This window comes from Ovis canadensis, chromosome 8, assembly GCF_042477335.2.
Source record: "Ovis canadensis isolate MfBH-ARS-UI-01 breed Bighorn chromosome 8, ARS-UI_OviCan_v2, whole genome shotgun sequence".
NCBI lineage: Eukaryota > Metazoa > Chordata > Mammalia > Artiodactyla > Bovidae > Ovis > Ovis canadensis.
In genome coordinates, this window is record NC_091252.1 from 68,892,310 (window position 1) to 69,014,205 (window position 121,896).

Sequence of the window (121,896 nt, forward strand, 5' to 3'; positions counted from 1 at the left end):
CTGACATTCAGTAAGCTCTTAATTTATGCCAGGGCCTGAAATTAGAAGGAGGAGGAGGAAGAGGGGAGTCAGGAAAAGATTGAGGGGAGGAAGAAAAGAGGAGGGGAAAAGAAGGAGAAGAAGAAAAGTTTGTTATTGAACTTAATATAATTGTTCTTCCCTATGTACATAGGAAGAATAGATACTGATACTTATTAGACAATACGATCACTTCTTCCTCAAATGAGTCAGGAACATGTAACCAGACCTTGTTTCATTGGGGTCTATTGGCTTCTGGGACCAGGAGTTTACTCAGTGAAAACCTGCGTATGTTCTATCACTCTCATTGTGCTTCTATCTTTTTCATGCTAAGCTCATTTGAAAGAGGAAGAATCACTTAAGGAAGTCTAACGGTCTGGAAGAATCATCCTCTTCAGCGGGTCATGGAACTTTGATAAGCATCTCACCCTCAGAGCAACTAAATCAGAGGCGGGCAGAGGCCAAAGCCGACCACCCCCCCTTCTTTGTGGAGAGTAAGAGCACCGCTGCAGTATCTCTCCTCAAACCCCGTGCAGTGGTAATAGCCTGGCAAGTTTCAGTGCGCAGGCCACACAGAGAGCTAGGGGCTGGGCAGTAGCGAGTTTTAGGAAAGAAAGCCAGTTCTAAGTAGCACATGCTCTCCATGCACTGACCCAGTGTCTTTATTTTGCATATAAAAATCTGCATGTAGCCATTTACATGTATACTAGGGATGGAACATGTTTATGAATGAGGATAACTTTTTTCTTTTTTCTAAAATGTATTATTTATTTATTTTGCTTTGCTGGATCTTAGTTGCAGCATGTGGAATCTAGTTCCCCATCAAGGATCTGACTTGGGCCCCCTGCATTGGACACCTGGAGTCTCAGGCACTGAACCACCAGAGAAATCTCAGGATAAGTTTCTTTTTCAAATGTACATTAGGAAAAAAAAATCACCATCTAAATACAAATACATGCTCACAATCCATGAGACACAACAAAAGGAACGAGAAAGTACGAACTAATCCCTGGCAGTAGAGAGTCTCTAAAACAGCTAAAAAGACAAAACACATCAATGCTTAAAACCAAATGATTTTGGACCACAGATTAAAAGCAACTGTGGTGATAAACTAACCAAAGAAAAGTCTAGGCAATATGCGCATTCAAATATCAAAAGTCAACAAGAATGCCCCAGTGAGGATGACTTTTGCCTGGTTCTCACTGGGTAAGATTTGACCAGAAAAGCAAAACTCTATTTTAAGCAGGAAGGGTGAAGAAATGGCATGAGGTTACTCAGAGACCTTTGAAAGTCATTCTCAGGGTCTCTGAAACATGACAGAGAAAATTGGATGTGGAGGAGAGGTGGGAATGGGAGAAGGGAGAATTTCTAGGGTCAAGTTCCCTCAAGCCACTGTTCTTAGTCTGTATTCAGTCAAAGGAGCTTTCCCACTTGGTTCTCATATTTAAGCAGTTATGTCTGAACTGTCTTCTACTCAAGTGTTAAAAGTGATTGCTGCATTCCCTTAGAAAGTGATTAAACTGTAGGAGCAGACCATAATAATAAAGGATTTTCTGATTGTTCTAATATGATCTCATTTCTTTTTATCTTGTCATTAAATTTTTGTGCCTCCATTTTAAATATTCGACTGCTTTTAGAGTCCACTCTTTAAGGATTTTAAGAGGCTTTTAAAAGTACTTTGTTCTGATAATCATTCTTTCTACTTTCCTTGAATTATTTTGACCTTACCCAAGCAATTGGTTTCTTTCAGTTGCTTAATATCCAAAACTCATGTTAATGAATCTTAACATATTAAATAATACATGTGAAGAGTCATAGCACAATGCCTGATGTATAAAGAACACTATCAAAGGTGACTGCCTTCTTGTTCTTCCTCCTTTCCTTCCTTCCCTGTTTCCTGGTTGGGATGAGCACCACATTCAACATTCAAGGATACATTTGACAAGGAAAGATGTCTCCTAAGAAAGCAAAGTAATGGGACTGTATGTAAAAACTGCCTTAACCCTCTGCCTCACACAGGTGAACACTTGTGGTAAATGATTTGCTCAGCAGCTTATAAACAAATAACACTTTTCATAATTCTAAAGGCAGCACATTTTCCTGTTAGCATATTTAAAAACCTCTGCCTTTTATTACAAATTTGTATTAGGTCCTGCATCTATAATCTTCTGCATTCCTACATGTCTTTTTGTACTGGACCAAAATGCAAAAAAAAAAAAAAAAAAAAAAAATCAATCTACCAGCAATGCCACTGTATTATTAGAGTGACAATTTGCTTCCTGAGAAAACCCAAGGAAAAGAAAGTGCAGATCCGTCCTTCTCAATCTCTTCTCCACATACCTGCTGTACTGTAGAAGATGACATTGCTAATTAAACTTCTTACTAGAGGAACTGTACTTCTTTGTTTCTCTTCCATCTAAGTGAATGCTTTTATGGAACTGAACGACCTGAACTATGTACATTGTGCTGTTCTGCAGCTTAACAATTAGTCTCAAGGGAACTGGGTCTGGAAATTAAAAAAAAAGCAAAGCAAAACCTTGCCTTTCTAAAGTTTAACAGCTAAATGAGCCTAAACCATTCCTCCATCCTCTCAGGACTCTGCTTTCCGAAGTTTTCATCACCTCCGGCACTGACGGCTCTAAATCCACTATTATACAACAAATGTAAAAGTAACTCTAAACCTTCCAGTTACAGGTGACCCTAAGGAACCTGATTCAATTACACATGAATGTGATTGGTAGTTTGAGTAGAAGAATGGTATTATGTCCTTCATCTCTTTAGGAAAATCTAACTGTCACAGTCCATGCATGACTCACATTTCAGTCACTAAGAAGGGCTCTTATCACCTAACATTTTTGTCTTTTTCCTTTGTTTAAATGTGACTAAAACAGCAAGTCTCATCAACCCTCTTAGATCTGGAGGAATGGAACATAATTATTACCTCTTTAAGGAACTCATGTAATGATGCCAAAATCTCAGATGTTACCAACTTAAATCTGTTCACATATTGAAGAACTTATCTTTTCGTTTTGTTCTTTTAAAATGTGAAAGCTCCTTTTGCACTGTTGGGGACAACTTTGGGAGGCAACACATTCCAGATGTAGAGAAACTATAATACTGGTCACTAAAAAGCATCAGAGTCTGTCAACAAGGACCTATTGTCCTTGTTGGAACTCTGCTCAATGTCATGTAGCAGCCTGGATGGGAGGGGAGTTTGGGGGAGAATGGATACATATATTAATGTATGTATGGCTGAGTCCCTTTACTGTTCACCTGAAACTATCATGATATTGTTAATTGGCTATACCTCAATACAAAATAAAAACTTCAAAAGAAAACAGAAAAAAAAAAAGTCAGGGTCTGCTTGCCTGGATTAAAATTATAGCTGTTCTGTGATTCGTCAGCTTGGCGTACAGCTGTCGCTTGGATATGCCATTTGGGCAGTCACATGGGCTCACGTGAAGTCCTGAGCTGCAGAGGGTCCACTCTTGGCTCAATGGCTTCGCTAATGCCCTCTTGAAATGCTTGATACATTTTAGGAAAGAAACTGCAGGGCCTCCCTGATGGTCCAGTGGGTCAAGAATCTGCTTGCCAATGCAGTATTCTTGCCTGGAGAATCCCATGGACAGGAGCCTGGCGGGCTATGATCCATAGCATTGCAGAGTCGGACACGATTGAAGAGACTTAACACAGCACAATGCAGGGGAGATGGGTTCAATCCCAGGTCCGGGAAGATTCCACATGTCATGCAGCAACTACGTCCGCGCAGCACAACTACTGAGCCTGTGCTCTAGAGCCTGCATGCCACAATGACTGAACCCCGTTCTGCACCCACAGAGCCCACACATCCAGAGCACATGCTCCACAGGAGAAGCCACTGCAATGAGAGGCCCGCACATCACAGCTGGAGAGTATCCCTTCCTCCCTGAAAGTAGAGAAAGCCCATGTGCAGCATCAAAGACCTAGCACAACTAAAAATAAACAAAAAGTTTTTTTAAAAAATTGCATATTTGGTTTGCTGTGAGTTCCCTAAACTACATAGCTGGTCCTGCTCAATCTCTTGGGAGCTCTTCTTGAAGAAGAGAAATAAGAAAAAAAAAAAAACCCTCTTATTTCAGAGCATATTCATATTTATGATAGTTGAGAAAATGTATATGAAGATATTTTTTAAAGAAAACTTTAAAAATATTAGCACAGTTGCTTGCCAAGAAGGTAGCACTTATTTTAAAAGCAAAAGGCATTACTACTCCAAGGTTGCCAGCAACTACTCTGTCTTCTGGGGGAAGACAGTAAGTCATCTTAGATAAATCTTCTTGATTCTGTAAAGAATTAGTTAAACTTTCTCTTTTAATTATGTAGATGGGAGACATGTAGCAGAGGCAGGTTAGAATATAAATTGTTGCTTTTAAAGAGCTAAGGAGCAAAAGGAATGAGTTTTGTCCTCTTCCTTTCTAAGGTTCACTGCGATAGAATATATCTAATAAACTAAAGTATATCATCTTAATATACAAAAGCTTAATAAATGAGCCTAATATACCAGTTGGCAAGAAAGAATATTAGGATTTTCTTGAGTAGGACTGACCATGATGGAGGGCAGAAAGACAACTGACCCTTGAAAACTCCTCTAAACCAGCCTCTTTAATCCCAATGAAAAGATTTGAAAGAGAACTCTGATGAATGTAAGTGCTGCTGCTGCTGCTGCTGCTGCTGCTGCTAAGTCGCTTCAGTCGTGTCCAACTCTGTGCGACCCCACAGACGGGAGCCCACCAGGCTCCCCCATCCCTGGGATTCTCCAGGCAAGAACACTGGAGTGGGTTTTTCATTTCCTCCTCCAATGCATGAAAGTGAAAAGCGAAAGTGAAGTTGCTCAGTCGTGCCCGATTCCCAGCGACCCCATGGACTGCAGCCCACCAGGCTCCCCCGTCCATGGGATTTTCCAGGCAAGAGTGCTGGAGTGGGGTGCCATTGCCTTCTCCCGAATGTAAGTGCAGCGAGTGTCAACTCAGTCCTCTCCTTTCTAAGCCCCTGGAATCTATAGTGTCCCCTGGCAGCCCCAGTATCTGCATCATTGCAGATGGAATGACACCACACTGGGTGGCTCCCTAGTGATATTTTCAACAGTGACACCTTGTGGCAACTTGGGAGAACTGAATCTTCTGATCCAGTCCTTACAGAATGCATCAAAAGATCAGAAAGGATATAAGAAAGTTAAGTAAAACAAAGGGATATGATTTTATTTTTTTCCTCAAGCCGGAGTAAATGGATTATCACTAATATAACTGTTCGCATTTTTAATGAAATTCATATGTACAGAATTAATTACAATTAATCATGCCACCTCAGATATGCAGATGACATCACCCTTATGGCAGAAAGTGAAGAGGAGCTAAAAAGCCTCTTGATGAAAGTGAAAGAGGAGAGTGAAAAAGTTGGCTTAAAGCTCAACATTCAGAAAACGAAGATCATGGCATCTGGTCCCATCACGTCATGGGAAATAGATGGGGAAACAGTGGAAACAGTGTCAGACTTTATTTTTTTGGGCTCCAAAATCACTGCAGATGGTGACTGCAGCTACAAAATTAAAAGACACTTACTCTTTAGAAGGAAATTTATGACCAACCTAGATAGTATATTGAAAAGCAGAGATATTACTTTGCCAACAAAGGTCTGTCTAGTCAAGGCTACGGTTTTTCCAGTGGTCATGTGGATGTGAGAGCTGGACTGTGAAGAAAGCTGAGCATGGAAGAATTGATGCTTTTGAACTGTGGTGTTGGAGAAGACTCTTGAGAGTCCCTTGGACTGCAAGGAGATCCAACCAGTCCATTCTGAAGGAGATCAGCCCTGGATGTTCATTGAAAGGACTGATGCTGAAGCTGAGACTCCAGTACTTTGGCCACCTCATGCAAAGAGTTGACTCATTGGAAAAGACTCTGATGCTGGGAGGGATTGGGGGCAGGAGGAGAAGGGGACGACAGAGGATGACATGGCTGGATGGCATCACAGACTCGATGGACGTGAGTCTGAGTGAACTCCAGGAGTTGGTGATGGACAGGGAGGCCTGGTGTGCTGCAATTCATGGGGTCGCAAAGAGTCGGAAACGGCTGAGCGACTGAACTGAACTGAACTGAATCATGCTATAGGGCTTCCCAGGTGGCGCTAATGGTAAAGAACTCGTCTGCCAGTGCAGATTACGCATAAGAGACACTGGTTTGATCCCTGCATTGGGAAGATCCCCTGGAGAAGGGAATGGCTACCCACTCCAGTATTCTTGCCTAGAGAATCCCATAGACAGAGGAGCTTGGCGGTCTACAGCCCATGGGGTCGCAGAGTCGGGCACGACTGAAGGAACTTAGCACAACCTGGTCAGGATCATGCCATACATCTTACTTGCTTTATTGCTTTGTTTGTAACATAATAAACACCCATGGCTGTGACTAGCTTGACAATAGTGTCCTTATTTCTGTATTCTGCTTTCTATCACCTCAGATAATTACTACACTGAATTTTGTGTTTATCAGTTTTTGTATTCCTTTAATAGATTTATCATGTTATGGTTCATGATTAAATCAAAGTATTGATGGGTTTCTTTTTTTGAATTTCTTATAAAATGGGTATCATGCAATCTGCTGTCTTCTAGAATTTGTTTTGCTCTTATTTTTTCACTTAATTTTATACTATATATAACTGTAGTTCATTCATTTTTATTGCTATATAATAATCTTTTCTCCTATCAAAAGGTATTTGAATTATTTCTAGTTCTTTTGCTATTATGAATGGTGCTATTTTGAATATTCTTGTGTAAGTTTCTTGATACTAATAGTCAAAAGATTTTCTTGTAAATATACATGGGAAAATAATTAAGGAGTAAAAGAATGTGAATATTCAGTTTCACAACACTAAATAAGTTTTATTCCAAAGTGGCTGTACTATTCTACATTCTCACAATCAATATGTAGAAATTCTATTGACTTATAATACAGGCAGCACATGATATTAACACAGTTAAATGTTCAACAATTTAATGAGTGAAGAGTTGTATTTTATTGTAGACTTGATTTCCATTTTCCTGATTTCCAATGAGGGACAGCATATATTTGTGTGTTTATTGTTGTTTCCCTTCTGTGAAATCCTATCATTTCTTTTTATTTACATTTTCCTTTTCTTGATTTATACAAGCTATTTTTATATCCTTAATAATAACCTTTTATCAGTTATTATATATGTAGCATATGTGGTTAATAATACTATGTGGTTAATAATACTACCTGAAAGGAAAGGGCAACTTATCCATGGGGAAAATATATTTGCTACATATACAAATGAAAGTTCTTTCAAATAGCTAAATTTATCAATCATTTATGCTTTGTAATTTTATTTTAAAAAATCCTTCCCTAGTTCCAAGTCAGAAAAATTGCCGTCTAAATTTTCTAGTGAAAATTTAAACATGTTGCTTTTAATATTTAAGTTTTTAATTCATCTGTAATTGTGTATGGCATGAAGTAAGCAAAAACTTTTTTTTTTCACATCTTTTTCCAGCTCCAATTATTGAGTAGAATTCCCTTTCCCCAATGCAGATGTCATATATCAAAGTCCACACGTATTTCTGAGCTCTGCATACAATTCCATCCACTCAATCATTTAATGCTGCACAAATACCACACTGGCTTAGTTATAATGGCTTGTAATGACTCTTGATGTTTAATAGAATAAGTCCTTTCCCCCCGCCTCCTCCTCTCCTCCATCTTCTTCTTCCTTCCTTCCAAGATGTTCATTATCTTTCCAAGATCCATAAAAATTATGCTGGATTTTGAGGGAATAACATTAATATCTCCTCACTATTATATCTCATCCATGAGCATGGGCTAGATCCACATTTATTTGGTCTTCTGTAATGCTCTAGTAAGTAAACTTTCTTAATACTCTACAGATGTGTCTTGCACACCTTCTGATAATTTTATTCCTGGGAGAAGGCAATGGCACCCCACTCCAGCACTCTCGCCTGGAATATGCCATGGACGGAGGAGTCTGGTGGGCTGCAGTCCATGGGGTCGCTAAGAGTTGGCATGACCGAGCAGCTTCACTTTCACTTTTCATTTTCATGCATTGGAGAAGGCAATGGCAACCCACTCCAGTATTCTTGCCTGGAGAATCCCAGGGACGGGGGAGCCTGGTGGGCTGCCGTCTATGGGGTCGCACAGAGTCGGACACGACTGAAGCGACTTAGCAGCACCAGCAGCAACTCAATTTTACATTGGTGTATTTTCAAATTCACAGTTTTTTGTTGCTTATTACTGGTGCACACATTTCACTGAATATTGTATTCAGGCAACTTGCTCAATTTTCCTATTATTTGAAAAATTTCTTTGTAGACTCTTGAATTTTCTATGTGGTTAATAATACTCCCTGCAAAATATTATGGTTCTATTTCCTCCTCTAATTCTTAAGGCCTTCAATTTCTTTTTCTTAATATACTGCACTAAGATCTTTAGGACAATATTGATTAAGGCATTATTATAAAATGACTAAGTCACTTTAAAAATGAAACAGTTGCTTCTTATGACATTTAAAAAGTCTATTAGGGACTTCCTTGGAAGTCCAGCCATTGAAACTCCGTGCTTTCATTACAGGGTGCTCGGGTTTGATTCATGGTAGGAGAGCTAAGATCCCATCTGCCTCAAGGCCAGAAAAAAAAAAAAAGTCTTTTAAAGATGACATAGCTCAAAATCTTTGGGGGCTCCTTTCTGACAATTTTCAATTCAGCACACAAAATTTATCATTTTATTGTAAGCTTGTGTCCATTTCTAGAAAATAAGGACTACAGCTTATCACCCAATCAAAACACTAAGATTTTGTTTGAAATATTTCTTATTGTTTCTGAAAATTCAATTCACATTAAGAATTTTTTAAGCCACTTTAATCTGAAAAAAAAAAAATATCACTGGTTCTGCCTGAGTCTGATAATGACTGCTTATTCATCTGAATCACTAAGGCTTCCACTCTGGCGGCCCTCGTTGCCACTCAGATGCTTCCCACGGAGATGTTCCGTTTACACTGCACTGCTATCACTCTGTTTCCGCTTTGTGTTTACCCCTCCCCTCCCCTACCCCATGAAAAACCTCTATTTTAAACAAGCAATTTTTGCACTACAGGAAAGAGAGAAACTAAGGAAGGAGAGAAAGACGGGAGGGAGGAGCACATACATGATGATTTGCTGTATCAGCTAAACAGATAGAGTGATGTAGTGCTGTGATCTGAGCTTAAAATTGACAGTCTGGGATGTATTTTTAAATTTCATCTCAACCTATGAACCAGGTTGACAACAGCAATGTTAATTATAAATAATAATAATTTGAATTTCTTGATCTTGTTCTATCTCATTTTCAAAAACCTCATTTCATTTCCATTAAAATTTCAGAGAGGTTGAGAACATATTGATATTATTCAGGTCTCTATCCTTAGCATTTAACTGACACAATGACAGGTATACATCAGGTGCTCAGTAAACTTGTTATGTGAATGAATAAATGACTTAATGAATGAGTAAGTCTTCACTACAACTCTGAAAGTTACGTATTCAGTTCAGTTCAGTCTCTCAGTTGTGCCCAAGTCTTTGCAACCCCATGAATCGCAGCACGCCAGGCCTCCCTGTCCATCACCAACCCCCAGAGTTCACTCAGACTCACGTCCATTGAGTCAGTGATGCCATCCAGCCATCTCATCCTCTGTCATCCCCTTCTCCTCCTGCCCCCAATCCCTCCCAGCATCAGAGTCTTTTCCAATGAGCCAACTCTTCGCATGAGGTGGCCAAAGTACTGGAGTTTCAGCTTTAGCATCATTCCCTCCAAAGAAATCCCAGGGCTGATCTCCTTCATATTACCCATTTACAAATAAGGAAACCGAAATTTAAGGTTTGGTTAATTGCTTTCTGCTGTCAAACATAGCTGAATAGCTACTAATAACTGTGTATGAATATAAACTCAAGCCGATATATTTCCAGGATTCATCCCAGCAATGATTCTGGTTTCTTTTGTTTGTAGTTTTATCTGATGGTCGTTATAGGGGTGGGAAGAAGAAAATTTAGATGACTCAATTACCCTGGTAATGACTACCATTTTTCACTTCTTTATTAATTAGAACAAACATTAATCTAGTTATACATATCAAATTTAGCATTGTGATAATAGCCCCTCTAGTCTACTCATGTAAAACAGGTAGTAGTATGGTATTTTATTGTGTTATATTTTGTTTTATTGTTCTTGCCACATGAACCATGGAAGAAAAGTCAATGGATTATCTGTGTATTTTTTCTTATTCTCCCAACTTTTAATAATTTTCTGCACTTGGGAGAATATACAGACAAAATAAAAATGCTAGGCCATTTAAAAATAAAGTTATTAGCACATTTCAAACTTATGATATCACTGTTTTCAAACTCTTGTGTTTGTTAAAAGTAAAGTCTTATGAGAATTGCTAATAGCAGTAATTAAATGTGTTGATTGGATATTTACCAATGTCCATAGTACTTCATTTACAGTTTGACACTTGGAACTAGCAATTCGAGCTCATAGTCCAAAGAGACCAGTATAAGCAGCATTTCTCTCTTTACTCTCATTTGCTAAACTTTTGAGTAAATAGAGACCAGAGGGCATCATTAACACATTGGCTGTCCTGCCTTGATTGTGATGGGAAATAATTTCACACTATTATTCATTGGGGAAGTAGTTGTACTTAGTGGAGACAGGAAAACATTTATCACAGAACTGTGTTTGAAGAACCAAATGTTTGGGGAATTCTACAGATTATTAAGCAAAGTGCAAATCTGAGAAAGAAAACTTTAGCTGATGCAAGAGAGGCAAAATAGTGGCATCTGTCTTAGTCTATCTTTTTATTTGATGTAAATGTGTCTACAGAGCTGGTATCATGAATGAAAAACAAAGAATCACTTATCTGGAAGATTTCAGAAATCTCAGAAAAACCATTCAGCTAACATTACATCTCAACTCTGGTTGTAGATACAAGAAAACTCTTAACTATATACTCATTTTGTTCGTTCCTTAAGGAGTAATTCCAAATTTTAGAATTGTAGTAAATTACATACATTGAGTAAATTAAGATTCTGTGTCAAAAAAGGGTATAACACATGACAAAGACAACATTTGTCTTCACTTCAGTTCACTCGGTCATGTCCGACTCTTTGCAACCCCATGAACTGCAGCACACCAGGTCTCCCTGTCTATCACCAACTCCTGGAGTCCACCCAAACCCACGTCCATAGAGTTGGTGATGTCATTGAACCATCTCATCCTCTGTTGTCCCCTTCTCCTCCTGCTCTCAATCTTTCCCAGCATCAGGGTCTTTTCCAATGAGTCAGCTCTTTGCATCAGGTGGCCAAAGTATTAGAGTTTCAGCTTCAGCCTCAGTCCTTCCAATGAACACCCAGGACTGATTTCCTTTAGGATGGACTGCTTGGATCTCCTTGTAGTCCAAAGGACTCTCAAGAATCTTCTCCAACACCACACTTCAAAAGCATCAATTCTTCTGCATTCAGCTTTCTTTATAGTCTAGCTTTCACATCCACACATGACTACTGGAAAAACCATAGCCTTGACTAGATGGACCTTTGTTGACAAAGTAACGTCTGCTTTTTAATATGCTGTTTAGGTTGCTCATAACTTTCTTTCCAAGGAGTGAGCATCTTTTAATTTCATGGCTGCAATCACCATCTGCAGTGATTTTGGACCGCCCCAAAATAAAGTCTGACACTGTTTCCACTGTTTCCCCATCTATTTGTCATGAAGTGATGGAACTGGATGCCATGGCCTTAGTTTTCTGAATGTTGAGCTTTAAGCCAACTTCTTCACTCTCCTGTTTCACTTTCATCAAGAGGTTCTTCAGTTCTTTTTTGCTTTCTGCCATAAGGGTGAGGTCATCTGCAGATCTGAAATTATTGATATTTCTCCCAGCAATCTTGATTCCAGCTTGTGCTTCCTCCAGCCCAGCATTTCTCATGGTACACTCTGCATAGAAGTTAAATAAGCAGGGTGACAATATACAGCCTTGACGTATTCTTTTTTCTATTTGGAACCAGTCTGTTGTTCCATGTCCAGTTCTAACTGTTACTTCCTGACCCGCATACAGGTTTCTCAAGAGGCAGGTCAGGTGATCTGGTGTTCCCATCTCTCTCAGAATTTTCCACAGTTTATTGTGATCCACACAGTCAAAGGCTTTGGCATAGCGAATGAAGCAGAAATAGATGTTTTTCTGGAACTCTCTTGGTTTTTCGATGATCCAGCTGATGTTGGCAATTTCATCTCTGGTTCCTCTGCCTTTTCTAAATCCAACTTGAACATCTGGAAGTTCATGGTTCATGTGTTACTGAAGCTTGGCTTGGAGAATTTTGAGCATTACTTTACTAGCATGTGAGATGAGTACAACTGTGTGGTAGTTTGAGCATTCTTTGGCATTGCCTTTCTTTGGGATTGGAATGAAAACTGACCTTTTCCAGTCCTGTGGCCACTGCTGAGTTTTCCAAATTTGCTGGCATATTGAGTGTAGCACTTTCACAGCATCATCTTTCAGGATTTGAAATAGCTCAACTGGAATTCCATCACCTCCATTAGCTTTGTTCGTAATGATGCTTCCTAAGCCCCACTTGACTTCGCATTCCAGGATGTCTGGCTCTAGGTGAGTGTGAGTGATCACCCCATCATGATTATCTGGGTCATGAAGCTCTTTTTTGTATAGTTCTTCTGTGTATTCTTGCCACCTCTTCTTAATATCGTCTGCTTCTATTAGGTTCCTACGATTTCTGTCCTTTATCGAGCCCATCTTTGCCTGAAATGTTCCCTTGGTATCTCTGATTTTCTTGAAGAGATCTCTAGTTTTTCTCATTCTATTGTTTTCCTCTATTTCTTTGCATTTATCCCTGAGGAAGGCTTTTTTATCTCGCCTTGCTATTCTTTGGAACTCTGCATTCAAATGAGTATATCTTTCCTTTTCTCCTTTGCTTTTTGCTTCTCTTCTTTTCACAGCTATTTATAAGGCCTCCTAGCAAGAATTGTTTTGCTTGTATTTGGTTGTGGCCTTTGTCATCTATTTTCATTGAATTTTAAGTATAGGTTATAAGTGGTCCTTAAAACTTTAATTTCTTCAATGATTGGAGCTAACCTGATGCCTCCATGGAATGCTGCAGGCTCACCATCAACTCTTATTGCCAAAACAATAAGGGATACTAACAATGTCAAGGGATACTAACAACGTAGAATAGTGGATTTGGGCATTTCACAAAAAGAAAGTTTTAGACGTAGGGCAAACGTACTGCTGTGCTGTTGTGTCTGACTCTGTGCGACCCCATGGACTGTAGCCCGCCAGGCTCCTCTGTCCATAGGGATTCTCCAGGCCAGAATACTGGAGGGGGTTGCTGTGCCCTCCTCCAAGGGATCTTTCCAACCTAGGGATCAAACATAAGCTTGTCCAATAAGAACCTTGTCAAAATATTTTGTCTGTTATTACTATATTTTCTTTCATGAAAAGAACATCTTAATCCTGGAAATTTAGTAAGGAATGATCTTAGACAAGAGACACTCTATTAAATTGAATGCATATTCCATAATGAAAAACTCTTACGCTTCATAAAACTCTTTCTTACTTCATAATGACTGGTAAAAATTGTGTCACAGTCAACGCTAGTCTTCAGACCAGGAAAAGTTGAGAGTCCCTGAGTTACATGATCAAGGCATTATCAGTTTGACAAAATAACACTAAAATGCTTAAATTTCAAAACATAACTTTAGAAGTAGTTTTTCCCACAAGGAACTCTACTTGATGAACTGTGGTGACCTGAATGGGAGAGGAGAGGATACATGTGTAAGTATAGCTGATTAATTTTGCTGTACAGTAGAAACTAACGCAACACTGAAGCAACTATAAAGTGAAGTCGCTCAGTTGTATCTGACTCTTCGCGACTGTAGCCTATCAGCCTCCTCAGTGCACAAGATTTTCCAGGCAAGAATACTGGAATGGGGTGCCATTAATTTAATAAATAAATAATTAAAATTTTAAAAAATGTTGCAATCAAATCAGTTAGTTATCTGTCTTCTCTCCTTTCCTTGGACAAATGTTCCTGGAGCAACTATCTGGCCCGGGCCCTGTGGCAGATGCTGGAGAAAACTGAGTCCCTACTCACAGGAGCTCATAGCCAGGGCTTCTGAGCTCATTTTAAAATACATTGTGCCATTCATTATTCCCCTAAATTTTCACGTACAATATCAACTTAATTTTTTTTTCATTCCTTTTTTTAACATCTAAGGAAATGGTGCTTAGAAGACATGTGATTCAAGGAGCATGGGCTGCTGCTGTTCGAAACTGCAGATTTCTGAATCTCAGTCCAATCAACCCTAAATAATTCCAAGCAGTTAAGAATTCAGCATCAACCTCAGTAGAAGCTCATATGCTAAATCTAGTTAGCAGTTTCAGAACCAGTTTTTAAAATAATTTAACCATTAAAATCTTTTCCTATACAGAAATAATACATATTTATTGCCAAAATTAAAGTCATACAGGCACATCTGCTTAAACTTGACTGGAGATAAAACTATAAGTCCCGATAGTTGCTTCATATTTGCCCTGAAGTAGGAGAGAGGGTGGAGTTTGTGGCCAGACAGACTTGGACTCCAATCTGTCTCTAACTTTCATTAACACTATACCCTTGGATTTCTTATTTCCCCTGATTCACCTATTCCCCTTAAAAATGCGCTTTGAGTGACTTCTCTGTCCCAGGTGTGGTGCTGAGTATGGAGTAGAAGAATGAATAAGAAACAGTCCTTAACTTCTGTAGTTCACACTCCAGTGGGAACAGAGGGCATTTGAAAAATAAGCAGGCAGTGTACTGATGTGGGACTTCCCCAGTGGCTCCAGGGTTAAAGAATTCACCTGCAATGCAAGAGATGCAGGTTCGATCCCTGGGTTGGAAGATCCCCTGGAGGAGGGCATGGCAACCCACCCCACTACTCTTGCCTGGAGAATCCCATGGACAAAGGAGCCTGGTGAGCTACAGTCCATGGGATCACACAGAGTCTGAAGCTACTGAGCGTGCACATACAGATGAGAAGTGCAGGGCACAACACTGGGAGGTTTTTTGGTTTTGTTTTGTTAAGTTTGGTGTTTTTGTTTTTTGTTTTTGATGTGGACAATTTTTAAAGTCCTTATTGAATTTGTTACAATATTGCTTCTGTTTCATGTTTGGGTTTTTAGGTTGTGTAGCATGTGGGATCTTAGCTCCCTGATCAGTAATTGATTGCATTGGAAGTCGAAGTCTTAACCACTGGATCGCCAAGGAAGTCCCCACATTGAGGGACTTGGAGAAGACCCCTACCTGATCTTAGAGAATTTAGATGGATTCCTGGAGAGGTAATCCTCAAGATGAGTCTTTTAAAATGAGTAAAAGTCATGAAGGTGGAAGAAGGGTAGGAGGCATTTCAGGCATGCGGGCTGCAGGAGCAAAGACATAAGTAGGGAAAGCACAGGAACCAGGAGGAAAATGGACTTGACTTCACACTTGTCTGGTTTCAAAGCCTGAGGCCATCCCTCTATGCAGGGAATCTCAGAAATCTGGCTCTACATCAGCAAGCTTCAGAGCTTATACAAGGTGTTCATCCAAATTCATTTACTAGGCGGACAATAAGTAGGTATTTTGCAGGTAAATATCAATACTATATATGTAGATAGAAATATATAGTTATTTTCATATGTCTTCTATAGAAATTAGTTTTAAAGAAATAAAAATTCCCAATATGCCAAACTGCCACAGACTAATACAGAAATGTATCACCAGGTTAACTTTCTTCTTCATAGAACTGAAATAAGTCTGATATTCTTTTCCATAATTTTAATCATGGAACTTACTGGGAAACAGGATGATGTAATGCTGCTCTAGTCTTTTTAAAAAAAGAAATGATATGTAATATCTGCCAGGTCAACACTCCATGCATACCAAGCATATTCTGAATGAACACCAGCATAGCACATACCAATAAAATGACAGAGAATAATGCTAATAAAATGTATTTGCTGAGTATTTTTATGTGCAAGGCCCCATGCTAGGCAGTATCTCTCATGTAATGATTAATGGTCCAGTGAGACAATATTATTGTCCTTATTTTGCAGGTGAGTAATTCACTGGGAGCTTAAAACAGATTTCATAAAGGGATTTTAGGAGGAGGAAGAATATGGAACAGAAGGTCAGGACCTGTCAAAGACAAATTTACCTTCTCTAAATGCTTGTTTCAGTTGGCCATGTACTCAATGACCTGTTTGAAACACTTTGGGAAATGAATATATACTTTATCTTAAAAAAAAAAAAAACTTCAATTTGATTCTTACATTACTCAGATTATTTGAGTGCAACACTCAAAATATCTCTCAATACTGTTTTTTTTGGTATACTTTATAGTCTGCTAAATTTAAAAACATAAAGCATTCTTCATGAATCTTTAAACATTTCAGTTAATATTCACACTCTGACTGACAGTGTACAATTAAACAAACTGATTCAACAAAATCCACAATTTATGGGAGTTTATATGGTTTGCTTTACTTTCTTGACAAAAATTATGACTCTCCAAAAATTGGATTATTGACTTCAAGAACCAAGTTGAAAATCAGGCTGGAACTTCCATTGCACTGATCTCTTAAGATGGCAATATTATCATTACAAAAAAATCAGTTCCAACAAGTTCCTTGCTAATACATTTTTATTTTTATCTCTTCTTGAATGGAAACTTATTTGAATATTTCTCTTTGAGAAGGGAGTGGAATATGACACTTTTTTGGATGGACATTGCCTGGACTAGGAAAGTAGTGTTATATTGTGTTGTTACAACTGCTTTCTTTATGTTTACCGTAATATCGTATGTCAAGTTCAAGTTCTTCTCGTGCATGCAAGCAAAAGCTATGCCTACTGTGAATTCATTAGAAGACTATCTGGGAGTCATGAAATCCATGAGAGAATGGAGAACTCAGTTTGGAAATGAATACTTGAGTATCTCTGGAATCTGGGAGGCATGGACTCCAACAACACCAAGAGCAGTCAGGTCACAGTCTCACCATATGAATAGAATGGAAACCCACATTTTTTTGTTTGTTTTCTGCTAATGATTCTGCTAAAAATAATTGTCTTTTTCCCTTCTTTTAAGGTTCGGTTTCTAGAAAAAGACCTTCTGAAATTTTTAGTGTAAGTTTTCTACCCATCTGTTTAGTTAAGGGGAAAGGCAGAAGGCCACTCTCTTCTTTGCAGTTCCAACAAATTATATCTAGTCGGGATGAGAAATTTCCCAAAGCTAATTGAATTCCAGTTGAGAAGCAGATTCTGGACAACCAAAAGCCTAAAGTACCTCTGCATGGAGGAATGGCAACTAGAATAAAGCTGCCAATAGGGAAAGACAAGGTGAGCCTTTCTTCTTGTTTGCTGAAAGGATGGGTTACTGGTTGTTGTTTTTTTAATTAAGAATATTAAAAACAGAGGCTACAAAGAGAAATAGGCTATAGGGGATTTAGTACTAAGTCTAGTGCTGCTACTGCTAAGTCACTTCGGTTGTGTCCGACTCTGTGTGACCCCATAGACGGCAGCCCACCAGGATCCCCCGTCCCTGGGATTCTCCAGGCAAGAACACTGGAGTGGGTTGCCATTTCCTTCTCCAATGCATGAAAGCGAAAAGGGAAAGGGAAGTCACTCAGTCATGTCTGACTCTTCACAATCCCTTGGACTGCAGCCTCCCAGGCTCGTCTGTCCATGGGATTTTCCAGGCAAGAGTATTGGAGTGGGATGCCATCGCCTTCTCTGAGTACTAAGTCTAAAAGGTAGAATTATGTGAATCATAAACTTGTCCCAGGAGAAATGTGGTCTCAATAGTCATTTAAAATAGATGGAAGACAAGGATGACTTATATCAACATTGTCAATGCTTAGTTGCTTAATTGCTTAGTCATGACCAACTCTTCATGACCCACTGGACTATAGCATATTGCTCTAAAAATTCTGACTAATGAAGTATAGCAAAGACTGTAGATAAGAATAACTATTAGAAAAGAGATAAAGTTTAGCATTTTTTGAGGATAATAGGACTGTATAATGAAAATCCAAGCAAGTCAACTGAAAAACTAGAATAAATTTTACTATACACAAGCAATAATAATTATGTAGAAAATACAATGACTTTAAAAAGATATATTCATAACAGGCAAGACACACACACACAAAAGTATAAAACATCTAAGAATGTGTGGGAGCAAATGAAGAAAACCACAGAAACTTGCTATAAGGTATAGTCAGTCTGTCAGTTCAGTCCCTTAGTTGTGTCCAACTCTGTGACCCCATGAACGGCAGCATGCCAGGCCTCCCTGTCCATCACCAACTCCCAGAGTCCACCCAAACCCATGTCTATTGAGTCGATGATGCCATCCAACCATCTCATCCTCTGTCGTCCGCTTCTCCTCCTGCTTTCAGTCTTTCCCAGCATCAGGGTCTTTTCCAATGAGTCAGCTCTTTGCATCAGGTGGCCAAAGTATTGGAGTTTCAGCTTCAACATCAATCCTTCCAATGAACACCCAGGACTGATCTCCTTTAGGATGAACTGGTATAGAAAACTGTCTAAATGCTTTTGTCCCCTTTTTAAAATTTAACAAAAATAGTTTCACAAGTAGAAAAGTCAAGACAGTTTCTGAAACCAGGAGTGATTAGGGGCAACTTTCTTACCATATACTAAATGAAAAAGGTTTTAAAACTGCTTTTAATATCTACGAGAAGAAAATCTAGTCACATCAAGGAAACTAAAGATACAGTCCTGAAAGAGATTGTAATAGATAGAAGGGTTTGTGAGCAGAAATGTATATACAGGAACATGCATTTTTTAGTTTTATTTAAAATTAACTGCCTCACCCTAACTTACCCATGAGCATAAGTCACAATTATGAAACAAATAAATTCAAATCTGTGGTGCTGCTTAACAAGATACAAATTACATGAAGTCTAGATTAGAAACAGTTCAAATGCAAATTGATATTTATGATTAAGAATGCCTGCCCACTTCTATTAGGGGATCTTACTTGAAACCACTATTTCTCCTTATTTTTCTTTTCTCTATGCCATCGTAATAGACATGGGATATACTGTGTCCAATTATAGCTCTTCTTTACCACATGTTTAGCTGCTCTGATGAATAACTGCTTCTCTTTCAGTGTAGCTTGGCACCCAACAAGTGAATTTGCTTTATTTCCTACAGCATGTATTTTGAGTCCTATCACAGCAGGCATGACCTTGAAATATGACTAAATCCTCCCCGACATTTTTGTGAGCTTCAGTAACAGGTGCTGTGTGCTTAGTTGCTCAGTTATGTGTCCAACTATTTGCAACCCCATGGTCTTTAGCCCTCCAGGCTCCTCTGTCCATGGGTAAGAATACTGGAGTGGGTTGCCATGTCTTCCTCCAGGGGATCTTCCCAACCCAGGGATCGAACCAAGGTCTCCTGCATTGCAGGCAGATTCTTTACCATCTGAGCCACTAGGGAAGACCAGGTAACAGGCATTTAATTTAAGCTGTTCAAAAAAAAAAAAAAAAGAAAAGAAATCAAAATGAACTAAGTGGTCAACAATGGGAAAATGGTTAAAAAAACTTTTTGTGCATCCATACAATTTAACATTTTGCAGTCATTACAAAATGATGTTTTTAAGAACTTTGAATGATATGGTTCTTAAGTGAGCTATGAATGATGTTTTGATTTTTATTTTGTTTCTATATATTATTTTAATTTTCCTCTATTTTCCAAATTTCCTACAAGCATGAAAACCAGAAAAAACATTAAAAAAATGTAAACATCAACAGATTTAAAAATCAAAATATGTATTAATAATCAGTAATAAATAGCAAATTATGTGTAAGCAATAGTAATATTTAATGTACGCTTTGAGTTGACATTAAAAAAAAGGCATATATATCCAAGCAAATGAATGACAAAGTCCTTCTAATTGCCATCTCCAAATGTAGCCTCTTAGTTTCCACCACTGAACAACTGAGTAAGGTACCACTGACAGTTTCATGGCAGTTCATGTAAGGGTAGGAAGTGTTCTTTAAAATTTTAAGTTCTTAATTTCTGGTCTTGTAAAGCTTCAATATACGTAATACGAATGGCAAATAAAAAGCAAGATGTAAGCATCATATCTCACTGTACAATCTTTGAACCAAATATTTCATAAAAGTCCCTGCAGTTGGCACATGTGGTTGATATTATTCATGTTCATAAATATAATCATCAACTATTCTGTAAAACACTCAAAATCAGTCCTGAGTATTCATTGGAATGACTGATGCTGAAGCTGAAACTCTGATAATTTGGCCATCTGATGTGAAGAACTGACTCAGTGGAAAAGACCCTGATGCTGGGAAAGATTGAAGGCAGGAGGAGAAGGGGACAATAGAGGATGAGATAGTTGGATGGCATCACAGCCTTGATGGACATGAGTTTGAGTAAGCTCCAGGAGTTGGTGATGGACAGGGAAGCCTGGAGTGCTGCAGTCCATGGGGTCACAAAGAGTCGGACATAACTGAGTGACTGAGCTGACTGACTGAAAGCATAATAATTCTATGGATTTATTCTGAAAATAATTTACTCCTAGATGAATCTTTTTGGAAAATTTTACCAACTAGAATTATCTTTAGTGCTCTTCTGAACCAGGGGTAGAAAAATGCATAAACCATTGGATTAAAAGTAGAATTCAAGTAGCCAAACCAAATCAATGCATCGTTCAAAGTGGGTGGGATAGTATAGTCCAGGAAAGGGTCCATGACCATGCAGACAAAGAAAGGACACCAGCATGTTAAGAAAACTCCCATCACAATCCCTAAAGTCTTTGCAGCTTTCCTTTCTCTGCTTCGTGAAATTCCATTTCTCTCTTCCAACCCAATTTGAACCTTCTGCTTTGCATCATGAATTGATCTTGCCTGGCCTTTTGCTATGAAATATATTCTACAATAGATGCAGAGCATAGTAGAGCCAGGTATATAGAAAGAAGTCATAAAGGCCAGAACCCCAGATGTTTTGCTGAAGAAGACAGAGCAACTCCCTATGCAGTGACTGTGTTTATAATACATCTCTTCAGCTCCTTTGACGTTTAGCTCCAGAAATATCATCCCAAATGCAAAAAGAGCAGGAATACTCCAACTAATGAAGATCATCAGAGAAATAACCAAGATGTTGATCTTGGTTTTGTATCTCAGTGGGTCACACACAGCATAGTAGCGGTCAATGGAAATGAAGGATAAGTGAAAAATGGATGCTGAACTCAGCATAATGTCAGTGCTGGTGTGAATTTTACAGAAGACTTCTCCAAAAGACCAGCAGTGCTCAATGGATCTCACCATGCTATAAGGCATGACCAGGCACCCCAGAAGAAAGTCCACAGTAGCCATGGACTGAATGAGCCAATTATTTAGGGTATGCAGTTGCTTGAAGTGTGATATCGAAATAATAACTAGCAGATTGCCAACCATTGTGGTCAGAATTATGAGCACCATTAAACTGTACAGGGAAGCCCGGATGTCATTTGACCAGCTGCTTTTCACACAGGACATATTAATTTTATTGTGGCAAAAGGACATCATTTCTAAGGACAATGCACTGGTTGTTATCTTTTCCTTCGTGCTTTGAGGAGTCTCTCTTCGAAATCCATGATCAGGTTAGAGTTCCTTCTCTTACTTCCATATATATATCCCAGAAACCTATGGGGGGGAAAAAGGAAAGTATCAACAATTTGATTCTTCTCACTTTTAATGCATTTACCTGTTACTTCTTGCTGAAAAATAATTATTTTGGAAAGAGTTTTTATTTCCAAGTTCAGTTCAGTAAGTTCAGTTCCTAAAAGTGTTTTTAACATCTACTTCATGTTAGTCACTGTGTTAGAAATGTAAAGCTGAATTATTAGTTTGAAATATATGATTCTGTAATTCTGTAATAGCTAAATTGTGGGGAACCTGCAATATATTTTGCAGTATATGTTTAATGTATATTATGTGTATACTTGAACATTATAAAGATAAAAAGAGGAGGAGAGAGAGTTCAGAGGAACAAAGTAAATTCTGGTTATCAGTGAATAAGCTGTCATTATATTGGGAAGATGCTAGGAAATAGCAAGAAGTCTTAGAATTCCAGGAATCTATTCTCCTTTTCATCTCTTCTCACTCCCTCTGGGCTGACAGTTTAGATCAAGACCACATAAGAATCTAAATTTATCCAAAACTGGAATTGGAAGAATAAAATCACTTTGCCAACAAAGGTCCATCTAGTCAAGGCTATGGTTTTTCTAGTGGTCATGTATGGATGTGAGAGTTGGACTGTGAAGAAAGCTGAGCGCCGAAGAATTGATGCTTTTGAACTGTGGTGTTGGAGAAGACTCTTGAGAGTCCCTTGGACTGCAAGGAGATCCAACCAGTCCATTCTAAAGGAGATCAGTCCTGGGTGTTCATTGGAAGGACTGATGTTGAAGCTGAAACTCCAATACTTTGGCCACCTGATGCAAAGAGCTGACTCATTGGAAAACACGCTGATGCTGGGAAAGATTGAAGGCAGGAGGAGAAGGGGACGATAGAGGATGAGATGGTTGGATGGCATCATCGACTCAATGGACATGGGTTTGGGTGGACTCTGGGAGTTGGTGATGGACAGGGAGGCCTGACATGCTGCAGTCCATGGGGTCGCAAAGAGTCGGATATGACTGAGCAACTGAACTGAACTGAAAATGGATATTTTAATAAACTTGAAACATCTCTCCCCCTAGTCTGTTTCTGCCTTTTATTCCCAGGAGGAAACATCTCAAATGCATCTGTAAGATTTATTTTAGTAGACGTCCAGGCCCACTTTATGACAGAACAAACAGCAGACTAAATATACTTACATTATTTGAACTGTATAATGTTTGAATTATAATTGAAACTTCACTAAACAAATGATGGATTTTTTTTTTTACTACAAAATTTATGTGCTCTCAACTAAACTAAAATTTAAAGTTTTTTTCTCAATATTGCCCCCTTTTCCCTCTTTCTTTTACTTTTGTTGTTGATATATTAAAGGAATCAAACAATGCTTAGAATGTTTCCTAATAATTTCTACCAATTAAGAAAATATCCCTGCCTAGTATCACATTGAGCAGCTTCACTCAGCAGGAACTAGGGTCCAAATATAAGTGAGGGAAGGTGGGGAAAAAAAACCAAAAACTGATTGCTCAGTTTTAGAAGATATATTCATGGATGATGAAAGAGTCATCTGACAACTTTGTATGCTTTGTTCTTCATTCCCAGATAAAAACCAAATGCCTTCCTCCTCATAATGATACATCTTGTTTTCAGAGAAAGAAAGCCTGAAGCATTGTATTTGAGAAAGTATTGATAATATCAATGACACTTCAGAACAATAATCTGTCTGGTCAACTTTAGAACTTTATGCATAATTTTTGTGCAAGTATTTTTAAATGTTATAATTTATTTTTTAAATGCTGCTGCTGCTAAGTCACTTCAGTCATGTCTGACTCTGTGCAACCCCATAGACAGCAGTCCACTAGGCTCCCATCCCTGGGATTTTCTAGCCAAGAGTACTGGGGTGTATTTTTTAAATAGATTTATTTAAATAAATGTATTTTAAAAAATAAATCTATTTTTAAATAGATTTATTTAAATAAATGTATTTAAATAAATACAGATGATATTATGAGTTGAACACTTATCTAAGAACATGACATACTAGTGGTTTTCTTTTCTTCCAGCTTTAAGAATTTAGCTAGCTAGAAATGATTACTCTCTATATTTACAAATTACCAAGTTGAACATACTATAGCAATACAGAAAGTTAATAAATCTCTATGATATCTAGCTAGGCTCCCCAGGTGGCGCTAGTGGTAAAGAAAGTGCCTGCCAATTCAGGAGACATAAGAAACTCCAGCTGGATCCCTGGGTCAGGAAGATCCCCTGTAGGAGGGCATGGCAACACACTCCAGTATTCTTGCCTGGAGAATTCCAGGGACAGAGGAGCGTGGTGGGCTACAGTCCATGGGGTTGTAAAGAGTCAGACACTACTGAAGCGACTTAACATGCATGCTCTGATACCTAGTTAAGTTAACAGTTCTGTTCAAATGATCTAATTACCTAATGTTTGAAACTGACACTTGATTTTAAAATATATTGTTAGGCATTATAGTTTGAAGTAAATCTGTCTAGCAAGACAGGACTTCACTGGTAGAATGTCCCCAGCTTCCCAATAAAAGGCCATCAGTGTTAATTTCACCATGCCATTTGTCCCTGGTTCCTTCAACTACCCATGTCTAATGGCTCAGACTTTCAATCCCATACTAGTCTGTACAATTACAGAACTTATCTCCTGTATGTGAACCTATCTCTTAATCTACTCATCTACTACGCACTCACAAACACTTCCATGTATTCCCTCTGGAGCTCATGATCATCACCCTATTTCCTTAGGCTCTTTCTAAAAAACTTCCCTCTCTTTGTTCTAACTGAAACTTTCTTTCCTCTGAGGATATCTCTTTCCCTACAGCCTTATCAAAGGTAATTGTTTCCTCTCCTGCATCCTTGGTTATCTTTTCTTTTATAAGACTTGGAAGAAAAACATGTCCTCTTGTACTCATTGACACTGCAAATCATTATCCCTCCTTCCTTCCTATCTTCCATCCCTTGCAAACTTTGAAGCTCTGTGTTCAGACTATACCTCCTCTTGCTGCAGACTTCAGACTTCAAGTCACTTTTCTATATCTTGAAGATGTTAGCTCCGGGCCTACTCTCACTTTCTCCAAAGCTACTCCTGCTAAAATTCTTCATAATTTTCTCGTCCACATAAATGATTCAGTAACGGACTTTCAGCTCCTTACTCTTCTGTCTTCCAACAAGCATGTCCTCCACATGTTTGCTCTGCATGGCTATCTCACTTTCTTATTTAACTAAAGGCACCAGATATGTACTTACATTCACATTAATACGATGCAGAGTTTAACTTTGCATTAGACATAATTTGGTCTCTTCCTATAAATCCAAAATCTCAAATTAACTTAAAAATCTCTTAGTTTTGATGACCTAAATCTGATGCACTATTATATTCTGTGTAACATAGCAGAGACGCTCTCAGGTATAGTGTGTTTACCTTATCATAATACAGCTGAAGATGATTTTCTCTCTTATTTATCAGTCTATGCTGATGTCTCCACAAACAGATGGATTTTGCCATGCTTCCTGTTACTTAAAGATGGAAACAATTTGCTTGCAGGGATGTCCCATCTGGACATTCCATGCTACTTCTGCTTAGTCACTTCAGTCATGTCTGACTCTTTGTGACCCAATGGACTGTAGCCCACCAGGCTCCTCTGTCCATGGAATTCTCCAGGCAAGAATACTGGAGTGGGTGGCCATCCCCTTCTCCATGGAATCTTCTTGACTCAGAGATTGAATCCAGGTCTCCTGCATTGCAGGTGGATTCTTTACCATCTGAGTCACTAGGGATGAGTCATATTTTAAATATTTGGAAATCCTGTCCATGACTGAAAACTGAATCACTGACCTGGTGAATCAAGCAGAGGAATATTACATACACTAAGCTTAAAGACAAACAGAAAGGCAGTCATTCTTTTTCAAGATACTACAATTGAATGCCTTCTTCCTGTCAGGCACTATGTGCTGAGGCAAGAGTGGTGAACAGACACAGTGAAATTCCCTGCTCTTCTGGAACTTGCATTCCAGTTGAAGTGTCAGTCAGTTCAGTCAGTTCAGTCAGTTCAGTCACTCAGTCGTGTCCAACTCTTTGTGACCCCATAAACCGCAGCATGACAGGCCTTCCTGTCCATCACCAACTCCAGGAGTTTACCCAAACTCATGTGCATTGAGGTGGTGATCCCATCCAGCCATCTCATCCCCTGTCGTCCCCTTCTCCTCCTGCCCCCAATCCCTCTGATATCAGTGTCTTTTGCAATGAGTCAACCCTTCGCATGAGGTGGCCAAAGTACTAGAGTTTCAGCTTCAACATCAGTCCTTCCAATGGACAACCAGGACTGATCTCCTTCAGAATGGACTGGTTGGACTTCCTTGCAGTCCAAGGGACTCTCAAGAGTCTTCTCCAACACCACAGTTCAAAAGCATCAATTCTTTGGTGCTCAGCTTTCTTCACAGTCCAACTCTCACAACCATACATGACCACTAGAAAAACCACAGCCTTGACTAGATGGACCTTTGTTGGCAAAGTAATGTCTCTGCTTTTTAATATGCTGTCTAGGTTGGTCATAACTTTCCTTCCAAGGAGTAAGTGTCTTTTAATTTCATGGCTGCAATCACCATCTGCAGTGATTTTGGAGCCCCCCAAAATAAAGTCTGACACTGTTTCCACTGTTTCCCCATCTATTTCCCATGAAGTGATGGGACCAGATGCCATGATCTTCATTTTCTGAATGTTGAGCTTTAAGCCAACTTTTTCACTCTCCTCTTTCACTTTCATCAAGAGGCGTTTTAGTTCATCTTCACTTTCGGCCATAAGGGTGGTATCATCTGCATATATGAGGTTATTGATATTTCTCCCAGCAATCTTGATTCCAGTTTGTCCTTCTTCCAACCCAGCGTTTCTCATGATGTACTCTGCATAGAAGTTAAATGAGCAGGGTGACAATATACAGCCTTGACGTACTCCTTTTCCTATTTGGAATCAGTCTGTTGTTCCATGTCCAGTTCTAACTGTTGCTTGCTGACCTGCATATAGGTTTCTCAAGAGGCAGGTCAGACGGTCTGGTATTCCTATCTCTTTCAGAATTTTCCACAGTTTATTGTGATCCACACAGTCAAGGGCTTTGGCATAGTCAATAAAGCAGAAATAGATGTTTTTCTGAAAATCTTGCTTTTTTGATGACCCAGTGGATGTTGGCAATTTCATCTCTGGTTCCTCTGCTTTTTCAAAAACCAGTTTGAACATGTGGAAATTCATGCTTAACATATTGCTGAAGCCTGGCTTGGAGAATTTTGAGCATTTCTTTACTAGCATGTGAGATGAGTGCGATTGTGTGGTAGTTTGAGCATTCTTTGGCATTGCCTTTCTTTGGGATTGGAATGAAAACTGACCTTTTCCAGTCTTGTGCCCACTGCTGAGTTTTCCAAATTTGCTGGCATATTGAGTGCAGCACTTTCACAGCATCATCTTTGAGGATTTGAAATAGTTCAACTGGAATTCCATCACCTCCACTAGCTTTGTTCGTAGTGATGCTTTCTAAGGCCCACTTGACTTCACATTCTAGGATGTTTGGCTCTAGGTGAGTGATCACCCCATCATGATTATCTGGGTCATGAAGCTTTTTTTTGTATAGTTCTTCTGTGTATTCTTGCCACCTCTTCTTAATATCTTCTGCTTCTATTAGGTCCATACCATTTCTGTCCTTTATCGAGCCCATCTTTGCCTGAAATGTTACCAATCTCTAATTTTCTTGAAGAGATCTCTAGTCTTTCCCATTCTGTTGTTTTCCTCTATTTCTTTGCATTGATCACTGAGGAAGGCTTTCTTATCTCTCCTTGCTATTCTTTGGAACTTCTGCATTCAGAAGCTTATATCTTTCCTTTTCTCCTTTGCTTTTCACTTCTCTTCTTTCCACAGCTATTTGTAAGGCCTCCTCAGACAGCCATTTTGCATTTTTGCATTTCTTTTCCATGGGGATGGTATTGATCCCCGTCTCCTGTACAATGTCACAAACCTCCGTCCATAGTTCATCAGGCACTCTGTCTATCAGATCTAGTCCCTTAAATCTATTTGCCACTTCCATTGCATAATCAAGGGATTTGATTTAGAAGGGTAGTGGTAGGCAGTGCTAAAATTTGGGCTTTCCTGTTGGCTCAGTTGGTAAAGAATCTACCTGCAGTGCAGGAAACTTGGGTTCAATCTCTGGGTCAGGAAGATCTTCTAAAGAAGGAAAATTCCAAGAACAGACTCGCCTGGTGCTCTCCAGTCCATGGGGTCACAAGAGTCAGACACAACTTTAGCAACCAAACCACCATCACCAAGAATAAATGCAAATATAGTGAATAATATTATCTAAATAAAGATTTAGTTTATGTCAAAAAATTATGACAATATGACACAATACAATGCTTTCTAAAAAAATTTTTAAATAGAAAAAAGTAAATTTCAAGAAAACACTGAATATTGAAATTTAAATTTTCAGCTATTTCAATAATTTCTAGTTGTAATCAGACTTAGTGAGTAGCTGGCAAGACACTTCATGCCTGGATCCTAAGATGCAAAATTAATGATTTAATTTTGGAAAATTTCTCCAGCTGCATGTTTTAAATTTTAAAATTCCAAATTGCTTTACCCAGCAAATGTTCAGTGTGATAGTTTTCATAACAGCAACAAAAGTAAAAAGTAGAATTGTCTAAACTTATATTACACACATAAACCGCAGTAGATACGTGTTCAAAAAGATGTCACATTGGAGGAGCTGACTCTTTTTATAATAAGACATAGAGAGATGTCCATGAGATCTTGTCAAGTAAAGAAAAACATGCAGAGTGTTTTAAAGCAGCATGCACTTGAACACACACATATGTATAAAAGCATGAAGAATGGGTGAGGAATAATAGCTCCAACTGCTCAAAGATGGTAAGTTTGAAATTCATTAAATAAATAAATAACAAAAAGGGAAAAATATGAAATTTAACATTAATTTTTCCTAGGTGAAATAATGGACTAGTTTTTCTTTCTTCTCTATAATTTTTACATTTTCCAAGTTTCCTACTATGAAAATGCTTCATATTCATTTTCTGAAAAAATATTTAATAAAATTAAGTAGGTTGTGAATTGTTTCAAATGAAACTTTAAATGAAACTTTCGAAAAGCTATTGATAAATGATTATTAAAAATTATATTATTTGTGCTTCATGTGTTTGTATAATTCTTCACCTGAGTAAAGAATTTATTATGAAAAATCACACTTTTGTTAAATTTCTTAACTGACCCATATGCTGTTTTTGTTCTGTTATACAAAATTTTGAATCAAAATTAGAAATGGACTTGATAATAATGTTATTCACAAATATGTTTGCAGCTCTGTAATTTATCTAGTGTTTTTAAAAATAATGGAAGCATTTTTGAAAAATATTTATTTTAAAAGAGAAAAAGAGATAAAGGACAGGATTTCCAAATATTTAAGTCATAACTCATGGGGTATCGAGGTGGAACATCCCTGGAAGCAAATTGTTTCCAATTTAAGTAACAGGAAACATGGCAAAATTCATTTGTTTGCTTACGCATCAGCATAGACCAATAGATAAGACAGAAAACAATCTCCACAATATTATGATAAAGTAAATACCCTATACCTGAGAGCATCTCTGCTATCTTACACAAAAGATAATAGTACATCAGATTTAGGTCATCAAAACCAGGAGATTCTTAAGTTAATGTATCTAATACATGGCACATATAAACACACACACACACAGAGGCACACATATTGAAGCACAACATAATTCAGAAATGCACCAGCATTTCCCCACCAAACAGTATTTGCCACAAATAAGATTTTAGTTCTGCAGTTTCATGTATAGTAACAATAAGATACAATTTAATTTGTAAACTTGAAAATTTTTCATGAATATTCCATTATTACATTAAAAGTAGCCAAACACAACATGGAATTTCCTTCATTGTACAAGGAAAGAACATTTTTAAAAAATCCTTTTTCTAATTTTCTAGCCACCCACAGGTGAATTTTTAATCAAGGTGAAATATTTTGAAAAGCTCATATAAAGTAAGCTATTTAAAATATATGTAACTATTTTAATTCTCTCCTACTAAAATGACAGTAGAGAATCTTCCCATCAAATAACCCTAAATCTTAATAATATTTGTAAGTACCAAACCATTGATAACTCTTACTCCCTTGAGCATTCTCCCTATAAAAGATCACCCGGGCCTCCCGGCTAATCTCTGTGGTTTGCAAGGCTGTTCATTGTGTTCAGACCTACCTTCTCAGGAAAGGGTCACAGAGCAAGTGGATAAGCAGAAACACTACCTTTGAGAGGAAGCCATCCTCACTCGTGTCCTGTATACCTGCTGCTGGCTTGAGCCAATGCTGATCAATGATAGACTGCAGTTAATGCAGACAGAATGACGCAAATATTAACATCTGGAAAAGATAAGCTGATAATAAATCTTTCTCAAACAAGTAACAGTATACTATCGAGAAAAATAAGTGAGAGGTGTGTTTATTCTAAATGAGCACCAGGAAGCTAGCAGTGAGCAAATTAAATAGAGAAGGTAAATATCACTGTTACTTTAAACATTATCTCAAGCATAAGCCACCAGGAACCACAGTCTTGGGTGTTAACAGCATATAAACGAAAACAAATGCCCATTAAGACTACCTTAATTGTTGATTGATTTGAAAGAAAAATACTCCTGTATTAGGCATCTGTACAAAGGAGATAACTAGCACTAAAAAGCAAAAACAAAACTCCTCACTTTCAAAATAGATGACTTGTATTTGATCATGGGCTGTTTTTAAAGATTAGACTGTTTTTAAACCTAATAACATAACTAGAAAATAATTCGATTTTTAAATCATGGTAGGAAAAATGCATTTTAGCTCATGACTCAATACATATATAAGTATGCGTTCATAACAGAAGCAATGCTGTCATTAAAAATACCCTTACCTCATTCAATTCACTCCAATATTCTATTTTATTCAATTTCACTTTTTTAGCTGAGTGGGGTCTGTACCTCAATAATGTTACTAATCACAATTTTAAGAAAACCGCTTTAGAGATGATACATATTTAGCCCACCAATTTTTAAATTCCTATATATAGAACTTCCAAAACGACCTTCTTTCAAAACAAGGAGCCAGTGCCTTCAACATGGCAAAATAAATGGGTGAACAAGTATAGCTTCTCATCTATTTCTATCAATCTGTCATTCTGCCATAGGAAATCATAAAATCATTATGACAGCTTAATTACTGGTTCCAATTCTCATTCTTCTAGCATCTCCACCTTTGTCTTTGCTTCACTGGGAATGGAAGGCCCCACTTCCTTGTCCTTTGAACTTGAACTTTGCCATTTAGCTTGTTTTGGTCAAAAGAATGTAAACAGAAATAAAAGGGTGCCAGTTCCAAGCCTAGTCGTTAAGGGGACTCACCTGTTTATTAATGTCCTCTGTGTCATCCCCATAAGGAGAATATACCCCAGCAAAGTCCACTTGTCCAAGGAGGTTGAGGGGCATGTAGGGCAAACTGGGACATGTAGCTACCCAGCATTTGCAGAACCATCCTTGCTGACCCTACTGATTCATGCACTTCAGTGGCTATTATATTAAGCTACTGAGTTTGGTGTTTTTTGTTTTTTGTTTTTTTAACACAGCATTTTCATAGGAACAACTAACTGAGTTAAGCTGTATTTCTGAAAGAAGCTACTGAGATCTATTACCCATTCTCTTCCTTGGAGAAACACTGACACCAGAGAAGTGCTGACACCGCACGATGAGCCACCTGTGATCTAAACAGCCATTAACAAAAGCTGCAACCATACAAAGAAAGAAAGTGTAAAATGAAAATTACCCTTCATTAAATGAAGATGACCTTTTACTAAGTAAATGTAACTCCATCTTCAGAAATTCCTGTATATTAAAAGTTAAGAAGTAACACCCAAGTTTACTTCTGATTAACAGTATACCTAGAAAATATTATTCATAGTTCCAAAACTAGGGCCAATGTGTGCCTAACTGACATATATACCTGTCATTTTGTGAATGAGTGAGAAAGCACATGTCTCATGTATCGGAATTTATTAAGTTCCAGGAAATTAAAGATCTTATCTGCTTTGTTCATTACTGTCTCTCCATCATCTAAAATAGTGCCTTCACACCATAAACACTCAATGCACATTTGTTCTGTGAACATCACCTTCTTAATTATAAAATGAAGGATTGGTTGATTCCAGTTCCACCACTGAATGGCTCACAGTGAAGACATGATCCGCGTCTCTGGCCACACAGGCTATCTGCTGATCTTTCGAGTGGGGCACTCCTATAGAATTCATGAGCTCCATGAAGACAGGGAACATATATGCTCTTTTCACTGCTTTATCTTTAGGACCCAGCGCATAGTAGGTGCCCAATAACTACTGATCAGTTGACTGTCTGAGATTTCTAGCAGATTAGATGAATATTCACATTGATAGCACAAGAAAAGTCATAGCATGTGATATTGATTTGGAAGGCAGCAACCTAGTGGTAACAGTTGAAGCTGAATCTGTGGTAGAGGATTAAAAGGAGAGACAGAGAGGAAGCAGGAGGAAATGAGCTGAAAGTAAGGTGATAGGTTAAAGCAGATGCCATTAGTGATTTTGAAGCAATTGCCAGGGGATTATTGTGGACTAGAGGGAGGAGGTCAAAGGAAAGCTAGATTCATGAGACTAGAAAGATAGTGTGTGTTAGTCGCTCAGTCGTGTCCGACTCTTTTGTGACCCCATGGACTGTACAGCCCGCCAGGCTCTTCTGTCCATGGGATTTTCCAGGCAAGGATACTGGAGTGGGCTACCATTTCCTTCTCCAGGGGATCTTCCCTACCCAGGGATAGAACCCGGGTCTCCTGCATTGCAGTCGGATGCTTTACCGTCTGAGCTACTAGGGAAGCCCAAGACGGATAGTGCATAGTGAAAAGACAGAAGTAGCTGGGTTAAATTTTTTTGAGACATATGACAGTGAAAAGAAGATGAAATAGAATATTATTTTGAAGAGATGAGAAGTTCAGGGAAGTATAAGGGCAACTACAAATTCAAAATAAAAGACTTAATTCTCCTTTTTGAAAATCAAGGAAGAGGCTCCATTCTCTCCCTTTTCTTAGAGCACTTACTTTAGAAAATGTTTAAGTTCTTTCTCTATCTCTGTGAAATATATGTAAATTTTTTAAAAAGCAAAATAAGCTGACTCTTGCCAGCTTTATGACACAGGAGTGTCTTGCCCAAGGACCTGGGAATCACTCTTTGAAACATAATTCAGGAAGATGATGCCACTAGCCCTTAGTTTCTGTGGACTGGTAAGAGCCTAACCTCAATGAACACTTCACTCCAAAGATGAACGCTATCTTTTGTCATAAAGAATAGTTTATATTTCCTCTGGATAAAGCCAATTATTTAGCACAGATGGTCACCCCAACTACCAAGTGAATTTGAATAACCTGTGCATGACAAATGATGCTTTCAGTCCTTTTTCTTGAGGGCTGTTATTGTTTATCTTGAGAACAGGTATGTATTAGTCAGGGTTCTCAGAAAAACTGAACTAGTAGGTTGTATATGCATATACGGACAGATTTATTACACAGCATGTGTGTGCTTAGTCGCTCAGCCATGTCCAACTCTTCGCGACCCCGTGTACTGCAGCCCGCCAGGTTCCTCTGTCCATGGGGATTCTCCAGGCAAAAATACTGAAGTGGGTTGCCATTTCCTTCTCCAGGGGATTATTCAGCATTCATTCCTGTAATTATGGATGCTGACAAGCTTCCGGATCTGCAGGGTGAGTTGGAAATTTGGAGACCGAGGAGAGTCAGTAGTGTAGTTCTATTCCGAAGGATAAGAGGCTTGAGACCCAAAAAGGGTCAGTACTGCAGTTTGAATCCAAAGGCAGAAAAAAGCCACTCTGCTAGCTCAAAACCAGCCAGGCAGGACGAATTCTCTCTTACGTGATAAAGGTTAGTTTTTTGATTCTGCTTGGTCCCTCGACAGATTTGTGGTTACCAGAGTTGGAGGAGGGGAATTGGATGAAAGTGGTCAAAACTAAAAAACAGTTATAAAATAAATAAGCTCTTGGGATATAATGTACAACATGATAAATATAATTAACACTGCTGTATGTCATATGGCTCAGATGTAAAAAATCCGCCTGCCAGTGCCCAAGACACAGGAGGTACAGGTTCAATCCCTGAGTCAGGAAGATCCCCTGGAGGAGGAAATGGCACCCCACTACAATATTCTTAACTAGGGAATCCCATTGACAGAGGAGCTTGGTAGGCTACAGTCCCTGGGATCGCAAAGAGTTGGACATGACTGAGCATGCATGCACGTATGTTGTATATGAAAACTGAGAAAATCCTAAGAGTTCTCACCTCAAGAAGAAAAATTATTTTTATTTCTTTAATTTTGTATCTATATGAGATGATGAATATGTACAAAATTTATAGTGAAAAACATTTCATAATTTATGTCAGTCATATAACTATGTTGTACATCTTAAATTTGTACACCACTGTGTGTCAATTATATCTCAACAAAACTGGAGTGAAAAAATAAAGTCTGTTCATCATACACACATACACAAATAGTGTGAAGGCTGAGAGACAAAGTGGTACTTCAAATATTGAGATCAGTTCAGAGCCTTGACGATAGACCAGATGTTAGCAGGTTTCATAAATCTCTTAAAATGCCGTTCAGACAATGGATTGACTCATTAATAAAATCATCCTGAAGCAGCTAGCTCTGAATATCTTCATAAACATTGTAGGAAGGATCTTTGGATGGGTTGTTTGTATATATATTCTTTGGCTACCACAAATAGAAGAATGAAAATGTAACGAGGTGCACGGCTTATACACTTTAGAAAGGATAGTTTTTCTTTCTTAACTGATCTTAAGACACCACACCTTGAGTGTTAATTGCTTGCTAAACTTGAATCTCTGACCCAGATATTATATTCACACGGACCTATAGAGGGCAGCCTTTTGCAAATTTTTGTAGGATATAGGTTTTTATACTGAATCCCTCCTCTTGCCTCCCAAGGACCCTAGAATATAGTGACCCAGCATGAAACACTTCAACCTTCTCATTTTTTCCCCTCAGAGGAGAGCGGAGGAGGAATAAACTAGGACCCTGTGGATTTCCCACATAATAGTGGATTTCCCACAGCATGCTACTCTGGACTTCCCCTTGCATCTTAGGACCTATTGAAGACAAACCATAAACATACTGCTCCTGGGGGCACAGCCTAAGCTTGGTCACTCTCAATAATAATAATAATAAAAGGGAAATAATAAGGAAGAAGAGGAGGGGCAAGAAAAGAGTTGAAGAAGGAAGAGGAGAAAGCGTGAGTGGAAGAGGGGGAGGAAAAAAAAGTAACAGGAGAGAGAGAAGAAAGAAAGTGGAGAAGAAACATTTCCTGAAACAGTACCAGTCAATGAGTGAAGAGCCTTATGAGAAAGCTCTAGTTTATTTCCATAACACCTCTACAGTAATAGATACTGTCTTTATAATTGCTTCACAAAGGAAGGAATGAGAATTAGATACTTTAATTTATACTAAGGGGCAGCAGTGTATTTTGATTCCAGATTTGTCTGACTCCAGAGTTTCAGCTCCTAATCATGATGAAGAATTTGAGGGAAAAAAGTTTGAGTGAAGAGTTTTCTTTTCTATAGCTGATTCCTCCCTCAGCCCCTTCAAACAGCTAGATAGCAAAAACTGAGATAACCACCCTATTGAGAACTTTGCTTAACATTCATAAGTGTTATGAATAAGTGGGCAAGAGAATCATATTATTTACAAGTTAGGAGAGGTAATATTGCAACAAGTTCAATTAAGACTTTTAAAAATGATCTTCATTAAAAAAAAAAAGGCAGGTAAGATAATAACATACTAACAGTAATTTGGGGGCTTCCCTGGTGGCTCAGACGGTAAAGAATCTGCCTGCAATGTGTGACACCGGAGTTTGATCCCTGGGTTGGGAAGATCCCCTGGAGATCTTCAACCCACTCCAGTATTCTTGCCTGGAGAATCAGTCAGTCAATCCTACAGGAAATCAACCCTGAATATTCATTGGAAGGACTGATGTTGAAACTGAAGTTCCAATACTTTGGCCAGCTGATGTTAAGAACCAACTCATTGGAAAAGACCCTGATGGTGGAAAAGACTGAGGGCAGGAGGAGAAGGGGTAACACAGGATGAGATGGTTGGATGGCATCACCAAATCAATGGATATGAGCTTGCGCAAACTCCTGAAGATAGTGAAGTCCATGGGGTGACAAAGAGTCAGACATGACTGAGCAACTGAACAATAATAATAGTACAGTAACAACAATAGTAATTTCAAAACATTTTCAAAATACTTTTTGTAATTGTTTTCATCACTAAAATTATTATATTTTTCTCATCAGTCTCTATAGGTAATTTTCACATATTTCAGGTAAAATTAAATTATAAATATTTTTAGGCTAATAGTTTTATTTTCTTGCTATAATGATTTTATAATTGGTCTCTACAACAACTAGTTTCCTAGTACTAAATACACACAATGTCAGGCATTTTCTTTTTTTTTTTTCCACTCATACTGCTATGGCAAATAAATCTTTAGTTGTCTTTAACAGAGCAAGATGAAATTTTATCATAGAAGGGAAAAAATAAATCAGCTGGTTCGTAATTTCAGCTAAATCAACATCATAATCCATTAAAACAGTATTTTTGATACTAATGTTTTCATAACTCAAAGTTCATCCTGTCTGCAAAGCATATTGCCCCAATATTAACTATTTATCAGATAATCTACCACTATGCTGACAGGTGGCTTTTCTTTGCTTTGGCAGGAGTTCAAAGTTTCCAGAATATATCGATGGCTAAATAGCTATTCACACTGATAAGAGCACTTGCTATATTTCTGCAACCAGACAACCATACGGAGCTGATTTCAAAACAGAAAGATTAAAAGAGCTCCCTCTTAACACACATAAGGGAACACAATGAACACATTGTCCCTGATCCTTCTAAATTTACCTCCCAAGTCCAAAAAATTTCCACTCTTAATGTTGACAGTCCTTTCTCAGTGTTTCAAGGCAAATGTATATTCTCTATGCCATGTTAACAGATATGATCAACTGAGTTCAATCTTTCTTCAGGGAGTGTATATATATTTAATATTAATTGTGTACTTTCACCTTAGCCCTCTACCTATCACCCTGCAATCTACCAAACTCTGTGGCTATTAAAGCTACAAGACTGACTATGAGGAATGTAGTGTGTTGCTCTTATAAAGGTAGTGAAAGTGTAAAGGTGTTAATCACTCAGTCATGTCCGAATCTTTGTGACCACATGGACTGTAGCCCACGAGGCTCCCCTGTCCATGGAATTCTCCAGGCAATAACACTGGAGTGGATTGCCATTCCCTTCTCCAGGGCATCTTCCCAACCCAGGAGTGGAACCTGGGTCTCCTGCACTGCAGGTGGACTCTTAAAAATGCAATTAAAATCTAGCTTTAATAATCATTAAGCAAAACATCAGTACCCAACACTTTAATCAAACAGGATTAACAGTGAGTCCCTCAGGAAGCTGCAGTCTAGTGTGGCTATCTAAGAAAACACTGATAACCTAAAAAGCTAAAGATTACATTGGACATGAAGCTCAAAGATTCATTTTTTGAGAATCTGATACACCCACTTGTTGGCTCTTGGGTGGAGCTTGGTTTCAGTGTAGGTATGGAGGCATTTGGATGAGTTCTTGTTGATTAATGTTCCCTGCAGGAACAATTAAACCAAGGAGTTTTCTGGTGTTCTCAAGTTTTGGATTTAAGCCTCCTGCCTCTGGCTTTCAGTCTTATTCATACAGTAGCCTCAAGACATCTCCATGCATACAGCATGAATGATAAAATATCTATGTTAATGGTGAAAAGATTCTCCACAGTGGGGGACACCCAGAGAGGTTCACAAAGTTACATGGAGAAGAGAAGAGGGAGGAGGGAGATAGAGGTGACCAGGAGGAGAAGAGGGGGAATCAAAAAGGGAGAGTGCAATCTAGCCAGGAATCAATTCTCTATTTGCTCTCCACAGTCTGGAGAGCACTCAGAGAGCTTCAGTGTTCTCCACAGACCAGAACACCCAAGAAATTCACAGAGTTAAGTGGAGAAGAGAAGGGGGAGGGAGGAGATAGAGGTGACCTGGGGAAGAAAAAGGAGAGTCAAAAGGGGAGAGAGCAATCGAGCCAGTAATCACACTCCTAAGTAAAAATGGGTACTGAAGATTGGATTCTTAAAAGTACAGAATTGATAACAAATACCAAAAAGCAAAGATTAAAAATCTAGCATAGAGGTTAGACTCTCAAAAATACAATATTAAAAAAACAAAACAGAATCGCAAAAGTCATTATATATATATATATATACATATATATATATATATAACTTAAAAATAGAGTCTATTTTTTGGCAAGCTAATAGTAGGTTTTAAAAATGAAAATTAAAGGAGTACTAAAGAACTTAAAAATAAAATTTTTTTAATTAAAAAATGATAATAGTAAAATATATCTAGGAATTTCTCTGGAGCTGTTGAGGGCAGTGTGGGGTCAGTTCAGTTTCAGACAGTTCCTTGTTCCAGCTTATACTTCTCAGGGTCCATAGGTCCCTTCCAAAGTAGCCAATGCTAACTGCAAGGTTTTAATCTGTTGCACCTGTCACTTCCGAAGAGGTTCCTTCTTTGTTTATTTTGGCTTCCTGTTTGCAAGTCTCTTCAGTATCTAACTTCCACCCTGACACAAGGGGGAGAAGGTGGTCATTTATTTAGGTTCACTTGTTCAATTGTGCTGCAGGAGGGAGGAACACTGCAAACATATATCACTGGCGTGTGTGGGGAGTGCTCGCAGTGTCTGGGCCACACTGGGTTTGCTCATGGCATGTGTGTTTTCCCGTCTATACTGTTCAGGCTCCAGGTTGTTCTGCAGGGGAACTGTCTAAAGCGGGCCCTGGATTGCGTGCAATTCCCAGGTCTAAGCTGCTCAGGTTCAGGTTCTCAGGTACTCCACAAAGGCACAGACTCAACTGGGCCTGTGTTTTGTGCCCTTCCCAGGTCTGAGCAGCTCAGGTGATCAGGTGCTTGGCGAGCGCACTCTCTCCAGGTGGGCAGTGTGTCTTGTCACCTCCCTCCCCCCCCCTCCCCCCCCCCCCCCCCCCCCGCCCCGTCCCAGCTGCTCAGTTTCCTGGGTGTGCAGTGGAAGCACCTTCTCAGGTGTGCTGTGTGTCTCCTTTGGGTAGCTTACCTCTGGCTGCGACTCTCCTGGGGATGTCAACAGTCCAGGATCCTAGGAAGACTTGGTTAGCAACTGGGAGCCTGCTCACAGTTTGGTAGAGGATGCCCCTTGCCTTTTGGCTCTGGCTGGCACCAGCCTGCCTCCCTGCCTCCAGCAGGGGATGGGCGGATCTGCTGCCAGCTAGCTCTCCTCTGGTATTAGCTCAGTCCTTTGATCTGTGAGCAGGCCCAGCAGTTCCTTAGGTTAGAGCTTTTCACAGGAAAGTTCTCTCTCTCTCTCTCTCTCCCTCTCTCTCTCTCTCTCCTCTTTTTCTCTCTCTCTCTCTCTCTCTGGCTATCCCATGGTTTGGGTTGCTATATCACCTTAGCTCCCTCAGATTGCCCTCAGGGCATTTAGGCCCAGTCTTTACCCTAAGCAATGCAGCTCGTGCCTCCCTGTTCAGCCCCCACTTGCTGGTGGCTGACGTGAGTGTCTGGGCTGCTTCTCTGCTGGGAGTTGCAGTTAGGCACATAATCTGTGGGTTTTATTCATTTATATTTTTCTCCCCATTATGTTGCCCTCTGAGATTCCAAAACTCCCCACAGACCCACTGGTGAGAGGGTTTCCTGGTGTTTGGAAACTTCTCCTTTTTTACGACTCCCTACCCGGGATGGGTCTCCATCCGTAACTCTTTTGTCTCTCTTTTTATCTTTTATATTTTGTCTTACTTTCTTTTGAAGACAATGGGTCTTTCTGGGTGCCTGGAATCCTCCACCAGCGTTCAGAAGTTGTTTTGCAGTATTTGCTCAGCGTTCAAATGATCTTTTGATGAATTTGTGGGGGAGACAGTGGTCTCCCTGTCCTATTCCTCCGCCATCTTGGACCGCCCCCAACACTTTGTGAAATAAAAGAAAATGTGCATTAAAATGTTTTTTAAATTACAAAATCCTGTACGCAAAACATCTATGATGCCTTTTACATACACCTGGCAAGTACAGGTAAAACTGCCTTTAGATCAATGGAAAGTTTGAGCAACTGTTGGTATTGGCTTGCAGTTAGCATATTCATGGGATTGACAACAAAGTAATGGGGCAAGAGGCAAGAAGTATAGTGTAACTATAGATTAGAGAATAAAGGAAGGGTTAAAAACTCAGCGTTCAAAAATGAAGATCATGGCATCCAGTCCCATCACTTCATGGCAAATAGATGGGGAAACGTTGGAAACAGTGACAGACTTTATTTTCTTAGGCTCCAAAATCACTGCAGATGTTGACTTCAGCCATGAAATTAAAAGACACTTGCTCCTTGGAAGAAAAGCTATGACCAACCTAGATAGCATATTAAAAAGCAGAGACACTGCTTACTTTGCCAACAAAGGCCTATCTTAGTCAAAGCTGTGTTTTTTCCAGTAGTCATGTATGGAAGTGCGAGCTGGACTATAAAGAAAGCTGAGCACTGAAGAATTGATGCTTTTGAACTGTGGTATTGGAAAAGACTCTTGAGAGTCCCCTGAACTGCAAGGAGATGAAACCAGTCAATCCTATAGGATATCAGTCTTGAATATTCATTGGAAGGACTGATGCTGAAGCTGAAACTCAATACTTTGGCCACCTGATGCAAAGAACTGACTCATTGGAAAACACCCTGATGCTGGGAAAGATTAAAGGCAGGAAGAGAAGGGGATGACAGAGAATAAGACGGTTGGATGGCCTCACCAACTTGATGGACATGAGTTAGAGAAAGTTCCAGGAGTTGATTATGGACGGGGAAGCCTGACATACTGCAATCCACAGGGTTTCAGAGTTCAACAAGACTGAGTGACTGAACTGAACTGAACTAGCAGCTCTGGTGAAGGCTAGCTTCCCTAGAATAGACTCTGAATGAAGTAGACATAAACTTTTGCTTTAATGAGCCAGAGTGCTTTTTATATTATTTATTACTGTACCATTCCCTAGTCTTTCCTGACTAAAATACATTCTAAAGAGAGAGAAAGTATAAGACCATGAAAGAGTAAACCCCTCCCTGGTATCCAAGGGGGACTGATTTCAGGACCTCCAGTGGATACTAAACTTCTCAAATGTCCAAACCCCTTACACAAAATGGTAGAGTATTTGAATATAACCTATGCACATCCTCTCGTGCACTTTAAATCATCTGTAAATTGGTTATAATACCTAATACAATGTAAGTGGGTTTCCCAGGTGGTGCTAGTGGTAAAGAACCATCCTGCCAATGAGGGAGATGCAGGAGACTCAGGTTTAATCCCTGGATAGGGAAGATCCCCTGGAGAAGGGAATGACAACCCACTCCAGTATTCTTACTTAGAGAAGCTCAAGGATAGAGGAACCTGGCAGACTACAATCCATAGAGTTGCAAACAGTTGGAAACAACTGAAGTAACTTAGTACACACACATAATGTAAATGTTATATAAACAGCTGCCAGCACACAGAATATTCTGAAATTCTGAACTTTCTGAATTTTTTTTCCAAATAATTTCAATTTGCAGTTGGTTGAGTCTGTGGATACACTAACCATAGATATGAAGGACCAACTTTACATATATTTGAGGCAAAAGGAGCTAGATGTTTTAGATTATCTTAACTACTTATTTTGATTGACTTTGAATATTTATCCTCTCCAAGACTCAATGCTACCTTGAAGAATGAAGGCAATAATGCTTATTTAAAGGATTGTTTCATGTGAGGAAGTGCCTGTTTTTAGTAGTAAGTTAATTCAAAGAGGGAAACCATTAGATTTAGGTGGTACTAATACCTTATAAACCTATGTGAGCAAATCAGAACGTAAGCCTGTAAATGCCTCAAAAGTTAAGAAATCAAAACATAAGTACAGTTAAGTTCAGTTCAGTTCAGTCGCTCAGTCGTGTCTGACCCTTTGCGACCTCATGATCGCAGCGTGCCAGACCACCCTGTCCATCATCAACTCCCAGAGTATACCCAGACCCATGTCCATCGAGTTGGTGACGCCATCCGGCCATCTCAACCTTTGTCGTCCCCTTCTCTTCCTGCCCCCAATCCCTCCCAGCATCACAGTTTTTTCCAGTGAGTCAACTGTTTCCATGAGGTGGCCAAAGTATCGGGATTTCAGCTTCAACATCAGTCCTTCCAATGAACACCCAGGACTGATCTTCTTTAGGATGCACTGGTTGGATCTCCTTGCAGTCCAAAGGACTCTCAAGATCTTCTCCAACACCACAGTTCAAATGCATCAATTCTTCGATGCTAGCTTTCATCACAGTCCAACTCTCACATCCATACATGACCACTGGGAAAACCATAGCCTTGCCTAGATGGACCTTGGTTGGCAAAGTAATATCTCTGCTTTTCAATATGCTCTCTAGGTTGGTCATAACTTTCCTTCCAAGGAAAGTTAAGTGTCTTTTAATTTCACGGCTGCAATCACCATCTGCAGTGATTTTGGAGCCCCCAAAAATAAGTCTGACACTGTTTCCACTGTTTCCCCATCTATTTCCCATGAAGTGATGGGACCAGATGCCATGATCCTTGTTTTCTGAATGTTGAGCTTTAAGCCAACTTTTTCACTCTCCACTTTCACTTTCATCAAAAGGCTTTTTAGTTCCTCTTCACTTTCTGCCATAAGGCTGGTGTCATCTGTATATATAAGGTTATTGATATTTCTCCTGGCAATTTTGATTCCAGCTTGTGTTTCTTCCAGCCCAGCTTTTCTCATGATGTACTCTGCAGAAAAATTAAATAAGCAGGGTGACAATATACAGCCTTTATGTATTCCTTTTCCTATTTGGAACCAGACTGTTGTTCTATGTCCAGTTCTAACTAACCTGCATATATGTTTCTCAAGAGACAGGTCAGGTGGTCTGGTATTCCCATCTCTTTCAGAATCTTCCACAGTTTATTGTGATCCACACAGTCAAAGGCTTTGGCATAGTCAATAAAGCAGAAATAGATCTTTTTCGGAAACTCTCTTACTTTTTTGATGATCCAGCAGATGTGGCAATTTGATCTCTGGTTCCTCTGCCTTTTCTAAAACCAGCTTGAACATCTGGAAGTTCACGGTTCACATATTGCTGAAGCCTGGCTTGGAGAATTTTGAGCATTACGTTACTAGTGTGTGCTGCTGCTGCTGCTGCTAAGTCGCTTCAGTCGTGTCCGACTCTGTGCGACCCCATAGACAGCAGCCCATCAGGTTCCTCCGTCCCTGGGATTCTCCAGGCAAGAACACTGGAGCGGGTTGCTATTTCCTTCTCCAATGCATGAAAGTTTAAAGTGAAAAGGAAGTCGCCCAGTTGTGTCCGACTCTTAGCGACCCCACGGACTGCAGCTCACCAGGCTCCTCCATCCAAGGGAGTTTCCAGGCAAGAGTACAGTGTGTGAGATGAGTGCAATTGTGCGGTAGTTTGAGCATTCTTTGTCATTGCCTTCCTTTGGGATTGGAATGAAAACTGACCTTTTCCAGTCCTGTGGCCACTGCTGAGTTTTCCAAATTTGCTGGCATATTGAGTGCAGCACTTTCACAGCATCATCTTTGAGGATTTGAAATAGCTCAACTGGAATTCCATCACCTCCACTAGCTTTGATCGTAGTGATGCTTTCTAAGGCCCACTTGACTTCACACTCCAGGATATCTGGCTCTAGGTGAGTGATTACACCATCATGATTATCTGGGTCATGAAGCTCTTTTTTGTACAATTCTTCTGTGTATTCTTGCCACCTCTTCTTAATATCTTCTGCTTCTGTTAGGTCCATACCATTTCTGTCCTTTATCGAGCCCATCTTTGCATGAAATGTTCCCTTGGTATCTCTAATTTTCTTGAAGAGGTCGCTAATCTTTCCCATTCTATTGTTTTCTTCTATTTCTTTGCAGTGATCGCTGAGGAAGGCTTTCTTATCTCTCCTTGCTATTCTTTGGATCTCTGCATTCAGAAGCTTATATCTTTCCTTTTCTCCTTTGCTTTTTGCTTCTTTTCTCTTCACAGCTATTTGTAAGGTCTCCTCAGGCAGTCATTTTTCTTTTTTGCATTTCTTTTCCATGGGGATGGTCTTGATCCCTGTCTCCTGTACAATGTCACAAACCTCCATCCGTAGTTCATCAGGCACTCTGTCTATCAGATCTAGTCCCTTAAATATATTTCTCACTTCCACTGTATAATCATAAGGGATTTGATTGAGGTCATACCTGAATAGTCTAGTGGTTTTCCCTACTTTCTTCAATTTAAGTCTGAATTTGGCAATAAGGAGCTCATGATCTGAGCCACAGTCAGCTCCTGGTCTTGTTTCTGCTGACTGTATAGAGCTTCTCCATCTTTGGCTTCAAAGAATATAATCAATCTGATTTTGGTGTTGACCATCTGGTGATGTCCTTGTGTAGAGTCTTCTCTTGTGTTGTTGGAAGAGAGTGTTTGCTATGACCAGTGCATTCTCTTGGCAAAACTCTATTAGTCTTTGCCCTGCTTCATTCTGTACTCCAAGGTGAAATTTGTCAGTTACCCCAGGTGTGTCTTGACTTCCTACTTTTGCATTCCAGTCCCCTATAATGAAAAGAACATCTCTTTTGGGTGTTAGTTCTAAAAGGTCTTATAGGTCTTCATAGAACCGTTCAACCTCAGCTTCTTCAGCACTACTAGTTGGGGCATAGGCTTGGTTACTGTGCTATTGAATGGCTTGCCTTGGAAATGAACAGAGACCATTGTGTCGTTTTTGAGATTGCATCCAAGTACTGCATTTTGGACTCTTTTGTTGACCATGATGACTACTCCATTCCTTCTAAGGTATTCCTGCCCACAGTAGTAGATATAATGGTCATCTGAGTTAAATTCACCCATTCCAGTCCATTTTAGTTCACTGATTCCTAGATGTTGACAGTCACTCTTGCCATCTCCTGTTTGATCTCTTCCAATTTGCCTTGATTCATGGACCTAACATTCCAGGTTCCTATGCAATATTGCTCTTTACAACGTCAGACCTTGCTTTTAGCACCAGTCACATCCACAGTTGGATATTGTTTTTGCTTTGGCTCCATCCCTTCATTCTTCCTGGAGTTATTTCTCCACTGATCTCCTGTAGCATATTGGGCACCTAACAACCCGGGCAGTTCCCCTTTCAGTATCCTATCTTTTTGCCTTTTCATACTGTTCATGGGGTTCTCAAGGCAAGAATACTGAAGTAGTCTGCCATTCCCTTCTCCGGTGGACCACATTCTGTCACACCTCTCCACCATGACCCTCCGGTCTTGGGTGGCCCCACAGGGCATGACTTAGTTTCATTGAGTTAGACAAGGCTGTGGTCCGTGTGATCAGATTGGCTAGTTTTCTGTGATTATGGTTTCAGTGTGTCTGCCCTCTGATGCCCTCTCATAACACCTACCATCTTACTTGGGTTTCTCTTACCTTGGACCTGGGGTATCTCTTCACAGCTGCTCCAGCAAAAGTGCAGGTGCTGCTCCTTACCTTGGATGAGGGGTATCTCCTCACGGCCACCCCTCCAGATCTTGGACGTGGAGTAGCTCCACTCGGCCCTCCTGTGCCCATGTAGCCACTGCCCCTTGGACGTGGGGTTGCTCCTCTCGGCCACCTCAAGCAATTACAAACAGCCCACTAGGCTTTCCCAAATAAGCCAGTTACGTAAGCTATTGCCAATCAAATAATTTATTGCTTTGGATCTCCATCTTTTCTATAAAAGTCTGTCCCTAACGCTTGTCCCTCCCATCAGAGGACCTCTCCTAACCATTTTTGGTTTGGTGCTGCCCTATTCAAACTCATTTTTGCTGAAATTAACTCTTAGAATGTTTAACATGCCTCAGTTTATCTTTTAACAGTTCATGCTTGAAAACGTTCATTATTATTGTTGTTGTTGTTCAGTCCTCAGCAATAATAAAATACAGTTGAAATATTTTAAAAATAAACACAGCTCTTGTAGATTCTACTACACATGGATGTCCCAAGGGGATGGATGCTAAAGAGCTGATAAAGGCTGGAATATAGTGACTATCCTTTGAGAGTGTGAGGGATGGGATATTCCCTGGCTTCAGAAAATAAGGATGAGGGGCCATGCATTCTTGCTGGGGCACTTTTATTTTGCATTTGTTTATTTTTTCCCTTTTTGCAATTTTGAATTTTTTGGGAGACCAGAGATCAAGACAACGTGGGAATATTCTTATCACAGTGAACAGACCACAGTATTTTGAACCCTCTCCAAGGACTGACTACTCTTGCAATCTAGAAGTTCTGTTTTGTTTCTGTTTTTATTTCTTTTAATTTTATACAGATATATTCCTAGATCTAAGGAACTTTTTCCCTTCAGTATCTTCTCCACCAACTTGAAAGTGAATACTTTTAGTAAAGGAAGAAAGAAAATACTATGGCAACATTTTGACAGTTTGGGGGATTTTTTTATGGAAAAAAAAAAAAAAGAATGAATTGAGATGAAGAAAATGTCCCTACCTTAAGCCCAGAGTAATCCCTCTCTCCCAACTCCACTGGCTTCATCAAGTCTCTATTAAATAAGCCATTGAAGCAGGTCTCCCATCATCACAAAGATGCATTTAGTAAGGAATAAAGAAAAAGACAGAGTTGGATGAAGAGAGTGACAGTCCGTTGGCTCCTCCAGTCAGTGTTCTACGGCGGTTAATTTGTGTCTTCATGATCATAGCTTTCATATCCAGAGCTATAGCTAGCTGCTTAACTGGCCCAGATCCTGGTCTGGCATCTGGGTCTATTCACCCAGCATCCTGTCTCAAACCTGCATGAAGAATCCCATCAGTCCAGGTCAACTGTTGTCAGCACACCACCAGACACAGAGTCCCATTGGCCCTAACACCATTCATGTCCCCACGGGGTATGAATCAGGTCAAGGAGCCCTTGCTTTCTCCAGCATCCCTGCCCAGGAAATGTTTGACTGTAGGAAATCTAAGTTTTCTAAGATTAAGCCAAAACCACAGTCCATTGTTAGGAAAGCTCATGAAGTCTTTAACCCTGGCCGTTGAAATTTACCAAGTTGTGAACTATGACTAGAAAGTACATACAGCAGCCAAGTGCTCCTGCCATGCCTGGAGGCTGAAGGAACATGAGACTGTGGAGCAGAAGAACTCAGACCTCCAAGTGTAAGCAGGCTCATTTTCCTGTAGGATAGCATTTTTGCTTGTTGGCTTTTGAAGAGATGCATAGTGTTTCCTGTTTGAGATCACCATACCCAAACAAACCTTTCTCCCATAAGCACTTTTCTAGAAGCACAAACAACACCGACTCACATTTTAATCTGCACCTGTGTCCAACTAGGTGCCCCTTCATAAGTGCTAGGGCCTCTGTGTATAGTCGTTGGGGTATATCTGTGTGTGTGTGCGTGCAAATGTATGAATGAACACGTGTCTTTTGCATTATCATCCATTTTAAGAGCCTTCATTTTTAGTTTTTAAAGAAAGTGCCAAATTTTTATTAAATTATGGAGAATCCTCACGGTTTTCCTCCTCTGGTTTTTTCTTTCCTCCTTCCAATTCAGCATTGTTTCACGTTAGACCTTATTTACTTTTCATGCTTCTGTCTTTGGATTGAGCTCTTGGTATCAAGTGAGCATCACAAATACTTTAAGCAGAAGAAATAAAAATTACAGTTAAAAAGCACATCAAAACTATCATTAAAAAAATCTACATGCATTAAAGAAATCCAGAGTGAAAATATCCAGAGCTGGGTATGAATGTAGTAAATGTCATTTTTTAGAGTAAATTCACTGCTGCAATGTTTAATTTTTTAAAAAAATCATTTTAAGACAATGTAGCAAATTTGTCACAGGAAAAAAATATCAGACAGTATATTAACATGAGCAGTTCTTAAATGATCTTCAGGAAAATTTAATAACTAGAAACTAAAAACTAACACAACATTATAAAGCAATTATACTTTTATTAAAATTTTTTAATTAAAAAATAAAATAAAAAATATTATTTCTTTCAGAAATGTCAGTAAATAACAAATGCAACAAAAGACTGTGATGTGGTATCTTAGAATGATTGAATATTAATCATATTTATAAAATTATATTCATTTGTTTGGGGTATTAGCCTATTAGACATATTTGGTCATAAGTTAATCAAGGTAATCTTTTTGTGATGTTAATATACAGAAAGCAAATGAAAATACTTTATTTCTCTTTGGGTGGAAGAATAAGAAAAAGACTCAAGGATAATTTGCCCTTACTGTTTTCAGTATTAAGATGCATTGTTCTTTAATACTTTAGAGCAGGAGATAGCAGTGTTTCTCTGTAAAGGTAGTAAATACTTTCAGTTACATTGGCCATGTAGTCTATACAGTCTCCATCACAACTACTCAACTCCACAAGTGCAGCATGAAAAACACCACCAGTACTGAACAAATGAACATTGCTTTCTTCAATAACACTTTAGGTATGGAGACTGAAATTTGAATTTCAAATGATTTTCATGTGTCACAAAATGTTAGTCTTCTTTTAATTTTCTTTTTCAAGTCTCCATAAACCTGAAAACCTTTCTTAGCTCACAGGCCATTAAGAAGCCAGATTTGCCAAACATCTACTTTATAGTCACCCTATTAATTTGCTTACAGGTTGACAAGACAGGCAAAGCTCTAAATAGGCAGTCAATCACCACTGAAAAGCACATAAAAATTTTTCAGGCTCTCTAGATTTCTAGATGTAAGCTCAGCTGCTCTCTGGGATACATTAGTGCTAGTTATCAAGCCACACCCAATTGGCTTTTGAGTTTATTGACCTTCTAATCAACATATACAGAGTAGCTGAACTATTAGAAAATATATACACTTTAAACAATCAGGGATGATAGGAGTTTAGTAATAAATACATCACAATTGGTTTTCCTGTGACAGTCCCATATCATTGTAAAAGTTAACATATATACAATACTTACCATGAGCTGAGAAGTTGTCTAAGCACTTTAACTGTAGTAACTTATTTAATTCTCACTAAAAAAAAAAAAAAACCCTAACAGATGGGTATAACTGTTGTTCTTTTTCAAAATTTTATCACTTTATCTACTTTATATTGTCTGGCATGTGTGTGTGTATGTTTCTAAACCAGAGAAAAAAATGTATTAGCAATTCATTGATATGAATGATCGTGAGTACTATTATCAAAACCCCAGAATCATTCTTCTTTTCATATTAGTTATTTTTTAAATTATCCAAAGTAAAAATAGAAAGTTTAAATATTCTACCAATCTAATGAGTACACAATAGGTATTATAACTATGAACATTACCCTTAGCGCTTTTGTTGTGAGGTCTGATAAAGCATTTGGTGCACTATCCTTCTCATATAACCTTCCAAAGAGAGTCACCGTCAAAACAGGTCCAGATGTTGGCTTCAGGCTGAACAAGCATCCATCACTTGATACCTAATTAAAACACAGGGAAGCTGATTGAGAATAACTTTCAGTAAAATTCGGTACAACTGGATGAAGAAACATTGAAAATAATGGCCATATTCTACTCCATCTGAAATACTTGAAAAGTTATAGAGAAAAATTGGAGCTATAGAACTGGTACTTACTGAAATGTCTGTATTCTACATCTTATAATTTACTCATCTGAGAAGGCATCCCATGAGTTAATAAACACAAAAACAATTGATTTGAGAATATATGAGAGAACTCTTGTTCTCTCAGGCAAGAAAGACTCCTCCAAAGGATCAGGAGGACTTGACTAAGGGGCCATTGAGCTGAGCTTCTATCATCCCTCATATTCACTCACCACAGCCTTCCTATCTGCTCACTGTCCTCAACTCCCCATGGTAACTGTTTGGACCAAGAAAGGGGAGTAAGAGTGGCACCTGCAGGTAAAGTCAGTGGGAGAATGTGGCTGAACAGAACACTTGTGCAGGAAGAAATTATTTCTGGCATATTCTTTTTAAAAGGCTTGCTTCTTGCCAGTTCAGCCACTATCCAATTCTCTTTCAGCTTTTCTTTCTTTCCTTTTCTGGATGGTCACCCAGGGCCTTCGAACACACCACAAAAATAATTCTTTTCAACTGTCCTAGGCCATCTCTCCCCTAAACAAGGAGGCTTCCTCTGGTACGACTGGTCCTGCCACTCTTCTCTAGTCTTCTTTCTACTCGACAGACCTAAAACCGTCCAGCCCACTCCCTGAAGTCCCCACAGTAAAATATATTTCTTTACACTAGTTGTTCTCTAAAATAGGGGTCCCCAACCTCCAGGATCTAATGCCTGATGATCTGAGGTGGAAATGATGTAATAATAAAAGAAATAAAGTGCACAGTAAGTGTGCTTTCTTGTTGTTGTTCAGTTGCATCCCAAAACCATTCTCCCTACTCCCCTGATGGTCCGTGGAAAAATTGTTCTCCATGAAACCAGTTCAGTTCAGTTCAGTTCAGTCACTCAGTCATGTCCAACTCTTTGCAACCCCATGAATCGCAGCATGCCAGGCCTCCCTCTCCATAACCAACTCCCGGAGTCCACCCAAATCCATGTCCATTGAGTCGGTTATGCCATCCAACCATCTCGTCCTCTGTTGTCCCCTTCTCCTCCTGCCCTCAATCTTTCCCAGCATCAGGGTCTTTTCAAATGAGTCAGCTCTTCGCATCAGGTGGCCAAAATATTGGAGTTTCAGCTTCAACATCAGTCCTTCCAATGAATAGTCAGGACTGATTTCCTTTAGGATAGACTGGTTCGATCTCCTTGCAGTCCAAGGGACTCTCAAGAGTCTTCTCCAACCAGTCCCTGGTGGCAAAAAGTCTAGGGACTGCTGCTCTAAAGGATCTTTAGACAAGAGATTCCATGTGCTCCATGTCCTTGATGAGCCCTAAGTCCAATTTTACTCTCTCCAAATGAAGATTTTAATGATATTTGCAAGCACTTGGGCAGATTTTCTATTCAAAACATGCTTCTTCTTACATAAAACGATTTATCAATATTAAGCAATGATTTGTACCTGAAATTCTCCAGGTGCAAGCTGAATTTCACTCAGCAGCACCTCTGGGAAGACATACTGGGTTCCGAACGTGCCACTGAGGGAGAACATTTCAAACCTGGTGGAAGCAGTCTCAACTGAGTCACCACAAGTGTGTAAGTCTGTTGTTTTACACTTCAGCAGAGTACAAATCTAGGAACAGAATAAGAGAATAGTCAGTTTAAAAACAGTTACATCTTAGGAAAGCCAATTGAGACACTCTCTTGATCTAGAAAAACATGTCTATGTCCTTTTGTTTATAATGTTTGTTATAATATTGCTTCCTCATTAGACTAATCTGCTTCGTTGCTGAATACTACTGCAATTAGCCAAAAAAAAAAAAAAAAAGGTGGTGGTGGGAGAACTTCAGGCCCTAGTGCTTTCTGTGTACATGGCAAGTCACTTCAGTTGTGTCCAACTCTTTGTGACCCTATGGACCATAAGCCCACAAGGCTCCTCTGTCCATGGGATTCTCCAGGCAAGAATACTGGAGTGGATTGCTGTGCCCTCCTCCAGGGGATCTTCCCGACCCAGGGATCAAACCTGCATCTCTTACATCTATTTCTGCAGTTCACTGTAAAAAGATTAAACCATGTAAAGAAATAATAGGTCTTTGGTCTATAGCCATGAACAATTATACCTTATTGTTTTCAAGTTAGCCACGCTTATAGTAATCAAGAGTGTTCAATTATTTCTAAAAAGTTTAGACACTAGTTTAATTTCTATCTTATCACCTATTTCTAACAATGAAGGAACTTTAAAGTTGTAGAGAAACCTAGAGTTGATCTAGAGACAATTCATGAGCTGGAGGAATCACATACCCTACACCTGAGCAAGGGCTGAAAGCGCTTTCGTTATCCTACTTAGTTACAGTATACTACACTATATTACAAAGCTACCTGCATGTAAATCTAAGTGTGTGAATCATCTCACCATGTGGATGCAAAACCCCCAAAAGGAAGAACCTTCTTCATTTATCTCCATCTATACTGCATCGTCAAAATTTTACTCCAAGCTACCTTCATTTATTGCCTGATTAAAGCAATGGCCCTTAACTGGTCTTCCTCCTTCCATATTTGAAGTTGGAGAGCAAGTATTTTTGAGCAAGGGGGTCAAGATGGGATACAAATAACTTTCACATAAAGGTGAATATATGCTTCTATTTTGTTCCCTTGCAATCCTACTAAAACATTGTCATTGTTATTGTGGAGGACATGGACCCATAAGATTAGGAGAACAGGAGGAAGACAGACTATAACAAAAGTTTAGAAGTTTGGGTATTGACACAAAAATGGTAACTGAGGAAGCAACTCACATGCCTATTAATAGACTATTGGATAAAAAGATGTGGTACATATGTACAAAGGAATATTTGGAAGGTTTGTTACTAAGTTGTGTCCAACTCTTCTGCAATACCATGGACTGTAGCCTGCTAGTCTCTTCTGTGCATGGGATTTCCCAGGCAAGAATATTGGAGTGGGTTGCCATACCCTTCTCCAGGGGATCTTCCCAACCTAGGTATCGAAATGGAGTCTCCTGATTAGCATGAAGAAAGCCTAGAATCAACCTGTCCACATTGCAGAATGGGCTTCCTGGTGGCTCAGATGGTAAAGAATCTGCCTGCAGTGCAGTTGGGTCCCTGGGTCAGGAAGATGCCTTGGAGAAGGGAATAGTTACCTACTCCAGTATTCTTGCCTGGATAATTCCATGGACAGAAAAGTCTGGTGGGCTACAACCTATGAGGTCACAAAGAGTTGGACATGACTGAGTGACTTTCATTTTTGCTTTGACACTGCAGAATACTCAAAAGATTCCATCTCCAGGAGCAGTAGGTACCTCAGTACCTGAGAGTATGTCGGGGTGCTTAATGAAAGGAAAACTTGTAGGAAGTTGTTAAGAGTGCCTCAATGATGAGTCTCCAGACATGGATGGGCAACTACCCTTCCCCAGTTCCAGTAAAAGATGGAACCTTTATTACCAGAGAGGGTAAAGAAGACAATGTTTAGATGGAGACTCTGAAAGACTTAGTAAGGGGATGTTTTGAATGAGTCATGCTGAATAGTGATACCCTGCCCTTCTACCCTGCATTTCCCCAACTTGATTCTCTTCTTGTTCAGTCACCCACTCATTCCCAACTCTTTGTGACCCCATGGGCTGTAGCAAGGCAGACCTCTCTGTCCCTCCCCATCTTCTAAAGTTTGCCCAAGTTCAGGTCCATTGCATTGGTGATGCCATCTAGCCATCTCATCCTCTGACACCTTCCTCTCCTTCTGCCCTCAATCTTTCCCAGCTTCAGGGACTTTTACAATGAGTCAGCTGTTGATTCTCTACATTCTGTTAAAAAGGCATTTTTTCCTTCAGGGATAGGGTTTCCTAATAAATTACAGGACAGGAGTCCCAGTTAAATATGAAGTTTAGGTAAACTAAAAATACCAAAACCAGTTTTTAGTATAAATATGTCCCTAACTATTACCTGGACATATATTTTTTTAATCTGTGTTTATCTGAATTTTGAATTTATTGGGGCACCCTGTATTTTTATTTGCTAAATTAAGCAAACTTATTCAGTAAAGGATTAGAAAAATTTTGAAATATGGGAAACTGAATCATCCCCAAAGGAAGTCTCTAAAGACACTTGCTTCAGGGATTCTTCTAGTAAAAAGCCCAGCTAGACTGTCCGCCCATGAAGCTTAAAGTTGGCAAGTATCAACCACATGCTCAAAGTTTTCAAACAGTTTCAGTTAAAAAGAAAGAAAGAAAAAAAAAGTCATCATACATGTGAAGAAATTTTCTAAATTTAGAATTTTAAATTTAAAAACCTGTCTGGCACCAGTGGCTTAGCTGAAGGATCACTGTTCAGCAATAATAACAGAGAGCTTCTTGGTTTTACTTGGAGCACTAAGCAACCTCCCAACACTAAGAAGAGACCTATGGCTGATCCCCTCAAGTGGAGTCAAGACTCTGGGGCAGGCAGAGAGGCAGATAAGACTGAGAGGGAAGCAGGGAAAAGAGACGAAGAATCGAAAGAATGCTATGTTGTTTTATAATCATTTCTTTAAACTTAAAAATAGATCACAAATAATAAAAAATAATATATCAATTTTTTTATTTTAAAAAGCAATATGGCAATAAAATACCAGACATATGTACCAAGAAAATAATGCAATATATGTCAATATGCCATGTAATATATGATAATATTCATGTGGCAATAGCTACTCTTCTACAACATAATTTTTTAAACTAGTTTCCAATCATTGGACTTTTTCTACCTGTGTTCTTGATAGCATTTTTTCCCCCTTTCTTCTAGCACCTCAGAGCTCTGAGAAGGAATATTGATTCCTCCCATATTTTCATCCTTTCCTTTTTTGTTGCTCTTTCTCTTAGGCCTACAAAGATAATCAAGTTTGTTTCATCTATTGGCAAAACAGAAACAGCATTACCATGAGTCTCTGTCTAGCTCCTATCTTGTTTCCTTTCTTCCTGAATCAGATACACTTTTTGAAGAAGAAAATATTCACTCATTCTTTCAATATCCTCACTTACCTCTCACTTTTCAACCCACTGTAATCTGTCTTTCACTCTATCATTCTGAGCCCAGGAGATTCCAACAAAATTATATATTATTCATGCAATAATGGTAAACCTATTGCACAAATACACTTCAGTTTCCTCCTTCTGAGAGTCCCTACTTACCTTACCTTTGATAAAAGTTCTCTTTAAATGCTCCTTTATTTCTCAATCATAATTGCAAGTTCCTGTTCTTCTGTTTATTTCCTGCCCAAACACAGGAGCTTCAAAAAAGATTTCACCTTTAGCTCACTATTCTTTACCATTAGTCAGTTTTTGCAATTCACTCTTTCTTGTGGGTTTATCACAACTTTTTTCCTGCTAATTCTCAAAACTATTTCTAAATCTAATATCTCCCTTAAGTGTCATATTACATTCAATAACTTATTGGATACAACTGAATATCCCCAAAGTAATGAAAAGCCCACACATCCAAAGCTGAATTTACCATCTCTCCCACTACCATCCAGTTTACTCCTCCTCTCAAATCCTGATCCATCAAAGCATCCCATTCATCCAGCCATTCTTGCCAGAAACCTGGTACATTCTAGACCCTTCATTCTGCTTTCCTGTTTCATCTCAAATCAGCTACTAAGATTAGTTTTCTAAATATTTCTTGACTCCACATCCTGATTCTATTCATATGAACACAATCTTGGTTGAAGCCCTAGTAGGACTATTTTAATAATACAACTAGCCATTTTGCCCTATGTTTCATGATCCACAGTGCAACCAAAACGATGTACTCATAAACAGTCTTGACAGCATCATTCCCTTGCGGAACACCTTCTGGCAGAAACCATCACTGATAGAACAAAGTCCCCATCTTAGGAATGACAGGTAAGGTCCTGCAGGGTATGATCCTGGCTCTATGCTCATCTTCCATCCATCCTTGCTTCTTATGCTAACACTTTAGTGACTCAACTGTTTGCTCATTTCTGTATACCCTGCTTTTTGACACATCCACCGCCTTGCTCAGGCTCTTCATCCTATCTTGAATTCCCTCCCACTTTTTTTCACCTGGATAAAATAGCATAAACTCAAGCATCATGTCTTCAGAAACTTTCCTGGATCTCCAAATTAGACTAAATGTAGCTCTTTAGTATTCTTACAGCAAAATGTGCCTTCTTTGTTCAATCACATGCCAACCTATACTGAAACTATGGTCATCTGTCTTACTCTGCTACTAAATTCCTAAAGGGGAGAGTCCATACTTACTCATCTTCATCTCATTAGTGCTGAATATATATCTGGTATGTGTTGGGCATTCAAGAAATGTTTGCCAAAATGAGCAAGAATTGGACTGACATCTAAGATCGAAAGTTTTAGAAAATAAAAATTAAGGATACCCAACTAAAGGGAAATTTCAAGTAAACAGCCAATTTTTTTAGTATACACATAAACACCAAAATAGGACATACTCATAATAAAAGTAATCCATTGTTTTTTGAAATTCATACTTAACTGGGTGTCCTGTGTTTTATCCAGTAATTCCCTTGCCACCAAAACAATCATTACCTGTAAATAATAGCTTCCTTCAACAGTATGTAGTCCATCAAATGCTCCCAGGGCGTAAACTTCATCTGATCTTTTCTCAGACATCTTGTAACTTAGATGACAGCAGAGATCTCTCTGACAAACTGTGTAATTTCCTCCAATTTCTTTGAGCTCCAAGAAGGTGAATTCATCAAAAAAGACGGTGCCTGTAAATTCCTGGTTTCCCATTGAGTGGGCTTCTACACCACTGGCATAGGAAGTCCAATTCACCACCGGCGTGGGGTGTGGGTGGGAGTCCAGTTGTGCAAGGAGAAGTTTTCCCTCCTCTGTCTTCATATCATAATGAAATACTCGTGGGGAATCAGGTGCATAGATGCCACTCCCTGGAAATGGCATTTAAAACAGTAAAACCAAAAGGAGTTGCATGGGTGCTATATTCTAAACTCACATGAACATTTTACTTCTTCTAGGCTGTATCTTTCATTAATTTCAGTAAAATATGCTGATAAAGTCAGACAGATGAGATGAAATCCAGTAAAGTATGACATGAAGAAGTCAAGAAGTGGTGAATTTTGAAAAAAAGAAAAAGTGTATATTTAAGTTAAATAAAATTAAACCAGTTTATGAAACAATTTGGGTTGAGATGGCTTGTACAGCATGTCACCAGCTAGATACACAAACATTAACAGTTGGAGGAATTTTGTTAAGGAGTACATGCTAGCTAGAAAACATAGTGTTTTTTTTTTTCCTTTTTGATTACATCAAAATCTTAAAGACTACACATTACCTGTCATTTTCTTCAAGGGGTAATGTAGATTGGATGCTAGGAAGTTGACTTTCATGCCCATAGCCCAAGCTGAGTGGAATTCAATAGCTGACAAATGTGGCAAAACATTCATCCAAGCTGTTGGGAAGAGTATGGTGTCCACACGGGAATCTCTCACCAGAGTCACAGCAGGATCATGGAAGAGAATATCAAAGCACGTGAAAATGCCAAACTTTCCAAAGGTGGTGTTGAAAGTCACGACCTCGGGTTCCTTAGGTGCATTGAATTGATCTTCATTCAAGAAAAGGTTTTGCTGCGATAAACAGAAGATGATGGGGGGGGGGAAAACCTCTTTAAAGAAGTTGGCCCAGATGTCATGACATCTAAAAAAGTTCAAGCTCACATTTATTAAACTGTGCCAACCTCATCTACGACCGCTGTCTCCATAGGGAAAGAACGTTAGAGAATTAGAGATGACTATGCTGATAGGAACCTTTGGCTCAGGTTCCACATTTGATAGATATATATATAAAGAAATCCTTATTTATTAACAACTTCTTGCATATTATTATACAAGACATAAAAGAGAAATGATAGATAGCTTCTATTTGCCAAGAACACTTAACAATTTTCTGCAGACAAAGAACTTTGCTCCTTTTCTCTTTGAAAACAAGACTGGTAAGTTTTTCATTCTAGCTTTACCCTTTGCCAGGTCATGTCATTAAAAGTACAAAATGCAGGGCTTCTCTGTTGGTTCAATCCCTGGTCCAGGAAGATTCCACATGCCACAGGGCAACCAAGTCCATGCACCACAGCTACGGAGCCAGTGCTCTAAAGCCCGTGCTCTGCAACAGAAGCCACTGCAATAAGAAGCCTGCACACTGCAACAAGGAGAAACCTCCGCTCACCATAACTAGGAAAAACCCACATGCAGCAATGAAGACCCAGTGCAGTCAAAAGTGAATAAGTGAATGTTTTTTAGAAAAGGAAAATGACCATCCATCATTAAAAAAAAAAAAAGACAAAGTCCAAAAGGCAACATTCTATTTCAAGGCAGGTCACTCCTACTGACTCCCACACACTTCTAATGACACACTCCTGTGTTCCTAAATATACAGGAAATATCCTTTTTCTAAGACCTTATCACAAATAATCATTACTTTCTATACTTTGTTTATACTGTTTTTAAAATAAGCTTATTATCAGCAATAATGATTGTTTCCATTCTTGTTCACTTTATTTTGTTAAGCATTCAGTAATTGAATTATTTGCAGATAAATTCTACCTTACGGTAGCGTGCCACCAGTTTTCCCTTAGAATCAAACACCACATCAGTATTGTATTGATAACGACCGTCAGGGGGACACTGAGGGTCACTGGCATTGCATGACTTCTTGTCCCCGATATTTGCCACAATGTAGATGGAGTTGTCCTTGGCCAGACAGCTGAGTCTTTGTTGCACTGGCGTGTGACCAAATCTGTTATATATTCATTGGAAGAGGAAAAAAACATAAAGCTTAGCTTTTAATAAAATTCAGAATGATAGTTTCTTGAATATATATGTAAACACAAAAATAAATTCTAAATAGCATAGATAGAAAGGGAAGATTCAAACAAGAAACTTCAGAAGAAGTACATGTTTGTGGCAATTTGTAGAAAACTATTCTATGATGAGATTCTGGGCTATGCATTTTTTTATAGCATTTATCATCATCTATAATTAATACATTTATTTATATGCTCCACTTAGGCTTCCCTGGTCACACAGCTGGTAAAGAATGCACCTGCAATGTAGGGGAGCTGGGTTGGGAAGATCCCCTGAAGAAGTGAATGGCTACCCACTCCAGTGTTCTTGCCAGGAGAAGTCTATGGACAGAGAAGCCTGGCGGACTACAGTCCCTAGTGTCGCAAAGAGTCAGACACGACTGAATGACTTTCACTTCATAATGTATATCACATCTTATAGATATTATGGGACAAACACCCATATCTCCTGTTTGCTGAACCCATGCTGGAAGAAAAATGGCATTAAAAAGTATTCTGAATGAAAGAACAACATCTTGGAAGTAAGATGATTATGGGAGGAAGGCACTGGGAATCCTATCTTTCTACTTAATTCTAGGACTTCATCTGTTTCTTCCAAGTTGTCCAATTTGTTGCATATAATTGTTCTTATGATCCCTTGTATTTCTGTGGTATCGGTTATAAAGTCCCCCCTTTCATTTCCAAAAATATGGAACGCTTCAGGGATTTTCATGCCATCCCTGGGTGGGGGGCAATGCTAATCTTCTCTGTCTTGTTCCAGTTTCAGCATATGTGCTGCACAAGAGGAGTGCCTGTTTAATGGGTATGGAGTTTGAGTTTTGCTTGATGAAAAGAGCTCTGGAGAAGGAGGACATGATGGCTGCACAACAACGTGTATGCACTTAATACCACTGACTACATTTAAGGATGGCTAAGATGGTAAATTGTATGTAATGTGTATTTTACCTCACTTTTTTTTAAGTGGGAAAAAAGCCTTGGCAGTAGAAAAGGGAAATCTTGTTCAGGAAACTAGCCACTCTCTCTGGAGCAAAAGCATCTTTAGGGGGGAAAAAGGGAATTTTAGAGATGCATTTTGGGTCATAGGAGAAGAGCTCTGCACAAGAGGTTAAGAAATCGTTTCCAAATGTAACAAAGAGGTACTATTAAATGTTTTGAGAACAGAAGTCACATGATATGAATTTTCTTCAAGATTCCTAGGGTATCAGAACATAGAATGTACTAGAATATCAGAGTATAAATATGGGGAATCATTAGGAAGCTGTTATCATAGCTCAGTTTAGAAGTAATAAGGGTTGGACTAGAACCGTGCCAGCCTATATGGAAAACCAGAAATACTGAAATATTTGTCCAATGCTTGATTTCTTTATTCCTTATCATGTTACCGGTAGTTGTCCCAGTAAAGCAATTAGAACACAATTCTGAACAGTAAGACCTTAGACATATAACAATATTATTCTTTATTGGCATAACACTGAAATAATAAATGGCTAATAGAAGGTAATTGAAGAATACCTGAGAAAGCTGTGATTAACTGTTGGAAAAATGAAAATTTGGTGCCATCTGCTGGCAATATAATCAAAACCATAGCAATAGACCCACAAAACATATCCTTGAAAAAACCAACAAGGATAGGAAACATCTTTTAAAAATTATTATGTTAATTCATCTATATAAAATGACCATTTAATAATATCTCCCTTCACTTGCTTAAATTAATATCTGAAATGCACAGATATAAATATGAGACATTAAACCATTTGAAACATATTTATCTCAAATCTTTTCAAATACTCTAAGTGGTAGAATAGGCACAACAAATAGAAGCCTACTGTTCTGGATTTCTAAAACAGCCCTGATTGCATATTTTCCTCTTGTCTATATTAATTTTGAAACGGTAGCATATATTCTAATCTGTCTTCATTTAGACTAATTGTTCAGACTCTTTGCTATACCCAGAAAGGCTCCAAAATTCTTTATTAGACCACAAGTTTTGATTTGGAGTTTAAAAATGCATTTTGCTTCTGTTAGCCTGAATCTGCTTCTCACTTAATCCATAATATTTTCCGAACCCTTAATATACCCATTTGAATGCAGAGTTCCAAGGTATAGCACGGAGATAAGAAAGTCTTCCTCAGTGATCAATGCAAAGAAATAGAGGAAAACAACAAAATGGGAAAGACTAGAGATCTCTTCAAGAAAATTAGAGATACCAAGGGAATATTTCATGCAAAGATGGGCTCAATAAGGGACAGAAATGGTAGGGACCTAACAGAAGCAGAAGATATTAACAAGAGGTGGCAAGAATACACAGAAGAACTGTACAAAAAAGATCTTTATGACCAAGATAATCACGATGGTGTGATCACTCATCTAGAGCCAGACATCTTGGAATGTGAAGTCAAGTGGGCCTTAGAAAGCATCACTACGAACAAAGCTAGTGGAGGTGATGGAATTCCGGTTGAGCTATTTCAAATCCTGAAAGATGGTGCTGTGAAAGTGCTGCACTCAATATACCAGCAAATTTGGAAAACTCAGCAGTGGCCACAGGACTGGAAAAGGTCAGTTTTCATTCCAATCCCAAAGAAAGGCAATGCCAAAGAATGCTCAAACTACCTCACAATTGCACTCATCTCACATGCTAGTAAAGTAACGCTCAAAATTCTCCAAGCCAAGCTTCAGCAAAACGTGAACCGTGAACTTCCTGATGTTCAAGCTGGTTTTAGAAAAGGCAGAGGAACCAGAGATCAAATTGCCAACATCCACTGGATCATGGAAAAAGCAAGAGAGTTCCAGAAAAACATCTATTTCTGCTTTATTGACTATGCCAAAGCCTTTGAATGTGTGGATCACAATAAACTGTGGAAAATTCTGAGAGAGATGGGAATACCAGACCACCTGACCTGCCTCTTGAGAAATCTGTGTGCAGGCCAAGAAGCAACAGCTAGAATTGGACATGGAACAACAGACTGGTTCCAAATAGGAAAAGGAGAACGTCAATGCTGTATATTGTCACCCTGCTTATTTAACTTCTGTGCAGAGTACATCATGAGAAACGCTGGGTTGGAGGAAGCACAATCTGGAATCAAGATTACTGGGAGAAATATCAGTAACCTCAGATATGCAGATGACACCATCCTTATGGCAGAAAGTGAAGAAGCACTAAAGGTTCTCTTGATGAAAGTGAAAGAGGAGAGTGAAAAAGTTGGCTTAAAGCTCAACATTCAGAAAATGAAGATCATGGCATCTGGTCCCATCACTTCATGGGAAACAGATGTGGAAACTGTCAGATTTTATTTTGGGGGGCTCCAAAATCACTGCAGGTGGTGACTACAGCCATGAAATTAAAAGACACTTACTCCTTGGAAGGAAAGTTATGACCAACTTGGACAGCATATTAAAAAGCAGAGACATTACTTTGTCAACAAACGTCCATCTAGTTAAGGCTATGGTTTTTCCAATGGCCATGTATGGATGTGAGAGTTGGACTGTAAAGAAAGCTGAGCACCGAAGAATTGATGCTTTTGAACTGTGGTGCTGGAGAAGATTCTTGCGAGTCCCTTGGACTGCAAGGAGATCCAACGAGTCCATCCTAAAGGAGATCAGTCGTGGGCATTCATTGGCAGGACTGATTTTGAAGCTGCAACTCCAATACTTTAGCCAACTCAAGCGAAGAGCTGACTCATTTGAAAAGACTCTGATGTTGGGAAAGATTGAGGGCAGGAGGAGAAGGGGATGACAGAGGATGAGATGGGTGGATGGCATCACCGACTCAATGGACATGGGTTTGGATAAACTCCAGGAGTTGGTGATGGACAGGGAGGCCTGGTGTGCTGTGGTTCATGGGGTTGCAGAGTCCTATACAACTGAGCAACTGAACTAAACTGAATAAATGCAGAGCTCTGTCCTATGTCTACTGGGAATAGAAAAGGAGGTGAAATGGAAGAATTAAAGTGTATTTCCTAAGACGAAGCATTCACTCTCAAAATATAATAAAAACTGTCCGTTATGGAAGACAACTTTTACTAACTTTTAAAAAGTGCAGATGAAATATTCAGCAAATATTTGTTGGGTCCTACCACTACACAAAGGCTTCCCTAGTGGTTCAGCGGAAAGATTCTGCCTGCAATGTGGGAGCCACAGAAGACATGGGTTTGATCTCTGGGTTGGGAAGATCCCCTGGAGGAGGGCATGGTAACCCACTCCAGTGTTCTTGCCTAGAGAATCCCAAGGACAGAGGAGCTTGGCAGACTATAGTCCATAGGGTTGCAGAGCTGAACATGACAGAAGTGACTTAAGATGCATTCAGAGACATGCACCACTACAGGAAACACCATGCTAGATATGTGGCATCTGGGGAAAAGGCATTCTACGCAGAGCTGTCCATGTGCACAGGGTGGGAGATACAGGGTAAAACAGGGCTGGTGCACTTCAAAATCCTCTTCAAACTTCTACCATCTTCATCCAAACACCAGCATCTCTTTGCCTAGCTTACCATTATAGCTTTTAAACTATCTCCTGCATTTTTACTGACCTTTCTGGAGTCTTGTCTCCATGAGGACACAGAAATGATCCTTATAAAACTGAAGTCAGAGCATGTCACTTCTCTGCTCAAAACTCACCAATGGCTACTTTCTCACCTAAGTACCAAAGTTATTAGTATGGCCCAGGAACCCTATACTATCAGGGCCCTCCAATCTGTCTGCCTTTCTGCCTCCATCTCCTACTTTTCTCCCACTTCTTCACATCATTTCACTAACTTTGTTGCTGTTCTTAATATGCCAGACATGCACTCTGACCATGGAACATTGGTATTTAGAATTCCCTTGGCCTGGAAGGTTCTTTTCTCAGATACCCATATGACTTCCTCCCTCATTTCCTTTAAGTCTTGCTTAGATACCACCATGAAACCCTCTGGTGACATAAAAATTTAAACCTCATTCTTTCCACTATAGTCATCTTTCTTGTTTTATTTTTTCCTGTAATATTTATCTCTACCCCATACTGTAGATAGGTTGACAGGTGATAGATAACTAAACAAATATCTTTTTTTTAAATTTCAATTGACCGTTTCCACACTTGAATATAAGCTCCAAAGGACAAAGATTTTTAGTTCTTTTTGTTCACTCCACTGTCCAGAACTGTGCTTGGACATAATAGGTATTCCAAAACTGTTAAATAAAAGCAAGGACAGAGATGTCATTGGTTGATGAGAAAAAAAGAAGACTACCAAACTTCTTGAAATGGAACAAAAGCAACACCCTGGTGGGAATTCTCAGAAGGCCCTAGGAAATTTGGTTCTAGGGAAAGGTCATTCAGAAAGAAAGAAAGGCAATTCCTAATGGAAGTGAGAACAGAAGGCTTGTCATTTAGAACTGAACCTTGAGCATAGGACATGGTTAAATAAGAAATAATTGTGATGCGATGAAATGCAATTAAAATAGTTTGTTAATATTAAGGTAAATAATGTTGAACTTTGTCAAAAACCAAGGTGTCCCTATATGCAGACACAGTTGTTAGTTCGTGTGGTTTTGAGAGCTTTTCCAAAACAGGAATTCCTACAATTTTAGCAATAGTGCATTTGGAAATGTGAGTCAACTGACATGATTCTCTTAAATGTATAGTTCATATGTTTTCTTTATATTATAAGTAATAGTGTACTTTTATCAGACTTCATATTTCTTATTCTAGATTTGATTTAAACCACTTATATGGGACTTCCCCGGTGGTCCAGTGGTTAAGACTCTGGCTTCCCAATGCAAGGGGCCCAGGTTCAATCCCTGGTCAGGGAACTTGATCCTGCATATAGCAACTAAGCTCCAGCACAGCCATATAAATTTCAAAAATAAATAACCACTGACTCAATTCTGCTCTACCCACCTCCTAGGTCCTCATCTTAAGCTTTAAGAATTTCATATACATTCATGTCATCCAACTATCTTATTGATGAGAAAGGGAAAATTTCAATATTAAGCTGACATGTGACTCTGTTTCACTATTTTCTCACCCTGTTTTAAAAGTACAGACCTACACAGGAAAGCAATTTTCTGCTCACTGGTAAGGAGTCAGAAGAGTAGAGTTTGGATATGGTTCTTTTTCTAACCAAAAACCCTGTGACCTTAAGTAAGTTACACTATCATCTCTCCAGATTCATTCCCGCAGTGGAAATTCACATTGGAATTAGATTCTGATGTCATCTTATAGCACTGACTTCATGTTCACTTTCCTAAGACACATATTTGTAGGAGATGAAAAATTATAAAAGTATCCTGAAACTTACAGCTGATAGTGAAGCTTATACAATGATCTACAAAGTTTTCTCAGATTAAGTTCATGTTCATGGTTAAATTCTCCATAATACATTTTCTTTACCTGTCAGGATTATTACAAGGGATCCAGTTCACCTGAGGGTCTGGGATATCCTCCAAGTATGGGTAGATAGATTCCCTGGTGAAGTTAAAACCATAAATGCCATCTTCTGGGGTCACAATGATATGTGCACCCTGTTACAAATGAAGCAGAATCAGTATATTGTTCAAATAAGTGAACAATAAAAGAGGTGGCCTACAAGAGGACCTGAGTGGCTGAGAAACAAAATTTGCTTTTTTTTTTTTAATCTTATTCTTCTGTTTTTTGTATATTTATAATTTATTTTATTTGCCCAAACACTTTCATTTCCTAATCCCACAGTTATCATTTCTATGTCACTTTTTCATCATTTCATAGCTGTTAATATTTTTCCAGGCTACTCACAGGCTTGCCACCTGCTGAAGTTGTTAACTATAAACCTAACTCTTCCCAGAATAAACCCCTTCCCTGACCTTTGGCTAGTTGTCTTGCCTGAGTATATGTCAGGATACTTATCACTCACTCTTCTGCTCCAGCCTTCCCCACCTCATACCCTACAAATGCAATCCCCATTTCTCAGAAAGGAGCTCTGACATGGTTTTCTGAAAGGTGCCAGGCCTAGAGGTACAACCTGAGCTCACCTGGGCAACTCTGGTGGAAGAGTCACCCTGGAAGCTGCTGTGTGTGTGGCCTTTAAGGAAGCAGTTGAACTAAAGGTGAAAAAAAACCTCAGAACTCTTAATAACCTTTTAAATCTTTGTATGTACAAGCATGTATGCTGATAAATACATGCTATATGTATACATTCATGACTTTCATCAGACTTTATATATCCCTTGTCTTTACCTGCTCTCCACATAGCTTATTTCAACCATTCATTCAAACTACACATGCAACCTTAACCCTTCATTCAATTCAAGAACTTACTAAGCACTAACATATGTACTTTTGTAATTAGTATAAAGTGTATAATACACACTGGTAAGTAATTTGCAACTTAAGTTTGTTTTGGTGTTACAAACTAACCTACAGACTCTTAAGAGCACCAAAGTACACCAGTACTCTAACAATAGCTATTGATTCCTGACCCATTTATCCTCCAACCCTCCACCTGTAACAGAAAAGAGCAACAAAATCAACAAAATAGTTGAATTTTAGCAAGTTCCTCTAAGATTTGTTGTCACTTACGACTGAGCGACTGAACTGAACTGAACTGAATAATAACCAAGTTGTGTTTTCCAAATGTTGCTCTCACTGTTAGGGAAGCATGTAATAGTGTCTTTGCCCTAAAAACTAGGAGCAGGGAGGACTTTGCAAAACAAGGTCTTGGCTACCCTGAGACATATGTCATTCAAAAGTGAAATTGACCCTGACAGCGATTCTATCTACGAGGATGCCACCCTTTCTCTACATAGGAGCCAGAAGCACACTTGAGAAATGGTACCTGCTTTGATGCTGACGTCACTGCTCCCTCCAGAAGATCCAAATTCCAGTTCATTACTGCCAAGGCCTCTTCAGGAGACACTGGCACAAGGGTGGCATTAGGCAATATGACTGCGTGCTCATAAACAGCTGCAATAAAGGTATCCAGGGAGCTGGCTCTGGAGACACAGAAAAACAAAACGGCCACATAGTTCAGCAACTGAGACAGAATCATGCTGAAGTCCAGCGACTGCTGAAAAGCAGAGTAAGCGCTGTTATTTATAGAGAGAGAGAACACAGTGAATCACGTGGCTCCCAGAACTTAGTACTTTAAAAATAAATGACAAAAGCTAGCTTCAGGAAAGCCTTGTGATTTTTACATCACAGACATAGATGTGAACAGCTCTTACATGACAAATGACCCCTTCTTACAGGGCTGTGTGAGGGTCAAATAAGAAAATGCATGTACTTTCCATCTACTAGGGTTGTTGTAACAAAGTACCACACACTAGGTGGTTTAAACAACAGAAATGTGTTGTCTTGTGGTTCTGGGGGATAGAAGTTTCAGAGGAAGGTGTTAGCAAAATTGGCTCTTCCTGAGGGCTATGAAGGACAGATTTGTTCATGCCTCTTTCCTTGTATTTAGCTGTCTCCTCCCTGTATGTCTTCACCCAATATTCTCTCTGTGGATATGTCTGAATCCCCCAAACTTTTACTTTTTTTACAAGGCCACCAGTCAATGGCTTTAGTGCCCATCCTACTCCAGTATGACATCATCTTAACTGATTACATCTGAAATGATCATATTTCCAAATAAACTCACATGCTGAGGTGCAGAGGGTTAGAACTTAAACATATGAATTTCTGGAATTCATATATCTTAGAACTTCAACACCTAGTTGTTTATGTAAATAATTTGAAGAATAAACAGCTTTTCAATAGTGAGTTATTATTACTATCACCTTGTGAATATTAGAATTTCATATTTTGTTCACTTTCATTTCCTCAAAATGGTGAAGACTCAGGACAAAGAGGAATATTCATTGTCTATATGACAAATCACCCCCCCAAAAATAATGGCTGCTAAGAGCAAGCTTGTATGATCTCACATTTTTTGTGGGTCAGGAAACCTAGGGCAGCTTGGCTAGGTGCCTCTGTCCCACAATTACCAAAGCTTAACTGGGGAAAGAGTCAGTTCTAAGGTCTAGGCTCACATGGCTCCAGGCAGGCCTCAGGTCCACATTGGCTATGGCCCAATACGTTCCTTGCTGTGAAGGCCCCTGGTCGTACTAAAAGGAAACTCACACGCTGGCATCCAGCTTCCCTCAAACCCAGGTAACAAGAAAACCCACCATCCAAGAGAGAAGCCGCAGTCTTTGGTAATGTCATCTAGAAAGTGACAGCCCATCCATTTTGTTGTATTATATTCATTAAAAGTACGATGCTGGGAACCCAAAGCTGGTGCTCTGTGACAAGCTAGGGGGGTAGGATGGAGTAGGAGATGGGAAGGGGATTCAAGAGGGAGGGGACACATGTATACCTATGGTCAATTCATGTTGATATATGGCAAAAACCATCACAATATTGCAAAGCAATTATCCTCTAATTAAAAAGAAATGTAAAAAAAAAACACAAAAAATCACCCAGTCAGTACACTTGTTGGGAGGGGCTTACTTACCCAAGGGTATATATGAGGCACAGATTACTGTGGACCATCTTAAAGACTGCAAACCACACAAGTCGTAGAGAGTGAGTATAAAGAATGAGAGGGAGAATAAGAAGGTGATAGAGGGAGAGAGAGGAGGGGGAATATAATATAAAATAGAAAAAAGCTTAGAAATTTTTATATGAAATTAGAAGGCAAATTTTAGTTGTGAATTGAGGAAAACTTTTCTTTATGTTTACAGAATTAGTGCTTATGATTATTTGTTTTAGATTTCACTTTGGACAATGTTTTTATTGTTCAGGTTGCAGAAGAGTATATATTTTTATTTTTTTAAACTTCAGGACTATCGTAACTTTATTCTGTGACTGCCTAAGCAGCCAAGAGTTTGTGTTGACCAGGTCCTCTTAAGTCTGTAGCAAATACAAGCTCCCTCTGCTTGCTGATCTCCTCTGGGCTTTCCCTTCCCAGGTGGGTAGAAACACACATACTTCAGTACTTCACAAGGGTGTTGACCCGAAACAGACTATGGGATATTTCTCCAGCAAAGATGGGTTTATTCAGGATCAGCAGAGAATTGCGATTCGGGATCTGCCACCATGGTACACAGGGCAAGAGAAGGAGAATGCTTTTATAGAGAGAAAAAGGAAGTTGAGAGGACTAGCGTTAACAGAGTCCCTGGTTTTTCCTTGGCTGAGTTCTTGCCACAGAGAGTCCTTGCCAGGAATGGAGAGAGTGGTCTTCTTCCTGTATATGGCTCTGCTGTTGTCACGGGGCATAAGAACTTCCCCTTCTGGTCTCCCAACTCTCTTTAATAGAGATTTCCATTTATCCATTTTTTCCTTACAAGGAGATTGTAATCTTTCCATAACAATTTATAACGGAAGCTCTGAAAGAAAAGTTAAAAGTGGAATGAGCCATGTAGAGATTTGAAAATATATACTTCTTTGATCTTATTCAAATTAAAATTTAAATAAGAGTCTCCCACTGTGTTTCCAGTCTGATATAACTAGAACTTCAAAGTCCTCTCTCTCATTTTCTCAACCAAAAAAAAAAAAAACAAAAAAAACAAACCCACAGCTGAACAACTGAAAAGCAATAACATTTTTAGATAGGTCGAGAACTGAAGTCAGCACATAACCCCCAAAGTTGGAGAGACAGGCTTGTCTGGAGTAGGAGTCCACTGAGGCAGCCAGTCCTGGTATGATCACTCAGCGGTGTTTGCCAAATTACAGGACAGGCTTGTAAGATAAACACAGGGTGGGGGGCAGGGTGTGGAGGAGGTTTCGGTATTAGGAGGGTCCTCACATTTTTATAACTTTTACTCCAGAAGCCCAATCAGGTTCTCTGAGAGAATAATGAGGAAGTAAAACATCCTGTGCTGCTTCTTATAGGAAGAGGAAAAATGCACCCACTTTGAAATACAGAGCATTCTGTTCTCTTGACCAAACTTGTCTTCAGTGGAAGGACTTCCCTGGTGGCTCAGACGGTAAAGCTTGTGCTTACAGTGAGGGAGATCCGGGTTCGATCCCTGGGTCAGGAAGATCCTTTAGAGAAGGAAATGGCAACCCACCCCAGTACTCTCGCCTGGAAAATCCCATGGGCGGAGGAGCGTGATAGGCTACAGTCCATGGGGTCACAAAGACCCGACTGAGCAACTATACTGAACTGAACTGAACCTTTCTGGGCGACAGTAAAACCCCATCTCTAATCCTCTTTAACCTGCCTGTCCCAACTAAAGGAGGAAAGAAAACGGCTGAGAAACACTTGTGAAGTGTGCCCAGGGACACAATCCTACTACGAGACAGATTTAATAGGGCTGTTAAATAGCCCTGTTTAAGCTGATGGATGGAATTCTATTGCAAGAACAACAAAAAATAAATAGATTTAATAGGCAGAGGGCTAAATAACTCCTCCCCTTCCCCACATTTACTACTACACCAAGCTGGCAATTCCAGCCTGCCTGGCACATACCATTTGGGGGAAGTTTTTACGTGGATGATTGTTGTTCTTGGAACAGAATTCCATCCATCAGCTTAAACTGTGACTGGTGACACCAATAGCCTCTCTTAGGATGCCTCAGTTAAATCTTCTGATCCCTAACGTTACCTAAAAACTGGGTTTGCCTCTTGGTGTGTGTTGAGCCAGAAGATATAATCAACCTAAAGGGCAGAAGGAAGGATTTTTTTTTTTTTTACTTGCAACTAGTAAGAACACTGAGGATATTGCGAAATGGGGGAAGTTTTACACTAAGGGTACATTGGTATTCATGAAGGGCCTTGAGCAAGGAAGAATTCAGCATAGACTTAGGGCCAAATTTGGCACTCAGGCTCTAGTTGGCTGGAGTTAGGAGTGCTAGTGCTAAGTCACTTCAGTCATGTCCAACTCTTTGCGACCCCTTGGACTGCAGCCTGCCAGGCTCCTCTGTCCATGGGATTCTCCAGGCAAGAATACTGGAGTGGGTTGCCATTTCCTTCTCCAGGGGATCTTCCCAAACGAGGGATCAAACCCTTATCTCTTTGTCTCCTGCACTGGCAGGTAGGTTCTCTACCACTAGCACCAGGAGGGTCATCATTCTTAGATTCCAGTCAGCCTGGTGGTTGAGTGAGTGAGTCCTCAGCAGGTGTTTAGATCCTACAAAACAGCTCAAGAATGTGCTTCAGACTGATCTACCTTCAGAATTGAACTGGGAGTCTTTACAACTCATATACTGTCTCCAATATAGTCAAGTCATATTTCTGGCCTCTATATAGCTATCTGCCTTTTAATTTTTTTAATTGGAATATAATCATTTTATAATGTGTTAGTTTGTACTATACAATGAAGTAAATTGAAGTAGCCATATGCATACTTATATCCCCTCCCTCTTGGACCTTCCTTCCACCCCATCCCCATCCGACCCCTAGGTCATCACACAGCTCTGAACTGAGCTTCCAGTGCTTTACAGCAGCACCACACAGCAGTGCATATATGTCAATCCCAATCTCCTGGTTTGATCTCAGAGGTTCCTTTAAAAAAAAAAACTTTAATTTTTCTTGTTCCCTTAAAATCATTTTCTATGTAGACCTATTCTGCAAAGACTAGCATTGTGGCCAGGCTTAGATCACAAAATGGCTCAGGTCTAAATTGGCTTCTCTCATGTAAGAGTCGGGCACGACTGAGTGATTTCACTTTCAATTCTCACTTTCATGCATTGGAGAAGGAAATGGCAAGCCACTTCAGTGATCTTGCCTGGAGAATCCCAGGGACGGGGGAGCCTAGTGGGCTGCCATCTATGGGGTCGCACAGAGTCAGACACCACTGAAGTGACTTAGCAGCAGCAGCAGCATGTTAAGAAGGCCATGTCTGATTCTTTTCCTCTGGGAGGCCCCCCTATCCTATGTGTCTACAGGTACACAAAGGAAACAATGAATGTGGCAATTTAAGGGATTAGACTAATTCTTGCCCCAGCACTGCCACTAGCTTGCTGTGGGACCTTGGAGAGTTCATTTCCCTTATCAGCCATCTCCTCAATTGATACAGCTAATCTAGTCGATCTAGCTGATCCAGCTAATTTAGGTTCAGTCCAGTTCAGTTCAGTCACTCAGTCATGTGCGACTCTTTGCAACCCCATGAACTGCAGCATGCCAGGCCTCCCTGTCCATCACCAACTCCCGGAGTTCACTCGACTCATGCCCATTGAGTTGGTGATGCCATCCAGCCATCTCATCCTCTGTTGTTCCCTTCTCCTCCTGCCCCCAATCCCTCCCAGCATCAGGGTCTTTTCTAATGAGTCAACAGTTCGCATGAGGTGGCCAAAGTACAGGAGTTGCAGCTTTAGCATCAGTCCTTCCAATGAACACCCAGGACTGGTCTTCTTTAGGATGGACTGGTTGGACTTCCTTGCAGTCCAAGGGACTCTCAAGAGTCTTCTCAAACACCACAGTTCAAAAGCATTAATTCTTCGGCGCTCAGCTTTCATCACAGTCCAACTCTCACATCCATACATGACCACTGGAAAAACCATAGCCTTGCCTAGATGGACCTTTGTTAGCAAAGTAATATCTCTGCTTTTTAATATGCTGTCTAGGTAGGTCATAACGTTCCTTCCAAGGAGTAAGCATCTTTTAATTTCACGGCTACAATCACCAACGGCAGTGATTTTGGAGCCCCCCAAAATAAAGTCTGACACTGTTTCCACTGTTTCCCCATCTATTTCCCATGAAGTGATGGGACCAGATGCCATGATCTTCGTTTTCTGAATGTTGAGCTTTAAGCCAATATTTTCACTCTCTTCTTTCACTTTCATCAAAAGGCTTTTTAGTTCCTCTTCACTGTCTGCCATAAGGGTGGTGTCATCTGCATATCTGAGGTTATGGATATTTCTCCTGGCAATCTTGATTCCAGCTTGTGCTTCTTCCAGCCCAGCGTTTCTCATGATGTACTCTGCATAGAAGTTAAATAAGCAGGGTGACAATATACAGCCTTGACATGCTCCTTTTCCTATTTGGAACCAGTTTGTTCCATGCCCAGTTCTAACTGTTGCTTCCTGACCTGCATACAGGTTTCTCAAGAGGCAAGTCAGGTGGTCTGGTATTCCCACCTCTTTCAGAATTTTCCACATTTATTGTGATCCACACAGTCAAAGGCTTTGGCATAGTCAATAAAGCAGAAGTAGATGATTTTTGGAACTCTCTTGCTTTTTTGATGATCCAGCGGATGTTGGCCACTTGATCTCTGGTTCCTCTGCCTTTTCACCTGGAAGTTCACGGTTCACATATTGCTGAAGCCTGGCTTGGAGAATTTTGAGCATTACTTTACTAGCGGGTGAGATGAGTACAATCGTGTGGTAGTTTGAGCATTCTTTGGCATTGTCTTTCTTTGAGATTGGAATGAAAACTGACCTTTCCAGTCCTGTGGCCACTGCTGAGTTTTCCAAATTTGCTGGCATATTGAGTGCAGCACTTTCACAGAATCATCTTTCAGGATTTGAAATAGCTCCACTGGAATTCTATCACCTCCACTAGCTTTGTTCATAGTGATGCTTCCTAAGGCCCACTTGACTTCACATTCCAGGATGTCTGGCTCTAGGTGAGTTATCACACCATCATGAATATCTGGGTCATGAAGCTCTTTTTTCTATAATTCTTCTGTGTATTCTTGCCACCTCTTCTTAATATCTTCTGCTTCTGTTACCATACGATTTCTGTCCTTTATCGAGCCCATCTTTGCATGAAAGGTTCCCTTAGTATCTCTAATTTTGTTGAAGAGATCTCTAGTCTTTCCCAGTCTTTTGTTTTCCTCTGTTTCTTTCACTGATCGCTGAGGAAGGCTTTCTTATCTCTCCTTGCTCTTCTTTGGAACTCTGCATTCAGATGTTTTCCTTTCAGATATCTTTCCTTTTCTCCTTTGCTTTTCACTTCTCTTCTTTTCACAGCTATTTGTAAGGCCTCCCCAGACAGCCATTTTGCCTTTTTGCATTTCTTTTCCATGGGGATGGTCTTGATCCCTGTCTCCTGTACAATGTCATGAACCTCCATCCATAGTTCATCAGGCACTGTATCAGATCTAGTCCCTTAAATCTATTTCTCACTTCCACTGTATAATCATAAAGGATTTGATTTAGGTCATACCTGAATGGTCTAATGGCTTTCCCTACTTTCTTCAATTTAAGTCTGAATTTGGCAATAAAGAGTTCATGATCTGAGCCAGTCAGCTCCTGGTCTTGTTTTTGCTGATTGTATAGAGCTTCTCCATCTTTGGCTGCAACGAATATAACCAATCTGATTTTGGTGTTGATCATCTGGTGATGTCCATGTGTAGAGTCTTCTCTTGTGTTGTTGGAAGCGGGTGTTTGCTATGTCCAGTGTGTTCTCTTGGCAAAACTCTATTAGTCTTTTCCCTGCTTCATTCAGTATTCCAAGGCCAAATTTGCCTGTTACTCCAGGTGTTTCTTGACTTCCTATTTTTGCATTCCAGTCCCCTATAATGGAAAGGACATATTTCTTGGGTGTTAGTTCTAAAAGGTCTTGTAGGGCTTCATAGAACCATTCAGCTTCAGCTTCTTCAGTGTTACTGGTTGGGGCATAGGCTTGGATTACTGTGATATTAAATGGTTTGCCTTGGAAATGAACAGAGATCATTCTGTCATTTTTAAGATTACATCCAAGTACTGCATTCTTTTGTTGACCATGATGGCTACTCTATTTCTTCTAAGGGATTCCTGCCCACAGTAGTAGATATAATGGTCATCTGAGTTAAATTCACCCATTCTAGTCCATTTTAGTTCGCTGATTCCTAGAATGTTGACAGTCACTCTTGCCATCTCCTGTTTGACCACTTCCAATTTGCCTTGATTTATGGACCTGACATTCCAGGTTCCTATGCAATATTGCTATTTATAGCATCAGACTTTGCTTCTATCACCAGTCACATCCACAGCTGGGTATTGTTTTTGCTTTGGCTCCATCCCTTTGTTCTTTCTGGATTTATTTCTCCACTGATCTCCAGTAGCACATTGGGCACCTACCGACCGGGGGAGTTCGCCTTTCAGTATCCTATCATTTTGTCTTTTCATACTGTTCATGGCGTTCTCAAGGCAAGAATACTGAAGTGGTTTGCCATTCCCTTCTCCAGTGAACCACATTCTGTCAGACCTCTCCACTATGACCCTCCCATCTTGGGTTACCCCGCGGGCATGGCTTAGTTTCATTGAGTTAGACGAGGCTGTGCTCCATGTGATCCTATTGGCTAATTTAAGGGAGGTCAACAAAATGCTGATCTCACAGGGCGACCTTGAGGATGAGATAAGACGAGCATCTGAGAACACCTGGGTGTATACCTATGCACACGTGTTTCATGTGCAATATCATGGCTTATAATAATAAATATATACTTGATCTTTATCCTCGTAGACAGAGGAGCGTTGCAGACTACAGGTCATGAGATTGCAAAGCGACTAAGTGACTGAGAGACTAACACTTGACACTTTTTCCTCCACAGAGCTTTTGAAATCCTTAGAATTTTTTGTGATTAAAAAAAATAAAGATGTCTTTTGTTTTGTTAACAAAGTGACTTTTGGAAAATACCTAAGGCTGAGAGCTGGTTGATAGGAGAACCAACCAAGCGTTTCAAAGCTTGGAACTTTCAGTCCCATTCTCCCTGACCTCCAGAGAGGGAAGAGGAGCTAAGAATTGCGTTCAGTCACCTATGGTCAATAGTTTAATCAGTCTTACCTATGTCATGATGAGGTTCAGAGAGCTTTCTGGTTTGTAAATGGGAAGACGTGGGAAGACTCGCATGCTCCAGCGGACAGAGAAGCTCAGAGCTCCTCTCCCACACCTCACCCTTTGCACCTCTTTATCTGGCTGTTCTTGAGTAACATCTTTTGGTCATAAACTGGTAATCAAGTAAGTAAACTGTTCCTCTGAGTTCTGTGAGCACTCTGGGAAACTCATCAAACCTAAGGAGAAGGTCCATGAAACTTCTAATCTATAGCCAGCTGGTCAGAAGGACAGGAGACGACTGGGTCCACAAAAAGAGTCTGACATGGGGAGAAGGCAGTCTTGTGGCATCCAATGCCATCTGCAGTTAGATGACATCAGAATTGCATTGAACTGTTGGACTCCCAGCTGATGTTGGAAAATTTCTTGATGGTGTTGGGGGGGAAATTCACACATCAAAATCAGGTATCAGAATCATAGCTGGTAATCAGAAGTAGTATTAGAGTCAGAAATCTAGTGTGTGTGATAAAAGATTAGATTTCTGTTTCCCTACAGTTTCTAAGTCTACCATGGGTCTCAATCATTCAGTTGTGGGGACTCTGTGAGCCTATGGACTGTAGCCTGCTAGGCTCCTCTGTCCACAGGATTGTTGTCATTCCCTTCTCCAGGAGATCTTCCTGGCCCAGGGATTGAACCCACATCTCTTGTGTCTCTTGTATTGGCAAACAGATTCTTTACCACTAGCCTCACCTGGGAAGTCCTCTTAGCATATGCACCTACATAGTAATATTTAATGGCTAGAACACTGTCAATCTCCTATTGACATTAATCTAATTGATAAAGTTGTTTATATTGTAAGACTATATATTTTTACCATAGAACTTAATAAGCCTTTAAAAAAAAATAGTCTCTAATCATTATTATATGACTTGAACTGACTCTCAGGAAAAAAATTTTTTTTCCAATGAATTATATACTTTGCTGCCTCAGAAACACTAGCTGAAGCCAGAAGAGTGGCTTCACTTTCCAAAGTAAGAATTTCAATAAGGAAGACACAGCAGTGAAGGCTGAGTCTAACAAGGTCCTTATTAATGAGTCATGGTAAATAAAATGAGAATTAGGGAGGAGAAGGGGGAGAGACAAAAATAGAGCTCGAAGAAATAAAAGACATGGGGGTGTTAAAAGGTAAAGGCCAAAACAACATGGAATATAAAAAGAGGGACACTAGGCTGTTTAGTCACCATAAGAGCTGAGAACACCCATGGGATGCAGTGACTCTGCAGTTCCTGGGACTAGAAAAGGGGCAGAGGTTGGCGATATAAGATGCAAGGGGTGAGGGGTGGTGAGGAAGCTGGGGCCACTAGATACTAATGCAAGCTCCAAACAACTGTCTAGAAGAGAGAGAACCTGGAAAGAACCAACACAAGGCCATCAGGGGAAAGAAGCCCACATCCTGCACAGACAGAGGAGTCCAGAGTACAAGTTCCATCCTAGCCCCTGGAGAGAGACTTCAGATATGATGGAAACAGAGAGGCCAAAGGCATTTTCTGCTGCCTAGAATGTCTCCAGCTTCCTGGAACTGGATTGAATTAAATCAAGTGAAAATAAACACTTGGGAAAAATCTAGAAAAGTGGTTGTCATATCTTCTAGGGGAGGGGAAATGTGTCCCCATACTTGGAGTGATCCTCAGCCTCTCCCACTCATCCTAGAGAGCTCCTCTTCTCTCACATACGTGTGTCTCTTCCCAGAGTTAATAAGTAACCAACCAGGAAAAGGACTCAGGATGCCAGGGTCAAGGGACCAAAAGTAACTGGGGAAAAGGTGACAGGGTGGCCTTTTCTAGGGAAGATCCTGTCTAGCACAGGCTGCAACAAATTCCAGAGGATGAGAGGGTTTAACCAGGATTGGGTACATTCTAAGAGAATAATTTCAGAAGGAAACAGTGCATGTTCTGAAGTAGATCATTTATTCATTTATCTCTTTTAAAATTTCCATTCATAAGTATCTAACTTCCATACAAATATTCCATAAAAGTAGAATAAGGAGATAATGGAACAATTTCAATTTGTTAAAAAGTTCTTTAAAAGATACCGTTGTTTTTAACTTTCTGTGTCTTAACTGACTAGGCCCAAACACCCTCCACATTCTCCACACTAACCCTGTGCATTTACAAATGAGAGATACAGTGCTTGCACACGTTAGAGCAGTGACCACACAGGGACTCTTCGTGGCTCTCCTCCCGTAGATACTGTTGCAGCATACATGGACGCAGTGACCCATAGGTGCACCCACACAGAAGATGTCTGCAGCTCCCAGAGTGAGGATGTAAAGTGTGTGCTCACATCCATTTCTTTTTAAATCAGCTTAAGTTGGCTGTTTCAGCAAAGTCATGACACATCTTCTAAACAGATACTACGGGCTGGGCTCTCTCTTTACCACCCCCCCCACCCCCCTCTCCCCACCCTCCACTCCCCTCCTCCCCCCGCCGCCCCTTTGCCAGGCTAGTCCTTAAAGGATGGCAAAGAATGGGGATCACTGCAGTTACCCGGGGCCCTGCCCTAAGCATGGAGGATCCCTCTTAAACACTTTTCCATAAAGGGCTAGAACCAAGATAGGCAAAGGGGCTCTGCCTTGGCTCTGCAGACATCCATCTCTTGAAACCTAATCAAAGAAAGCAAAGGATTAACTTCAGTGCAGATTTGATTTCCAGCCCAGAGGCCTTCTCTGACAATGTCACTCTAAAAGCAGCATGAAGAAGTCAAAAGCCCACAGACTTCGGAATCAGAAGCTCCCTGTTTCAGATCTACGTATGTAGTAATATCAGAAGGACTTTGGATGAACATGCAGTAAATAAATCTACTGCCCTGGAGATCTATGCAAATAAAGAAAACATTAGCTGCTGGCTATCATTGGTGAACAATATTTTAATTTTAATTCCTCCATAATCTGTTCCTTTGATTCCAAAAAATCACATTTATGTAAGAAAATAAAACCCCAAATTCTCCATCACAACCTAAAGACAGTCTAGAACTACAACTTGTCTTCATATCATAGTGTCTTTGTATAAGTTGTTGATATTAGGTGAACCATCTGTTCAAAGGAATTTATCCTCCTGAAAATCCTCTACCTCACAGTGTCTTTCAGGGGCAAGCTGACTCCCACTGAGAACAATCTGTGGGAAAACATTGTTCCAAATGTGCCATTGAGGGAATCTTCAAACTTGGTAAAAGCTGACCCCATAGGCTCACCACAAGTTTTCAGGTAAGCGGTTTGACATTTCAGTAACGTGCATACCTAGGTAGGAAAAGAAAAGAGAAGTGGTTGGAAATCATGGAAATGTTTTCACAGCTAAAACTACAATTTCAAAGAATAGAATACTTTTTAGCTTGCCTCTTAAGTGCTTTCTTCCCCAATTGCAGCTCATAATCTATTAGCCAACCTTAACATTAATTTAGTGAGTCAAGATTAGCCCTTTTCTTTCAATGCAGCAAAATGGAATAGACTGCAGCTAAGTTACTTCAGTAGTGTCCAACTCAGTGTAACTCCATAGACGGCAGGCCACCAGGCTCCTCTGTCCCTGGGATTCTCCAAGCAAGAATACTGGAGTGGGTTGCCATTTCCTTCCCCCATGCATGAAAGTGGTCGTGTCTAACGACCCCATGGACTGCAGCCTACCAGGCTCCTCTGTCCATGGGATTTTCCAGGCAAGAGTCCTGGAGTGGGGTGCCATAGCCTTCTCCAATGAAGTAGACTAGAATTTTAAAAATTAGACTGTGTTGTATATAATCATAGCCTGTCTAATTTTGGTTTGAATTATTTTATAAAACATTTGTTTCACTAAGTATCTCTTTGAGATACGTCTTGATGGCACTGGGTTATGATGTGCAATGGACTTCTTGCTCTGGACTCTAGTTGAAAACAGTTTGCAAAACACATCCCTAAAGTAATCTAACAGAAAAAGAAAATTTATGGGGATTGTAGCTTTTTAAACTTTAACTCTGTCTGCTGGGAACTAATCAATCTGTTTTAGGTTTTTACCTTGCAGCTCTAATTCTGTTCTTGCCAAGACTAAACAAAGTATTCTAGGGAGAAAAGTTCAATGACAAATGTAGCACTATTCCAATTAACTGAATCCAGAACAATTCTTAAAGAAAAGCAATGATGACCTAGAAGACAAACTAGTAACAAAGCCATTCTTACATACTTGAGTGTTTCTACCTGTAAGTAATATTGGCCTTCTGTTGCATGCTGTCCATCAAAGACACTGAATACATACACTTCATCAGTTCGTTTCTCAGACATCTCGTAAGTTAAGTGACAGCACAGGTCTTTCTGACAAACTGTGTAATTTCCTGTGTTTCTCTTAAGCTTGGTTAAGGTGAACTCATCAGAATAAATCATCCCTGGAAAATTCAACTGCTCAAATGAGGATGGCTTGACACCCCTAGCATAAGCACTCCAGTCAGCAGCTACAGGGTAACTGGGTTCCTGTTGAGGTCGAGACTCCGATTCTGAGCATCAGCTTGCCACTCTCTGTCTGTTTCCATGTTCTAGTGATACACCTTGACAGCCTCCAGTGTGTAGATTTCACTGCCTATGGGTTACATGAAGAAACACGAATACTGGTTGCAAATTTTGCATGGTCACAAACTAATAGAATCATTTCATAAGAAATGAAATATAAAGTTCTAAAAGCATAAGCATTTTCAAGATAAGGAAGGAAATACCTATTACACTGACCTGAGTTCAATTTGGCTGTGGCACCCCACTCCAGTACTCTTGCCTGGAAAATCCCATGGATGGAGGAGCCTGGGGTCGAGAAGAGTTGGCCACGGCTGAGCGACCTCACTTTCACTTTTCACTTTCATGCATTGGAGAAATAAATGGTAACCCACCCCAGTGTTCTTGCCTGGAGAATCCCAGGGACGGGGAAGCCTGGTGGGCTTCCGTCTATGGGGTCACACAGAGTCGGACACGACTGAAGCGACTTAGCAGCAGCAGCAGCAGAGTTCAGTTTGAATCTGTGTCCTCCATAAGAGTCTGCCTACACTGAAACTGTCATTTGGCTTGGATGGCTTTTTAAAATTTTTTTAGCTTCAGCTCCCCTTTCTTTAGCCCACTTGACAACAAACCAAAAAGTTTCTCAGATATGAAGAGCAATTTTAAGTACCCACTAACCTATCTAATTTATTTGTGTTTGAGATTCTTCACTGGATCAACAAACAACAAAACAATAGAGAGAGGAGCCTTTCCTTAAACAAGGATTTTTAAAGGATAAACTCTAAAAACCTGATTAAGTCTAAAGTGATTTTATCACCCCAACAGCAAGATTTATTTCAATATTACTAATGGACGGTGGCTGCAACTTTCTTTACCTCTGCCTTTGCTTTTTCTATGTGACTTGAATTCTGTCTAACTCCAATTTCCCCTCGTGTGAAACTGACAATATACTCTTTGCTTCCTTCTTTATTCCCAGGACTAACGTTCTTTAAATAATGTTGGTATAGAAACCTATGGTCTTATTAATTTTGTGACATTAAAGTTAATAAAAGAATCACTGAAGAACTTCTCTGGTGGTACAGTGGGTAAGAATCTACCTGCCAAAGCAGGGGACACGGGTTTGATCCCTGGTCTGGGAAGGTTCCACATGCCTCAGAGCAACTAAGCACATGCCCCACAACTACTGAAGCCCACACGGCCCACAGCAAGAGAAGCCACTGCAGTGAGAAGCTTGCGCACCCCGAGGAAGAGTAACCCCTGCTTGCGGCAACTAGAGAAAGCCTCCTCACAGCAAGGAAGACCCAGGGCAATCAAAAATAAATAGATATTTAATTAATTAATTTAGGGGGAAAAAAAAGAATCATTGAAGAAATGCATGGCTTGAAAATGAAGCTGTCCCAAGACAGTGGTTGCCCTCTGGGGCAGGACTGGAGGGGAGGTACCGGTCATGTGCACCTGATGTTGTGGGTGCTGGCAGCAAGCAGGTTGACTCTCAGGGCTTGGGACCATGCTGAATGGAAGGGAGAATGGAAGGGCCCACACTGAGTGGAGGGGTAGTGTACTGTACAGGCCTTGGGTAGAGGATGCTGTCAAGCTGAAACTCTTCCACCACCACCACAGCCGGGTCATGAGAGAAAATGTCGAAACAAGTGAAAATGCCCAACATCCCAAAGGGAGTGTTGAGAGTCACATGTTCTGAATCCTTGGGAAAATCAAAGTGAACTTCAGGTGCAAAAAGATTGAACTGTTAATGAAAAGCAAAGAAGGGGAAGATTTGTAAGAAAACTGGCAAATAAAAGTGATTAATATTTGCAAAATCTTTTCTTGCATGTATTTTAGTGTGCATATTTAAAACCATTACACATAAATTAGTGTAAATTATACCCAGTATTCCACTGTCTTGTGAGTTTTCTTACAGGCCCTTCAGCTTGTCCCCTGGACTTCATCGATATCCCGGGTCTATAGACCACACTCTCAGGCATCATTCTGAGAGCCGCCCATGACCTCAAAGGGCACAACCCCAATCTACCTTGCTAGTGAAGGTCTCGCTCCTCCCACAGCCCCGGCCCTGGGAGATCTCACGCCGTCTCGACCCCGCCTCCATCAACCCCGCCCCTGTCTTACCCCACCCCTCACTGGTCCGACCACCAAAAAACCCCCGAAACACTTCATTTTTCTCACAACCAATGAATCAACCAATGAGATCATATCTACAAATGATATTTAAAAGATGAATATTTGCCTTAAAGTCACTTGAAATTTCGAACCTCACAAATTTCTGATGGTTTTCCACTCAATTCTTTAAGTACTAATATCACCACCCATGTGAAGTTTAACATGTGTTAATACACTAAACTTTGTCATGTCTCCCCATGGTATGGCTAGGTTTATATAAGTGAGGTGAAGTAAACTGGAACTTAGACAATGTAATAGCTAAACCTTGTTAATTAGTAAGCCATTAGAAAATTTTCTCCAGCTTGATTATTGCTCCCAAACTCCGTCTACCCTGGGCTCAAGAGTGCAGCCTTATGTTCTGCTCAGGTTTTTATTTGGCCTGATGTGTGCATATGTGCTCAGATACGCACACACCCCATCCCACCCCCACCACTGAGGTTCCCAAACTCTTCTGTTCTCTGCTCAGGTGGCAGCCCATCCTTCATTCCCAGGAGATCGACTCAAGTGAGGCATGTGGCCCCTAGGTGGACTGAAGGAATAATAAGGTTTTTGTGGGGGTTCTAGGAAAGAGAAATTCAGTCTTCCTCTGGATTTTGTCACTATTAGGGTATGCGCTTTGTAACCAGCAGCCATGTGGCTTCTGAAAGGATAGTCAGCTGAGAAAAAGTTGGAACTTTTTTACAAGGAACTAAGAAAGCTAGAGGGTGACTTTCCCTGGTGGTCCAGTGGTCCACACTCCCAATGCAAGGGACATAGTTTCGATCCCTAGTCAGAGAACTAAGATCCTGCAAGCAGTATGGCATGGCCTGAGAGGATAAAAAAACACACCATAAAAAAGAGAGAGAAAGAGCTGTGGGGATGGCTGACATCTTCCAGGCCTTAAGATACAGACCATGTCAGAAACTAGACCTATCCTTTCTATGATCTATATTTTCTCAGGTACCTGAGCAAGGGCATTCCATTGCTTTTGTTGTTACTGTTTCAAATCAATTTCACTTGGGGGTTTTTCTATCACTTCAATCAAAAAAAGATCTTAATGGAATGAATGACTACAGCTTAATACCAAACACTAACAAATTGGGTCAAAAACTTACTCTAGTATAAATCATGTGATGAAACAGAATTTCTCCTTCTTTCTCAGAGAATATTAAAATCCTATGAGGCTATTACTACATATGCTTTAATATTCTGCCAGATTCTATTTTATGACTAATTCAAATTCAGAACCCTTAAATAAAAGTCAAAGTAGTTAAGTCCCCTTTTCAACTAAATGTAATAATTAAGGAATGTGTTTATAACAGTCCCCTCACCAACATTCAACAAACAAGTCTACATAAATATCACAAACAAAAATAAGTCAAGATCAGGTAAGGCGCAAGTAATTCTCACCTTATGATAGTGGTGCCTGCCCTCAGAATTAAACACCACATCAGTGTTGTCTTGGTAATGACCATCAGGGAGGCACTGAGGGTCACTGGCATTACACGGATTCTTGTCCCCGATATTTGCCACAATGTAGATGAAATTGTCCTTGGCCAGACAGCTGAGTCTTTTTTGCACAGAGGTACGGCCAAGCCTAATTCCATAGATATTGCCTTAAACTTACACTGTGTTAGCGATTTTTGAACATCCAAACTGATACTTTATTTGCCTGTCATTATAACACACAATGACTCTAGGTTAAGAATCAATAGCAAAGATTTAAAAGCTCATATGCAATACAATGGCTTCCCAGGTGGCTCAGTGATAAAAAATCTGCCTGCAATGGAGGAGACACAGCTTGGAACCCTGGATCCAGAATATCCCCTGGAGTTCAGTTCAGTTCATTCCAGTTGCTCAGTCTTGTCTGGCTCTTTGCACCTCCATGAATCGCACCATGCCAGACCTCCCTGTCCATCACCAACTCCCAGAGTTAACTCAAACTTGTGTCCATCGAGTTGGTGATGCCATCCAGCCATCTCATCCTCTGTCGTTCCCTTCTCCTCCTGCCCCCAGTGCCGCCTAGCATCAGAGTCTTTTCCAATGAGTCAACTCTTCGCATGAGGTGGCCAAAGTATTGGAGTTTCAGCTTTAGCATCAGTCTTTCCAATGAACAGCCAGGACTGATCTCCGTTAGAATGGACTGGTTGGATCTCCTTGCAGTCCAAGGGACTCTCAAGAGTCTTCTCCAACACCACAGTTCAAATGCATCAATTCTTCAGTGCTCAGCCTTCATCACAGTCCAACTCTCACATCCATACATGACCACTGGAAAAACCATAGTCTTGCTAGACGGACCTTAGTAGGCAAAGTAACATCTCTGCTTTTCAATATGCTATCTAGGTTGGTCATAACTTTCCTTCCAAGGAGTAAGTGTCTTTTAATTTCATGGCTGCAGTCACCATCTGCAGTGATTTTGGAGTCCCAAAAATAAAGTCTGACAGTGTTTCCACTGTTTCCCCATCTATTTCCCATGAAGTGATGGGACCAGATGCCATGATCTTTGTTTTCTGAATGTTGAGTTTGAAGCCAACTTTTTCACTCTCCTCTTTCACTTTCATCAAGAGGCTTTTTAGTTCCTCTTCACTTTCTGCCATAAGGGTGGTGTCATCTGCATATCTGAGGTTATTGATATTTCTCCTGGCAGTCTTGATTCCAGCTTGTGCTTCCTCCAGCCCAGCGTTTCTCATGATGTACTCTGCATAGAAGTTAAATAAGCAGGGTGACAATATACGGCCTTGACATACTCCTTTTCCTATTTGGAACCAGTCCCCTGGAGTAGGAAATAGCAATCCACTCCAGTATTCTTGCCTGGAGAATCCCATGGACCGAGGAGGCTGGCAGGCTACAGTCCGTGGGGTTGCAAAAAGTCAGAAAGGACTGATCGGCTGAGCACACACATGCAATACAATCTCCTTCTTTATGAAAACTAACCTATTCTAGTTGCCAGATTCACAACAAGCAGTGCAAGACCAAAGCACAGAATGGGTAGAAGAGGAAGAGGAGAAAGAAAAGAAGCAACATATTTTCTTATGAGGTTCTCCCAGGAAGACAAATGAAGGGCTTTTCTAATGGAGAGAATCTTTTCCATAATGCAAGCCTGTTCATACTAGGAGGCAGTAAATAGTTGGTCCCAGGCCGATCATCCTCCAGAAATGCAGCTTTAGGTACTAGAAATATTTTTTAAAAGGAAGGAAAAGAAAAGGAGAAAAAGATTTCAGCCTTTTGTCTGTGTCCTTACATGTTAAGGTAGCATAATAGCTTCCCTTCTATGTTAGAGGCCCTTGTGTGAAACCCTGGGATAAATGCACACTATGAAATTGCTTTTCAAAGTAATGCCCAGACCTTCCAGATTAGGGATGTTTATCCTAGAAGTAAAAAGGGGTTAAGGTGAGTAAATAGGTAAGACTACAACTGGCTTCAGATACTTAAAAGACTCTAATCTGAAGATGAGTCACATATTTAACATGCTATAGAGGCAATATGGACACCAAAGGAAGTTATGAGAGATTTCAGTGGAAAATAAGATCCAAATTTCTGCAACTAGAATGCGTGAAGTAGTGGATTTACTAGGTATGGAGATTTCAAGTAGAAGACGATGCTTCCAGGCACTCAAAGTCCTTTCTGTTAGCATGACTCAGTGGAAATGGCCGTGTCTGAATTCCAGTGAGGCTAATTACCAATTGTGAGACCTTAAGCCCCCTGCTTTTCTTCATATTTAAAGTGGGAGATACTTCCCTGGTGGTGTAGTGGCTAAGATTATGTGCTACTGATGCAGGCACCCAGGGATTCAATCCCTGGGCAGGGGACTAGATCCCACATATCCCAACTGAAGATCCCGCATGCTGCAACGAAGACTGCAGACCATGTGTGCTACAAGTAAGACCTGGCACAGCCAAATAAATAAAAATAATAAAAATAAATGTATATTTTTTTAAAAAAATGAATAAGTAAATAAAAGGGGAATAGTTATACCTGCTACTTAAACTGAATGAGACAATGTGCTTAGTGTACCAAGCGCAGATTCAGGAACCAAGTAGGTGCTCAATAAATAAATAATGGCCATTATGGACTTTGTAACAACAAGAAGACTGCCCAGGGACACTGATGACTTGATTGCTTGTAGAGGCCATTCAGACTCTCCATGGTTTCTCAGTCCCCCTACGATTGATGTTGAACTAATCTGAATAGAAAGGACAGATTTAAGACTATTATTTCAGACCATTTCTTTTCTCTTGCCTTCAGGAAAAACAGAGTAATACTGTCAATGTGCATATTCATTAAGGAAGGCCTGAATAAAACTATTATATATTTTATTTTGGTTTTCTTTTTTTGGCTAGATAATTAGGGCAGTTTACTATTTCTTATTAGTGCCCCATGGGGAAAGCTCCAGGAAGCATGAGATGTGTCAGTATTCTAAATGATAGTATTTAAATACACAAGGATGACTATATGGACTTCAATTATCCCTTTTAGAGACGAGTGTGACTAGGAAAGAAATGGTGGCTTTCTTTACCAATATTAGCATTTTATTAAATACTAGATTTTTCCTTTCTACAACACAGAGCTGAAAGCTTTCCATTTGCATGTCTGAAAGACTCAATAATATTAAAGTTTCATCTGTCACCTACTTTCCCCATTTAAAATACTTCATCAGAGACTAAATTAATCAAGCTTTAGGACATCTTTCCCCTAGGAAAGTCAGTTTTGTCAGCCCAGGAAAATAGAGTGTATTTCAGTCTAAGCCTCTTGAGTTATTGCAAATAATGAATCCTTCTTGCTCTGGGAAAATCCCCATAAGCAAGCAAACATTGAGTCATAATTATGTGGTTACTGTAAACACAGACTGTGCAACATTTTGAGAATATTTTTCCAAAGGTGACAATCCCAGGGTGAGACCTGACTCACATATAAGAACTCTTATGTTGCAACATTGGACTTGACTTTTCAATTAATTTCAAATGGTCAGAATTATTAAAGAGGTTTTTCTGTTTGTGTGCTTGATAATAGCTTTAAGCAGATGCCTGTAAATTTTAAAATAAGCACATTAAATAACTTTTTAATGCATTGATTTTGCCATCATATATGATCTATTTTAAAGAGTAAGTACACCTAAAATGATTTATTTTCATAATCTTTCTTATATTTTATGCAGATTTTCTTTCAGAAAGTTATGCTTAAACTACAGCTATAAACAATTGCTACACTTTCTTGAAGGACAAGAAAGCAAAATTTCAGATCCAGCTCCTGTTTAAAAAAAAAGCAATTTTTTTTAAAAAAAGTAATAATTAACACTCAAGAGGGCACCATACTGTATAGATTCTATTATTTCACTTTGCATTCATTTTGTGGGGGTGGGGTGAGGTCAGGGGTGGGATTTGGCCATGCTGCATGGCTTATGGAATCTTAGTTCCCCAGTCAGTGAGGGGAGGGCCCCAGAGGGCCAATCAGGCCCTCAGTAGTGAAAGCTCAGAGTCCTAATCATTGGACCACCAGGATATTCCCTACATATACAACTACTCTGTAAAGTGAAGTAGGAAAGAAAATTATATTATCTCTATTTTACTTCAGGAGTTTAGGTTTTCTGTCCCACATCACTCAGCCAAGAGATGGTAGGATATAGTCTCAGAAAAAAACACCTCGTTTTCAAGCCCTGTGCAATTTCCACTCACCATACCGATGCCATTGCACGCCGATATCAAAGCCCTTTGGAACATAAATACATTCATCTTTTTACTATTCCTGCAAAGGAGGCAGGTATGCATGGGTGAACCCTTACTTACAGGTGAGAACCTAAGTCCTAGATTTCACAACTTTCTCACTTTGTTGAAACCACTTAATCACATCTATTATAAAACTTGTGTGTACACATATTATTCATCCATAAATAACCAGCCAGACATCATCACAAATCATTTACCAAACAGGAGACATGCCAGATGGTGCACAATATGAAGAATTAGAGAAGTCAAAGTCCAATGCCACAGACTGTCAGCAACAATACTAGTTAAGCTTACTAAATTTGCTACGTTACAATATCACAACTTATGGTTTAAAGACCAAAAGGTAATGACTTTACCTCTGGGGTCTCTACATGGAACCCAGTTTATTTCAGGGTCTGGGATATCCTTCAGATAGGGATAAAAGGTCTCCCTTTTGAAGACCTAGCCATAAATTCCATCTTCTGGGGTCGCAATGATATGTGCGCCCTGCTCAAAACAAGTAGGAGCAAAAAAATTTCTACTGAATTCGAAACACATTCTTGTGAAGTTTCAGATTTTCTTTCCAATGTCCCAGCCAGTGTATCAGGGCAATACCTGCGTGGCTGCCAGTTTAAGTGCTTTCTCTAAAACATCTATATTCTTGTTCATCAGGAGCAAAGCTTCTTCTTTTAGCACAGGTGTTTCTGTTCTGTTTGGGTAATATAACAGCATGCTCAAACACTGCAGCAAGAAAAGTATCCAGTGCACCAACCAAGCACCAAAATGGCCACATATTTTAGAAAATATGATATAATCATAGATAAAATTTAGTGCACTTTGTTAAACTCAGATTGTTGTACTTTGTATCACTGGAAGAGCTTTTATGTTAAAGACCTGCCTATCTGCTACCACTATTTATACTATCTCAGGAATAGATTATATAGCACGGTATTGAGAAAGGATATTGTGCAAGAAGTACATAATTGGATTGACTCTAGCACATGATGCTACTGTTGGCACTGTTAAGAGATCCACCCAAATCTAAAATTGGAAGTAATGAGCCAAGCAGATGAGTCCACCCCCTTCCAAAACACATTTGGGGTTGAACTCTTTTCTTTTAATAAAATATTTTATTAAACTATTTCAATATTTTCAATCAAAATATTTTATTAAATGGCTCAATATTTCCGTTAATAGGACCAATGTGGAATCATTGTAGTAGGAACTATCATAGCAACGATTGGTGAAAACTTATATAGTTAGCTGCTGCTGCTAAGTCACTTCAGTCGTGTCCGACTCTGTGCGACCCCATAGATGGCAGCCCCCCCAGGCTCCTCTGTCCCTGGGATTCTCCAGGCAAGAACACTGGAGTGGGTTGCCATTTCCTCCTCCAATGCATGAAAGTGAAAAGTGAAAGGGAAGTCGCTCAGTCGTGTTCGACTCTTAGCAACCCCATGGACTGCAGCCTACCAGGTTCCTCCATCCATGAGATTTTCCAGGCAAGAGTACTGGAGTGGGGTGCCATTGTTAGCTGTGACAGACACAAAACAGAGTCTAAGGCAAGCCTCAGTTTTAATAGAGTTCCCAAACTAACAGGAGAGAACATTTGCATACATACTAATGACTGAAGTCAATGTTTATGACCAGTGGCCCTAAATGTTTGTACTATAAGAAGCTATCGGCAGAAACCACAGTTGCCAGTTTCTCTTGGAAAGCCTGCCTAATAGTCTGAAATATTGGAACTTTACCTGAACACTGTGTAAAACATAGATAGATGACCATATGGTCAGTGATGGTGAGTGCCCAGCTGGCTGAGTCTCTGGGCCTCTCTGGAACCCAGCCAATGCTGTAAAGTTTATGTGCATAAACCAAAGAGCTAGGCTTTGGGGGCATACAATTTATTCATCTTTATAGGATTTGCTCACTTTTCAAGGGAGGCCCTCTTCCCTGTGTACTTATACATGACTCAAAATCTAATCTTCAAGAGGTTTTTTTCCTTATGCTTCATCTGATGTAGGGAAACTGGCAAGTTTTAGATATTTGTGTCTTTTTTGTTTCTTTGATTGCTCCAGTTCTGCAATTGTAAACCCTTAAATTGGAAAAACCTTTTTTCATTATCAGACTATGCATTCATTTTCCCAGGTCCCCTACTGAGTTTCCATGTGACTTTATGTCCTGAGATAATAATATCAATCAGGTGCAAATTCATTTCAGAAAAAAATAGTCGAGGACAGTATTAGAATTACATTAGACAGATGAATTGCTTTATAATGAGAAGGAACTTATTTTCATGTCAAGTTGAAATTGTACCTGTTGCTTCGCTTGACCTGACTTTCTGAATAGAATCAAAAAGAAACAAAGAAATTTCCCTTCACACTCCCTAATTCCAGGAAGTGTACCAACTTTTTATTATTTTGAAATCAATAGAATCATGTTTCAGATAGTTTGTTACCAAGTATGATTAATAATGTCTTGCCTCATATATATATGAGGAGTAGGAAGTGATTATGGATACAAGTTGTTTAAACAAGATTTGAACTTAAATATTCAAGTACCTAACTTGAATGACAGTTCAAAATTGTTATGGAATTAGGTATTTAGCATCTAAAGTTCTGTATTAAAATAAATATAATTATGCTTATATTAATTATTATAATTATTAATAAATATGTAAGTCACAAAATTTTAAAGTAGAGAAGGACCCCTGGAATAATGTCTCTGAGAGTTCACTGGGTCTCCCCAGGTCTTTAGTTCCAATATCCATTACAAAACCTGCTCTTAATTAAGTAAAATTCTTCCCATGTGTATATCAAATCAAGGCAGACAGTCAGAGCCTTCTCCCACTCTGTCCCACTTTATCTTTCCCGATCTTAGCCAAGACCACTCTTCTTTTTACATTTTAATACATATACTACCACTCTGATCCTGGATTGATTCCTCACTAACTCGTGCCCCTCCAACTCAAATTTCTCACCTCTTGCCTTTGTCGTTGTTCACTTCTCTGAACTCTGAATGCACTGATGGTCAATAGCCACAGTGTTAGCTTCCATTCCTTATTCTATCATTTAGCCCCTACAGCAGATCCTTTTCTACATCATACCTTTAACTTCCCTCTATGAACTGTTAACTACTGCCTCTATCTTTAGCTCAAACTTCTTTCCTGAACTCCAGGATTGTTTATCCAACTAAATAGACTTCCACAAGCTCCTACAAAGCATCAGTCCACTTGCCAGCATCCATACCTATCAACTCCATCTCCTATCCTCTCACTATCAATGACTGCTCATACTCTTCTCTAAGTCCATTCCCTATCTTTGTCCACTAGATCCCAAAGACTGTGCTTTGGAAATTCCCTCTTCGTCCCCATCATTAATGTTTCTTTGTCTATTGGGTTAATTATCTTGTTGTATCCCTTACCCCCCAAAAAAAAAAAAACCAACCCTCTCTTGATCTGACATCACCTTCCAGTTCCTGCCTCCTTTTTTGGCTCCATTGTACAAGAAAATTTTCCACATGATTGTATTCTCTCTCTTAATTCCTTCCTTCCCATCAGGATTTTGCCTCTGACTTATTCACCTTGTCAAGGTCACCATTGACCTCTCCTTTACTAAATCTGGAGAAGGCAATGGCAACCCACTCCAGTACTCTTGCCTCCATGGATGGAGGAGTCTGGTAGGCTGCAGTCCGTGGGGTCGCTAAGAGTCGGACACGACTGAGCGACGTCACTTTCACTTTTCACTTTCATGCATTGGAGAAGGAAATGGCAACCCACTCCAGTGTTCTTGCCTGGAGAATCCCAGGGACAGGGGAGCCTGGTGGGCTGCCGTCTATGGGGTTGCACAGAGTCGAACATGACTGAAGTGACTTGACTGACTTGACTTACTAAATCAGTTGGTCAGTTCTCATTCCCAGCTTCATTGCCATGTTGGCTACCTCGTTCTTAGAACACTTTCTTCCCCCACAATCTCCTGGTTTTCCCTTCTTTTCCATCTCCAAACCACTATCAAAGTAATCTTTTATTGAAGTATAGTTGATTTACAATGTTGTGTTAATTACTGCTGTACTGCAAAGTGATTCAGTTACATACATATATACATTCTTTTCCATTAGGCTTTATTATAGGATACTGAATATAGTTCTCTGTGCTTTACAGTAGGATTTTGTTGCTTATCCATTCTATATATAAAAGTGCAAAGTAATTTTTAAAACTATTTAGTTCATCACGATACTCTAAAATCCTTTGATGGGTCTTTTAGCTTCAGGATAAAGTCCAGACTTCATTTGTTCTTCAGTGATCTGATCCTTGCCTATCTTTCTGGCCTCATGTGTTTTCATTATATCTCCTTATTCTTCCTCCTTTTACCCTCCCCTGCCTCAATATATTGGTCTCTGCTTGCAGTATGCCATTCTTCCTCGTCTCTGCTGGCATGGCTAACTCTGCCTACAATGTCATGATTGACTTACCCAGCTGGTAGCTGACAACTCTCTTGTCTCCCAAGGGAAAATTAATCCATCATTACATTCTGTACCTTTCATCATATGTGTTAAATAAGATGCTTGAATGCATGACACAGTGTGAGGTGTGAGGCATATTCTACTTGCTCAATATTTGATTATTATGATAAGTGATAAAAATGATGCTCTGTCTCCTCTTCTCGACTGATTCTTAGAAAAGTAGCTTTTGTTTTATTCCTCATTACCATCCAGCACAGGATCTTCCCAGTCAGCTGTAGGAATCTAAAAAAACATTGTTGGACTTCTTAAAGGGCACAGGGAGACATCCCCAAGAAAGATCAGAGAACCTTTATTTATAATGTGAAATAATATTAATGATAAGTATCGTGAAGTCGTGAAGTCGCTCAGTCATGTCCGACTCTTTGTGACCCCATGGACTGTAGCCCACCAGGCTCCTCCATCCATGAAATTTTCTAGGCAAGAGTACTGGAGTGGGTTGCCATTTCCTTCTCCAATAAGTCTATATCCCCAAAATAAAAAACCTAAGCAAAACCACAAAAACACATGTAGGGACAAAGACTGTTGAAACTGATGATTCAGAGTCAGCTGACGTTACCTTTTGATTCAGTTTGTCTTTGAGAAATCACATAAGTCCCAAAAAGTGTATACGCAAAGTCAAAGATATGTGGCCACAAAGCCTGTGTTCTCACAGAGGGGCTCCCAAAGTTTATAGTTTCAGTAACCCTCCTGTAAGTGAAGAACATGGCAGCTCAGAAGTAGCCAGAGGATGGGCCCAGTGCTTTTTTTTACCGAGGTCTAGGTGAGCGGCCATGAGAACATGCCTGGGACAACCTCTGTATCACCACTGACTGCTTCCACATTTTGTTCCTTACTACATCATCCCAGGTGGCATTAGTAGTTAAGAATCCACCTACCTGCCAGTGCAGGAGACTTAAAGAGACTCGGATTCGATTCCTGGGTTGGGCAGATCCCCTGGAGGAGGGCATGGCAACCTTCTCCAGTTTTCTTGCCCAAAGAATCCCATGAACAGAGGAGCCTGGTGGGCTACAGTCTATGGGGTCGCAAAGAGTCGGACACGACTAAAGCAACTTAGCACATATGCACATTATCAAACTTACCCAAGATTTCAGGGCAGCAGGTTTGCCATGCCCACCATATTCATCAGCAGGAAAGAAAACAAATGAATATTGTCTTATCTGCTGTATCAGACAAGATGCAACCAAGAAAACAGAATCTGCACCAGTTACTTTAAGGTAACTTGATGTAGGGATTTGGTTAAACAGGTATTTTATGACTGAAGGACGAAAAAGGAACACTGGGGTAACACAGGCAGTAACTACCATTCCTGGCATTCATGAACAAAAGGAAAAGGAGAGTATAGGAGCTAGAAGCTTTCCAGGGAACCCTATGGAGCTGAGGCTCAGAGCCCTAGAGTGGGGTGCTCTGCAGCAGGTGTAATAAGCCAGCTCCTCAGGGGAAGGCCCCAACAGAGCTGGGACTCATCTCTTAAGGAGATATTGGTTGCTGCTGTTATTTTTGAAGGAGGGCAATGACATCAGTTCTGGGTATGGGAAAAAAAGAAGAACTAAAAGCTAGAACCAACTGGCACTGGAACAAACGACTGCTGCCAGGCGCAGGTACGCTGTACTGTCAAGTAGGCAAACAGAAGCTCCTCCACTCCTTGTCCAATCTCTGGTGTCCTTCTAGCGCATTCTACTGGCAGAACCTAACAGGGAGCGGGGCGGGGGGGGGGAGGGGGGCAAAGGGGAAATGTGTTTGCCTGCCCTCAACCTCATCATCACAAAGAAGACTACAGCGGTGGGTTTGGAGCTGAGACAATAGCTGAGTAACTAGCGCACTAATGTAACTGGACAACAGACACTGTGAAAATGCATGAAGTAAACCGATGCTCACTTGCATAGATTAAACTCATAATTCCTTATGCAAAAATAAGAAATATGCAGAATATGTGTAATTTGATGCCATATATACAAAGTTTAAAAAGATGAAAAACAGTACTCAGATACTTTTATGCAAATGTAATCAACTACCAAGAAGTCATAAGAACGATCAAAAATGATCTTAGGATAATGACTTCCTTTAATAAAAACAGACAACGAAAGGAGAAGAATGCATTTGGAAAGGAAATACAAGAAGTATCCACTCTGTAACATCTTACTCCATAAACTGGGCAGACGGTACATATTCTTTCACTTAATGTCTTGTACCATCCCTTTATTATTTTTTTCTAGTATATTTGGATTTCTTTTACATTAATAAGATATTTAATTTATGAATAAGTTGCTAGCCATGAGGCATGAGTTATGACTGACTAGTAAGGCACACATCTACTCTCCAACTACACACTTCCTATTTTTATTTTCATGGGTCAAAAGCATATTTATACTAGATGTCTTCCAGCAAGAGTAAATTATAAGCAATTTCTTTTACATCATGTCCAAGTGACTGTGCTCTCACTAATTTACCGATATGTTCTATACATCCCTAAGACACGTAAATCTGAATTCATATATGGTCATATGGGGAGTATGGTCTGGCCAATGAAAGATTCATATCTTCTACAGTAGGATTTACAGAACTATCATGTCCCAAATACAGACAGACATCCATTTTGGGGGTCCATTCTTTCTGTTCTTAGTAATTTAATTTTTTTTGCATGCACATTTTATTTTTTCACATGCACATTTTATTTAGAAACTAGCTCTTTCTAAAGAGCCACTCCTTCAGGTGCATTTCCCTGAATCAAGGCCAAATTAAACTATACTTGAGTTGTTTGGTAAATAAAATGTGCATGTGAAAACCACTGATGAGATATGGATTAAAACATCATAATGCAAACAATTTTACAGTTAACTACTCTTAGTTTTCCTTGGGACTGGTGCTATTTGTTTTTCATTTTTGCTTTCGTTTTTAATGAGTTCTAGTATAGCTGATAACTCTAAATGTGAATCAGGAAAGAACTGTCCCTTAGAATCTGTGAGGAAATCCTTGTTTATATCTTTCTCAAACCAGTGAGTTTAACTTCAGAGGCTGACTACCAGTCAACACTGCAACTTCTGAAAGTGAAATATGATTGTGCATGCTTCATAAAACACACCACAAAACCATTGCATAATATCTAACTTCCTCAAGCAAGACTGACAAATCTGAAATGTTCTATATTTTATGAAGAGATAAAAGAGCGTACAGTTTTGATGATTTGGGAATGTTTACGTACATGTACATTTCCCATCACTAAAAACAAACTACTCAATGTTGAAAATAGTGTTACTATTAACAGTCATGGTCTTTGTGTTATGGTATTTGTGACTGTTAAATTATACCACAACCGTTAAGTAGGACTGTCTGGAGCTATGACTACCCAAGAAACTGGACTAGGTATTAGTTTTTCTAGAATATCTCAAAACAACTTTTTTGTTAAGATAAACTTAAACATTGGAGTTTATGTTTCCAATGGAATTCCAATGAGTTTGTTTCCATCTGATTAGAAAGCAAATCCCCCCCCCACAATCATTAGCACAGAAAACTGAATAAATTCAAATTGTCCTTAATGTCAAATGGAATTCAGTCATAAATCTCTCAGTTCCCCTCATTCCCATCATTGCTGCTCTCTTCCAAGGCCATCATTACATTTAAAATGTCCCTGAATCTCTTCTGCTCCTGCTAACACACACACAAGTAGACACAAAGTTATAATGCAAACAAGGCTGGAGCCAGGATTTGATCCTCATCTATCTGGCCCAAACATCAATCATACCATTATACCATACTGTGACATTTCAGCATAGCCAAAAAAAGAGGCAAAATTACTGTAGCCCTTAAAAATAATCCATGATGAGGAAAAGATATTTGAAAATCATTGGTCTATACTAGTGAGCTAGTCATTCAATATTTCTTAGTAAATCTGAGATGAATCAGTGAAGATGATAAAGCGATGTTCTACATCATCACAGCATACTGCAAAACTATGATCATTAATAATGTGGGTATCATCAGGTACGTTGTTGCTGAGTTGCTGGTCCCGCCTGAGATGGAATGTATGTCCTTGGTGTACCACCTCCCAAAGAGCGACACTGTTAGGACAGGTTCAGATAATCCATTCTTGTTTACCAAACGCCCATCTTCTAGTACCTAAAGGAAAAGTGGGAAGAGCATAGCCAACTTAATTAAAATATACATTACAAGCAGACTCATGATTTTGAAACCATTCTAGATATCACAGTTGATCAAGTAGGTTACTAGGAAAGGGCCCTGGGGCCAGGGATTGGGGAGCAGGTGGGAAGGGTAGGAGACAGCTATTTTATATGTAAGGAAGACTAGAGCTTTCCTATGAGGTTCAATAATTCAGTTTACACAATCAAATGTAACCTTTAACAGAAAGTCAGAAATCATCAGTAGCAAAAATTTATTGAGTCCAATTATATGCAGGATAACCAGGAGCCAGAAGAGTACAAATAGCACTCTTCCCTCAAGAAGCTTAAAAATTAATGGTAAAACTGAGCAGATTCCAAATATAAAGAGAGAAATCAGTATATTAGTATCTCAGCAAGAGAAACAGGTATGTGCTCAGGAAGTCTGAAAAGGAATAGCTGAAATGGTCAGCTTCCCAGAGTGGGAAACAACCTGCTACAAGGAGGAGTAGTTGGAATTATGGAATTATTATTATATTATAATGGAATTATTATTGGGTTGAATTATGGAATTATATTATTATTATTATTATTATGGAATTATTATTGGGTTGTATTATGGAAGACTCTGTGCCAAGTGGAAATCAAGCAGCAAAGGCTCATTCTAAGACAAATATGTGTGTGGCAGAGGCTGGGAGGGGTGAGGTGGGTGGCCTTCCCTAGGCTCACAGTGTGCTAGGCAATGTGTGTGCTTTCTCATTCCCATTTGGTTAGAACCAGTGAGATATTCTCCCCGTTTTATAGGTAGGAAATTCAGAGGTTAACTGACTTGCACAAACTTGCATAATTAGTTTCAGAGACCAGTGCAGTGGTATATAAGCTCACAACAACAGACTGTTAAATCTCCAGGAACTTTGACAGCTGGTTGTTAAGCATGGCTTTTCTTGAAACTGATCATGGTGAGAGTATTTACACCATGATAATTGGCAAATGCCACAAATCAGAGCTTTGTTTCTCCCTTAGAGAGTGGCTTGTTACAATTTATAGTGCATCACTAGTTGAAGATTAGTGAAGAGAAGACTAAACCATATGGTCAAAAAGAAGAAAAAAGGATTAGATGTGCAAAAATTGTGAAGTCACAGAGGCTTCTCTGTAAGGGAATAATGTATGCAAAACAATGGAACAAGAAGAAACACAAATAGACAACAGAACAAGAATAAAGAAAATGAATTTATAGAAAAAAAAACACAAATAGAGAGACAATAGAACAAGAATAAAGAGAATGAATTTATCAGTTGTGGAAAGGACAATTTGGATGGGGAAAGAACTTAGAGGGTAAGAAATTAGATGCTTCATAACTAGAAGCAGAAAACAGCTAAATATCCTCAAAGATAATTATTGTGGTGACACATAAACATAAAAACACAGCTCACTAATAAGTTGTCAAATGCACAACCTGTTGGTAGTCAGCTAAGTGTTCATTGTTTCTAAAGTGTTCCTTGTTTACTAAATTGTTCATTAAAGGAACAAAAATGAAATACCAGAGGTATGTTTCAAAGTATAGTTGGGTGAAAGTTTGAAACAAGTTAAACAAAAATATTTAGTTTTCATGTGACTTTTCATTAATACAGTAAAACCCTGTCTATGTTAATTTCCTTGGGATTAACTTTTCCATATCAGTGATTGTCTCTTAGGTTCTAGCTAGAACTTAGCATTTTTTGCTAGTTTTCTGTTACAAATTTTCCTAAAATATACTGTATAATGAATTGACCTCCTAAGTAGTATATACTCAATATAATTTGATCTTTTTGATTATTCTCTTACACTGGTAGTTCTTACCCACCAAAATCAAATCAATCAAGCAACCCACCAAAATGTGGGACGATGGAAAAATACAGGTCTCACCCCCAGAGACTCTGATTTACTGATCTACAGTGGGACCTGGTCTCTTCCTCCTCCAGTCTGTCTGCACATTGACCTATACTTACATGATGTTCAGCACATGTGGCCTAATGCTGGCAACATTTTCCTCTAGTTGTTGATAAACGGTTAACTAGGGAAACCTTCTGAGGTAACTAACTAAAAATACATCCTGATACTTGTACAATGCTTCACTGTACGAGTGCTTTCACATGCATTCCCTAATCAGTGAGGAAGATATTCCCCCCATTTTATAGGTAGGAAATTCAGAGGTTAACTGACTTGCACAAACTTACATAATTAGTTTCAGAGGCCAGACTTCTGATAATATACCAGAGTTAACTTCAAATAGTAAAGCAATGTATCCCAGTTGTGGTCAATAACACTTCATACTCTTAGCTAGAACTAGGGGTAGGGAAAAGATAAGAAGCAAATGTGTTGAAATCTCTGCAGAAGTGATCTTCAAAGATAATGTGTAAAATATATGTTGATGGAGAGTCCATAACCAGGGAAACTAGGGAACACTCAAGAAAACACGGTTGGTGTGACTCTTGTAAAGCTCTTGTCATCTATGGTATTAGAACCGATATCTCTACAAACAGCAAGTTAACAGATCAGCAAGTTAACATGATCTGCAAAGTTTCTAGAGAAAGAATAACTAAAATGTAAAATTCTTGATTTTTTTTTTTTTTTGCTGTTCATTTGGTTAGTTGATTCTTCCTTTTGTCTATCTTGTATGTTTACTTAGTGTCTGTTCCTTAGAACCTGATGAACTTTAGGGAAAGTCATGCCACAGAGAATCTACACTTGTGAAATGAAAACCAGTACCCTAACTAGGAAAAATCTTCCAAGGAACTGTTATACCAAAACCCCTGCTTGCCAGCAGACAAATGCCTCTTTTATAGCTCTGAGGAGTCAACACACAGTATATCTCATTTCTTCTTGTTGCAAATGAGCTGGAGTAGATGAGATATGGCCCAAATGATAAATATAATGTAAGTGCCTAATTTATTTATTTATTATCATTTTGGGCCATACCATGCAGCATGCAAGATCTTACTTCCCTGGTCAGGGATCAAACCCATGTCCCCTTCATTGGAAATGCAGTCTTAACCACTGGACTGCCAAGGGAAGTCTCTGTAAGTGCTAAATTTAAAGGGTAGATACAACCCCTCCCTCTCCTCCCTCCTTCTATCCAAAAATAAAGGGCCAGTGTCCAAGGACGGGAGATAGCATGACTAATTCTGAGAATTTTGAGTTGAGATCAACAAACACTACCGAGTTAAGTGCTCAACCAGTTACTGTTTTGTTCTATCCTCTCATTGTTTCCTACTGCCTGAAACCGTTTGTGATGAAAAGTTTAAAATCCTCATCAACTAGCACCACCCACTTCTTCAAGTATATTGATGTGGTTCAGAGTGATAGTCACATGGCATCTCAGACTTTGGAACTTTAACGTGATCCAGAAAACGCCAACAGTTTTGTTTTTTTTTTTGTCTTTCCCCATGTCTTTTTTTTTTTTTTAGTTTTTTATTTTTTTAATTTTAAAATCTTTAATTCTTACATGTGTTCCCAAACATGAACCCCCCCACCTCCCTCCCCATAACATCTCTGTGGGTCATCCCCATGCACCAGCCCCAAGCATGCTGTATCCTGCGTCAGACACAGACTACGCCAACAGTTTTTTATCTTTCTCCCATGGATGAGATTCTTTTGTGAGATAAATGTTCTGTCCTATTTTGGAGTAATTTCTCCAAGAGATAGAAGTCTAAGAGTACATGGCATGGGGAAAATTTTTCGAAATAGTACACAGAAAATTAGACTGTATGCTCAATTGAAATGGCAAGGCTTAGCTAGGTGGGATGAGTGGTGATAAGGGAGATCCAAGAGGGAGGGGATATATGTATACATATAGCTGATTCACTTCATTGTACAGCAGCAACTAACACACCATGGGAAACTAATTATACTGTAATTAACAAATAAAATGAATGGCAAGGCTTACAAGATACACACATACCACTAGACCCCATGTCTTCCTAAGCTTAGCTGAGTGAACCCTACCCTCCCTTCTTTCACTTCCTTGAATTCACAGATAATTTCAACCTATCGACACATGTTTGTGCCAGGCTATCAACTTTTAACTATTGGATTTCAGTTCCAGATCTCTTACTTCAGATCCGATCATGGTTTTCTGTAGTTGGCACCAAAGTTTTTATTTCAGCCTCAATGTGCTCCTGAGATTCTCTGCCTTACTGGGTTCTATGGCAGCCAAGGATTCCAGTTCTCTGTGTTTCCCAGCCTTACGGCTGCACTATATGTTAAATTGTTGGTGTCACAGAATTAAACATTTTTACAAATATGGCATATTCCAATCTGATAATACAAGCAGACACAGATATATTATCATAAGCAGTCTGCAATTTTAAAGATTCCCTTGCTTGATGCTTTAGACTACTTAGCTTAGATCCTATTTTTCTTTGGTAAAAACAAAAAATGCAGTGATTCCATTCTAGTTTCTAAAACTCTGTCACCATTTGTCACAGTTCGATGAAGACATTAAATTCCAGACTTCTGGAGTGTGTGTATGTACATGCGTGTATGTGCACCATGTACTACGTAGCAGATATTAACCTGCAGAATCTTAATTTTAATTTGAGACCAGCTTAATTTGTGGATGAACTAGCTATGACCACTGTGGTTTATGAAACAAATGTTTGATTTTCTGTTTGTCTTCACATGTTAGAAAAAAGAAATTAAAACTCTGTAAATGAATATTCTGCAGTGAATGGTCCCTCAGACTCATAGGCCTTAGGTATCTTATTGTGTTATTCCAACAAAGTGTCATAACATAAGAATTAGTTGCTATAAGTTACAAATATGGTCACAACCCCCCCCCCTTATCCATACCCTTTGCAATATGATTTCACAGCTTTTCCCATTGAGAGTTTTGCATCATTTATTTCTTCACCCTTTGAATCTACATTGGTCATGTGACTTGCTTATGGTAGATGAAATATTTGCAAACGTGGTCCAAGCAGAGACTTGAACTTGCCTATTGTGTCTTTCTCTGTTTACGCTCTTGGACTCTTTCATTTAACACGTGAACAAGCTCAGGCTTCCTGGAAGTTAAGGGGCCACAGAACGTGCCTCCAGTCATTCCAGCTGTTCAAGACATGGCCGTCACAAACCAACCAATCCCAGCCAACTCACTTGCTAGCAGCAGATGCATGAATGAGCCCAGCCAAGACCAACTGAACCCCTTCTAGTCCAGAAGAACAGCTTAGTTACTTACACCCAGTTCACAGCACCAACCACAATATCAGGCTGAAGAAATGGTTATTGTGTAAAGCCATGAAATTTTGAGGAAATTTGTTACACAGCAAAAGTTAACAGAAACTGTTTTCTTGGCCTGTTTTGTTTGACTTCAGGAAACAGATAAAATGAACAAACTCTTAAAATGCTCTTACCTCAAATTTTTCAGGTGCCAGCTTGATTTTAGTAAGTAGCACTTCAGGAAAAACATACTCTGTTCCAAATGTGCCGCTTAGAGAGAACATTTCAAATCTCGTCAGAGCAGTTTCTACTGACTGTCCACAAGTTGTCAAATTAGTAGATCTGCATTTCAGCATTGTGCATACCTGTGCAGGAGAGATGCAGATAAAATCCAACACCTTGCATCTAAGTTACTTGTACTAGAACTGTTGACTCAGTTTATAGCAAAGAAAATATTTTCTCCATTTGCTAAAGGGATTTGGATCATACAATTACTTGATTTATTGGAATTGGCAAATGATTAAGAGCCAACCCACACATCCTGGGCAACCAGTGGATTGAAAGAAAGAAGCCAGTGTTCATAATAGGAAAGAACAAATCTGACTCCATATTGGATCTGGTTCTTTTACTTTAACCTTTGTATTCTCTTGTTTTTGCTACAGGTTAATCACTAAATGGAGATTGGTAAGCTCAGTCGCTTAGTCATGTCCAACTCTTTGCAACTCCTTGGACTGTAGCCTGCCAGGCTTCTCTGTCCACGGAATTTTCCAGGCAAGATTACTGGAGTGGGTTGCCAATTCCTCCTCCAGGGGATCTTCCCAAGTCTCTGACATCTCCTACATTGGCAGGTGGATACTTTACCACTGTGTCACCTGGAAGCCTAAATAGAGGTTGTCTATAAGCTTAAATTAACATAATGAACTGTCTCTGAGAATCGTGCCTTTTCTGTAATAAGCTAAAATACCTTTGTTTAGTTCATAGGGAATATCTAGACTAGGTCCACTTATGAATGACTACAAGAAGAAAAAATGTACATTTCCCTTCCAGAGTCTGACTGGAACCAGGACTTTACCTTTTTCCCTTTCAGTATAAAAGAAGCATGACTTCTACCTCAGGAAAGATGGTTCTTTGGGACACTAGTCCACCACCTCAGTCTGCTGGCTTTCCAAATAAGGTCACTGTTCCTTGCCACAACAACTCATATCTCAATTTATTGGTCTGTCCCACAGTGAGCAGTACAAGCTTGAATTTGGTATTAGATATAAACCGTTCATCTGGCATGTCAGATGATGGCATTTGGTCCAAGAAAGTGGAACTCTTTGGGCAACAAAAGTACTAAAGTCAAAAGAATGATTAGAATTTTGACCATTTCTTTTTTTTTCCATATCTGTTTCCTTAGAAGAAAGCAATGAGGTACAGAGTATAATAGTAAAATACAAATGCATAGCCAACACTATATAAAAAGCTTACACTTAAAAAATTTGTCATTGGAAGGGCAGGAAATGACTAGGACATATGGTTACAAGAGCAGTTAATATATCCCTACTTACTGTTAGTTTTAAAAGTTAAAATAAGACTTTAGATATGTCAGCAAAATTACTTAAGGAAGCCACTTAAATATGCAAGCTAGTTCATTAGTCAATTAGAAAATCAGGTTCATATTTTTTTAATGTGTTCAAAGCAAGCGATCAGATGATACTTAGTTCCCCTGCAAATATCATATGATTAATCCCAAAGCATGTGTGTGTGACGCTGGTAATGCATGGAGTCAAGCCAAGAAAAAGCACTTGATTCCCTGGGACAAATATGAAAAGTTAACCCTGGAATTTACTCACACCCAAACACTCGTTTTCACTTGAGTTGAGATTACCTGCCAATATTCTCTTCTCCTTCTCCCATGAAGTCCTGCAAAAGCTCCTAGAACATACACTTCATCCTCCTCCTTTCCTAACATTCTGTAGCTTAAATGACAGCAGAGCTCTTTTTGACAGGCTGTAAGGTTTCCTGCACTTTCAGAGAGCTTTGTGAAGTTGAACTCATCGCGGGAAATAAATCCCCTGAAGGAATTTTTAGGTCCTGGAAAGGGTGTGATGGAGGTGGCGTAGGCACTCCAGTTCACGGCTGGTGGGGAGGTCGAGGAGTTTCGGGGATGGGAATCCACCTCTGCAAAGAGGATCTTTCCTGACTCTGTTTCCATATCATGATGGTAGACTTTGGGAGAGTGTGGTGCATAGATACCACTGCCTGTGAATGGAAGACAAGTTCTTTTAAAACCAAAAAACCAAACAAACTCAACATCCCCAGTTTCCCCATCAGAACTGAGCGTATGGTCATGTCACAAGATTAGTCACGAGACAGCACAAGGCACTGAACACCTAAGTACTTCCCCTATTCTCCACTGGAGGAGATTAAATTGAATGATCAGTGGTCTCATTCAATAAACTTTGCACATAATTTATTACCATAACAGAAAATTAAACCAAATATTAAAACCACTGAATCACCGAAGTGTTTGAGATATGTGTGCTAAGTCACTACAGTCTTCGTGTCATCCTCTGTGATCTTATGGGCTATAGGCCACCAGGCTCCTCTGTCCATGGGATTCTCCAGGCAAGAATACTGCAATGGGTTGCCATTTCCTCCTCCAGGGAATCTTCCCAACCCAGGGATAGAATTAGCATTTCCTATGTCTCCTGCATTGGCAGGCGGGTTCTTTACCACTAGCCCTTTGAGAGGTAGGGAAGGAAATATAAAAGAACAGTTCCAAGTAATTAGCCTCCAATTAAAATAAATAAGTTTAAAATTAAAAAATAAATAAATAAATAAAACAATTGTTTTATCACATTAAAAAAAAAAAAAAGAAAGAAAGAACAGTTCCTCCTTTTCTCCATTGTGGTGGTTTTCAGATATTTCCAAAAATTCTTCATCATTCCTATCTCCAATGGGTGGATCTAATTTGTTTTACCTTGAGTGTGGGCTTGACTTAGTGACATACTCCTAATGAATATAATGTGATAGAAATGACGGCTTGTGACAAGTCATAAAAAGCTGTACAGCTTTGCCCTATCTCTCTCCATCTTTCTCTCATTACTAGCTCTGGAGAAAGTCAACTGCCATATCACGAGGAAACATCACACAGCCCTGTGGAGAGGCCCCTGTGGCCAGAAACGAAAGTCTCCTGCCAACAGCCACTGAGAAAGAGAGGAACCCTACCAAGAGCCACACACGTGAGCCGTCCTGAGAGCAGACCTGCCAGCCCCAGTCAAGTCTGCAAGTGGCTTTTAGCCCAGGCAAAAGCTTGATGTGACCTGAAGAGGTGGCCTGAGCCACAACCTCCCAAGCTACTCCCAAGCTCCTGACTGACAAACTGTGAGATAACAAATGTTTGTGGTTTTAAGCCACTTCCACTTTTTACTCTTTGAGTAATTTATTGTACAGCAACATGTCAGTAATACACTCCTCTGCCTTCACCAGTTTTAGACCACATCTCGTTTAGTTTCCTACTTTGCTACATACTGCTGCTGCTGCTGTGTACTCACGTCAGTCATGTCTGACTCTGTGAGATGCCATGGACTGTAGCCCACCAGGCTCCTCTGTCCATGGAATTCTCCAGGCAAGAGTACTGGAGTGGGTTGCTATGCCCTCCTCCAGGGGATCTTCCCAACCTAGGTATCGAACCCAGGTCTCTGCATTGCAGGCACATTACCACTGAGCTACCAGGGAAGTTCTTGCTACCTACTAGCTGATGACTTTAGCAGGTTACTTGCATTTTTGTGTCTCAGTTTTCTAAGCCACAAAACCAGACTGATAATACTCAGCCCACATGTAGAGTTGTCAGGATAAATGAAATAATACAAAAGTCTTAACACAGATATAGCTATTATAACCAACAGTAGCTGTTCTTTTTTTTTCTTTTCTTTTCTTTTCTTTGTGAATGGATACAAGCTTAGTGAGAAGTCCCAACAAAGGACTAAAAAAACTACAACAGGTCATATCCAAAGCATGAGTTTCTCCCCATTTAGAAATATAATCTGCAAACCTCATCTGGTCAGGGATTACCTGTCATTTTCAGGCTGACATTATGTGTGTTTGCTGCAAGAAGATTAACTCTCATTCCCATTGCCCATGCCGAATGAAATTCAATAGCTGTCAAAAAGGGCAAAACGTTCATCCAAGCTGTGGGAAACAATATGGTGTCCACGTGGAAATCTTTCACCAGGGTCACAGCAGGATCACGGAAGAGAATATCAAAGCATGTGAAGATGCCTAACTTTCCAAAGGCGGTGTTGAAAGTCACCAGCTTTGGCTTTTCGGGGACATCAAATTGAAGCTCATGGTAGAGGTGGTACTGTAATAAACACACAGGATAAAACCAGAAAAGCCTTCTTTATTGAAGAGATGACACATGAAGACCCTCCAAGTTAGTAATTACCTGCTCAACAGTGGGAAATCTATAGAAGGTGAATGCCACTGTGATTGGAAGCTAATTTTCAAAGAAAAATATGGAAAATATAGTTTCTCTCTGTCTGTCTGTGTCTCTGTCTCTGTCTCTCTTGCTCTCCTTTTCTTTCTCTCTCCTCCCCCTACTATTCCTCCTTACCTCCTTCCCTCTCTCAATTAGGGGCCAAATACCTCCCCATGAATTGCAAACACTATGCGCTTCTTGAAAGCTGAAGATACACATCATTTTTCTTTGAGTCCCTGAAACCTAAAAATATAATTGTCATTGTTGCTTAGTCACTGAGTTGTGTCCAATTCTTTGCAACCCCACGGACTGTAGCCCACCAGGCTCCTCTGTCCATGGGATTTCCCAGAAAAGAATACTGGAGTTGGTTGTCATTTCCTTCTCCAGGGGATCTTTCTGACCCAGGGATTGAACTCGAGTCTCCTACATTGGTAGGTGGGTTCTTTACCACTGAGTCACCAGAGAAGCAGAAATATAATAGATACACAATAAATATCTGTTAAGCGGGTGAGGGAGGCCCCATCCATCTTTACCATGTCCCGTCCAAAGTAATCTCATGGACTGTTAACCAGTTTTGAAAATTATTGTTTAAACATAAATGTTTTATTTCATTCTGATTTCTTCCAAGTAAGCTTGAGAAACAAACCTAGCTTCATTTGATAATCAGGGTCAATAGCTCAATAAAACCATTTGCAAAGCAGGAAAAGCTTAGAGTTGGAAGCAAGACTATTAAAACTCCTCTCAAAGTTTATTTTCTATCTAAAATTTTTTTAATTGAAATTTACTAGCATTTTAAGAATCAGTTGACAAAAGTTCTCTTATCAGATCCATATGTCAGAGGATATGGGTCATGAACTGTTCTGAGGTACCCTGATGGGAGAGTGAGAGCTTCTCACTTTAGGATGACTCAGGTCGTCACTAGCTGCCCACATCCTGTACACTGGGCCATCCTGCCATTTACTGGGTCTGGTTAAGTGGATTGATCAACTATGTTATCTGTTTAATTTGGTCAACACTTACAGAATAGAAGAGTAGCTGCAAAAATAGCCTTTAAAATGATACTAACAATGCAAACACAGTCTCCAAAATAACGAAAATGACATTCCTATTCCCAATTTGAGACACATTTGCGAAAACGTAAAAGTTTAATTACATTTGAGAACAAGTTGTCAGACCCACAAGATTACATAGAAAACTCTTTGAAAGTTTTGGGTCTTATTTATAAACACACAAATAAATGCATAAATAAATATAAACATATTTTTAAGGACTCATGTGAAATTTTTTTCCATAGAGGTATGTGATCAAAAACATTTGAAAATCACTGATGCTATATCTTTCTTCTTGACTAAAATTTATTTTTTACCTAGGACTTCCAGGAGATAATTTCTCCACTCAGAAGATTCTGAGGTTCCAATATAAGATTATTAGAAAAAAGAATATGGGACAGGAAAAGGGCCATTCACACTGACCTGCATACCTCATTCATGTAAAAGGTCAGTCTCTCTCCCTGCCCAATTTGGTACAAAACTATGACTTTAGGTTATTTTACTCAGATTTCAAAGTAAAAATTTTATAATTTAATGTTAAATCAATAAAAGGATAATTAAATCAACTGGTACAGAATCTAAAAAATAAAAATCATTTTTGTAACTTGATAGAAAGTGAAGAAATTAGCTTCTGTGAAACTAATTCATACAATATGAAAACATCTTTTATCATTTTAGTGTTAAATGGTATCCAGGTCAGGAAGCAACAGTTAGAACTGGACATGGAACAACAGATTGGTTCCAAATAGGAAAAGGAGTACGTCAAGGCTGTATATTGTCACCCGGCTTATTTAACTTCTCTACAGAGTACATCATGAGAAATGCTGGGCTGGATGAAGCACAAGTTGGAATCAAGATTGCCAGGAGAAATGTCAATAACTTCAGATATGCAGATGACCCCACCCTTATGGCAGAAAGCGAAGAACTAAAGAGCCTCTTGATTAAAGTGAAAGAGGAAAGTGAAAAAGTTGGCTTAAAGCTCAACATTCAGAAATTTAAGATCTTGGCATCTGGTCCCCATCACTTCATGGCAAATAGATGGGGAAACAGTGGTTGACTTTATTTTGGGGGGCTCCAAAATCACTGCAGATGGGGACTGCAGCCATGAAATTAAAAGACACTTACTCCTTGGAAGGAAAGTTATGACCAACCTAGACAGTATATTAAAAAGCAGAGACATTACTTTGCCAACAAATGTCCATCTAGTCAAGGCTATGATTCTTCTAGAAGTCATGTATGGATGTGAGAGTTGGACTATCAAGAAAGCTGAGTGCCAAAGAGTTGATGGTTTTGAATTGTGGTGTTGCAGAAGACTCTCAAGAGTCCCTTGGACTGCAAGGAGATCCAACCAGTCCATCCTAAAGGAAATCAGTCCTGACTATTCATTGGAAGGACTGATGCTGAAGCTGAAACTCTAATACTTGAGAAGAACTGACTCATTGGAAAAGACCCTGATGCTGGGAAAGATTGAGGGCAGGAGGAGAAGGGGATGACAGAGGATGAGATAGTTGGATGGCATCACAGCCTTGATGGACATGAGTTTGAGTAAACTCCGGGAGTTGGTGATAGACAGGCAGGCCTGGCTGCTGCAGTCCATGGGGCCGCAGAGAGTCGGACATGACTGTGGGACTGAACTGAACTGACTGGTATCCAGATGACAGTCATCTCAGTATCCTTTGTATCAATATTAAAATTATTTGTTTTACATATGCAAAAACTTTATCTTGATTCTGGACTTACAAAATCTTTCTTACAGATCTGTCTACAATTTAATCCACATTTCTAAAGTGTCAGTTTTTTATTGCTCTCTTTTAAAAAATATTGGTAACATCATATTGACAAACCTAGACTGTGTATTAAAAAGCAGAGACATTACTTTGCTGACAAAAGCCCATTTGGTCAAAGCTGTGGTTTTTCCAGTAGTCATGTATGGATGTGAGAGTTGGACCATAAAGAAGGCTGAGAGCCAAAGAATTGATGGTTTTGAACTGTGGTGCTGGAGAAGACTTTGAGAGTCCCTTGAGTCCCTTTTGAGGGTCGCTTGCAAGGAGATCCAACCAGTCCATTCTGAAGGAAATCAACCCTGAATACTCATTGGAAGAACTGATGTTGAAACTGAAGCTCCAATACTTTGCCATGTGATGTAAAGAGACAAATCACTGGGAAAGGCCCTGACGCTGGAAAAGATTGAAAGCAAAAGGAGAAGAGGGTGGCAGATGATGAGATGGTTAGATAGCACCACCGACTCAGTGGACATGAATTTGAGCAAATTTCAAGTGATAGTGAAGGACAGAGAAGCCTGGCAAGCTGCAGTCTGTGGAGCTGCAAAGAGTCAGACATGGCTTAGCAACTGAACAACAACAATAAAACATTGTATTATAAGGAAATGAAGCTCTGTCTCCTAAACATAGAATATACCCTTCTCAAAGGAGGCTCCATGTTACACACTCACCCCCCCTTACCTTATGGTAACGCGCCACCAGCTTTCCCTTTGCATCATATACCACGTTGGTGTTGTACTGATAATGGCCATTAGAAGGACACATGGTATTACGGGAACTACATGGCTTTTTGTCACCCATATTTGCCACGACATAGATAGAGTTGTTCTTGGCCAGGCAGCTGAGTCTTGCTTGTACTGGTGTATGACCAAATCTAAATCAAATTTTAATTAAGACATTTCAGTGTCAAAGAGAGAAAGGCCAATACTGTATGCTATAACTTATACATGGAACTTTTTAAAGTCAAACTTGTAGATACAGAAAATAGAATGGTGGATATCGGAGGTTAGATTGTGGGAAACTGGGGACATGTAGTTTAAGGGTACAAACTTGTTACTAATAAATAGATAAACCTCAGAGACTGAATGCATAACATAGTGCTTATATTCATACGTATGCATGTATGATAAACCTCAAAGTTGCTATGAAACTAAGTCTGAATTTTCTCACATACGCACAAAAAATACTAACTATGTGACATGATAGAGATCATATTTAGAAGTCACAAATTAAACTTGATGAGTTTTTTTTTTCCAAATTGTATCTATTACTCCAGCAATTCACTCTCCTGTAGCAGCAGTTTTCATCTCTTCAAGAGATCACTCCATCAACACACACATGTACACTAGTACCTCTCATCTGTGGAAAATAAATAAAATAAAAACCTCTCTTGACCCCCACATGCCCTTCTAATTGGTTTTTTTCTTAGGTCCCCAGGTTCTTAGGTCCCTCTTACAACAAAACTCCCTGAAAGAGCTGGCCCTCTTCCTGGATCAGCCCATCTTCTCCCGTTCCCTTTGGAAGTGCTCAGTTCAGGCTTCGTTGCTATCATCCCACCTGACAACCCCTACTAATGCAAGTGATGACAGCCACATCTCACCTTATCTTGTACTACTTCTGCATCAGCTGACGGAGTTACACTCTCCTCCTGGAAACACCTCACCCCACTTACTGGACCCCACTCTCTCATTCCCCTACTCACTGGGTGCTTTTCTCCATCTCCTTTTCTGGTTCCTCCTCTTCTGCCCTGAGTCTAAACATTGAAGTTTCCTGTGGCTCAAGCATTAGATTTCTTCTCTTCTAACTCATTCCATAGGTGAACTCATCTTGGTGATACATATTGTCTCTCTATTAGAGGTAAGTTTCTCTTCTTTTTCTAAGGAAACCTTATTCTTTTATTATTTCCAACAATAATCCAGTTCCTAAAGTCTTGAATTTAAGATGTATTGGGGAGTTTGGTTCTTGGTAGTTTGGAAATAGCCAAATGAGCTCTCCTTCTGGGTCGTGGAGGCGAGGGTGTCTTAGTTTGTTAGTGGTGCAATCCAAAGCTAAATTTACTATCTGGGTGGTGGAATGCCACTGGAACCCCCTGGAAATGGTAGCAGTGTGAGCCACTGCACCAAGGCCAGGTCTGAGGGCCATCACCTTTGGACTCTGGAGATTCCAAACAATGAAGTGACAAACAGCAGAATAAAAAAGAAGGGACATGATTTTTCCATTTGTGCCTTTCTTTCTAGCTGTGACTCTGTGGCCTTGTGTAGCAGTTATGCAAAATAGTCTATAATTCTTATCTTTGGGTTTGAAATGAGTGTAAAAAAGAATGTTTGCATGGCTTATTGAAAAATCAGACTACTGTGTCTTTACAATGAAAGAATAACTTTATATGATGAAACTAATGTTTTTGTTCTTACTGTAGAAATACTTTTTTTTTTCAAAGTTTATACATGGTTAAGGACATAAAAAATGTACTTGACAGGTCTCTTGTTTTACCTAGAATAAAGAGTATGCAGACCTGTGGTTACATGTGTGAACAGATCATTCTTTGAGACAGTTCTTCCTCCTCTGAGGACCAAGATTTTTGCTCTTTAACATTACTGACCAGTGTGGAGTTGGCATACCTTTGTGTGTGCTCAGATGGTCTGTTGTGTCTGACTCTTAGCCACCCCATAGACTGTAGCCTGACAGGCTTATCTATGCGGCTCTTCAGGCAAGAATGCTGGAGTGGGGAGTCATTTCCTCCTCCAGGGATCTTCCCAGTTCAGGGATCGAACCCACATCTTTTACGTCTCCAGCATTGGCCAGCAGATGCTTTACCGCTAGCGCCACCTGGGAAGCCCAGCATGGCTTTATTGATAAGTTATTAATATTGCTTGAGAATAGTCACACTAAATGTAAAAGAAATAGAGTAAGTGCCATGTCAGGATATCTTTTTTAAACTAAGTATGATTATCAATATACTCATAAATTAAAAATGCAACTACTATTCTTTTATAGATGATAGATATTTTGTTTTATTTCCTAAAGCTTAATAGGTTTGAATATGGACTTTATTTGTAGAAAGCAAATAAGAGGAAATCTATAAAAGCATGTCTCAAAATAATTACCTATTTATCCACCCTATAAACTACATTATGACATGTGTTTCACTGAGAGCAATGTGATTTGAAAAAAAGGGAGATTATGGGGGACCCAGATCTACTTAGATGTTTATAGATGGTTCCTGATTTGAACTGCCTTTGCCAAAGTACATTCATGACCTCACCAATGAGAATCTGATAAGATTCACTTTTGATTTTTAAAGCACAATTAAGTGTTCTGGAGCTTGCTTTTAGCAGGCAGTGTAAATTCAAACCCCAGATGACTCTTTCTCATGACTGCATTTCTACTTCCTTACTGTAGATCTCTAGACATTTGCTGGTTACATGGGTGAATGAGTGAATGAATAAATGACAAGGAATGGATTGATAAGTATTCTTATCCATGTTAATAAACCTGATTTGAAAATGTTTTTCTCCCTGATTTTCTACCTCCAACCCTGACCTTGTATTTCATGCCAGACTCAAATATATATCCACCAGGGTTACATCTCCACTTGGATGTCTATTAAATTACAGCTCAAACTTCAGATGCACAGAATTGATTTCTGAAGTTCCATCCCAGACTTGCTATTCCTTCAGTGCTCCTGTAACTGACCAGGACCCTAGGGGACCTAACCAGGACAGACTCCCTCACCCCACCCCTACCCTGCTATATCCTCTACCTGCCTCTTTTTTGTAGAAAAACTTTAGTCTCCTGGGCCTCCCCTGAGTCACAAAAATTTAGCTCAAGAATTAATGACTGTAAGAATGTAAAGACATAGTAACAAAAAAATAGCAGTTGGGCCAGGAGGACTGGTAACAATTTAAACAATGGATCAGCCATACAGGAGCACAGAATGTTAGGTCTTCCCCTGAGGACATAAAAATCAGTGTCTGACACACATTCTTAGTTGTTTTGCAGACACAAAAACCCTCACCAGATGGAAAAAGCTAAGTGCATGAAGGCCATGAGCAGGTAGCACCCAGACTGGCTGGAATCTGAGGATTGATGATGTTAACCCCTGTGACATCACCCTATTACCTCTCCATCAGCTAATCAGAGAATTATGCGTGAGCTGATCACATACCCTGCAACTCTCTCCCTTACTTTGTCTTTAAAAACCCTTCCCTAAAATCCACCGGGAGTTTGGTTCTTTTGAGCATTAGCCACTGGTATACCTGGCTTGACATTGAGCTTTCCTTCACTACAACCTTGTATCAGTAGATTGGCTTTCCAGCGCCTGGACAAGAGGAACCAACTGGTTCACTAACACTCCCTATGTCCATAAATGGCAAGTTTGCATCTCCAACTGCTTAGGCCAAACATTTGAGAGTCACTCTTTTGTTAGTTTGTTTGGAGAATTTTGTTTTGGTTGTGAGGCAAAGCTTGTGGGATCTTAGTTCCCTGACCAAGGATTGAACCTAGCCCCCTAAAGTAGAAGTTCATAGTCCTAACCATTAGCAGTAATCTTTTGATGTTAGACTACTTTGTTTACTTTTATTTGTTTGTTTTTTTCTTGGAGGTGGGGGTGTTGCAAAAACCCCTATATATCTTGGCTCCTCTCTTACCTATTTGGAACAGTCCAAAGAAGTATCTGAGCGACTGAATCCCAGGCTTAAGGCCTTGGTAAAGTCCCAAATAAAACATAATTGTCAAGTTTTATATTGTACTTGGTTTTTTCCCATCAACACCCTTATTATTATTTCCAAATGACATTCTACATAATAAATGAGTTTGTTTACATCTATCTTCCCCCACAAGAATATTCATATGCCATGGGGAAGGCAAAGACTTCGCTTTAATAAGTGCTATATCTCCTATTCTTAAAATAGTATCTGGTACATAGCAGGTGCTCAAAAAGTAAACATTAAATGAATTAAATGTGACTACACTGAATGACAATGCAAACCCATTTTCTTTCAAAATTTCTTTTTTGTAGCATAGAGCTATGAAAGAGGAATAGAGGTAAACACCTCTATTCCACCTGGAATAGACCTGTCGTCCAACTGTCACCATGTGGCTCTAGTGGTAAAGAATAAGCCTGCCAATGTAAGAGACATAAGAGATGTGGGTTTGATTAGGAAGATCCCCTGGAGGAGGGCATGGCAAACCACTCCAGTATTCTTGCCTGGAGAATCCTTGCCTGGAGAATCCCATAGATAGAGGAGGTGGGCCAGTGTCCATGGGGTCAGAAAGAGTTGGATACAACTGAGGCAACTTGGCATGCCAACCTTCACCAGTTTTCATAGCTACTGTGATATTTGACTAGCCCATAAATTGGCAAAATATGTTGGTTTTTTTTTTAAACTAAGAAATCCATCTCACAATCCTACTGTGAGATGAAAAACAAATGGGTTGTCCCCTTCTCAAAACTTCTAGTCAGAAAGACTGTCCAGCTGTCACCCCTTTTCTTCCACAACAAACACCATGGGAAGCATCAGCTCAGAACAAGGAGAACAGGAAAGTGGAGCTGCTGACTGTCACGGAACCCAATATTCTCCTCGTTGTGTGGTTAAGCTCTTTAGAGCTGAGAAAAGCCGTTTTCTGATAACCCTTACATAAGCTTCAGACTTATCAGTAGTGCCTCAAAAAGCATGGTCTCCGTAATCCCCAGCAAAAGCATGGCAGAGGAAAGTTTAATAAACTTAATTTGAGGTACCAGAGTGAAAAAAAGTATAAAAGGGTAAGAGATGGTGAGAGGATCTGAGAGTTGAGAAAGAATGAGTATGAAGTATAGAAGTGTGCAACCTGTACCTCAATAATTCAAGCCTTAGTAGATAGTGGAAGTTATATATTAATATACATATATATTAAATATTTTATATTGGAAAGTTTCTAAATTAATTTTTCCCAGGAAATTTAGCTTTATGAGCCTAGGAAACTGCAAAATGTCAAAGCATAAAGTCTTATGATTCAGGTCTTTCTGCATGGGAAACAGATTCTAGAGCAGAGAGACTATGAAACTGAAGTCTGGTACCATCAGTAGAGACTGTCAGGGAGTGTTTAACAGGAGGATTCCTACGTGCTGTTTCTCACAAGCCCTTTGTTTCTTTTTAAGCAGAACAGCACGCTGCTCTCAGGAACTGAGGTCATTGTGTGAGACAGGCTTGAATCTCCTTTAGTAAACATTCTCTTTATGACAAAACTGCTTAGTCTCGATCCCCTTTCTTGAGATATGGATTGTCTCCTGACCTTGTTCCCTTGGTAACAGTTGCTGTACGTTTGTTTTCTGATCTTTATCATAGTGGAAAGAAACTTCTTGTACCCCAGCCTATATATACTCACAGAAAAATTATTTGCTCCATCAGAGCTTAGGTCCCCGTGTTGTTTTTGTTTCCCTCTCTCTCTCCGCAGCTAATTCTCTGGAGCGTAGAAACCTGTCATGCTCACCCTCCTGCCCGGGCTTCTAACACCCTCTCAAGAAGGCATCCTGTGGCTTCAACCCCTCAAGAGGGCGCCTATACAAAAAGTCTCTTGCCAAACTGCAGAAATTTCTCAAACCAAAGCACAAGAAGTTTATCAAAATGTTCAAATCTACCCATATGAACGACCAAAAGGCCAGCCTGCAACATTAAGACCTTATGTGATAGATGCACCCCTTAATCTAACAGGAAGGGACTTACTTATGCTATGGCAAACTCAGATATACATTCCACATTTTTCCTAAGGGCCACTGCTCATTTCACAAACAGAAGTGAAGTCGCTCAGTCGTGTCTGACTCTGCCATCCCATGGACTGTAGCCTATCAGGCCCCTCTGTCCATGGGATTTTCCAGGCAAAAGTACTGGAGTGGATTGCCACTGCCTTCTCCAGGGGATCTTCCCGACCCAGGGATTGAACCCCAGTCTCCCGCATTGCAGGCAAATGCTTTACCTTCTGAGCCACCATGAAGAGCCTATTTGGACAGAGAAATGGCCCTTTATGAAAGAAAAATTACAGGCTACTAAGGACTTCCCTGGTGGCTCAGACGGTAAAGTGTCTGTCTATAATGCAGGAGACCTGGGTTCGACCCCTGGGTTGGGAAGATACCCTGGAGAAGGAAATGGCAATCCACTCCAGTACTACTGCCTGGAAAATCCCACAGCCAGAGGAGCCTGGTAGGCTCCAGTCTATGGGGTCACAAAGAGTCGGACAGGACTGAGCGACTTCACTTTTACTTTCAAAGAACTTATAGACACACAATTAGGATTAAAACATATTGAGGAATCTTATTCTCCTTAGAACTCTATTCTTATTATAAAAAAGAAATCTAACAAATGGCGTCTCTTAACAGACCTTTGGAAAGTTAATGCATCTTTGAAACCTATGGGTGCTTACAACCAGGGATCCCATCACCTATTACTATTCCTCAAAATACTAATAGGCACGTTATTATTACTGATTTACAAGATTGCTTTTTAAATATACCTTTACACCCTTTAGACTGGGAGGGATTCACTTTCTCTCTCCCTTATCCTAATCATATCGGGCCTCATAAAAGATTTCAGTAGATTATGTTACCTCAAGGTATGCTTAACAGTCCTACTATTTCTCAAAATTTTATAGCCAAGGCTTTACATCCAGTGTGACAGCATTTGGAGTCCTAGATAGAGTGGGCTGTGTATCCCAAGGACATGATAAGAGTTAACTTTAGGTTTTTTCTTAGGCCTGTTTTTGTTTCCCAGGCAAAATTGGAGCTCCAAAAAAGTATTTTAACAAGTTAACCTTTTCCTAACTGCATGTGTAAGAACTGGTTTTGCAATTTCAAAACAGATTTTATTTTAATCAGTTTTCTCTGGAGTCTAAAGAATATCATGGCCATTCAATGTCAAAATATCATTTATCCTTTTTGTAGTTACAGTATATTATTAATTATATATACTAGATGAGGGAATCAACCCATTAATTCAAAACCACAGCCAAATACCAGTCCGCAAACAGATTCCTAGATGATTTTTTTTTTCTTTTGGACTGAAATATTTCCTAGGAATGTTTTCATTATTATCACTTTCCTTTCTTTCTATAACTATTGTTAATATAGCTTTATTTGTTTTAAATTTTTTAAACTTACCGCAAGGAAATATTTTGACAAAAGCAGAAAAACATTTCGAGACATTGAAGGACACCTCCCTTCCTTTGCCTATTTGGTACCAAGACGGGTTAACTAATCGATGGAAATCTAAGAAACTGATCTTACAGGGAAAAGGATATGCTTCTATTTCTCCAGATGGATCCAACGAACTCAGATGGCTTCCTCTTCAGAAGATTCAACCTACGGGGGTTCCCAACATTCAAACTAGAGATGAAACAACAAAAACCCCAGGAAGAAGAAATTCCAGTACAAGCCATGGCAGCTTTAAAAAGTTCCAAAAAACACCACACTCGACACATTGAGCTTATGATCTCCCTACTTGGGGACAGATAAAAACCCTTACTAATCAAGCTGAAAATCTGGTTTCTCAACAGGGAATGCCTTGGAATCCTGAAAATATATATATATTTTTTTCGCTATGCTTGCTTTGCTTGCTTTTGCTTCCCCTGCTCAGGCTGACTTGATTGATCACACTTATTGGACTTATATACCTAACCCCCCTTTTTCATTGAATGGACAGATATAGGACCAATTGTATCCACTAGTGACTCAACACATATGCCCCCTCCTTGGAGCTTGGAGGGGCTCTCTCATCCTGAGAAAGAAGGAAGACTAATTAACATTTCTCTAGGCTATGATATCCTTCCTTTATGCATGGGCCCAACAAAATTATGTACTAATGTTAATCGACAAACTTGGGCTTTCATCCTGCCTTCAAAAAAGAACTTCCACACATTGCTTGGATTATTTACTACCCTTTCTTTGTCCATGAACCATTTTATACTACTGAAACTTTAGGGAAAGAATTAAAGAAAGAACAAAGAACACTAATACAAAGCATTTACTAATAAGAACTTTAAATATATTCCTGTTGATTGGGACAAATGTCAGGCCAAATTAGGAAAATTAATGTTTATGGCTAATCATACAATTGTCTATCGGGGACCTCATGGTATGTGGTTATCTAACTGCTCAGATGATATTAACAGCCTGTGTGTGATTATGTTACTCAAGTAGCATAGAAGGTTACTAATACTACAATGAAGCATTACCATGACGGAGGACTTATTGGATGGCTTGATGGTGGAATGGCTCCCCCTCGACCTCGAATCGTCCTCGATAAACAGATTGGGCCTGAACAATGGGACATCTGGAAACTTGCTGCTTTCACTATAATCAATCGTATTTTATACAAACCTGTGTTCCACTTCCTTTTGTTATAGGAAAATTTACAATTCAGTAAGACTTTATGTTCTGTAACTTGCATAAATTGTAAATTATATACTTGTCTTAACTCCTCTATTTCCTTGAGAAATGATTCCCTTTTGAATTCTTTGATCTCCACATAATCTGTGGCTACCAATAAATCTCCAGCAGCCCTGGGAAGAAGGTCCCATGGCTGGACTTGCTTCCCGGTTACTTACTAAATTGCTCTAGCAAGCTAAACAATTCACTGGATGGCTGATTTTTGGCATTTTGGAATTAATAGCTATTTGCACCACTGCTGCTGTCACTGATGTTGCTTTACAAACCTCAGTTCAAACACATAATTTTATTCAAAATTGGACTAAAATCCCATACTATGTGGGCCACTCAGGCTCAGATAGATGAGGATATTCAAGAGGAAATACAGGAACTAAAAACAGCCATCATATTGGTTGGAGATCAATTAACAGATGTACAGAAACAGGTAATGCTAAAATGTGATTGGCATTCTACTCAATTTTGTGTTACTCCTGTTCACTTCAATAATAGTACCTACAACTGGGAACAAATCAAATTGCATTTATAAAACATACATAACCCACGTAGATGGTTTCAAAGCATTACTCACAGCGTCAGGTCTGGAACTGTAATTTTGGTGATTGTCTTGACAAGTATATTTGTCATCTACCGTTGCCTTCATGCAAAGATTGTTAAAACTAAACAAACTCTAATGGTCAGAACTCTTTTTACAAATATTATAAATAAATAAGGGGGAATTGTCAGGGAGTGTTTAACAAGAGGATTCCTACGTGCTATTTCTCACAAGCCCTTTGCTTCTTTTTAAGCAGAACAGCCGGCTGCTCCCAGGAACTGAGGTCATTGTGTGAGACAGGCTTGAAGCTCCTTTAGTAAACACTCTCTTTACGACAAAATTGCTTAGTCTCAATCCCCTTTTTTGAGATGTGGATTGTCTCCTGACCTTGTGGCCATTATTAACCCCTTGTTCCCTTGGTAATGGTTACTGTACATTTGGTTTTCTGATCTTTATCATAGTCTAAAGAAACTTCTTGTACCCCAGCCTATATATACTCACAGAAAAATTATTAAAGCACCTTTGCTCCATCAGAGCTTAGGTCCTCGTGTTGATTTTGTTTCTCTCCCTCTCTGTCTCTCTCTCTCTCTCCCCGGCTAATTCTCTTGAGTGTAGAAACCCGTCATGCTCACTCTCCTGCCCAGGCTTCTAAGACCCTCTCGAGAAGGCAACCTGTGCCTTCACCCCCTCAAGAGTGTGCCCAGCGCCTTTGTGAGCAATGCAAACCCTGTGTCAAGGGCTTTCTTGGTTCTCTGCGTAAACCAGGGGATATCAGCCTCTTTCTCTCTTTCACTTTCTTATCATCAACTCTAGACCACCAGGTTCCGGTCTGTTAAAGAACCCCAACATGAGACCTTGGAATATTTTCCGAACACAACCCACTGTCCACTTCAGAAATCAACTTACTGTTTATATTCATGAGATTGCCTTCCCCTTAGTTTCTAATCCCAATGATAAATATTTATATATTTCTCCAAATTTAATAATTATATTAGATTATGAATAATTGTTAAATGGTATCTAAGCACAATTTTTAAAAATCAAATGAATGTCTATATATATATAAAACTTATACCACATATGTGAACAGTTAGGATTTATCATTTTCTGTAGTAAGCGTATACATTTTAGAGAATCACAGTACTTTGCACAAACAACTATGACTGGGACTTCCCTCGTGGCCCAGTGATTAAGAATTCACCTTCCAGTGTAGGGGATGCAGGTTCTATCACTGGTTGGGGATCTAAGGAACTAAGACTCCACATGCTGTGGGGCAATGAAGCCCAGGCATCACAAATGGAGAAGTCTGCATACCGCAACAAAGATCCAGCAGAGCCTAAATAAATACACAAATATTTTTTAAAAAATTGGATACTTCAAATACCTGTGGGGGTCTTGACATGGAATCCAGTTCACCTGAGGATCTGGGATATTCTCCAGATAAGGGAAAATGGTTTCCCTGGTAAATTTCCATCCATAAAGTGCATCTTCTGGGGTCACAATGATCTGAGCACCCTGCTCAAAACAAGTTAAATCAAAATTATTGCGCTATGTATGTAGACAATTCAACACTCCAGTCTTCATCAGCTCTCATACCTGTCTTATGAATTATGATTAGCAGAAATAAAAGAATACCTGCTCAGCTGCCTGCTTAATTGCCTTCTCCAGGATATCTATGTTCTTGTTCATGAGGAACAAAGCCTCATCCGGAGAAACAGGTGTTTTTGTGTCGTTTGGCAGTATGACAGCATGTTCATACACTGCAGCTTTAAAGGTATCCAGAGCACTGACATGTAGAATTATTAGGGCAAAAACTGCCACAGAGGTTTGTAAAGAGGAAGTGATCATGACCAAGATATCCTGAGTTCTGCAAGTGAAAGTAACATTCATGTAGTATTTATAGAGGAAGGAACATTTATGTAACATGTGACTGCCAGCTCTTATTTTATAATCTCATGAATATTATGTCTCATCATTTTGGAGGAAAAAAAATTTGAGTTCCATGAATACAATCAAAAAGTATTACAAGGACTGTACAACATGTACTATTGATAATGTGTAATGACAAATTTCAAAAGAAGAATTCAAATATAACACAATTGTACCCTTTTATTAATAGAAAGAAATTAGTTAACAAAATAAACTCTCATGTGAAAACAATGATACAATAAATTTCAGTTTTAAAATTACAAAACCAAATAATAATTTTTTTCTGTTTTGTTGAAGGATCTACACTGTGTTTATTTTCAGAAGATGAAAAAAACTTTTAAAATATTTACTACTAGGAGAATGCAGTACAGGGTGATACTGGGGGCAAAATTCACCCAGATCAACACTCTGACTTACTTATTAAAGACTCCGAATGTGCACTCCATAAAAACAAGATTTTGTGTCTGGTTTGCTCATTGTTGCAACCTTAGTGCCCAAATCACTGATCCTCCAGGAGCTAGTCCCTGGTGTTTGGCCAGAAGAGAAATCAAGAACCTCTCCTTAGGGAGCCTCTGTCCTTAGGGAGCTAAGCCTCCTTCCTCCCCCACTCATTTCCTTGCTTCCTTTCTCTCTTTGGAAATAGATGCAAGCAAAGGGGAAGTATCTCACTTGGGCTAGTGATTACAAAGATCATCTCTGCTGTAAACTCAGATAAGATGAAATTTTCATTTTTTTTAGGGGCAAATGACCACAAAAATGAGCTTTAAAACACACATACGCATACATTATGTGACCACTGAAAACCTCCTGAAAGAAGTGGAAGTGTTAGTCACTCAGTCATGTCCAACTCTTTGCGACCCCATGGACTGTAGCCCACCAGGCGCCTCTGTCCATGGGATTCTCCAGGCAAGAGTACTGGCGTGGGTTCCCATTTCCTTCTCTAGGGGTCTTCCTGACCCAGAGATTGAATCCAGGTCTCCTGCATTGCAGGTGGAGTCTTTGCCATCTGAGCCACCAGGGAGTCTGGTCCTTCCTAGGACATCCATATCCTCCCTTCTCCGGTCCGATTCTATCACACAAGGATTTAGTGCATTTTGTTTATTTGTCTGTTTGATTTGTTTTTTAATCTGAGTCTTTCTTTCAAATACTTTTAAACAGCACAAAAGAGTAAAAACAAATAAATAAAATTCTTAATATAGGTGAAGTCTAAAGGTTATAAACCAGGTCTGCCCAAATGTTCTGCATTGAATAGAAATGTTTAGTAAAGAAATAATGTATTCAGTTCAGTTCAGTCCCTCAGTCGTGTGCGACTCTTTGTGACCCCATGAATCGCAGCATGCCAGGCCTCCCTGTCCATCACTAACTCCTGGAGTTCACTCAGACTCATGTCCATCAAGTCCATGATGCCATCCAGCCATCTCTTCCTCTGTCGTCCCCTTCTCCTCCTGCCCCCAATCCCTCCCAGCATCAGAGTCTTTTCCAATGAGTCAACTCTTTGCATGAGGTGGCCAAAGTACTGGAGTT

The 121,896-nt window shown here is 39.6% G+C and overlaps 3 protein-coding genes, 1 long non-coding RNA gene, 1 other non-coding gene and 1 pseudogene across 10 annotated transcripts; 1 reads left to right on the forward strand and 5 right to left on the reverse strand.

The window, feature by feature from the left end:
- Positions 1 to 20,658: 20,658 nt before the first annotated feature.
- On the reverse strand, positions 20,659 to 21,780 carry TAAR1 (trace amine associated receptor 1). The gene has a single exon (XM_069598912.1). It carries the CDS (start codon positions 21,667 to 21,669, stop codon positions 20,659 to 20,661), a length of 1,011 nt encoding a protein of 336 aa, XP_069455013.1. The 5' UTR covers positions 21,670 to 21,780.
- A 25,680-nt stretch (positions 21,781 to 47,460) lies between these two features.
- On the reverse strand, positions 47,461 to 68,708 carry VNN1 (vanin 1). Of its 6 annotated transcripts, none has more exons than XR_011258614.1 (10): positions 66,179 to 68,708; positions 64,759 to 64,889; positions 58,130 to 58,322; positions 56,866 to 57,157; positions 56,100 to 56,461; positions 50,994 to 51,164; positions 49,307 to 49,441; positions 48,957 to 49,011; positions 48,253 to 48,314; positions 47,461 to 47,611 (listed from the first exon to the last, which is right to left on the reverse strand). XR_011258614.1 is itself a non-coding variant. In XM_069598431.1 (9 exons), the coding sequence occupies exons 1-8, from the start codon at positions 66,389 to 66,391 to the stop codon at positions 48,264 to 48,266; spliced, it is 1,548 nt and encodes a 515-aa protein (XP_069454532.1). In that variant the 5' UTR covers positions 66,392 to 68,708; the 3' UTR covers positions 47,461 to 47,611; positions 48,253 to 48,263. The 6 variants fall into 6 exon arrangements, 4 of the variants coding, with proteins under 4 accessions (XP_069454532.1, XP_069454531.1, XP_069454533.1 ...); XR_011258613.1 differs by having other exon boundaries at positions 47,461 to 47,640; XM_069598431.1 differs by lacking the exon at positions 48,957 to 49,011.
- On the reverse strand, positions 59,072 to 59,180 carry LOC138445474 (U6 spliceosomal RNA). Its single transcript, XR_011258906.1, has one exon. It is a non-coding gene; the product is annotated as a U6 spliceosomal RNA (small nuclear RNA).
- Positions 68,709 to 78,116: 9,408 nt separating the features above from the next.
- LOC138444647 (vascular non-inflammatory molecule 3-like) lies at positions 78,117 to 87,362 on the reverse strand (annotated as a pseudogene).
- A 4,014-nt stretch (positions 87,363 to 91,376) lies between these two features.
- Positions 91,377 to 95,488, forward strand: LOC138444866 (uncharacterized). The gene is made up of 2 exons (XR_011258630.1): positions 91,377 to 92,272; positions 92,993 to 95,488. It is a non-coding gene; the product is annotated as an uncharacterized lncRNA (long non-coding RNA).
- Positions 95,407 to 120,358, reverse strand: LOC138444865 (pantetheine hydrolase VNN2-like). Its single transcript, XM_069598446.1, has 7 exons — positions 120,079 to 120,358; positions 119,828 to 119,958; positions 109,178 to 109,370; positions 105,261 to 105,549; positions 103,072 to 103,445; positions 101,396 to 101,566; positions 95,407 to 96,006 (listed from the first exon to the last, which is right to left on the reverse strand). The coding sequence occupies exons 1-7, from the start codon at positions 120,331 to 120,333 to the stop codon at positions 95,815 to 95,817; spliced, it is 1,605 nt and encodes a 534-aa protein (XP_069454547.1). The 5' UTR covers positions 120,334 to 120,358; the 3' UTR covers positions 95,407 to 95,814.
- Between the last annotated feature and the right edge of the window lie 1,538 nt (positions 120,359 to 121,896).

Excerpts from the sequence above, each read along its gene's own strand:
- TAAR1 (XM_069598912.1), bottom strand. The coding sequence starts at position 21,669 with ATGATGTCCTTTTGCCACAATAAAATTAATATGTCCTGTGTGAAAAGC.
- VNN1 (XM_069598431.1), bottom strand. The coding sequence starts at position 66,391 with ATGATTCTGTCTCAGTTGCTGAACTATGTGGCCGTTTTGTTTTTCTGT. Across the intron at positions 58,323-64,758 it reads CCTTGTAATAATCCTGACAG|ATTTGGTCACACGCCAGTGC; the intron begins GTAAAGAAAATG and ends AATATATAACAG. Across the intron at positions 48,315-49,306 it reads TCACAACAAAAGCGCTAAGG|AGAAACACTGCTATCTCCTG; the intron begins GTAATGTTCATA and ends CTACCTTTACAG.
- LOC138444865 (XM_069598446.1), bottom strand. The coding sequence starts at position 120,333 with ATGAATGTTACTTTCACTTGCAGAACTCAGGATATCTTGGTCATGATC. Across the intron at positions 109,371-119,827 it reads CCATGTCAAGACCCCCACAG|ATTTGGTCATACACCAGTAC; the intron begins GTATTTGAAGTA and ends AATTTGATTTAG. Across the intron at positions 103,446-105,260 it reads TGTCAGCCTGAAAATGACAG|GCAGTGGTATCTATGCACCA; the intron begins GTAATCCCTGAC and ends TTCCATTCACAG.